Raw genomic sequence first — 118,174 nt, 5'->3', positions numbered from 1 at the left:
CACACACACACACACACACACACACACACACACACACACACACACACACACACACACACACACACACCCCCCCTATAATTCCTATTAAATATGACAGCTGGAATCCGGGCTTCTGTTCACAAAAATGCCGTGTATTTAGCCTATGCTAGGCACCAGACCGCGGACGCTCAGTACTGGCAAAAAAGGAAATGCCCTGCCCTCATAGCACTGCCATTTTAATTGGAATAGTAGTGACAATGGTCAAGGGAGAAAATAAAGTGTCATCATCGCCACGGGGATGGTTAATCTCATGTGCGCACTGCGTGGGGCCCCGGCAACCACAAACATTATTCCAGATGTGGCCAGGAAGGTATTCTTCAGAAGAGATTAACACTGAAATTGGTCCACTTTGCGTAAAGGAGATTGTCAATGCCGCGGCGTGGGTGGGCCTCGTCCATCAGTTGAAGGACTGGAGAGAAAAATGAGGTGCCCTAGAAAGAGGGAAGTGTTCCTCCAATGGACTTGGCACATCAGCTCTTCCCTGTGTCTCCAGCCCAGAGTCCTGCCCTGACTTGCCTGCCTCACGGTCACAAGAGTCAACTCCTTAAAACGAAACTATATATGTAAAAATATTGAATATATACAAGCCTATTAATTTGTATATGTGTGTATAGATATTATATATATATGTGTACACATGTTTATATGTGCATGCGTTTGTAGTATATATGTAAGTACTACATACAGTATACATACAAGCCTATATATTTGTGTATATATTGTATACATGTATGTGTATATATACAGTATACATATAATAAAGGTGAACATGCTGTATATATACACACACCCATATATTGATATATGGGTGTGTATATGTACAGTATATGTACACTGTATGTATGTATGTATACAGTGTATATTGATATATAGGTGTGTATATATTTTGTATACCTGTATGTGTATAGGTATTATATGTATATATGTATGTACTATATATATATACACACTTGCGTGTGTATTTATGTGTATGTAATGCACATATTTACATATAGGTGTGTGTGTATACATTGTATATATGTATGTGTATGTATCCTATATATGATATGTGTATGTATATATACGACGAATTTATAGATGCAGTACATATATTTTATTCTACATGCTTTTATATGTAGGTGTATATGTGTCTATATGTATGTACGTATTGCATATATTATATGTGTATGTATGTATACTGTATACACACCTAAATATCTTTGTATGTGTGTATATATGTATGATATAGACGTACCTAGGTGTGTATATTGCATATCTTATACGAATGTGTACATACTGTATATATATACAAACTATGCATTTCATATGTGTGTATGTATAGTGTATATGTATGTGTCTATTGTATATATTATGTGTATATGTGTGTAGACATACTGTATATATACAAACTGCATTTTATATATGTGTGTATATATGTATTTGCGTATTGCATATACGATATGTGTATATGTCTGTATGCATACTGCATATATACAGAGCTGTATATTTTTGTATGCGTGTACATATGTACGTGTGCGTGTATATACACACACCCCCTATGGATTCTGTTTGTCTGGAGAACCCTCACTGATACGGACACTTATGACAATTGAGCACCTGCTCTTTGCCAGCCAGGGAGCCAAACGCTTGTCCTTTCTGTGTCTCCCTTAAGTGTCACAAGTCCCGGGAGGGAAGGTGATGCCGCTCCTACCAGTTGAGGTGCCTCAGGGTCAGAGAGGTGCACAGGGCGGGGGGCTGGAGCCTGGTGGAGCCCAGGTGGAGTTCTAGCAGCAGTACAGCCTAGCAGTCCCACTTCCCCGGGTGCCTCTCACAAAGACGCCGAGGGAGAGACGGGGTCTGAAGGAAGGGATGAGGAAGCTTCCGTGGGTCTGCAAGCCCAGACCAAGGCTGACTCGTCAAGGGTGTTAGAGGTCAGGACTCTGGTTACCTTGGGGATGGGGTTACACAGAGCCATTCCCATTCTGAAAAAGTATCCATTCTGCTCTTGTTTGTATGTTTACCCCCCTCCCCCAAATCTTTTAAAAACACATTCTCTTGGTTGCTGGGAGCACACAAGGGGAAGTTGTGTGTGAGGGGGTGTGATCCAGGGGACAGGGAGGATAAGCCCCCCACTCGTAGGGCCTGGAGTGGCTCAGCTTTGTGAGCTAAGGATGGCCCGCGAGGTCCCAGAGAGAAGGGTCCCTGCTCCGTCCCTGCTCCGTGCACCCCCAGCCTGAGAAGTCCAGAGCCCCCCCCCCCCCCCCCCCACACACACACCAGGGAGGAGAGCCAGTCACCCTGGCTCCCAGGCTCTGGCTCCAAGGCTCCCGGCACTAGGAGCTATTTTCAGCTTTCATGCCCTAGGACACGGCCAGAGCTAGTGTCTCCGGAAACTCTCTGTCTCTCGCCCGCCCGCCATCCCTCCCTCCCTCCTCCGCCTCTTCCCCTCCCACTCCAGCTGTCCTGCCCTCCACCCTGCATTTCTACACAGGATGGCTCACAGACAGCTGCTCCCCGTGCCCACCCGCCACCATTCGATGGATGTCAAAGCAAGCCCTGGGGACTTCCCTGGAGGTCCAGCGATTAAGACTCTGAGCTTCCACTGCAAGGGGTGCGGGTTCGATCCCTGGTCAGGGAAATAAGATCCCACATGCCGCCCGGCACGGCCAAAGAAATAAATGAATAAAAAATAAAGTTATAGTGATGAAACAGCCCTAGTGGTGCAAGGATGGGACGTATAGCTCTATGGTAGAGAATAAAGGTCCAGAAACAGATAGATGAGAACTTGATAGGACAGAAAGTGGGGAAATTAAGGAGTTTTCAATAAATGGCATTAGGGCAATTGCATATCCATGTGGGAAAAAGTAAATTGTCTAAATAAAACAAAACTTGGTAGAACTGAATTGGCAGCTTTACAAGTTGGTCTTCCTCTCTAGCTACATTTTTTCCTTATTAATTCATATAAATTACTCATTTATACTTCAAAATTTAAAATATGTTTCCACACTCTATATAAGATATATCTGGTAACTAGTTTTCTATTTAGAGAACTGAAAATATTCCATAAAGTTTAAGAAAAAACTCAACCTAATGTTTTATTCTAATATTTACACATAGCCAGTAAATGTAACTTTTATAAAGGCATGCAATTATAATTCAATTATTATTCTCTTCAGTTCAGTAAGATTTTCCTGAGCAAAGTATTTAAAACATTTTATGAAAATACATTACAGTTTTAGTTACTTTCTTCACATGAACACTTTGAAAATATACTTAGTTCCAGGCTTCTTAAAGCATTTTGATACAATACCTCTCCTTTCTTCAGTACATTACATAGCATCAGATTCACAAAGTATACACAAACAGTACTTTTAGAAAATATAACCAGTAGTTATTATAGAATATGAAATCAAATATTTTAATTTGCAATATTTGCTTATAAGTTTGGTATTTTTTCCCAACATGGACTTAATGAGAAATCTAGAACTGTATTCTAATTCTACTCATTCAAAATATTTTAGCATTTTCATTTCATGTATTTCCTCCTCCAAAGCAGTGAGTCCAAGCTAAAATGAACTATAATAGATTTTATGTATTTGATTCTTGTACTAAATACTAATAAGTGGAATTCATTAGTTGCAATGCTTGTACAGTCTTCAGGAAATAGACAAAATATACATATGTATTAAGATTAGGTTTTTTAGAGAGAATGATGTTTGTGGATGACATCTGTATTCATCAGAGTTCTCCAGAGAAACAGGATATATTGATATATAAGAGGAGATTTATTATGGGAATTGGCTCATGTAATTTGGGAGGTTGAGATATCTGACTGACTACATGGGGTTTGCGAGTTGGAGATCTAGGAAAGTCGGTGGTATAATTCAGTCAAAGTCAAAAGGGATGAAAACCAGGAGTTCTGATGTCCAAGGGCAGAAAAATGGATGTTGCATCTTAAGAGAGTGAGAATTGCCCCTTCTCTGCCTTTTAGTTCTATTTGGGCCCTCAATGGATTGGATGATGTCCCCATCCATCACCACATTGGTAAGGCAGATTTTCCTTATTCAATCTACTGATTTAAATTTTTTCCTTCATGAGACTTCTTCATAGACACACCCAGAAATAATGTTTTACCAGCTATCTGGGCATCCCTTAGACCATTCAAGTTGATACATTAAATTAACCATCACAGTACCTCATAACATGTGTGTACCACAGTATATTACACAAAGTTGGTGTAACTGGCAATCACTGGAACAATAATTTGCTTCTTATATCCACTGTTTTTAAACTGATAATTGATCATTACTTATATGCAAGCATTATGATAAAGTCAAGAGACACAGGTACAGATATTTTGAAAGACATGGCTCCATAAAACAAAGGCACCACAGGGTAAAGATCTTGGCACAGAAAACAGACATTTGACATGTTTTGTTAAGAGGAAAATCATTCTTATGCGTGTGACATCAGTGTAGCATGAGGATTTTAAATTCTAACACATTTTAAAATTATTTTTGAGGAAAATATTTCTAAAATGAGTACATCTTTCCTTTTTTCTTTTTTCATTATTATCAGAGTCATACACATCCATGTAAAATATCCAGAAAATACAGATCAATGAATTTTATAAATTTTATTAAAATGTTATTATAATAATTTGATAAACACAAATAAATAATGTATAACATTATACTTCTGAACCTGTCATTTATGGTCTATGATGTGAATCCAATCTGGCTTTAACTTTAATCACACGTTGACCTCCAATTATGGATATTCTGTACTCAATATTGTTGATATATGTGATTTTTCATCCAACCTTGAGAGTGTCAGATAGGAAAATTCCAATGCAGCTATGTAAAGATGACAAATTGATATGTGTGCACAACTATTTCTCTCATGCTTCATTAGTCCTAGGATGAGGTGAGCACAGTAATTGTGTCCCATACTGCCCTTCTTGCACTACATCTATAGATTTACTTTGGAGATTCAAGAATCTCCACGTATGTGCTTATGTATTTAGGATTGTTTATTAAAGAAAAAGAAGAGACTTCTTCTCTACCAATGTATATTATTTTGTTTGGGATGATGAATTCCTGAAAGGGGTCCTTAACTTTTACTTAAAATAAATGTCTTCATAAGGCTTGTGATATAGCTCAGTATTTCACAAAGTGCATTCCTCAGACCACTAATTATCTTTGATATTAATAAATATTAAAGGGACTCCATATAGTCAGGATGTGCAAAACAGAGTATTGTCTGCAGAACTCTTCATGGTTTTGGATATGATTCATTAATTTTGTCTTGTGAATCCGAGGGAGAGCTACATTTAAGATTTAATTTATTAATTTATACAGGTAAATTATGCAAATTGCATGTGAGAGTTAAAATGTTGAAAAAAAAGCACAAAAACTCTTGTGAAATCCTGACACCAGTAGATTGTACAGAGGTTCTTCAATTTTCTCTCATAATAGTAACCTGTTTTGTCTGCATGATATCAGTTATATATTGTTTAATGTTGAATATAAAAACACATATGTGAGACAATGTATTCAAAGTAAATTTCCAAAAACAGAATTAATAGGGAAAGCGTATGTGTTCCAAAAGTACTGTACCGATTTAAATTCCCAACGCAAATATTTGGAAGAGCCTGAACCAAAACTAGGCTTTGTCTTGTTTTAAGTTTTGTTAATCTCATCAGAGAAAAATATATTTTCTTATTTTATGTCTTTAATAATATCTGAGAATTAAGTTCTTTGAATAGAATAGAATGTTTCTTTCAATTCAGGGTGTTTTTTTTTAATTCACTATTCTTGTCTCTGCCAGTGTTTCTTTGAATGTGTCCACAGTCAGATGCAAAGCAAACAGACTTCCCTATATTTTTGTACTTTTTTAGTTTTTTTCTTTTTTTTAATCCATTATCATTTCCATGCATTCCTTAAAGAATAAATATTGTTGACAGGAAGCCACTCTGGGCTTTAAGTTGCTTTTATTATAAATCTGTTACATTTATCTTTAGAGTTAGTAATCAGAATGATATCTCTTTAAACATATTCAAATGTTTTGTTCTATCTTTCTATTTAAAAAAATATTATTGACAGAGAATAATATTCTTAACACTGAAAGTTGTCAAAATGCTGTCACTGTTAATAATTTTTGTTTAGAGACTTATAAGTGCTCACATTGTGTATCATGCATTTTGTGTCTGCATTACGGACATGGACATTTTCCCTCTTTTATGTGAATCTACTTACTCCTAGATAATTAATTCTATATTTTTATTCTCATGGTAAACTGTAATCATGTTCTAAATTCATGTTAGATGTCTCCACTACAAAGGGCTTTCTGACTTTTATCCAATACCAATAATTAGCCTCTTTTTTCTTAATATTACTGTTGCACCTTCCATAATTATTCTGCATGGCAAATAACACACTGTTTGCTTATCCATTTATCTGTCTGACTCTCCAATTATATAGAGAGCTCCCAGAGGAGAGGAGCTATATTTTAATCATTATTGAATTGAAAATTGCATTTAAAATACAAAATACATTAAAAATGTTATAATAAAAATGTAAAACTAATAAAAATTAGAAAATTCTTCAGAATTTTAAAATGTGCTAAAATATAATTGGGTGAATTAATTCTATTTTGATAAAATTTGATACTTTTATGTTTTGATAATATATTATGTTTTACAAAGGTGAAATTTGTACAAAGAAAATTTGCAGATGTTAAAGTCAGTATAAGAATATTAAAGTTGGACTTCCGTCGTGGCACAGTGGTTAAGAATCTGCCTGCCAATGCAGGGGACATGGGTTCGATCCCTGGTCTGGGAAGATCTCATATACCTTGGAGCAACTAAACCCATGTGCCACAACTACTGAGCCTGTGCTCTACAGCCCATGAGCCACAACTACTGAGCCCATGTGCCACAACTACTGAAGCCCGTGCACCTAGAGCCTGTGCTCTGCAACAAGAGAAGCCACCACAGTGAGAAGCCCACACACTGCAATGAAGAGTAGCCCTGCTCACTGCAACTACAGAAAGCTGCATGCAGCAACGGAGACCCAATGCAGCCAAAAATAAATAAATAAATAAATAGTTAAAAATAAAAATTTTAAAAAAAGAAAATTAAAGTTGATCCATTGTCTTAAAAGCACAGGTAAATATGATATTTGATGAGTCTTGACTTCTTTCTAAATCATCATTTAAATGTTTAAAAAGTGACATTTCCAGGTAATGGAACTACCTAGAAAAAAATAATATTTTAGCTTTAAATATTATACTATATTCTATAAAATGAAACATTTTAATGAAAAATAAAGAATTCTATTTTAGGTTTTTCAAGTGTCACATGATTTTTGATAGTTACTGATAGATTCCAATCCAAATTCCTACTGATTTTAGAAATAGAAGATTTTTTAAATGGGGCAAATTTCTATTGATACTGGAAAGTAGTAGATAAAGCATGTTAACCATGAATTCAGAGAGCCTAGATTCAATTTTCAGATTAAACAAGTATGAGAATGGAAATTTAGAAATGTACATGATACACTAGTTGTTTAATCTCTTCTTCCATAAATGGAAATAAATGAAAGTACTCAACACAAATTAGTTATTTGATTATTAAATGTCTGAATCTCTTAAGTGATCATACAAATAAAGATACCAAAACAATGGTTAATTTTGATAATGATAGAGATATTAGTGTTGCCTAGTGAAAAGTAATTAGAATTATTCAGATGACAGCAATATTAATACATGAATATTTGAAGTAGGAAATTTTGGAGATAATCAGTCCATGGAGTAGACTCATCAGAATTTTACTAGCACCCCTGTGAGGACTGATGATGGATGTAATATCATATTTCCTTCTTCTCAGCACTTACACTTGGTTGGACTGCTAAAATAGGAAAACAGAAGAAGATCTGTCCATCCCCTAGTGACTCTTATTAATACCAAAAAAAAAAAGCAGGTCATGATGGCAGAGTAGAAGGATGTAGAGCTCACCTCCCCCTATTAACACGTCAAAAATACAATACATGTAGGGCAACTCTCACTGAAAATAAACTGGAGAATGGCAGAAAGAATCTCTACAACCAAGGCTGTAGAGAAAGATCTACATGGAGTCAGGTAGGAAAAGAGAAGCAATCACGTCAGGACTTGTGCCCCTAGGATAGGACACAGAAGGGGTGCAGTGTATCACAAGCTTGGAGAACTTTTCTGAGGAGTGAGGGATTCCAACCACATGTGTACCCCAGCCCTAGGGTCTGACTCCAGAAAGATGAGTCCCCTTAGCTGGTTTAAAGCCAGTGGGACTTATAGGAAGGCTGTAAGAAACCAAGACTTCATTTGTGAAGAACATGCAAATGCTTACTTACTGCTTATTCCCAGCAACAAGGTAGATGAAACAGACTGAAACTGTCTGGAGGTCTCACTGATGTGCCAGGATCATCCCAGCATGTGCTCTACCCATGCTGAGTGCCAGCTCTGCCTCCTTTAGCTCCAGCACTAGGGCAAATGCTGCCATTATGGAGGAGTGCCCACTTGGGGGCACAGAGCCTCCTTGGACATGGCACTGCATCTGAAAGGGCAAGGGCAGCCATTGGTGACACTCGCAGAGATGGTGGATTGGGAGCTATCTGGAGCTCTGAATGGTGAGCTGGAACTAGCCCAGTATGTGCCTGGGCTTGCACCAGGCACCCACTCCAGCCCCTCTTGCTTCAGTGCTGCTTCTGGGGCAAAGGTGCTGTTGCCAGGGAGAGCACACACTTTGAGGGAATGGAGCCAGCTTGGACCTGACCCTCAGGGCTTCTGCTCCAGCAACTTGGGACCTGCACCCATCCCTGAAAGGTGGCTGATGGCCACTAAGTATAGAAGAAACCCAGGCTCACATCTGGCTCTGGGTCTAGCCCATTCATCTCCAGCTCTACCTCCCACCCACCCATGATAAAAACTCTCATCAAAGTTGCTATAGAGGAAACATATCTCAACAGAATAAAGGCCATTTATGACAAACCCACAGCTAATATCATACTCAATGGGGAAAAGCTGAAAGTGTTTTTCTAAAATCAAGTGTAAGACAAGGATGCCCACTCTTGGCACTTCTACTTAATATAGTATTGGAAGTCCTATCCACAGCAATCAAAAAAGAAAAAGAAATAAAAAGCATCCATATTAGAAGGAAAGAAGTAAAACTCACTAATTGCAGATGACATGATACTGTATATAGAAAACCATAAAGTCTCTACTCAAAAACTATTAGAAGTAATAAATGAATTCAGTAAAGTTACAGAATACAAGATTAATACATAAGAATCTTTTGCTTTTCCATACATTAATAATGAACAATCAGGAGGATACAGAAAGAAAACAATCTCATTTAAAGTCACATCAAAAAAATAAAATACATGGGAATAAACTTAACCAGGAGAGAAAAGACCTATACTCTGTAAACTAATAAACACTGATAAAGGAAATGACAGATGATGTAAAGAAATGGAAAGAGATGCCTTGTTCATGGACTGCATGAATTAATATTGTTAAAATGTCCATATTACCCAACACAATATACAGATTTAACGCTATCCCTATCAAAATACCCATGACATTTTTCACCAAACTAGACCAAATAATCCTAAAACTTATATGGAACCACAAAAGACCCCAAATCACCAAACGAATTTTGAGAAAAATGTACAAAGCTCAAGTGGCCATGCTCCCTGACTTCAGACTATATTACAAAGCTACAGTAATCAAAACAGCATGGTACTAGCACAAAAATAGGCAAGTAAATCAATGGAACAGAATAGAGAGCCAAGAAATAAACCCACGCACTTCTGGTCAGTTAATTTATGACAAAGGAGGCAAAAATATACAATGGGGAAAGACAGTCTCTTCAATACGTGGTGCTGGGAAAACCAGACAACTACATAGAAAAGAAAGAAATTAGAATATTGTTTCACACCATGTACAAAAATAAACTCAAAATGGATTAAAATCGTAAATCTAAGACCAGACACCATAAAACTCCTAGAAGAAAACATAGGCAGAACACTTTTGACATAAATTGTAGCAATATGTTTCTGAATCTGTCTTCCGGAACAAAGGAAACTAAAGTAAAAATAATCAATTGGGAACTAATTAAACTTAAAAGCATAGGAAAACATCAACAAAACAAAAAGACAAACTACTGAATAGGAGAAAGTATTTGCAAATAATATGACTGATAACGAGTTAATATCAAAAATATATAAATACTACACACAAGTCAATAACAACAACAACAAAAAAGCCAACTAAGAAATGGGTCGAATAGATATTTTTCCAAAGACTACATACAGATGGCAGCAGGTACATGAAAAGATGCTCAACATTGCTAATCAGCAGAGAAATGCAATTGTAAACCACAAAATATGACCTCACACCTGTCAGAATGGCTATCATCAAAAAGTCTAGAAATAGCATATATTGGTGAGGATGTGGAGAAAAGGGTACCCTTGTACCCTTTTGGTGGGCATGTAAATTGGAACAGTCACTATGAAAACAGTTTGGAGTTTCCTCGAAACAATAACAATAGAACTACCATGTGACCCAGCAATTCCACTCCTAGGCATATATCCAAAGATAACAAAAACACTAATTTGAAAAGTTACATTCACCCTAATGTTCACAGCAGCATTATTTACAATAGCCAAGATATGGAAGCAACTTAAGTGTCCATTAACAGATGACTGGATAAATAAGAAGTGATAGACACACACACACACACACACACACACACACACACACACACACACACAAAATGGAATAATAGCCATAAACAAATTTCGCTGTTTGCAACAACATGGATGGACTTGGAGGGTATTATGCTTAGTGAATTAAGACAGCAGAGAAAGACAAATGCTGTTATCACTTGTATGTAGAATCTACAAAATGAAACCAATGAATGAGTATAAACAAACAAATAAATTTACAGGTATAGAGAATAAATTAGTGGTTACCAGTGGGCAGAGGAAAGGTTGGAGGGGACAAGATAGGGTAGGAGATTAAGAAGTACAAACTATTAAGTATAAAATAAATAAGATACAAGAATATATACATATATATATTTTTTTTTTTTTTGCGGTACGCAGGCCTCTCATTGTTGTGGCCTCTCCCGTTGCGGAGCACAGGCTCCGGACGCGCAGGCTCAGCGGCCGTGGCTCACGGGCCCAGCTGCTCTGCGGCATGTGGGATCTTCCCGGACCGGAGCACGAACCCGTGTCCCCTGCATCGGCAGGCGGACTCTCAACCACTGTGCCACCAGGGAAGCCCCACGAGAATATATTTTATAGCACAGGGAAAATAGCCAATATTTTATGATAACATTAAAAGGAGTATAATCTATAAAAATATTGGATCATTGCGCTGTACATCTAAAGCTAATATAATAAAGTATATCAACTATATTTCAATAAAAAAGGTGTGTTTATGTTATATAGTAGTTAGATTTTTTAGCAGTTAGTTGAAATACATCAGAAATACATCTACATGTGGAACAACTCCTACAGAACACCTACTGAATGCTGGCAGAAGACCTCAGACCTCCCAAAAGGCAAGAAACTCCCCACGTACCTGAGTAGGGCAAAAGAAAAAAAAAAGAGAGAGAGAGACAAAAGAATAGGGATGGGACCTGCACCAGTGGGAGGGAGCTGTGAAGGAGAAAACGTTTCCACACACTAGGAAGCCCCTTCACTGGTGGAGACGGGGGGGTCGTGGGGGGGGAACTTTGGAGCCATGGAGGAGAGCAGAGCAACAGGGGTGAGGAGGGCAAAGCAGAGAGATTCCCACACAGAGGATCGGTGCCAACTAGCACTCACCAGCCCGAGTAGCTTGTCTGCTCACCCGCCGGGACAGGCGAGGGCTGGGAGCTGAGGCTTGGGCTTCAGAGGTCAGATCCCAAGGAAAGGACTGGGGTTGGCTGCGTGAACACAGCCTGAAGGGGGCTAGTGCCACACAGCTAGCTGGGACGGAGTCCGGGAAAAAGTCTGGACCTGCCAAAGAGGCAAGAGACCACTGTTTCAGGATGCATAAGGAGACGGGATTCAGAGCACCGCCTAAACGAGCTCCAGAGACAGGCATGAGATGCGCTTATCAGCGCAGACACTAGAGAGGTGCATGAAATGCTAAGGCTGCTGCTGCAGCCACTAAGAAGTCTGTCTGCAAGTACAGGTCACTATCCACACCTTCCCTCCCGGGAGACTGTGCAGCCCGCCACTGCCAGGGGCCCATGATCTAGGGACAACTACCCTGGGAGAACAAACGGTGCACCTCAGGCTGTTGCAACATTATGCCGGCCTCTGCCGCTGCAGGCTCACCCTGCATTCCGTACCCCTGCCTCCCCCTGGCCTGAGTGAGCCAGAGCCCCTAATCAGCTGCTGCTTTAACCCCATCCCGTCTAAGTGAAGAACAGACGCCCTCAGGCAACCTAAACGCAGAGGCAGGGCCAAATGCAAAGCTGAACCCCAGGAGCTGTGAGAACAAAGAAGAGAAAGGGAAATCTCTCCCAGCAACCTCAGGAGCAGTAGATTAAATCTCCAGTGTCAACTTGATGTACCCAGCATCTCTGGAATACCTGAATAGACAAGGAATCATCCCAAGATAGGATGTGGACTTTGGAAGAACTGTAGACCTGGGGTTTGCTTTCTGCATCTAATATGTTTCTAGTTTTATGTTTATCTCAGTTTAGTATTTAGAGTTTATTATCATTGGGATATTTGTTTATTGATTCGGTTGCTCTCTTCTTTCTATATAGATATATATTTTTTATCTTTTTCTCTTTTTGTGATGGTGCATGTGTATGCTTCTTTCTGTGATTTTGTCTGTACAGCTTTGCTTTTACCATTTATCCTGGAGTTCTGCCTGTCTGTTTTTTTCCTTTTCCTTTTTCTTTTTTTTATAGTATAGTTTTTAGCGATTATTATCATTGGTGATAATGTGTTTTCATTGGTGATAATGTGTTTTCATTTGGTTGTTCTCTGCTTTCTTCTTTTTCTTAATTTTCCTTTTTTAATTACTTTTTAATTATTTTAATTTTTATTTTAATAACTTTATTTCCTTCTTTCCTTCCTTCCTTCCATCATTCCATCCTTCCTTTTCTCTCTTTCTTTCTTTCCTTCTTTCCTTCTTTCCTCCTTTCCTCCTTTCTTTCTTTCTTTCTTTCCTTTTTTCTTTCCTTCTTTCTTTCCTTCTTTCCTTCTCTCTTTCTCTCTCTTTCTCCCTTATTTTCTGAGCTGTGTGGCTTACAGGGTCTTTGCGCTATGGCCAGGTATCAGGCCTGTGCCTCTGAGTTGAGACAGCCAAGTTCAGGACACTGGTCCACCAGAGACCTCCCGGCTCCACGTAATATCAAAGAGTGAAAGCTCTCCCAGAGATCACCATCTCAATGCTAAGACCCAGCTCCACTCAACGATCAGCAAGCTACAGTGCTGGACACCCTATGACAAACAACCAGCAAGACAGGAACACAACCCCACCCATTAGCAGAGAGGCTGCCTAAAGTCATAATAAGGTCACAGACACACCAAAACACACCACTGGACGCAGTCCCACCCACCAGAAACACAAGATCTAGCCTCATCCACCAGAATACAGACACCAGTCCCTTCTACCAGGAAGCCTACACAACCCACTGAACCATCCTTAGGTACTGAGAGCAGACACCAAAAACAATGGGAACTAGAAACCTGCAGCCTGTGAAAAGGAGACCCCAACCACAGTAAGTTAAGCAAAATAAGAAGACAGAGAAACACAAAGCAAATGAAGGAGCAAGGTAAAAACCCACGAGACCAAACAAATGAAGAGGAAATAGACAGTCTACCTGTAAAAGAATTCAGAGTAATGATAGTAAAGATGATCCAAAATCTTGGAAATAGAATGGAGAAAATACAAGAAATGTTTAACAAGGACCTAGAAGAACTAAAGAGCAAACAAACAATGATGAACAACACAAAAAATGAAATTAAAAATACTCTAGAAGGAAGCAACAGTAGAATAACTGAGGCAGAAGAACGGATAAGTGACCTGGAAGATAAAATAATGGAAATAACTACTGCAGAGCAGAATAAAGAAAAAAGAATGAAAAGAACTGAGGACAGTCTCAGAGACCTCTGGGACAACATTAAACACACCAACATTTGAATTGTAGGGGTCCCATAAGAGGAAGAGAAAAAGAAAGGGACTGAGAAAATAGTTGAAGAGATTATAGTTGAAACTTTCCCTAATATGGGAAAGGAATTAGTCAATCAAGTCCAGGAAGCACAGAGAGTCCCATACAGGATAAATCCAAGGAGAAACATGCCAAGACACATATTAATCAAACTATCAAAAAGTAAATACAAAGAAAAAATATTAAAAGCAGCATGGGAAAAATAACAAATGACATACAAGGGAATACCCATAAGGTTAACATCTGATCCTTCAGCAGAAACTCTGAAAGCCAGAAGGGAATGGCAGGACATATTTTAAGTGATGAAAGGGAAAAACTTACAACCAAGATTACTCTACCCAGCAAAGATCTCATTCAGATTCAACAGAGAAATTAAAACCTTTACAGACAAGCAAAACTAAGAGAATTCAGTACCACCAAACCAGCTTTACAACAAATGCTAAAGGAACTTCTCTAGGCAGGAAACACAAGAGAAGGAAAAGACTTACAATAACAAACCCAAAACAAGTAAGAAACTGGTAATAGGAACATACATATCAATAACTACCTTAAATGTAAATGGATTAAATGCTTCAACCAAAAGACAAAGACTGGCTGAATGGATTCAAAAACAAGACCCATATATATGCTGTCTACAAGAGACCCACTTCAGACCTAGGGACACATACAGACTGAAAGTGAGGGGATGGAAAAAGATATTCCATGCAAATGGAAATCAAAAGAAAGCTGGAGTAGCAATTCTCATATCAGACAAAATAGACTTTAAAATAAAACTATCAAGGGATCAATCCAAGAAGATGATATAACAATTGTAAATATTTATGCACCCAACATAGAAGCACCTCAATACATAAGGCAAATGTTAACAGCCATAAAGGGGAAATGGACAGTAACACAATAATAGTAGGGGGCATTAACACCCCACTTTCACCAATGGACAGATCATCCAAAATGAAAGTATATAAGGAAACACATGCTTTAAATGATATATTAAACAAGATGGACTTAATTAATATTTAAATACATTAAACAAAATGGACTTAGTTGATATTTATAGGACATTCCATCCAAAAACAACAGAATACACTTTCTTCTCAAGTGCTCATGGAACATGCTCCAGGATAGATCATATCTTGGGTTACAAATCAAGCCTTGGTATATTTTAAGAAAACTGAAATTGTATCAAGTATTGTTTCCAACTACAATGCTATGAGACTACATAAGAATTACAGGGAAAACAACTGTAAAATATACAAACACAGGGAGGCTAAACGATACACTACTAAATAACCAAGAGATCACTGAAGAAATCAAAGAGGAAATCAAAAAATACCTAGAAACAAATGACAATGAAAACACCATGACCCAAAACTTATGGGAGGCAGCAGAAGCAGTTCTAAGAGGGAAGTTTATAGCAATACAATCCTACCTCAAGAAACAAGAAACAACTCAAATAAACAACCTAACCTTACACATAAAGCAATTAGAGAAAGAAGAACAAAAATCCCAAAGTTAGCAGAAGGAAAGAAATCATAAAGATCAGTTCAGAAATAAATGAAAAAGAAATGAAGGAAATGATAGCCAAGATCAATAAAACTAAAAGCTGGTTTTTTGAGAAGATAAACAAAATTGATAAACCATTAGCCAGAGTCATCAAGGAAAAAAGGGAGAATACTCAAATCAAAAGAATTAGAAGTGAAAAAGGTAAAGTAACAACTGACACTGCAGAAATACAAAGGATCATGAGAGATTACTATAAGCAACTATATGCCAGTAAAATGGAAAACCTGGAAGAAATGGACAAATTCTTAGAAAAGCACAACCTCCCAAAACTGCACCAGGAAGATATAGAAAATATAAACAGACCAATCTCAAGCAGTGAAATTGAAACTGTGATTAAAAATCTTCCAACAAACAACAGCCCAGTACCAGATGGCTTCACAGGTGAATTCTATCAAACATTTAGAGAAAACCTAACACCTATTCTTCTCAAACTGCTCCAAAATATAGCAAAGGGAGCAACACTCCCAAACTCATTCTACAAGGCCACTGTCACCCTAATACAAAAACCAGACAAAGATTTCACAAAAAAAGAAAACTACAGGCCAATAACACTGATGAACATAGATGCAAAAATCCTCAACAAAATACTAGCAACCAGAATCCAACAGCATATTAAAAGGATCATACACCATAAGCAAGTGGGGTTTAGCCCAGGAACGCAAGGATTCTTCAATATACTCAAATCAGTGTGATAAACCATATTAACAAATTGAAGAATAAAAACCATATGATCATCTCAATAGATGCAGAAAAAGCTTTCGACAAAATTCAACATCCATTTATGATAAAAACCCTCCAGAAAGTAGGCATAGAGGGAACTTACCTCAACATAATAATAAAGGCCATATATGACAAACCCACAGCCAACATCATGCTCAAAGGTGAAAAACAAACTATTTCCATGAAGATCAGGAACAAGAGAAGTTTGCCCATTCTCACCACTATTATTCAACATAGTTTTGGAAGTTTTAGCTAGAGCAATCAGAGAAGAAAAAGAAATAAAACAATCCAAATCAGAAAAGAAGCAGTAAAACTATCACTGTTTGCAGATGACATGATACTATACATAGAGAATCCTAAAGATGCTACCAGAAAACTACTAGAGTTAATCAATGAATTTGGTAAAGTAGCAGCATACAAAATTAATGCACAGAAATCCCTTGCGTTCCTATACACTAATGATGAAATATCTGAAAGAGAAATTAAGGAAACACTCCCATTTACCACTGCAACAAAAAGAATAAAATACCTAGGAATAACCCTATGTAAGGAGACAAAAGACCTGTACACAAAAAACTATAAGAGGGCTGCCCTGGTGGCACAGTGGTTGAGAGTCCGCCTGCCGATGCAGGGGACACAGGTTCGTGCCCTAGTCCGGAAAGATCCCACGTGCCGTGGAGTGGCTAGGCCCATGAGCCATGGCCACTGAGTCTGCGCATCCGGAGCCTGTGCTCTGCAACGGGACAGGCCACAACAGAGAGGCCCGCATACCGCAAAAATAAAAAAAGTATGAGGCACTGATGAAAGAAATTAAAGATGATACAAACAGATGGAGAGATATACCATGTTATTGGATTGGAAGAATCAACATTGTGAAAATAACTATACTACCCACAGTACTCTACAAATTCAATGCAATCCCTATCAAACGACCAATGTCATTTTTCACAGAAGTAGAACAAAAAATTTCACAATTTGTATGGAAACACAAAAGATCCCAAATAGCCAAAGCAATCTTGAGAAAGAAAAAGGGAGCTGCAGGAATCAGGCTCCCTGTCTTCAGACTATAGTACAAAGCTACAGTAATCAAGACAGTATGGTACTGGCACAAAAACAGAAATCAAGATCAATGGAACAGGATAGAAAGCCCAGAGATAAACCCACGCACATATGGTCACCTTATTTTTTATAAAGGAGGCAAGAATATACAATGGAGAAAAGACAGCCTCTTTGATAAATGGTGCTGGGAACACTGGACAGGTACATGTAAAAGAATGAAATTAGAACACTCCCTAACATCATACACAAAAATAAACTCAAAATGGGTTAAAGACCTAAATGCAAGGCCAGACACTGTAAAACTCTTAGAGGAAAACATAGAACACTCTATGATATAAATCACAGCAAAATCCTTTTTGACCCACCTCGTAGAGAAATGGAAATAAAAACAAAAATAAACAAATGGGACCTAATGAAACTTAAAAGGCTTTGTACAGCAAAGGAAATCATAAACAAGATGAAAAGACAACCCTCAGAATATGAGAAAATATTTGCAAATGAAGCAACTGACAAAGGAGTAACCTCCAAAATGTACAAGTAGCTCATGGAGCTCAATATCAAGAAATCAAACAACCCAGTCCAAATTGGGTAGAAGACCTAGATAGACATTTCTCCAAAGAAGATATACAGATTGCCAACAAACACATGAAAGGATGCTCAACATCACTAATCATTAGAGAAATGCTACAATGAAGTATGAAAACTACAATGAAGTATCACCTCACACCAGTCAGAATGGCCATCATCAAAAAATCTACAAACAATAAATGCTGGAGCGGGTGTGGAAAAAAGGGAACCCTCTTGCACTGTTGGTGGGAATGTAAATTGATACAGCCACTATGGAGAACAGTATGGAGGTTCCTTAAAAAAGTAAAAATAGAACTACCATACGACCCAGCAATCCCACTGCTGGGTATATACCCTGAGAAAACCATAATTCAAAAAGATTCATGTACCGCAATATTCATTGCAGCTCTATTTACAATAGCCATGACATGGAAGCAACCTAAGTGTCCATCAACAGATGAATGGATAAAGAAGATGTGGCACATACATACAATGGAATATTATTCAGCCATAAAAAGAAATGAAATTGAGTTATTTGTAGTGAGGTAGATGGACTTAGAGACTGTCATACAGAATGAAGTAAGTCAGACAGAGAAAAACAAATACCATATGCTAAAACGTATATATGGAATCTAAAAAAAAATTGTTTCTGAAGAACCTAAGGGCAGGACAGAAATAAAGATGCAGACGTAGAGAATGGACTTGAGGACACGGGGAGGGGGAAGTGGTAAGCTGGGATGAAGTGAGAGAGTGTCATGGACATATATACACTACCAAATGCAAAACAGATAGCTAGTGGGAAGCAGCCGCATAGCACAGGGACATCAGCTCTGTGCTTTGTGTCTACCCAGAGGGGTGGGATAGGCAGTGTGGGAGCGAAACTGAAGAGGGAGGAGATATGTGGATATATATGTATGTAGAGCTGATTCACTTTTTTAAAAAGCAGAAACACACATACAATTGTAAAGCAGTTATACTCCAATAAAAATGTTAAAAAAAAAAGGAGAAATGAGGCTTTGGAATGAAGGCCTGGAAGGATTAAAAAACTTAGATCCTCCCCCAGTGATTGTGCGGTTGACTGAGCAGAAGGAGACTGTGGTTTTGCCAAACAATTGGAGGCAGACAGTTCACAAGTGTAGCCACACACTTGGATGTTTGATTTTCTCCCTAAAATCTTACAGCTGGCCTAGGCCTGGAGAAGTCAGTTTAAAGAATATGTCCAGAAGTAAGTGTAACTGGGCTGAGACTGTGAAAGAAAAACAGGCAAAACACTTTCTCAAGCACTAGGAAAAGAGAGGTTGGAATCAGAAGCCAAGGGATTTAAAATATAGAAACAGAAATGAGAAGATGATGGAAGGAGGTCGAAATGTGAATGGACTGGAAATCCCAGTAAAGAAGAGCAGGCATTGTGGGGACTTGGACCACAAAAGGGGGAAGTATGGTAAATGATCCTAAACTTCCTCTCCAGACTAATTTTATATTATTTAATTAAGTTTCATAATACCCATTGAGATTTTTCATTAAATTTTATTATACGTATACATCCACAAGGAAAAAGTAATATATTTACATTGTTAGACATTCTCAGTCAAAAGCATGTTAAATATCTCAGTCCATGCAAACCTTATTTTCTGTCACTTTGCCATGTTTGGTTGTTGTCTACAATACAAATTGTAATTGCGTGCACAATTCTCATTCCACTGGGTGTTCACTCTTGTGTCTTTAGAAAATTAAACGTTTAAGTCACCAAATTGATGACTGTTTCTTTAGTATTGAGCAGAATTCAATAACAGGGACTCCATGGTCTGTCAGTGAAAATCCTTTACCCTGCTTGTAGGGATGGATCTATTTGAGCCTATAATTAAATCTTACACGGGCTTATTCTGACATATTTACTTTTGACAATTTAAGAAGCCAATATTACCCATTATTATGTATACATTATTGATCTTTGAATTTTAGTTTTCAACTCCATATCATGGATTAAAAATATAGAATTTTATTCTAATAGAAAAGTTATCTTCTTTATTTCCTTTCAGCCAGCCTATTGTGAGGCTAAAAAATGGTCAAAATCAAACAAATATTATACAACATAAATTATCATGAAATGTAATAGATTACCACCAATATTTATCAATATTTACAATATCTATCAATATTTAATATATACACCAAATTTGGATTTAAATATGTGTGGGTTTAAATATTTATATGTTTAAATTTCAGCACCATTTCTTATTTATGAACTGTGTCATCTAGAGCAACTACTCATATCTCTAAACTCTCTATTTCCTCATATGTAAATTGCATGTAATAATATAGGCCTCAGGGACTTCTCTGGTGGTGCAGTGGATAAGACTCTATGCTCCCAATGCAGGGGGTCCGGGTTCAATCCCTGGTCAGGGAACTAGATCCCATGTGCATGCCGCAACTAAGAGTTCACGTGCCACAACTAAGGAGCCCTCCTGCTGCAACGAAGGAGCCCACATGCTGCAACAAAGGAGCCAGCCTGCCACAACTAAGGAGGCCATCTGCTGCAACTAAGAACTGGTGCAGCCAAATAAATAAATAAATATTAAAAAAAATAATATAGGCCTCAAAGAATAGTTGTATTTATTTGTCAGTTATTAGTAATAAATTGATTATTATTGATGTGGAACTTCTTAGACAATATATTTTATAAGAAAGATTGATATATAATATCTTTATAAACATTACATGATTGAGCTGAGAATTCTGAAGATAGAATATACTATATTCATCTTTAGTTTGCATTTTTATGTAACAATGTGCATAACTTATATGAATCATTTTTTTTTCATGTTAAACTGAGAACTTCAAACAATGCCTAAGGAAAACCACTCTAAGAGCACAGTGATGGATTTCTTGAAGTGTTTTGTTCCCCATCAGAGGAAGAAACAAAGTGAGGCCCAAGAAGATATAAGAAATAAGTAATCTGTTTAAGAACAAAAAAATGGCACCATGTTGGAACACAATGTGCCAGAAAAAATGGATTTGAAATGATACAGAATCTAGGCATACACAGTAAAGAGGAAAAAAAATAGATGTGCCATAATGGAAGAGAAAGATTACAGAAAAGGCAGTTCAGGAAGCACATTTCTATGTTGTTATCCTATTTTCCTTTCCCTCTTTTAGAAGTAATAACTCTCCCAATTAATTTCCATCTACGCACATATTCACTGTGTATTATTTAGAAGAGAATCAGTTCCATATTTTAAAAAGGGATGAGATTATAAAAGGAGGAAAGTGTAATGAGGTAGAAAACTGAAGGGAAAAAAACACGAAATAAGATTAGATAAAGAGAATGAAAAAGAAACCATATAGTTGTATTTTAATACGTTAACCAAATAATTTTGCTGCAAAAACCAAAAACTGGCTAGGCCAAAATTTAACAAAGGGCCGTTTTATGTAAAATGTTTCTTCACAAGTAAAAGTTTATGAAATTCTGATATCGTTCAGTAGATTAGATATATCTGCAAATCACTATCAATCAAGGTGAAACCTCTGCAGTATGTACTTTTATGAATATTATTTTTTAAAAAACAAATTCACCCCTATGAAACAAGAATAGCTCTTTTCTTCTCTTTGCTTAATAAAATTAACAAACAAATACACATATATAGGAAAAAAAACATGTAAAGTGTGTTCACTGCATGACCCAGTTGTGCACACAGTTGAATGTCTTTCCTGTGTCTTTCTTGTGTTTTCCTGGAGAAAATACTTCAGTGCTTCCTTTGTCTTGTTTTCTGTAACTATTTTTAAATTTTCCCCAAATGATCCAGAGATCTATTCTCCTTCTAGAATTAGACTTTTTCCCAACCATAATATTTTCTTGCAGATGGTTCTTCTGTTACACTTTGAACTGGTTGTTCTCCACTCATGCAGCAGTCTTCTTCCTTGAACTTCCATTCATCTTCAACTTAGGACTTCCTCCACTACGTCCCATCCCTTGTTTCCTGATCTTCATGCTTTCCTGTTTTTAACTCAGTAATATTGTTGGAGTCCATCCCTCAGTAATTATCTTGGGTCTTGGTGTTGAATCTTTCTTGGATTCTTTATCAAATTGACTGGGTAATGGCCAGGATGCCTTAAGCAGTCACTCTGGGTGGTAACTTCTCTGACCAGCTGTAACAGTTATTACTCTTTCATTGTATTTCTGCTTCCTGAACATGTACTCAAACATATCATCTAGGATTTTCTTCTCTTTCAAAGAGCTGGAGGGCTGGAGTTGGGTATTTCTCTTCTGCCAGTGAGGTTAGGCTTAGATAAATTCCAAACCGTTTGGCTCTGGTAAAAGTTTCCCTTGAGGGTGCATTTTGTTAAGAACAGGGACATGTGGGCATATTTCAGAATAGTGGCTTTTCCCCTCCCCCTGCCAGAAGTATGAGAGAATTTTTCCTCTATTCTTCACAGTAAGAATCTAATGGGACTCCTAGAGGTAAAACGTATAAAAGATTGGGGCCACATGGAGATTTTAACTCTCAAGCTAGTGCACACTGAGCCTCTAGCACTCTGTCAATACAGTTTGTGTTCCTACTGGGATTGGCACCAGTGATGGGATTCTGTTCCACTTCTGGGTTTATACTCCCAATAAGCTGTGATTCTCTGTATTCTCCTATTTCTCCAGGTTTAAGGGCAGCAGTTTGCCTTGTGGCTTTAGCTCCCTGATGACTCTAAAAAGAGTTGCTGCTTTTCAGTTTATTCATCACTTTTCCTGTTGTGAGGAAGCAAGTAACAACTTTCAGGCTCCTTACAATTTGGACTAAAACCCAAAAGTACAATCAACACAATATACAAAAATGCTTTTACGAATTTTTCTCTTAGATCGTCAGTTCATCTCTTAGATAGGTCAATAACAGTTATTTCCTATGTGACTTTTAAATCTTTTCAGTGTTAAAATGCATGTTTCATTTTATCCTTTCCCCAAAAGGTACATCTAGATAATTGTTCAATTTTGCTGACTTTTCACCAAATCAGTATTCTTAATCATTGTATTTAGGAACTGGGTCCAGAATAATTCTCTCACTGATGATGGCATTTATTAATCCATTTGGGAATTTTGTTCTAGACCTTGCTAAATGTAAAGACTTGGGCGAGGTACTGAATTCTACACAAAGAGGAGTAAGATGTGATTTCCACTTTCAAGGTCGTAACAGTCTATCGATAAGTTGCCAAGATACACTTGGAATGCACAAAGTGATAAAATGGCAATGCATTAGTTACCTGTGGTTCCTATAGAAACATCAGAAACAGGTGCCTTAAATCTATAGAAATTTATTGTCTCACAGTTTTAGAGGCCAAAAGTCCTAAATCAACGTGTTGGCAGGGCTACATTCCCTCCCAAAGCTAGAGCAGAGCATCTATTTTTGCCACTTCCAACTTCTGGTGACTCCACGTGTTCCTTGGCTTGTGGCTATACTGCTCCAGTCTCTCTGGGTCACACCGCTTCTGCCTCCTGTGTTTGTGTTTCTCCTTTTCTGTCTGTCTCAAAACTGTTTCTCTCTCATAAAGATAAATGTGATTGCATTTAGGGCCCTCCTGGTTAATCCAAGATAAGTTTTTCCTCTCAAGATTCTTAACTTAATCACATCTTTTACCATACTAGGAATAATTCAGACATTCTGAATATAAGGGCATGGACCTATATTTTGGGGGCCATGATTCAATTCATTATGGCCAATAAAACACCAAAATCTATAGAAATAGAGAAAGAAGTCAGGGAACCCCTGCTTTTAAGGTAGGTATATTTAACCTGGCAGAGAGAAAGAGTTTTAATGTTTTTTTGTTTTTAAAGACAAAAAAAATCCATGCTGAGTGATTACTTCTGTGTCTCTCATAATCCTAATCATGAATACATGTTATTTAAACATCACAAAATCTTAATCAGCATATGATTATACCAAGTGATTTGCAGCTGAGTTCAAGAATTTCAAGGACATTATAGGATTATTCTAATTTCTCTAGTCATAATGCTCATAGGTTATAAAGTCAGGACTTCCACCCACATTTTTCTGACCCAAAGCTCATGAGCTTTTAAGAAAAAAGAATACGATAATAATAATATTCGTATAATTAGTGTTAACTAGAAGAATATGTTTTCTTTTATCTTCAGAGTATGACGTGTTTACTCTAAGTTTGTTTTCTCTTCATTAACTCAGAATTTGAGGGCAGCACTTTTTGGATTATTCTACTAGCTCCCCAGTTATCATTAGAACTGCTACTACACTCAACTGGTGAGCCAGTAAAAGCCGGCTTTAAAAGCAAGAAGCTTTATGCCATGTGCCTATGGGGCTTGCTGTCAGAGCAGTCCTGACACATCCCATAGAAGCAGAGAAAATGGAACCTCTGAGCCAGAGGTAACGGCAGAACTGATGAAATGAGCAGCTGTGCTCACAAGCTTCAGTAGCATCATCATTTCTTCCTATTTATTGTTATATTCTTACTGAGGATACGAAAAGACTTTTTGAGGTAGGCTTGCCATCAATCAGTTCCAGAATGCTTGGAGGTGAGGGGAGCTTGGCTTATACATGAAGAGCAAAGAATCTACATTCCATAAAGCTGAGCATCACATAGGCTGTTTTGCCTTAAATCATAAATGAAGATCAAAGTAGAGAAGAGATTTAGTGGCACAGTTTGATAGATCCTTGTTTTTTGGAAAATAAATCATATGACAAACTAATAATAGAAGACAAGAGACTTGAAAACTTAAAGAAAACTGGGCTGTTTATCTCCAGTTATAACACTGTTTGATGAAATTATTTTGAGGTTTTAGTAAGCTCTAGGCTTTGAGAGATCTAGCTATAATCCTGATAGATTGACCCTTTCTAATTTGTAGTTTTGTTTTCTTGTTCTTCATTTTGTGATGGCATGAGTACTTCTAAGCCACTAGTTGATAAAATGAAAAGACAAAGAAAAACAAATAATTTTAATAAACTGAACCTTGATCTAAATTTTGTACACTTATTAAAAATAGAGAAAGTTTAATTTATGGCCCAAGAGCTATCAAAGATGGTCATTCTTTTCATGGCTTTGTTTATCCTCATTTTGTAGCTTTAGTGTTTGGAATATAATAATTCCTTAATAAAGAAAAATGTGGTGAGTCTAAATACATTGCATTTATAGGATCTTCAATGTTAACCGGCAGGCTCAAGATCTTTTTTTTTTTTTTTTTTTTTTTTTTTTTTTTTTTTTGCGGTACGCGGGCCTCTCTCTGTTGTGGCCTCTCCCGTTGCGGAGCACAGGCTCCGGACACACAGGCTCAGCGGCCATAGCTCACAGGCCCAGCCGCTTCGCGGCATGTGGGATCCTCCCGGACCGGGGCACAAACCCGCGTCCCCTGCATCGGCAGGCGGACTCTCAACCACTGCGCCACCAGGGAAGCCCTCAAGATCTTTTATGTATTCTTGGCCTCTCCTCTTCTCCAAATTTCAGCCTAAGCAGAGGCACAGCTTGTTAAAGGGAATTTATTTTGGCCGCCCCTGCTCACAGCTGATCCTCATTAGGGAAAACAAACCTCACTTTAAAAAGAACTATTGAGGGCTAAGGAAGAGGTCAATGCAAATTAGTTCACAAAGTGAGACTTCAATTGTTACCTAGCAGAGGGGCAGGAAGTCATATAAAGAGACATCAATTTGAAAGAAAAGGCCTAAGGCCTGTTTTGTTCAAAGTTAAGCCTTTAAGTGAGTTTCTCTCTGTCTCTCCTGCTTTCTTTTTTCTCTCTCACAGATGTTTACCTGCCTGTAAAAGAGCACAGAGATCCTTTTTGAAGTCTGTTTTCATGCAACATCTGTGAGAATTTTGGCTTTAGGTCTTACTTCAAAGCTTTTGTACCTAATGATACCACAGAAAGATGATTCAACAGTAACAGCACACCCTCCCAGGAAGACATTTCCATGTGATATAATTTTTGATGTTTAATAGCAGCATAAATTGTCAAAAGGCAAACAAGGTATGTTAGGTGCATGTGAGGAAAGAATCAACTTCCCTGTGCCAAAGAATGATACCAAAATGGTAAAATGAGCTTCTGACACTACCTTTTCAGCAAATCTCTACTAGAATTTTTCTTAGCTCTAAAAAATAACACATTTGAAGTGAGCAAAAACTCTCCCTGATCCTCTTTTCTTACTGAAATAGAAAAGAATGCACATGCGAAAACAATGTCCATATACCAGAACCTGAGGCTCTATCTGTTCTAACAAAGTTACCACATCCATCATGGCAACTTCAATCAGGGCAACTACTGGGCTGAGCTTGCAGCGGTCTACAGTCACCTTCCAGGATCCATCTGGTTTTTGCAAGATCATTGCTAGGTAACTTAACTGGGGATGTGATAAGGACCACCATCCTTGCATCTGTTAGAAACTCATGGCTGATATAAATCTCCTAAACTCTATATAATACATATATGATACAATTTTTATTTATATATTTTTACTTACTTTCTCATGACAGGAACAGTTTCAGAGGCTTCCATGTGGCTTTCCCTATTTTGGTAGTTATCTACAACCAAGGACCCAATCTGGAAGTTGTACTAACTTCCAAGTATGTTAATACCAATTAAACATTCAGGGTCCAAGGAAATGACCATCAGGTGGTCTATGTAAGTGATTTATTACCTGTCTCCCATATGCCCCCATACATATAGGAAGGCCACAATAATGTTTCAAAGTATTCGTAGTTCAATATCACAGAAACCCTATAACCTATACCAACAGTGCTAAAAATATGAGTAATCCCCATCTCCCAATTTATAGTCAAGTGAGTAAATGGCCATAATTTTCTTGAGGAAAAATGCAGCACATTCACCAAGATACATCACATTCAGGGACATGAAACACACCTCAAACACATTTTAAAAGAATTGAAATCATCCAAAGTATGCTCTCAGAACACAATGGAAATAAACTAGAAATCAATAACAGAAAGTGGCTAGAGAATCTCAAAGTATTTGGAGATTAAACAAACAACACACTTGTAAATAATACATGGGTCAAAAAAGAAATGCCAAGAGATATTAAAAATAATTTGAACTTAGTGAAAATTGATATAAAACCTATCAAAATTTATGAGATGCAATGAAAGCAATGCTTAGAGGGAAATTTATAGCATTGAATGCATATTTTTTAGAAAAATAAAGATCTAAAACCAAAAATGTAAGATTTCACCTTAGGATACTTGAGAAAGAAGAGCAGTATAAACCAAAAGAAAGAAGAAGTAACAAACTTAAAGCAGATATTAATGAATCTTAAAATAAGAAATAGAGAAATATCAATAGAGACAATGAGAAAATTAATGAAACAAAAAGGTGATTCTTTGAAAACATTAATATAATCAATAAACTTCTAGCCAGGCTAAGAATAAATATAAAGACGTAAGTTACCAACACCAGAAATGAAAGAGGGACCATCATTTAAAAATATAGTAGACTATTATGAAAAACTGTATGATCCCAGATTTGACAATTTGAATGAAATGGACTAATGCTTGAAAGACACATCATACCAAAACTGACACAAGGAGAAATAGATCATCTTAATAGGCCCATATCTATTACAGAAATTCAAACAATAATTATCCTTCCAGAAGAGAAAGCACCAGGCCCAGATTTTTTCACTGGTGAACTCTACCAATCATTTAAGAAAGAAATGATCCCAAATCTCTTTAGTATCCTCCAGAAAAGAGAAACAGAGGGCACACTTCCTCACTCATTCTTTGAGACCAGAATTACCCCCATAACAAAACCAGAAAAAGACAAGAAAACTACAGTCCGATATATCTCATGGGTAGCTGCAAAAATCCTAACCAAAATTATAGCTCACTGCATCCAAAGATGTATAGAAAGAATGTACGCCATAAGCAGCTAGGATTATCCCAGGTATTCAAAGCTGTCTAAACATTCAATAATCTGTGTAATCCATTGCATCAAAAGGCTAAAGAAGAAAATTTTGCAGCAGTATTACCTCAGACATGTTACCTTGCATTCTCGTGTCTCATTTTTCACATTTGTATAGTATGGTTTATAATAGGGCACACCTCAAACAAGGCAGGCCGTGAAGAGTAACTGCTGATTCCTTTTTCTCATTCATTTTAGGAGGAGACCACCAAGCACTAGTCTGAGTCTAGCAGGGGAATCAGACATGGCTGTCATAGAGTTCAGGAAATGATGGTACAGAGATACAAATACAGGCCTGGAATACAGTAGGTAATTGCTAAGTGTTTGTTGAAGGAGTGACAAAATGAACACAATACTATGGGGACTCAGATGAGGGGCAGCTAACTCTTTCTGGTAGTTTCATGAAAGACTTCTTGGCAAAAGTGATTTTTGAGCAGGTCTTGAAGGATGCATAGGAAGCTATCCAAAGGAGGAGATGTATATACCAAATTTCATAGTCAAAGAGCAAGGGGAGTCCCAAGTGACAGCAAGCGAGGCAGTGAGGCCAGTAATGCCCCTCCCTCCCTCCCTCCTTCCTTCCTTCCTTTAGGTTTATGGCTGGTATAGATTTAGGGCTTTATAGTTGTTGAGATTATCTGGTCTGGGAAACTTGCATTGTATCTGTTTTTGTAATATAATTTTCTTCCCATTGTGTAACATAGCAAGACTTCAGGTACTCAATCTAAACGTTTTGTCTTTGGGCTGAGCTGACATTCTGTTTTAGAAATACCACTCTAATATTTAGGTGTTATATAGTTATGAGTACTGTTTACTACTGTCTGCTCTCATTTGCCAGGTCTAAGTTCTACCAGTTGTTACATATTTAGAAAAATCACAAGATAAAAATACTAATTTTGATGCAAAATTTTGGCCAAGTGTAGACAACAGTATCCATTTGATATGACTTAAAAATCTTCTGCTTTTACTTTTATTTTCTTTTGCCTTTATTTTGACTGTGTAAATATTTCCAAAATTTTGATATTTTTACAAAGAAAAAATACGTGCATAGTTCCATCCATTTTGTAAGTAGACTTTTAATTTTGTGTTTATTTCCAAGACTTCTTCTTTGAACACTACCATTTTGTCATTGAACTATCCAAACTATGTGAATTAAAAAAATTTTTGATTATATATTTATTAGTAAACTTTATTTTTTAGAACAGTTTTAGATTTACAGAAAAATTGTGAAGCTGGTACAGAAAGTTCCCAAATAGTTCATATTCAGTAGCCTCTATCAAAGCATCGTACATTAATATGGTACACTTGTCACAATTAATGAACCCAAATTGTTAATTATTAAATAATTATTAACAAATTCCAAACTTTGTTCAGATTTGCTTAATTTTTACTTAATGTCTTTTCTCTCTTCCAGGAACTCACTGAGGATACCACATTACATTTAGTTGTAATGTCACCTTAGGCTCCTCTTAGCTGTGACAGATTATCATACTTGTATTGACTTTTGATGACCTTGAAAGTTTATTTTTTAATTTTTAAAAATTTTATTGAAGTGTAGTTGATTTACAATGTCATGTTAGTTTCAGGTATACAGAACAGTGATTCAGTTTATATATATATACATATTTCAGATTCTTTGGCCATATAGGTTATTACAAAATATTGAGTATAGTTCCCTGTGCTATACACTAGGTCTTTGTTGGTTATCTATTTTATATATAAAATATATAACTATGTATTTGTTAATCCCAACCTCCTAATTTATTCCTCTTCTTCACCTTTCCCCTTTGGTAACCATAAATTTGTTTTCTATGTCTATGGGTCTATTTCTCATTTGTAAATAAGCTCAATTGTATCTTTGTTTTTCAGATTCCACATATAAGCAATATCATATGATAACTGTCTTTCTCTGTCTGGCTTACTTCACTAAGTATGATGATATTTAATCCATCCATGTTGCTGCAAATGGTGTTATTTCATTCTTTTTATGGCTGAGTAATATTCCATTGTATATATACCATATCTTCTTTATCCATTCATCTGTCAGTGGACATTAGATTGCTCCCATGTCTTGATTACTGTAAATAACTCTACAATGAACATCAGGGTGCTTGTTTCTTTTTGAATTATAGTTTTCTCTGGATATATGCCCAGGAGTGGGATTGCAGGCTCATATGGTAACTCTATTTTTAGTTTTTTAAGAAACCTCCATACTGTTCTCCATAGTGGCTGTATTAATTTACATTCCAAACAAGAGTGTAGAATGGTTCCTTTTTCTCCATACCCTCTCCAGCATTTATCGTTTGTAGAAGTTTTGATGATGGCCATCCTGACTGGTGTGAGGTGATACCTCATTGTAGTTTTGATTTGCATTTCTCTGATAATTAGCAATGTTGAACATTTTTTCATGCACTTTTTGGCCATCTGTATGTCTTCTTTGGAGAAATTTTTATTTAGGTCTTCTGCCCATTTTTTGATTGTTTTTTTTCTTTTTTGATATTGAGCTATGTGAGCTGTTTGTATATTTTGGAGACCTTGACAGATTTGATAACTGTTCAGGTATTTTGTAGAATGTTCCTAAATTGAGAGTTGACTGATGTTTTCTCATTAGACTGGAGTTTGGGATTTGGGGGAAGGAAAACTATAGAAGTAAAGTGACACTTTCATGTCATATCAAGGGTACATATTATGAACATGACTTAGCACTGTTGATGTTGACCTTGACCACCTGGCTGAGGTAGTGTTTGTCCAGTTTTTCCACTATAAAGTTTTTACTATTGAAAAACTTTTATTTTAACTGCCTCCTTTCCTTGCTTATCTGTAAACTGCCACTCCAATTACGTTCTTACTTTTCAAAAATAACACATATAAAACATGGAGAATACAAATGTATCAAGAAAACTGAAATTACTAAAAACCTCCCCACAAACAATACATCAAAGTAGTCTCAATTTTTTTCTGAACATAAACAGCTAAGATTAAGTTATCAGTTTTCTAGGGTGATTACTATCATAATAGTAGTCATGGGAAATTTCCCATATCTAATGGAATGTTTGATTTAAAAATAATTAATCCATGTTGTGAAATCTAAGAAATTTGCTCCAAATGGAAAAAAAAAGCTCATCTTTTTGCCCCCTTCAACACATCTGCATTTTAGCAATAGTAATAGCTACCATGAATTTCAATGAATCTTACATACCAGGTATCATGTTAAGTACAATGCACATATTATCGTCTATAATACTCAGAGCCATCCTTTAATTATTTCTCTCATTTCACAAAGGAAACACCTGAGTTTTGTAGAGATAGACTACATTGTCTCATATCATAGTAAGTATGCAGCAGAAAACTGAGTCAAACAGAGCAAAAAACTCATTTCTTTACCACTCTTTTATATGACATCTTGCATTTTGGTCCTCTGTTCACCACTAGTACATTTAGAAACTACAACTGAACTGTATTGCTGATTATTTTAGTCATATAGAGTAGGTCGACATGATAGTGCCCTGAAATGTAGCAACTGTAGGTACAATTATTGTATGTGAACTTTACAGTTCAGAGATTATAGATATACTTTTATACATTGAATACTTAAAAACTTCTGTCAGGGTCACTGGCTAGCTCTAAAGGGGAAACCCAAATTAAAGGAAGTGTTTGATTATTTTCTGTCTCTATGCTAGAATGAAGTTCTATGAGGGCAGGGAGTTTATTTTATTAAGAGATCTATTCCTAAATCCTAGAAAAGTTCCTGGCATGAAGATACAACGTTAAACATTGCCAAATATTTGTGGGGAAGTATAAACTTAATATAGAGTTATTTTTCAATGTAATGCTACCAGATTCTGCTCCTATTTGTATAGATGAACAAAACCACAGCAACAAAATACTGCCTTCATAGAGCTCAAATTTCAGTAACTCATAATCATTCCTTCTCATTTCGCTGAGGATCCTTTCAATTTATTCATTTCTAGTGATATTTTAATGGAATTGGTTGATCTCAATAAAGTATAGTCTTAATTATGTTGAGCTCTTAAGAATACAATGGCCACTTCATTTCGTAGTCGTGAAGATCTTCACAACAAAAAAGAGTATTTAACATATTTTAATCCTGGTTGGAATAAATTAAATGAAATGTGCAATACAAAATCATTTACAAAGCTCTTTTAGGAACTAAAATTTTGTTTCCATTTTGGTTTTATTCAGCTAAGAAAGTTAATTTTCTGTTCTGAAGTGCTGTGTGAAACAGGTTATAAATGAACTGAATTTCATAAGCCAAATGAACCTGCAATTCTTGTCCAAGTTTAGATAAAAATGTGGTATATAATACACATGCAATTAAGATAGTGAAATCGTGCAGGGCATATATTATTGGCTCTATATCTAAATACATATATCATACAAAATTGCAATCCAGAGGTACAGTGTACTTATAGACGGAATTATGTCTCCCCTAAATCCACACATTGATGTCCTAACATCCAATGTGCCTGCATTTGGAACTAGGGACTTTACGGAGGTAATTAAGGTTAAATGAGATCATAAGGATGGGGCCCTAATCCAATAAGACTGGTGTTCTTATTAGAAGAAGAGAAACCAAATAAAAGGTCATATGAAGACACAGAAGGCAGGAAGCCAAGGAGAGAGGTCTCAGGGAGAAGCCAAACTTGCCATCACCTTGACCTCTAGCCTCCAGAACTGTGAGAAAATACATTTCTGTTGTTTAAGTCATCCACTCTGTGGCATTTTGTTATGACATCCCTAGTTGCCTAATACCACTGCCTAAACCCTAAAGACACAAGGAAAAAATCCCCTAAGGAAAACTTGATAGTGCGTGTAGAAAGCTTTTTTCATATATTTAATAGTTTTAGAGTTTATGCGTGCATGTGTGTGTGTGCGTGTGCTTGAAAATACAGCTCATGCAATATATACATTTCTATGTATATACACACACATATACCCCAAGCAACTTAAAATCGGCAATATGTATGCTTTTTTTGTATGCTTTTTTATTTTGTATATTTAAGAATGAATAGTTATTACTTTATAGGTGTTATACAAATGAGCCAAAGATGTCCCCTGTTTACTGTGGCCCCCATGTTTTTACTTCATCACAGCAGTCTAGACTGTTAGCTCAAAAGCCTACTGGTGCTAAACTCAAATTCTTACACATCCAATTGCTTTAAATATAGCCCCAATAGGCCTATTTTTAGTCATTTAAAAGCCAGTCTTCTCTGCAAACACCAAGAAACTGCACCCAACATCTACTAGCCATAAATAAGGTAAACCATGGCCCTTTAAAGATCCCAAGTCCCTGCTGGCTTTGAAAGCTCTCTGACCCAGGCATCACCTAGGCACTTAAGCCTCCTCTCCAGCTCTCTTCCCCAGTCATTTATTTGTCCTCTTCCCGTTATGGATGGTGGACCTAGGCTGCTGTGTCTAAGAGGTCTCCTGCTGTGAGGGATCTCCCCTCACATGCATCCTGTCCAAGTGCTGCCCACAATGCAGCTCCTTGTGTGCTACTGCCACCCCCTAGCATATGTCTTGTCCTTGATTAGCCACCCAAATCCTTTAATTCAGTGCAGTGGGTATGAGTATCTTAAATATGGATAAGCTTGTAGTCAAACTTAGAAATACATATATATCAAATGGAAAGCAAACATTTATTAGAAGTGGCAAAGCTCTTATAAAGTACAACTATCTCATAAGGGTGTTGGGAGGAGTAATTAATGTAAAATAGTTAGAATAAAGTTCAAAACACAGCAAGTACCTAATGATATTAAGCAAATATTAATAATCTTGTCAGTCTAGACTCAAAAATGTGGATCTAATTTATTCATCTTTTTTTGCTTTGCTAACTTTTTATTATCATTTTATAACTTATTCAGCAAACATATTTGAGTACTTTCATTGTGCCAGGTCACTACATGGTAGGAATTTTCCATAACTGTTCCTCTTAATTTAAACAGAGTATTTCACATGGAACTTTTTTATTATATAAAGAGAATTTCCTGTCCAGATTAGTCAATTTTAATCATAAATCATTTAAGAGATCATTCTATAATCACTGAAAAAAGCTGACTAAATACATGTAGATTAAATGAGTTTAAAGTCATTAAAGTTATAATGTAAGAGAAGATGATTCTAGGACAACTTATAAAAGCCTATGCTTTCCTTCCATATTATTTCCTTTTGTGATCATGTTTACTATTTCCTTTGGGTTTGAGGTTTCTAGGGTACTGAATACACTGGTTTCTTTGATTCTTCAATTTTTATCAAAACTTATCTATTATGTCTATTTATCTATAATGTATTAAAAAACATCAAACCCAAAATGTATAAGAATTTTCGTATGTTAAATTCCTTTGGAAACGAGAGTCAATGTAAAAGACACATGGATTCCAAGTTGTGTCAGCACCTTGTGTCCAGGAATGTGTTAAACTTTATCTCAATTAACAGGGATGTTTATTAAAAAATTAATAGCAGTTAACACTGCTGTATGATATATCAGAGAGTTGTTAAAAGAGTAAATTCTAAGAGTTCTTATCACAATGAGAATATGTTTTTCTTATTTCTTTTCTTTTTATTGTAGCTATATGAGATGATGGATATCAGCTGAAACCACTGTGATAATCATTTCAGAATACATGTAACTCAGACCATCATGCTGTGTGCCTTAAACTTATACAGTTATATATGTCAATTATTTCTTAATAAAACTCGAAAAGAAAATAAGTGGTGGTTTTAAAAATTTACCAAAGTGAAATTTACTAATCGGAAACTAGAACAGCAAAATAATGGAATAAAAGTTCCCACATGGCAGTGTGAATTTTCTCTTTGCTACCTCTCTTCAAATATCAATATTTAAGCCTTTGAAGAGAAGCTTTATAAACAACTTAAGTGTGTTTAAAAACATAGAACTATTGTGGTAGAAAGTCATTTATATTTTGATTACATCATGCTCAGACTGAAAAACCAATAATTAAAGATTAGATAATTAGGAGGTTAAAAATCTTCAGGTTTGGGGGCTTTTACTGAATTGCAATGCTTAAAAAGGAAATTTGCACATAAGAAGATGCTGAAGTGTACCAGTATGAAAGTAAAGTAAGGAACAATCTATGTGACCTTGAACTTGGTGACACATTTTTAGACACAATACCAAAAGCACATTCCATGAAAGAAAAACTTGGTAGTTTGGATTTTTAAAATTAAAAATTTCTAAGCTCTGAAGTAAACTTTTAAGGGAATAGAAAGACAAGCCATAGATTGGGATAAGCTATTTGGAAAACCCATGTCTGATAAAGGTATTGTATGCAAAATACAGAAAGAAATTTTAAAACTCAACAATAAAAAAAAATTAAGGCAAAATATCTGGATACCTCACCAAAAAGGACATACAGATGGCAAATAAACAGGAATATGCTGAAAATTATTTGTCATTAGGGAACTGCAAATTAAAACAACAAAGAGGTATCACTACACAACCATTAGAAAGATTTTAAATCCAAAATTTTAACAATACCAATTGCTGACATGGATGCAGAGCAACAGGAACTCTCATTCACTGACGGCGAGAATGCAAAAGGTTCAGCCACTTTGGAAGACAGTTGGCAATTGCTTACAAAGCTAAACATACTCTTACCACACAATCCAGCAGTCATGCTCCTAGATGTTTACTCAACTTATTTTAAAACATATTCACAAAACCCCTGCAGACTTCAGGTTTTTGATCTGCATGAAAGAAGCTTGGAAGTCACCACTCTGTCCTAACAACCAGTAAAACGCTGAACAGACTGGGAAATCAACAACTCTTCTTGAATTCATAACAGAGGGGGAGGACACAGTGCAAACTGCTGTCTCCAGGACTGGAAAGTCCGACAAGTGAATACAGAGAGTCATGACTCACCTGAGCAGAGTCTGGCGGGCAGAAACTGGCAAGGGAACCAGCGCCGGAGCAGGAAAACCTGAACTGGAATTGTCTAATTGCTGGAGGCTCAGTGTGGACAATCCTGATGGTTAAAAACTCCAGGGGAGCCCAGTCATAGTGGGGCTCCCACACTTTAGTGAGTTTTACCTCCAGGAGCTCAACTGGATTCTCACAGTAAGTGTCAGAGAAAAATTCCCTCGTGCTGTCAGCAGCAGGGAGGGAAGAGGAACCATTTTGAAATATGCCAGAGAGCAGGCTGTTCTACTTAACAAGGCCAGCACTCAGGAGAAATTAATTAACCGGAGTCTAATTGGCTGCGATATTAGCAGAGCCTAGCTCACCTGGGAGAAGGGAAATACCCAACTCTAGTCAGCTGTAGCCTTCCACATAGGAGAGGGGGAATACACAGCTCTAGCCCACTTGAGCCATCCTCATTCACCTAAGGAGAGAGACAAAAACTGAAAAACACTCGTGAAGTTCCAGAGGCACTGGCCCACTAAACAACTGAGAGCTAGTTATTAGAGATTACAGAATTATAGGTATAGAATTATAGAACACTTCCCCTCTCCCCACACCTTACCACCACATTACTAACGGCCTGTTTACAGCAGTTCTTTGTTCAAATCTGGCTGTCAAGAAAAATTACAAGGCATAGTAAAAGGCAAAGAAAACACAAGAGATAGAAGGAACCACACATCGCAGGGATTGGGAATGATCATACCAGGATTTTGAAAGAACTATAATTAATATGTTAAGAGCTCTAATGGATAAACAGCATGCAAAAACAGATGGATAATGTCAGCAGAGAGATGGAAATCCTAAGAAAGAACCCAAAAGAAACACTAGAAATGCAAAACACTGCAACAGAGATGGGAAGAAAGCCTTTGATGGCATTATTGGTAGACTAGACATGACAGAAGAAAGAATCTCTAGAATATCCAAGGTCTGTGGGACAACTACAAAAGGTGTAACATACACGTATAAGAATACCACAAGGTGACAATAGAAAATAACAGAAGAAATATTTTAAACAATAATGACTGAGAATGTCCCCCAAATTAGTGTCAGTCACCAAATCACAGATCCAGGAAGCTCAGAGAACATCCAACAGAATAAATATCAAAAGATTACATGTAGGCGTATCATTTTCAAACTATAGAAAATCAAAGATAAAGATCCTAAAAGACACCTTCATGCAAATATTTATAGCAGCTTTACTCATAATTGTCAAAAATCAGAAGCAACCAAGATCTCCTTTTAACAGGTGTGAATAAACAGTTGTGGTACATCCCAACAATGAGATGTCATTCCATGAGAAAAAGAAATGTGGTACCAAACATGAAAAGATATGGATAAATTATAAATGCATATTGCTAAGTGAAAGGAGCCAGTCTGAAAAGAATCATGAAAAATTGTATGACACTCTGGAAAAGGCAAATCTATAGAGATAATTTAAAAAAGTCAGTGGTTGCCAGGTGTTTGGGGACTGAGAAGTGTTAAATAGGTGAAGTACAGAGGATTGTTTAGGGTAGTGAAACTACCCTGTATGATACTGTAGTGGTGGATACATGATACTGTGCATCTGTTAAAACCCACAGAAATTTACAGCACGAAGAGTGAACCTTAATATACATAATTTAAAAAAAAACTCATTTAGATATTCTGGAGAATCCACAATGGAACACAGAATGTGACAAAACATCTAACTGTATTACAAGTATGAAATAACTTCACTTAAGAAGTTTTGGGGAAAATGGTGTTGACCTAAGTAACTGTGGAACTGAGTGGAGGCTGTAAAATGAAAGCCAAAGTAAACTATATAAAAGCGCTGTAAAAAATTAATGAACAGATACTTTGCTAAGAAAAAATAACTCAGATAATATATTTACTTGAATTAAAGCATAACATCATTGATATTCCCAGTCTCTGACTAAATTGGCACTGAATGACTCACCCTGGATTGTCACATCTGTTGCCTTTGAAGTCTGTGAAACACCAGTGTCTCAAGCACATGTTTAAGGCTTTACTTGAGATTTCACATACACTGATCTCAGGGACAAATTTACCTAAAATGGGATTTTAAAAATGTATAAATGTATTAAAGCCATGTAGGATCATTACTTTGGTGCTGCCTGCACTCAAGTTGCAGATTCCCTTAAGACTCTAAATGTACACTTACCACAGCTGATGGGTTCAAGCAGACGTGTTGGTTGCAGAAGCTCAGAGACGAGAGAAGTTGAAGAAACCTGCAGAGATTTCTTGGAACCCAGCTCCTATTCACTAAAACCAATGACAAATGTAAAGCAAATAGGAGGTGACAAAGGTTGCAAAGACATTCATTGTTTATGTTTTCTCTAGTGTGTGCTGATTGCCAGGAGTCTGTTCCCTCTGTCATCCATTCCCCAATACGGCATGAGTTAGAAATTTTATCAGTAAATATTTTCACTCTCAATATTCAACCTGTTCTAGTAGACCGTTAAAGACAGTTTTTAGATTCACAGCTTGTCATCATTTGTCTATACCTGTGGCAAGGAATACGGAATAAGATGCTCTCAGCGCTTCTTGCACATTAAACTAACGTGACAAATGCTGTGTATCAGAATGATCAGGTACATAAAATTCAGAGACCCAACTGGCATGCTGTAAATATTTGGATTTTATTTTTAAAATGTTCATGATAAAGGGTTATAAGTTCAATATTATAAAGTCAGGTATACATTATAATGAAATGAACTACATGAATTAGCAATATGCACAATACAACTTATTCTTTGATCCTGATTTTTAGAATTCATGTTATGTTTATCAATTTATACATTAGAGTTTTTCTATTTAAATACAGTTAAACAGAGCTATAATAAAAAGCATGATGTTTTATAATTGGGATGAGCTTTCTCAATAGGCAGAGGGAAGGAATGTGACTGACATCTTTATTTTCTTCTATGTGTAAAGGAAAATCACTTTATTTTGACATGCCTCAGTATTAAAATCAGCATTATAAAATATTCATTGTAATCCCTAATTTTCATACTGATAGTCAAGATTTAACAGAAGTTATAAAAGTTGCACTGATATAGATTTATGGTACTCCAAATAAACATCAAATATGGGCTGTGAGCTAAAAAAGCCTATGTCATACTGCTTAGGTCAGCTTCAGAAAGACATAGTAGATTTCCAGAATTCTTCAGCACTATAAAATATGCATTGTAATCCCTAATTACAATGCAGATACAAGTCTGTCGATGCCCTTTCACATAAAACTCCTTTTTTTTTTTTTTTTTTTTGCGGTACGTGGGCCTCTCACTGTTGTGGCCTCTCCCGTTGTGGAGCACAGGCTCCGGACGCGCAGGCTCAGCGGCCATGGCTCATGGGCCCAGCCGCTCCGCGGCATGTGGGATCTTCCCGGACCGGGGCATGAACCCGTGTCCCCTGCATCAGCAGGCGGACTCTCAACCACTGCGCCACCAGGGAAGCCCACATAAAACTCCTTTAATCGCTGCTTCAGATATTGGCAAATCATGATTTACAATTAATGAAAATTTAAAATTACACAATTATTAATCAAATAGTGTACTATCAAGCAGGATGGATTAAATTATGATGTGATAATTTAAAATCACAAAATCTCACTGGATTAACACAGTCACAATTTATTTCTTGCCAATTAAGCATATCTATTGTGGTACTGCAGGGCCTTTCCGCTTATAACTGTCACTCAGGAATCTAGGGTGATACAGACTCATTCTGGACATGTAATTCTACAACCATTGCAGTACACAAAAGGTTAGATGGCAAGTTGCACCTGTATTTCAATTTTTCCAATTGGAAATCCACATAATACTCTGTTCACATTTCACTGGCCAAAGCAAATCACATGGCAATTCTTAATTTAAAGATAATGGAAGAGGAATAAACCTGGGATGATTCCAACACCAATCATAAGTGCTACAATTATTGAGGAGGCCTCCCAGTGCACTTCACAGGCATACCTATGTTAAATTTATTCTAGCCATTAGCTTCAGCTGAGTGCCCAAAGAAAAGCTGGAGCTCTTGGCAATCAAACTACTACATGGTAAAGATTACAGTCAGCAAATTACCCAGGGCTGGCCCATGACTGTTCCTGTAGGTAAAGTTTTCTTGGAATCAGCCATGCTCACTCCTTTATGTATTGTTTATGGCTGCCTTTATACAACAACAGAAGAATTATGTAGTTACAAAAAACTCTGTATGGTCTGAAAAGTCTAAAATATTTACTCTTTGGAATTTTAAAGAAAAATTTGCTGGCTACCAGTGTAAGTGCATACATGACAGATGATAAAGATTTTATTTTTGTTTCTTCCTCATTTTTTCTTTCAGTAGTGCTTGTTTCTGATGTAATACTGTACATGTGAAAATTCAAGGAGGTCCCCACAGGAGTCTACATTATTGATTAATGAGTGTGAAAAGCATCAATCCATATTTACCACCAGAAATTACTGAGGAAGGTTGAGTTTGTAACTGTGAAAGGATAAATATGAAGTTATGCATGCCTTTTGGTAAACAGTATTTTTATATATCTTTTGTATATTTTTAGTTAAAAATTATTTCATTAATAGTTACTTTTTCATTTTTTTCTATCGTGGCAAAATCCCAAATTCTTATCACTTCAGCTCTGTGGCATTAAGCGTACCCACATTGCTGCGCAACCATCACCACCATCCATCTCTAGAACCTCTCCATGCTCCCCAACTGAAATTCTATACCCATTAGATACCAACTCCCAATTTCCTCCTCCCCACAGCCCCAAGTAACAGTATCTGTCTCCATGAACCTAAGCACCCTAGCTATTCCCACACAAGTGGGATGTTGCAACATTTATCCTTCTGTGACTGGCCTACTTCTAGCATAACATCTTCAAGGCTCATCCTTGCTGTAGCACATGCCAGGATTTCCTTCTCTTTCAAGTCTGAACAATAGTCAACAGTATGCATAAACTACATTCTGTTTATCCTTTCTTCCTTGGATAGACACCTAGGTTACCCCCACCTCCTGGCTACTGTTAAAAATGCTGCCAGGGCTTCCCTGGTGGCGCAGTGGTTGAGAGTCCGCCTGCCGATGCAGGGGACACGGGTTCATGCCCCGGTCCGGGAAGATCCCATGTGCCACGGAGCGGCTAGGCCCGTGAGCCATGGCCACTGAGCCTGCGTGTCCGGAGCCTGTGCTCCACAACGGGAGAGGCCACAACAGTGTACCACAAAAAAAAAAAAAAAAAAAAAATGCTGCCAGAACATAGGTGTACAAGTGGCTGTTCAAGTCCCTACTCCAACCTCTTTTGGGTATATACCCAGAAGTGGAACTGCTGGATGACATGGCAATCGGTGTACAATTTTTGAGGACTAGACAGTCCTCCAGAGCCACTGCACCATTTCATAGTCCCATCAGCAAAGCACAAGGACTCCAATTTCTGCGTATCTTTGCCAACACCTGCCATTGTGTTTTGTTTCAACAACAGCCATCCCAAGTGTGTGAGGTGACATGCCATCCTGCTCTCAGTCTGAATTTCCCTAAAGATTAGTGATATTTAATATCCTCTCATATGCTCATGCACTACCCGTACATCCTCTTTGGAGAAATGTCCACTCAATTCCCTTATATTTAATTGGACTGCCCTGTATTTTTATTGCTGAAGTGTAGGACATCTTTTGGTATTCTGGGTATCAATCCCTTATGCAGTATATGATTTGCAAATATTTTCTCCCATTCTGTAGATTACATCTTCACTCTGTTGATAGTGTCCTTGGATGCACAAAAGTTTTAAATTTTGATGAAGTCCAACTTATCTATTTTTTCTCTTGCTGCCTGAGCTTTCGGTGTCATATCCAATAAACCATGATCAAATCCAATGTCATGAAATTTTGCCATGTTTTCTTCTAAGAGTTTGATAGTTTTAGCTTTTACATTTAGGTCTTTGATCCATTTTCAGTTAACTTTTATATATGTTAAGAGCATAACTTCCTTTCTTAATGCATGTAGATCATCTACTTCTCCCAAAACCACTTGTTGAAAAGATGTTTCTTTCCCCATTGAATAGTCTTGGCATCCTTGTTAAAAACCAGTTGACTACTTCAGGTCCCTTTAAATTCCATGTTAACATTAGGATGGGTTTTTCTATTTCTGCAAAAAAAAAAAAATCATTGTGATTTTAATTGGTATTGCATTGAATCTGTAGTTTACTCTGGGTAGTGTTGACATTTTAGCAATATTGAATATCCCAATCAATGAATATGGGACATCTCGCCATTTATTTGTGTCTTTTTAAAATTTGTTTCTTTAATTTCAGTGTAAATATTTTTTCTACTTGGTTAAGTTTATTCCTAAGTATTTTATTCTTTTTGACGCTATTGTAAATTGAATGGTTTTCTTAATTTCCTTTTTGATTGTTCATCATTAGCATACAGAAATGCAACTAATTTTCGTTGTTGATTTTGTATCCTATAACTTTGCTGAGTTCATTTATTAGTTCCGTTTCTTCTCTTTTTGGGGGTGTAATTGTTTTGGTTTTCTACATATAATGTCATGTCATCTGTGAACAGAGATAAGATTAATTCTTCCTTTCTGATTTGGAACGTTTAACTTTCTTTTTCTTGTCTAACTGCCCAGGTTGACTTCCAGGACTATGTTGAATATAAGTGTTGAAAAAGAACATTCTTGTTTTGTTCTTGATATTAAGAGAAAAAGTTTTCAATCTTTTATCATTGAGTATGAAGTTAGCTATGAGTTTTTCATATACGGCCTTTATTATGTTGAGGTGATTTCCTTCTATTCCTAGTTTTTAGAGTGTCTTTATCATGAAATGTGTTAAATTTTGTCAAATGCTCTTTCTTAATGCATTGAGATGATCATGTGTTTTGTTCTGGTTTGGTTTGTTTTTTCTGCTAATGTGATGTATGAATATTACATTGATTGATTTTCATATGCTGAACCACCCTTGCATTCCAGGAATAAATCCCACTTGGTCATGGTGTAAGTAAACAGAATGTTTATGGGGAAATTTAACAAATATTTTTAAATTATAAAAATTTTCAAATATTTACAAAAGAAGAAAGGTCAATAAATCTTATGAATTCATCATCTAGCTTAAAAAAAACATGTTTTAAATCTATCCCCTAATATTTGTTCTTTAAACCAAACAACTTTAAAGTTAATATGAATCTCAAAAATAGTAATAAAAATATTTCTTACATAAACACAATCACATTAGCACTTGTTACAAATTTAATTATTTATTAATGTCATGTAATAATATTCAATTCATAATCAATTTCCTTTACCTTCTAAGAAATGTATTTTCACAGTTTTTGATCACATCAGAATTTTTAAAAATCACGCAAAATCCTCCATTTTAATTTTTTTCAATTCTATTAAAATTTTAAAGAAATGTAGGCAATTATTCTATAGTACACTCCAAAGTTTGGATTTTATTGATTGCTTCCTTATGAGGTAGTTTAACTTTTTCCCTGTTCTCCATATTTTCTCAATATTTTAGTTAGATATAATGGTTTGAATATATTAAACTTCAAAAATTTTGTCAAGAATACTGTGTAGGGCTTCCCTGGCGGCGCAGTGTTGAGAATCTGCCTGCCAATGCAGGGGACACGAGTTCGAGCCCTGGTCTGGGAAGATCCCACATGCTGCGGAGCAACTAGGCCCGTGAGCCACAGCTACTGAGCCTGCGCGTCTGGAGCCTGTGCTCCACAACAAGAGAGGCAGCGATAGCGAGAGGTGCACACACCGCGATGAAGAGTGGCCCCTGCTTGCCACAACTGGAGAAAGCCCTCGCACAGAAACGAAGACTCAACACAGCCAAAAATAAATAAATAAACATTAAAAAAAAAGAATACTGTGTACATAATTTTGGGTGATTCAGTTGCATAACATGGAGAAGCATAGTATGTTTGTTTGTCTCAGGACTAGTGATTCTAATCAGGAATAAGTCTAGATTAGTTAAGGCCTGAAGCTTTTACACTTTGAAGTCTCTTCTTTAACAAAAAGGCTACAGAATTACAAAAAAAGTGACAAATGTAAATGTTTAGTTAGAATAGTAAAGAAATTACAGACACAAAAATTAAAATTCGTAAAACCTAACTAATTTCTTCAAACGTCATACAGTTCTGGCCCCTCCCAGAGCTTGGAAGTGACATATGCAAATAAGGGAACCTGAAGCTGAAGCTTAATTACCTTCATGGTAACCTGCTTCTGATACTAAGATTGATTACTGCATTCCAGTCATGACATAACTCCTTCTTTATAATTCTTCCCATTAGCATTCCACCTTAGTACAATGGTAACAGCCATTATGACTGTTGCCTAAATCCATTATTTCAATATAGATTGCAAAAAGTTATTTAAATTTGATAATTTCTTCTCCATTTTTGAGATAGAATTCATTTTTAAGAACAGTGACCCTCAGAGCTATTTGACTATCTAAAATACAGTTCCTACCATAAAGATAGTAAAATGTGTATTTCCTTACCATTATCTCTTTTGAGAGTAATGAGTTGATGTTTAAGCAAACTCTAATGATTTTATCATTTTGATATGTTACTTTTTTCTTCTTTTTATCACTATCTCTATGAAACAGCATGTTCACCTTTATAATATGTATACTATATATATACACATACATACATGTATACAATATATACACACAAATATATAGGCTTGTATGTATACTGTATATAGTACTTACACATATACTACAAACGCATGCACATATAAACATATGTGTATACATATATATATAATATCTATACACATATATACAAATTAATAGGCTTGTATATATTCAATATTTTTACATATATAGTTTCGTTTTAAGGAGTTGACTCTTGTGACCGTGAGGCAGGCAAGTCAGGGCAGGACTCTGGTCTGGAGACACAGGGAAGAGCTGATGTGCCAAGTCCATTGGAGGAACACTTCCCTCTTTCTAGGGCACCTCATTTTTCTCTCCAGTCCTTCAGCTGATGGACGAGGCCCACCCACGCCGCGGCATTGACAATCTCCTTTACGCAAAGTGGACCAATTTCCGTGTTAATCTCTTCTGAAAAATACCTTCCTGGCCACATCTGGAATAATGTTTGTGGTTGCCGGGGCCCCACGCAGTGCGCACATGAGATTAACCATCCCCGTGGCGATGATGACACTTTATTTTCTCCCTTGACCATTGTCACTACTATTCCAATTAAAATGGCAGTGCTATGAAGGCAGGGCATTTCCTTTTTTGCCAGTACTGAGCGTCCGCGGTCTGGTGCCTAGCATAGGCTAAATACACGGCATTTTTGTGAACAGAAGCCCGGATTCCAGCTGTCATATTTAATAGGAATTATAGTCTTATTATTGGGGGGAAGGGGGTGTGTCACGGTACGTCGAGGGCGGGAGTCGAACCCGCCATCACAGGCTCTGAGGGGGTTTTCCCCACTTCGGGCCGGTGGGTGTGGCCAGGGACAGCCGATGACGTGCGTACGTGCGTGCGTGCGCGCGCGAGAGCGTGCGAGTCCACGGGGCGGGCCGCCCGCGCGGGGAGTGTTTTAGTCCGGCCCCCGGCTCATTGTGTTCGCCTCACGCCGGCCCGAGTTCGCAGCAGCGCTGGAGGCCCCGGGCCTGTGACTACAAAGAGGGAGCCGGGGGCCGGGCGGGAGTGAGGCGGCGGCAGCTGAGGCCCAGGCCAGGCCCCCTCCCCTCAGCCTCCCGCCTGCCCGTCTGCTCCGCCCCCGCCGGCGGCGCCGCGCCCCTCCTCCAACCGCCCGAGTAGCGCGGTGCGGGGGCCGCGCGCGAAGACATGGGGGAGAAGCTGGAGCTGAGGCTGGAGTCGCTCTTGGGGACCGAGCCCGCCGTCTACCCGTGGCAGCTGCCGGTCTATGTAAGTGCCGCCCGTCCCCTCCTCCCGGAACCCCGCCCCTCTTCCCCCACGGCGCGCTGAGCCCACCGAGAAACGGAGCGACTCGAGTCGCCAGACCCTCTTTGGAGCCCCCCCTTCCCTCCCCGCCGTGGTTCTCCGCGGCAGTTTCCAGCCCCCGCGCGCAGGGTGGGCAGAGGGGAGCCGGCGCCGGCCGGGGGCGCCGACTCGGCCGCGGGGACCCCGCGCTTCCGAGGGGCGCCTGAGCCGCTCTGCAGTTGGCTCTGCAGGGCTGGGGACCCCGGTTCCCCCGGGCCTGGACTGCCGGCGGGCTTGCCCTTCTGTACTTTAGGATCTGACATGTAGGGTTTCTTTTTCCTGGTAGTTTATTCTTAGCGCTGTCAACGTGCTTAGTTTTTTTTTTATTTTTCAGGGCACCCTTTCCTCCCTCTCTCCAGTTTTTTTGTGTTTCTGTTTTGTTTTGTTTTAGTTAGGCATTTTGTTCCTCTGATCTTGAGTGGGTGGGCTGGCAGGACACTTGGAGAGGAGGCGTTCTGTCCCCTGACCTTGAGTGGCCTTTGGAAAATGACAGGCCAGACGGAAATGTACACAGGCGTCCGGTGATTCCAGAAATGCAGGGTGTCCGGCTAGGTGGGCGCCCGGCCTCTCGTCCCCCGTGGCGGCGTGGTGCGCGTGTTCCTTGTTTCAGGGTTTACGCCTGGGCCCCGCAGCCCACCTTCCGAAGGGAAAGCGCAGCGGGCGCCTTGGGCCGGCGCCTTTGGGGCGCCCTTTCGTGCCCTCGGCTTGCGGGGGACCGTCCTCCAGGCGACCCGGCCCTCGCACGGGCTCCGTGTGTGTCAGTTTGTGGAAAGTGTGTCGCGGCCGGGGTCGGGGTCGGGACGCTGGGACCGCCTGGGAGCCGATGTTGACTCCCGGGCCCCGGTTCTCCGCAGTCATCTGAGGTCCGAGGGTTTCCAGCCCGCCACCGCGCACTGGCGCTTTCTATTTTTGCCCTTTCTGTGCCCGGAGGCGCGACTGAGCCTGGGCTCTGGCTTTTCCGGTTGGGTAACTCCGGGTGGCCCTGGTGGGCGGCCTGAGCAGTGGGCAGGGCGGGGAGACATCACAGGGGAGGGAAACTGAAAGTGGGGAGAACCTTCAGAAGTCCAGCTGATCCACTTGCCTCCCCTCCCCTCTTACTGCACTTGTCATGCACGGGTTGGCTGGCCGGCGCATTTTTCAAAATGTAATCATTTGTTTATCCTTAGTAGCCGTGAAGCATAGTTCACTTGTAGTGCACAGTTGTAGGAGTTTTGACAGATGATCGCCGTCAGGCGGCAGAGCAATCCTCTCATCCCTTTTGCTGCCCTTTGGCGCCAGCGCGCCTCTAGCTTCTTGGCTGCTAATCTCCTGTCTGTCCCTAAGGTTTTGGCTTTTCCAGAAAGCCAGATAAACGGAACAACAGCATGTAGCTTTTTGATTCTGGCTGCTTTAGCTCAGTAAAACCTATGCGAGATCCATCCCGCGTTTTTTTTTTGTTGTTGTTGTTTTAAACATTGATTTAGTTAGTTATTTACTTGGCTGTGCCGGGTCTTAGTTGCGGCACATGGGATCTTCATTGGCGCGTACGGTATGTTTTCGTTGCAGCGTGCGGGATCTAGTTCCCTGAGCAGGGATGGACCCCGGGCCCCCTGCCTTGGGAGCGCAGAGTCTTAGCCACTGAACCACCAGGGAAGTCCGTCATCCCTGTTGTTGCGGGTATGAGAAGCCACTCCTTTTTCTGGCTGTGTTGTATTCCATGTTCCGTTTGTCCATTCGCCTGTGGGTGGCAGGACTTGTGGGATGTTTCCAGTTTTGAGGGGATCAGGAATAAAGCTGCTGTAAACATCCCAGGGCAGGTTTCCATGTGAACTTGGGTTTTTACCTCACTTGAGAAAATACTCAGGAGTGGGACTGGGATCTGTGCTAAGTGTATGTTTAACAACTCTTCTGCATCTTAGAAATTGGTATTTTTGAGTATTGGAAGAGTTTAGAAATGCACTGTGACCCAGCACCCAGGCACTTGAAACGAAGTTGAAAGTTCATCTGGAGATGGTCACGTTGTCCCCGTCTCTGTCTTTTATTCGAGGCAGAGCAAGGCCACAGATTTGTAACCCTTGTAAGGAAGGCCTCGTGTGTCCAGGCCCTGGCAGGACCTGGCTTTCTAGTGGTGGGCGGTTCTGAAGTGGAGAGGGCGTCTTTCCCTTGCTGGCCAGACCTTGCTTGGCAGGGTGCGGGGTGTGCTGCCTGCCTGGCTGGGCGCTCTTTCTGCCGGTCAGCAGCCGTTCCTGGTGTGTCTGTCCTACTACCAGGCAGGCGGTCAGGGGCCCTAGTGAAGTGCTCAGCGAGCCGCAGCCTTTCCAAAGCTTTGCGGGTAATGTCTGCTACCCTCCCATTTCCCTGCTGAGGAATTTTGCTTTCTCATGGGAAGTGAGGGGGCAGTACTTTATAAGAGTTCATATTTTGTGATGACTCGATGCTGAATACGTTAAGAAAATGGGCTCCTTCCAGAAGCTTAACTTCTTAGAAGGTCGGATTACTCATGTGACCGCACGTTTGAAATGAGTGAGCTTGTTTGTTCATTGATTCATTCATTCTGCAAGCACCTCCTGGATATTTAGAGTGAGTGTTCCAGGGGGCGCGGAGGACAGTAGACAGTATTCTTTTTTTTTTTGATTTTTGAATTTAATTTAATTTATTTTTTTATACAGCACGTTCTTATTAGTCATCAGTTTTATACACATTAGTGTATACATGTCAATCCGACTTGCCCAGTTCAGCACACCACCATCCCCACCCCACCCCACCCCACCCCCCGTGGCTTTCCCCACTTGGTGTCCATACGTTTGTTCTCTACATCTGTGTCTGTATTTCTGCCCTGCAAACCGGTTCATCTGTACCATTTTTCTAAGTTCCACATACCTGCGTTAACGTACGATATTTGTTTTTCTCTTTCTGACTTACTTCACTCTGTATGACAGTCTCTAGATCCATCCACGTCTCAACAAATGACTCAATTTCGTTCCTTTTTATGGCTGAGTAATATTCCATTGTGTATATGTACCACCACTTCTTTATCTATTCGTCTGTCAATGGGCATTTAGGTTGCTTCCATGACCTGGCTATTGTAAATAGTGCTGCAGTGAACATTGGGGTGCGTGTGTCTTTTTGAATTATGGTTTTCTCTGGGTATATGCCCAGTAGTGGGATTGCTGGATCATATGGTAATTCTATTTTTGGTTTTTTAAGGAACCTCCATACTGTTCTCCATAGTGGCTGTATCAATTTACATTCCCACCAGCAGAGCAAGAGGGTGCAAGAAGCTAACCTTTTAGCTTCTTTTTGTTCCTTGATTGTAGTTAAGCTTCATCTTGCCTCAGGGCTTTTGTATTTGTTTTTCCCATGTTTTGGAAATAGTATTTCCAGAAAAATTGTCCATAAATGATTCCTTTCTATTCTTTGGCACTCATCTCTTAAAGATATTTTTTCCTTGATTGTCCTACCGGCCTTAGTCCCAATTTATCAGATTACCTTACTTCTTTCACAGAATAATCATAAAAACAAATATTATCTTTGGTGTCTCTTTGTATTTAGATGAACTTCTTCCCAAAGAACTCAAGCCCCACAGTGACAGAGGTTGTTACCTTTCTTATCCCTTATTCTGTGTCTTAGAACTGTGTCTGGCATGTAGTAATCACTCGAGGTCTGTTGCCTGTGTAAAGAATATGTGAGTAGATGAACAGATTTGGAGTTATTTAAGGTCGCTCTTAATGATGGCTGGTGTTGGTGATTAAATTAAAATTGTAGGTTTTACAGTTGGAAGTGATCTTGCTGAGTCTCAGAGCTACGGCAAAACTCTCCCTACTGTAGCATCCCTGACAGATGATCAAGTCTGAGCTTGAATGACTGTATATGAAAGACCCTAACCAGGGCAACCTCGTAGCTTTCTTCAGGCAGCTCACAGCCTTCCATGGGAGTTTGCTCCCTATTAGTCAGCTGTAATTAGGAGAAAACGGTTTGATTTACCCAGAATCATCTTCTCTCAGTCTCCTTGTTCTAGTTCCTAGAGAATAGACAGGACAGAGTTTCCTCTAAATTGCATCCTTTGGGTTTGCACTCCTGCTTGTAACAAAATAAGCACCATGCTATGGCAGAATTCCCCTTGATTGTCTGCCACTTGTTGCTACATTCCTTGTTAGTGTTTAGAAATAATTTGTCTTAATGTTCCACATTATAATTGATGGAGTACAGAAGTAAAAGAGATCTCGGGGTTATGTCAGAAGCAATCAGACAGATATTTTAACTTACCCTTTTAATGTATTTAATGCTGACACTGTGAGGAATTGAGCAGTATAGTCACCGCGTTATTGCCATTGCTGAAAAAATGTCTTTATGGTGAAATTTATGGTCACTTTGAAAGCATGAGCTGATGGGGGAATTGTCAGCTACATCTTAGAGCGCTGAGCATTTCTCAAAACGTTGTGATACGAAACACCCCTGCCTTTTCTTGTATTTCTGTGACATTCACCTACTTCACAAAAAGCATTGGTCATATTCCTGAAATAATGATGGGCTTAGTTGAGATTCTTTTGGGTCCTAAGGGACCAACATGTGTGCATAATAGTGTCGAGTTACACAGAGCCTGGATGTTTGGCTCCAGACTGAAAGCCCCATGGAGTCGTTTTCTCACATCTGTTCACCAATGTGTATGAATGGGAGAAAACCAAAGTTCTGGTTTGTTTGATCAAGGGGAGCCACACTCCTTTTACTTTTGCTGTGACAAACAAGTAAAGAGGTGTAAAATATCTGATAAGAGCCTCTTAAGGTTTGGTAGAATGCTTAAGTGGGATGTAGAGAATATAAAACAAAAAGAAAAGCAAGTGAGTACTGCTGGCAAACTTTTTCAAGGACAGCTAACAAATTAATAATAGTAGTAACAACAATACTAAGATTGATTTTCAAAGACTTAAGAGTGGCATGGATTCCTAACCACTCTACATGTATTAACTCCACGCCACAGCCCTGTAAAATGGGTGAGGTTATTAAGCCCTTGATTTTCAAAGAGGAAGTGGAACACAAAGAAGTACCACTCCTGAACTCCCAGCACTAATAAGTGGTGGAGCTGGGGAAAAAAGATCCAGGCAAATTAATTTTAGAGTTAGTGCTCTTCACCTGTAGGTTATATCCCACAGGTAATATTTTCACATTTTGAAATCACTTTACAAATACTATTTTTACCCCTAAAGTACACAGGGAATACCCAGGGAAATTGGCATTCTAATTATTTTTATATCTTTGCCAATAATCTGTTAACTTTTGGCAGTTCAGTATCCTTCCCCAACTTTTTTTTTTTTTTCTTCCCCAACTTCTTAAAAATTCAGCCTACAATCCAAAAAAGTAAGGGCTAGTGAAAAGAAATGTCTTGTAAATCCAGTTCAAGAGAGCAACTAAAAACTAAGGCCCCCCCAAGGATGGAAAAGAGAAAGCAAAAGAAAAGAAGAGACAAGAAGCCCAAACCCTATGATTAAGCTCCACGTTGTTAGGTAAAGGGGCATTTAATCAATGCTTCTTAATACCGTGTGTACAGAGTCATGGCTCTACAGAAGCCAAGGAGTCTCCCTTTCATCACTGATTCATGGTATGCACCTGGCAGGGTCACTTCCTTCTTTGAGCCTCAAAGCTTTTCATGAAGACACTGAGGGAAATGGAAAAAGGTTAGCTCTCACAAGCCAGCTCTCATGTTCTCTCGTGTTACCTGTGAGCCTAGGTAAGTGCCGAATGTCTTTAACATGACAGATTATATTTTTTCTTAACCATTTCTCTTCTCCTGATATTTACGTAATTTCTAATACATAGTAGAATAGTAGAAAAGAAAACATACTACACTAAAAAGTAACCGACACACTAACTTTCCATTCTCATTTCACTGCCAATTCAGCCAGATGCCTTCTGTAGAATTCTGATGCAGACCATGAAAACACACTGTAAGTGTTCCAGTCTTTTCCATATTTGGTAGTCCTGTGATTTCCATTGGCAGAACTATCTTGGACTGGCATCTGAAAATCTATCAAAAAGAAATTAAGTAATAGGAATTCATATCAATGGTATTGGAGAAAGAAATCCTTGAACTTATCTTACTGTGTGAACCTTCATCCATGTACAAAATCAACAAGAAAGTTTAAACTTTAAAGGCAACATATTCCCATGAATATAAGGGAGAACATAACACAAATAATATACAATGCTAACATTATGTACATACACATATATACAAGTGGTCTTGAAATATATTCCCAGATATTAATTGGATTAAAGTTTGGGGCATTAAAGCATATTTTCTCCTAGAGAGCATTATTCTTTAAGGCACATATAGACACACATAGCTGCCCTGCTGGCCTCTCACAGTTTCAGTAGATTCCACTCATGTCCCCAGTTCATTTCCCCATATATTTATTCTCGGATTAGTGATTTTTGAATAGGTGTTCCTCTCTTTAGAAATACCTGTGCCATGACCGCAGAGTACTCAGATTTCTTTTTGGCATTTGGTGGCAGATGATGGGGAAAGTGACGAGTTGTATGACAGGAGAGGTACAAGGTGAACCTTAGAGTAACTAAGACTTTATGCGTAGTTCTTAATCCCAAAAGAAAAAGAGAAGGATAGCAGCGGAAGTCTTTGGAATAAAGGATCTCTGAGATGAATCAGCATTAGAATAATTCATTGGTTACTGACTGTCCAGTCAGTTTAGGTTATAAGGTATTCCTGAGTGACTGCATCACTTTATGAAAGGTTCTACCTAACTATAGCTTTCTTTTGCTGGAATTAGTTTATATGGCAATAATATGCATAGAGAATGGCAATAGTGAATTCATGTCTTCCCCAAATTGAAGACACTCGTTAAGGTACAAGTTTACCCAAGCCTGCAAATGATTTATCCATACTATACTAACTGAGACTGTGTCTTACCATTCTTGTTTGTTAAGGGAGATAACAAGCCTAACTTTGAGTAATAGTAGGATACTTAGAAAATACTTTCAGGTTAAGTTTTGTAAACAAAGTTCAGTGTTTACCCACCAAAAGCAAATCAGCTCATTTAGTGTTGCAGGAAATGCCTTCATACTTTTTCACTGCCACTAAAGCAATTTAAAACACCTGTTGGATATATTCCCTCCTAGAATGCCATTTGTACACTTATTCCTAATAGGGCCTGTTATTTTAAATGCAAACTCGTATTATAAGGCTCAGAATTGATACTCAGTATTTTTAGTGATCACATGGTTTAGGGTTCTCAGATTTGGACTCAGACTTGCATTTCAAGCATTGCAATGTGGGCCTGTTAAATGATTTCCTTGCAACCAGGAAAAATTGTTTATCTGAATCTAAAGTCCAATTAAAGAAATGTGATAGTGGTGATAGTGGTTGATGAAGCCGACTAGCATAGCAGCTAGGGCAATTATAGACAAGTTACATTTAACCTCTCGGTGCCTCAGTGTCTTCCTCTGAAACTGAGTTTCTTCATCAATGGGGATAGATACTGGTACCAATCTGACAGAGTTATTGTAAGAAATGAAGGAGTTCACAAATTTCCTAAAGACTTAATGTTTGGCTTGTCGTTACTAAATGCTGGTAATTATTAGTAAAACAATATCCCTCTATTATTTATTATATCAAAATAATAATGATAAGAGCCTGTTATTTTAGTAGTTCGATTTTTTGGTCATATAGTTTAGACTAACTCATATTGTTTAAATGTGAAACCAAGAAGAAGAACAGTTTTGTTTTGTTTTTCTTAACCTGGTCAAGGAACCCAAATCACCTAATTCAGAAATGTTTCTAACTTGGCATCTGCTTTTAATCTGTCACAGCCAGAGAAAGTTTAATGTCTCAGAAAGTGACAGCCTTGTATTTGTGTAGCATAAAAAAGAAGATACATGCTAGATAACATATATACCCCTTATCATAGTCATGCCACATGTAGTGCAACACTATTCCTGCTGGGTTCAAGCATTGTGATCCAGAGCCTGCCATTGCCTATTATCAGGAACAGGAAAGCGTAAGAACCGTATGTGTTTGCCCTTAAGTTGGTCTACAACACAGATACTGTCAATCAGCCTCTGATAGTACCCTCCCCGTGGACAACCTTCTGTGCCCTTTTGAGCAGGCTCAGATGGAGTCTACCATCAGTGTGGTGGGACTTCACTTCGCTTCAAGTGTGTCCAAGTTGAAGGGCGGAATTAACAAATACTAACCAAATTTGTGGCTGTCCAAACTAGGAAAATAGTTAAAGAATCAGGACATGAAGAATCAGGCAAATACTCATTTGGTGTCAACCCAATAAAAAAGCTTCATGGTGAGAAAAAAGTTGCCAAAGATGAAAGCCCAGAATAGTGCTACCTTAGCCTAACCACAGTGTCAAAGCAGATGACACACATACACAAACACAAAAGGAAGCCCTCTTCACACTAATGCCCCCAAATCCTTTATGGGGCTTCAGATTGAGCAGATTAGGTAGATTGATGGTTGTCATTTACGGACTGGGTCCACCTAACAAGACTGGTTACTAACAGAATATCTCTGTTTTGTCATTTAATAGACATCCCAAACTTAATATACCTTGCAATCAAATACACACATAGTCGCTCATGCTTTTCCTGTAGACTTTACAAAACAGAAAAGCGCAGCTCCATTCTTCCTGGTGCTCAGTTACAAAATGAGATTCATCTTTGACGTTTTTCTTTCTCTCTCCTTTCACATCCAATACACAAGCAAAATGTGTCAGCCCTGTCTTTGAGATAGAACCAGAATTTGACAGTTTCTCGATTTTTCCACTGTTACCACTCAGGATTAAGATTTCGTTGTCTGTCATCTTAATTATTATCCCTCTGAACTGTGTCCTTAACATAGTGGCCGGAGAACACTTTGAGAATCTAAGTCAGAAGAATTATGTGACTTCAGTATCTTCCCCTTCATCATAGTTGAAGCTGAAGTTCTTAAAATGCTGGAAAGTTGCCACATGATTACCCTCCACATTATATATTTGATCTCATGTCCTCCACCTCTACTCCTTGCTCACTCTTTTGCAAACACCTTATACTCTTTAGTCCTTGATGTTCAACAAGTATAGTAGGAAGACATTTTCACTTGCTGTTCCCTTTACCTGAATTGCTGTTGTCTTTACTATCTACAGTACTCATCCACTCACTTTTTTAGGTCTTTTCTCAAATATCACCGTCTCCTTTATGAGGCCTTGCTTGCATTCCCTGTAATAACCTACAGCCCCACTAATACACCCTACCTCCTTAGAAGCCTCCCTTCTGCTGTAGAATCTGTTGAATGAATGAATGGAGTGAGCTATATCTAATTTCCATAAAATTAAACATCAACCGTGAACACTTGTTGAGAGACAGATTCAGGGTATAAAGAATAAAAGAAGTGTAAATTCAGGCCTTAGCATTCACCATCCATCCCCTCAGGGTTCTGCTATGGTGTATCTTTGAATAAAGAGCACAATTTGATAAGACTAATTAATAGCTTAAATTCGTTAGAATCCCAAACCTTTTATAGTAGAAATGTGATAAAAATGGTGTCAGAGATTCTCAACAAAATGTTAGTGAATTGAAGCCACAAAAGTATAAAAACAATTATATACCATGACCAAATGGGATTTGTGTCAGGTACGTAAGGCTGGTTCAACATTTGAAAATTAATTAATATAATCCAACCAAGACAAATAAAGGAAAAAAACATATAAATACATGCAGAAGAAGCATTTGACAAAATCCAGCATGCACTCATGAGAAAAACTCTCAGTAAACTAGGAATAGAGAGGACTTCCTTAACTTGATAATACGATCTACAAAAAAACCAATAGCTAACATCATACTTCCTGGAGAGAAACTCAATGCTTTCCCACTAAGATTAAGCACAAGGCAAGGATATCCTCCTTTATTATAACTTTTCAATATTGTGCTGCAAGTCCTTGCTAATGCAATAAGGCAAGAAAAGGAAATAAAAGGTGTACATATTGAGAACGAAGACATAAACCTGTCTTTGTTCACAGGTGACATGGTCATCTATGTAGAAAATCTTAAAGAGTTGACCCAAAACTCCTGTAACTAATAAGTGATTATAGCAAGGTTGCAGGATCCAAGGTTAATATACAAAAGGCAATTGCTTTCCTATATACCAATAATGAACAAGTGGAATAGGTTTAAAACAAACCGACACTATTTACATTAGCATTGCCAAAAATGTAATACTTCTGTATAAATCTAATAAAATATGTACAACCTCTATAGGAGGAAAACTACAAAACCATGATGAATGAAGTCAAAGAATAAATAAATGGAGAGTTATTGCATGTTCATGAATAGGAAGACTCAGTATTATCAAAATGTCAGTTCTTTCTGACTTAATCTATAGAAATTCAGTGCAATCCCAATAAAAATCCCAGCAAGTTATTTTATGGATATTGGCAAACTGATTCTAAAGTCCATATGAAGAGGCAAGAGACCCAGAATAGCTATCACCTCATTGAAGGACACAGTTGAAGGAATGACACTACTCAACTTGAAGACTTACTATGAAGGTGCAGTAATCAAGACAGGGTGGTATTGGTGAAACAACAAATAGATCAGTGGAACAGAATAAAGAGCCCCAAAATAGACCCACATAAATACAATCAACTGATCTTTGGCAAAAGAACAAAGACAATACAATGGAGCAAAGATAGTCTTTTCATCAAATAGTGCTGAAACAACTGGATGTCCATAGTTAAAAAAAAAAAATCGAGACACAGACTTTATATCCTTCATAAAAATTAACTCAAAATGAACCACAGACCTAAATGTAAAACACAAAACTGTAAAACTCCCAGAAGATAGCATAGGAGAAAACCTAGATGACCTTGGGTATGGCAATGACTTTTAAAATATAACACCAAAGGCACATTCCATGAAAGAATTGATAAGCTAGACTTCATTAAAATAGAAAATTTCTGCTCTCTGAAAATCACTATCAAGATAATGAAAAGACAAGCCACAGAGTGGGAGAAAGCATTTGTGAAAGACGCATCTTGTTAGGGTAAAGTGGCAACTTGCAAGCTTCTTACATGTGCAACTGGTGTAATTTATTTTGGTATGTAGTGTGAGGTACAGACTTTAGTTTTAAATGGGTGTGTAGTTTTCTAGGCATCAATTTTAAAGATTATAACTTGACTTTATCACAATCAAACTTCCCAGACATACTAAGAACTATTTGTGGATATTCTTTTCTGTTTAATTTGTATATGTGTTCATTCATGTAGTAGTGCTACAATGTTTGAATTGTAGTGGCTTTATAGTTAAGTTATATAGCTACCTGCTAATTAACAGATACTCAACTTCTAATAAAATTTAGGACTTGTACCTGAATGCCTCCAGACTATGTTCTTCATTCAGACTCTTTACTATTCACTCAATATAAATTCAGAGCTGATATACATTAAAACTGAACTAAAGAGGCTAACATTTTTTAGTTTTCATCTATATTCCTAGATTCAAAATATGAGAAAGTAATACAATGCAACATTTTTTAAAACCTCTAATGACTCACATTTTCTATCTCTAATTAAAACAGAATACCCTGTGGAATATCTTTGCATCATTTACCCGGTTTCATTAATTCTGGCTGCTGAAGTTAATTTAAATTCACTCTGGTAAAATGAGAGCTCAGTATAAGGTTTTAGCATCTCAGTGAGACTTACAAATAATCATCTGCTAGGTGGTAAACAGTAAACAGTCTTGTTTATTGCAAATAATCTTAGCCAATAAATGTTATTTATGCTCCATTTAAGAATAAAGATGTTAATCAGAGATCACAGAACGATCTTTTTGTTAAAGCTAAAAGCAATTCTGCTTTGATTAGTTGCAAATGCAAATATTACCCAACTTCTTTCTCCTTCTTTGATAGTTGTATAGAAATAAAACTAAATATAAGAATGTAAGCCAAACCCACTACAAATGAAACTGCACTACAGGCCCAGTATCTTCAGTGATTTCCAGAATGATTTCTATGCTCAAACCTTCATTCTATCCTCTCTTCCTAAACAGAATTGTTTTGTTTTGTTTTGTTTTTGAGTAACTTTTATTACACAAGAGATTCATATTCTTTATAGAGAAATCATGTAATCGAATAATCCAAAAATAGATTAAAAAAATAAAAATTAGCCATAATTCCACCTCTCAGATATATTATCACTGTATCTATTTTATAGTATAGCTTTCTTATATACATTTTTTAACATCTTTATTGCAGTATAATTGCTTTACAATGTTGTGTTAGTCTCTGCTGTATAACAGTGCATCGGCTATACGTATGTATATATCCCCATATCCCCTCCTTTTTGCGTCTCCCTCCCACCCTCCCTATCCCACGCCTCTAGGTGATCACAAAGCCCACAGCTGATCTCCCTGTGCTATTTGGCTGCTTCCCACTAGCTATCTATTTTACATTTGGTAGTGTCTATATGTCCATGCCACTCTCTCACTTCGTCCCAGATTACCCTTCCCCCTCCCCATGTCCCTAAACAGAATTTTAAGAAGATAGCCAAGATAAAATGAGAAACTGATTTAGACTTTGGTACCAGGTTTACAGCTTCAATGATTTAGGAAAATCCCTTGACAGCTATACTGAGCCTCAGTTTTCACATTTGTAAAAGGGTGAGGATTAAAAAAAACTGATACTTCTGGAAATGCCTGTCATTCTGATTGGATATGTTTAAAATGTTGACTGAAATTTAAATGTATAAATTATAAAAAGAAGATGACAAAAAGAACTATTATCATTTTATTACCCAGATAAACCCTGGTGGCCCACTGATAGGAGACAGGGCTTCTCTAAGTAGTTTTCTTCATCCTGATTTCTGGACACTCCCTTCTTTAATCTGCTTTTGGAGGCACTGGGTGACATTTTGGCAAGTTTTATTCAATTTCTTTATGCCTTGATTTTAGGAAGGAAGAATAGTAGCTGTGCTGAGCTCTGCCAGGTCAGATAGAATTTTGGAGTATTCTCGTTCTCTCTCTTGTAGACAGCCACTGTCATTTGGTAAGCCATAAGCCTTCCTTTGCTTTGACTGTGGTTAGTGTGTTTGCTGGATTTCTAAAATATATTTTTAGTGTTTACTTGTTTAGATTGAAAAGATTGGGCTATATTTTTAAAAGTTTATCCCTCCATTTTGGAAGGCCTTTTAAGTTGTGATATTACATGCAAGAGAGCTAACGGAATTCTGGACTCCATATTTTCGTTTTTACCTTTTTTTTTTTTTCTCAGACTTTGAACCAACAATGGCTAAGAATGAGAGGAACTCAGACCCGAATATTTTTTCCCTTGTCAAGCACAGAGAATATGGGAAAAAATGAAATTGGGAAATTGTTTTGCTCGTCTTCCTTTCCTCCTTTTTGGTCAGTTACCTTAGTCGTCCACCTCACTTTGTATTTCTAGCCTGGCTTCAGAAAGACCTGAATTTGATGAACTACACATTGTTGGAGTAGTAGATTGCTAGAAGGAACCAAGATCCAGACGACCTTAGATGGTGGCTTCATGGATTATATTCAAGGATGGTCCAGCCTATTTCCTCACTTCCATTGTGAAAGGAGTTCCCTATTCCTAAGATAATGGACCTATGTGCCACTGACACAGAAGATGGAGATTTATCCCAGTGCCTTTATATATGTATAGATATTAAAATTATGTATATATATGTGTTTATATATAGATAATGCCTAATGGAAATATCTCAGATGTTCTATTTTGTTTTTTCTTTAATTTTACTTATAAAAATTGTGACGATTTTTTAACTCAAAAGAGGAGAACCTTAAAAATTAATTAAAAACACATTCTCAGTAGTCTAAGGTTCAGAGTGACTTGGCAGAGAAAATTGCTGAATGGTTAGATAACAGTGCTGGTAGGCTTGGCTATTGTAACACTTTACATTTGAGTTTCTCTTCCTTGAAATTACAAGAACTATATGGCTCAAGAGAAAGATTGATAATTAGGAATATTCTGCTTACTTTTAATATAGCCTATTGAAGAACATTTTGATTATTTGGAGATCATAGGAAGGAACCTTTATGATCTAACTTTTGAACAAGTAGTGTTGCAACACAAAGCTATGACTTAAAATTAAAAAGGAAATTTGAAATGACCTATTACTTTTGGCATCTCAAGCCAGATATCTGTCAGAAAAATGAGTCACTTTTCAGTCAAATGGGTGGTCAGCAATATAATTTTTCATTGGGAAGCTGAAAGACACCATTGCCAAACAGAGCATCTGCAGTGTTCACATCTATATTTGAGCATCTTTTGTTTTCCCAAGGGGTGCAGATGAGAAGAAGGAAGGCAGAGAAATGCACTTGCATAAAGCTTTCCAAGATGGATAGAACAGAGAGCATTCCCAGAGGCAGGTCAAGTTCAACACGAGAACAATTCTCTCAGTGCTTTCACAACTAGTTAAAATACAAGACCAGTAGTAACTCAGCTCTCAAATCAGTGCTGAAATCAAGCAGAAGGTTGTTAATATTGATACGGTTAACATACATCAAGTAGGATTACAGAATTTTCTGAATCCAAAAGTTCTTCATAGTGTTGACATTTCCTTACTGAATTCCTAGGATTGTTTGGTTTCAAAGGCTGTTGTGCTCAAGACGCATTTGTTTTTAAATAATCCTTCATAAAAAGTTCAGCTTTCAGTCTGATATGATTGAAACCCAGCTTGAGTGTGTTTTATAATGCACTGAAATGGAAAGACTATGGGCATTGAATTATTCAAAACATGGTAGGCGAAGGAGTGATATGTGGGGAAGAGGTGATCAAAGAAATCAGTGAGACTTGATATGTCTTGTTATCGCATTTTATTTACCTTTTAGAACTCTTCCCAATATTAGAGGAAAGAAATCAGTATCAATTTTCACCTGTTACGTTCCACACTTCAATTATTAATGAATGTCAGATTCGACCACAGTTTTCTGTACCACCTGCTCTGCAATAATATTTCTGAGCCTTTATGAAAAATGTAAAATTGTCATTGAATTTCCAAACATGATTTCTCCAGTGGCTAATTCAGTTTGTTTTATTAATAAGCAAGTTCTGAGGAGTAATACTAATTTAATATGCCTGCATGTAAGGTTAAACTATAAATTATTCCTGCCGAAGGTGATGAGATCTGACTGCGATGTGGTGGTAGGGCACTCACCTTCCTGAACAAACCCTGCGAGCGCACAGTTCTTGGGAGAAACCAGTACTTCATATAGTAGCAAATCTGATATTATTTTGCATGTCTCCTGTAGCAGTGGAATGCACACACACACAAACATGATCATGGGTGAAAAAACACACATGCGCACCTTAGGTGCTTACATTAATTTCTGAATATAGTTCTCCGGAAAGAAAAAGCTTTACTGATGATTTGTATTTTTATAGTTTTTTATTTTATGCATACTAAAACACTTCATGAAATCACTTACTGTTTTGTTGTCCATGGAATCCTTTCAATTTTGAGATGCTAAATACAATAATGATTATAGTCCTTGGCCATGAAAGACTAAGTTACAGAGAACCTGGTGACTGGAGGTCAGAGCTGCCACGGAATTATTCTCTGCTCTAGAGACCATTAGAATATCACTGTGTACCCACTTAAGGATAGAATGCTGCTATTGAGAAACTAGCTCTCTTTTATTTCTACTAAAAGGAGAGAACAGTAGGGGAACTTGCCTGAGTGTATAAGACTTTCTCTGTTTTGTACAATAAGCCAAAAACAATACATGACATAGCCTCAGGTCTTTTGTCTTTTGTACCCAGCTCCTTCCTGTATTACTCCTGATCAATTACACTTAAATCCACAAGAGTTGCTTGAACATTTTGACAGTTATGTTCCCCATACCCTGAAGCATTTTTAAAGGGTTACTGAGATAAAGCTATTTCAAAAAATACTCCCTCCAAATTTTTTCCGGGTGGCATCAGTGAAAAAGTAACTTAGAGGAAAAAAACTCCACCTTGAGTTCCTGGCCAACCACTCTAAGGCCAGGCAAGCATAAACCTTCATAGCAAAACCTAAGTTTGTTCCCAGTTGAGAATTTGGTTTCTATGGTCTTATTTAGAAAGTATATGGAGACTTTAATTCCCTATAAGCCCTTTCCAAAGAGTGAATACAGTTCATCATTAGTAAGAGATGATGAAAATTACAATTTTGTTGAATAGGTGGAATATATATTATATATAATATATATATTTATTTTTAATATATATATAAAGTTACTATTCAGAGTCCTAAAACATGGATTTTTCTTACTTACCAAGAATGAACAGTAACTTGATCTCTAAACACAATAAAGCACCTGGCCATAGCAGAATCATAACAAATATTTGCTATCAGAATGAATTCACTGTTCAGGTGTAAAGAGGGAATAGCTTCAGTTTGCCTCTTTCTTGCACCCCATTATTGAATCCTGGACAGAGGAGATTTTCTTGATTTTAATCTAAAGGAGAAATGTTCACTTTTGTTAAGATGGAAATTGACAACCTCAGTAGGTAGAGGCACTGTTTTTATTTGGCTGAATTCATGTTTCCAGTGATAATTCAAGGTATAATAGGGTTTTCTCTGCCACTCCAAAATCTGAAAATGATAAGCATCTCACCAGAGTTTCAGGATGGCCCATTACCTATGCTGTGGAAAGGATATTCAAAATACCATGTTTCATCAATGTCTTCTCAGATTTATTAATCAATGGACAACTACTGAGTTAAGACAGTGTTTTATCTTTGCTTCAAAAAAATAAAAACAAAAAACCCCCACAAACACAAAAAAACTGTTAACGATGAAAACTTACTATGCCAGGACTTAGTATGGCCTGACTTGGAAATTTAGTTTCAGAGGCTTTTGTGAATATACCAAGGAAAGAGGACCTAGGTGTATCTTATTCCCACAGGCTGCCAATAAATATTTGCTTCACAGAGAAAAAATTAATATATAGTATAGGAGAGAGCCTGACAGATGCTTAACATTATTGAGTGACAGCAATGCCCAAACTCATCTGTGATCAAACACTATGAAAGTATCCCCTAAGGATAAATTTATTACAAATAAGTGAAAATTCAATTATGGAGATACTTTGTTTCAGCTCTGATATGCAAAACGCTTGGAAGTTGTCACTGTATCTTGTCCTTACAAGATAATGCGGTACAAAATGAAAATCAATGACTTTTCTCAGACGTGATTAATAAAACATGTAACTATGAAAGAATTTTAAAACTGTAATTATGTATGTGTATATATGTGTCTCTGAAAAATCTGGGTCAAAGAAAACTGAGGCTATCAGTATAAACTCATTTAACTTCTATCTCTTCTTATGTTTATTTCCTCCCAAACTTACCAGTATCCATCCAACTCGAAGGATACAAGTGATTTTTATATACTGTGCAAGGTTTTTTTCTTATTCATATGTCCATGTTTCCCCAATTCTCTAAATTATTATCTACATCTTCAGGATCTCCTTTATCGGTTCCTTCATTTCAACATATAAAATATAAGTCCTTCTCATTCTAAAAAATTCTTTTTTGCTAATTATGTTCTCTTTTCATCCAAACTCCTTGAGAGTAGCCTATTCCCACTGTCTTCACTAGCCCCGCCTGGCCCCCACAGGCAGCCCTACACCCTCAATTTATTGCCATCTGGCTTTTTGTCCACCACTTCACTGAACTGCTCTAAGGTCACTGGGGACCTAACTGCCCAAATCCAATGGACACTCACATTCTCTGAAGGATGGCACTGTCATCTACTTCCTCCTTCTTGAAACTTTATCACCTCACTCCTTCCCAGAATTCTTTCTCTGCTTATTACTTAAACGTTGTCAGTACTCACAATTCTCTGAAATCTCATCCATGTTCATGATTTTAATGACTGCTGATATGTGCTGATGACATTCAAATTTTTATCTTTCCATGTCTTCACGTGCATGTCCAGTTATCTACCAGTCTGTCTCCTGAATTCTACAGGTGCTTTACAATTCAACATGTCCAGAACTAAAGTCTTTTTCCCAATTCAGTTCTTTATCCCCTATTTCCAAACTCAATGATACCACCACCCAACCTTAGTCACACAGATGGGGGTTCAGCCTCCGCCTCCTACTTCTTCCTTACTTCCCAAGATCAAGTCTTGCTTGTAATTTCCTAAATACAATTAGAACTTATTTCCTCCCTTCGTCTATACCTTATTTCAGACCCCTTTCTTCTTGCTATTACCTGGTCTAGAAGTTACCAAATTGCTGTTTGGTGGAACCAGTTGTTAGACACTTCTGTTAAAAAAGGACACTAGAGTCAAATAGCTTTGAGGATGGCTGTGTACCATGCGCCTGCTGTGACGATCCAGAATGAACACTAGCTTGCAGCAGCCCCGAGGAGATGTACAGTAAAGAAACCTGATTAACTTTACTTAAGCCAGGTTCTCCCTTCTGCCGGCCTATAAACTTTTCAGTAGGGACAGGAGAGGAGGTGGCAGCGTGAAAGTCCCACTTGAAAATAAAAAACACTGCTCCTCAGAAGAGTGGGGCATAATTGTCTCCAGGCTTCTTCAAATTCCTCATCCATACTGACGTCAGTGGTCTAAAATACCACCTGAACTTGTCCTTTCCATTCTTAGCTGTTTTCTGAGGAAACCAGCTCCACACACATGGGTGGTTAAGACCCGCTCTCCTCCTCCTCGCGGTCTCCTTTAGGGGCACTTGCCACTGCCTGGTGACACTGCACTGATCCTGCAGAGCCTGTGCCTGTGGCTCCGTAACACAGCCCTCGCACACTCATGGCTCTGGACTTCCGCTATCCTCTCTGCCTTTAGTGTCCTTTCCCTTCACCGGCTGACTCACCAGTTTTTCACGAGTCCTTTAAGACTTAGCTTAGCGACTGCCTCTTTCGATAACTTTTCTTTGCCTCACAGCTCCCCCTCTTCTTCCACAAACACTGACCAAACGCCCTGAATATGCCCATCACAGCATGTCATGTGCAGGATGAGACATCTGCTGTGTGTCTTCCCCTCTCACTCCACTGCTAAAGGGCCAACGCTACATCTTGCTCATTGTTTCACTCCTCTAACACCTAATCCATGACGAATGCACTAACTAGTACTGTAGTAGCCCTCTTAGTAACAATCAGGCAGGAACTTCTAGAAGAAATCTGACACTCCAGCTGTTCTCTGCTCTCACCTTTCAGTCTGAATGAACTAAAGACTCATCCGTACATGTTTTACCAGGGAGACATAATTTAATCCAGAGATGTGTCATCACATACTCTTACATACTCTGCCGTTTAAAAATTCTCCTCACGATGGGGGAAGGAGACAGGTGTGCTTTCTGACAGCCCCACTGTTTTGCACTTCTAGTGCTCACTGCCTTCTCTCTCAGTCCCTTCCTTAAACCCTTCTTCTCTTCTTAACAAGGAAACAGGATAACAAAGTAATTAAGAGCTTGGGTTCTGCCTATCTGTGAAACAGAAACATAACCAAGGACAGAGAGAATAGACTGGTGGTTACCAAGAGGGAGGGAGTGGGAGAGGATTGGATTGGGAGTTTGGGATTAGCAGATGCAAACTGGTGTATATACAGGATGGATAAACAAAAAGGTCCTACATGGGACTTCTCTGGTGGCGCAGTGGTTAAGAATACGCCTGCCAATGCAGGGACACGGGTTCGAGCCCTGGTCCGGGAAGATCCCACATGCCAGAGAGCAACTAAGCCCGATGCCACAACTACTTAAGTCCATGCACCTAGAGCCCGTGCTCTGCAACAAGAAAAGCCACCACAATGAGAAGCCTGCGCACCGCAACTAGAGAAAGCCTGCATGCAGCAACGAAGGCCCAACGCAGCCAAAAATTAATAATTTATTTTAAAAAAGGTGGATGTATTTTAAAAAAACCAAAAAGGTCCTACTGTAGAGCACAGGGAACTATGTATCCTGTGATAAACCGTAATGGAAAAGAATATGAAAAAGAGTGTATATAAATGTGTAACTGAGTCACTTTCCTATACAGCAGTAATGAACACAACACTGTAATTCAACTATACGTCAATAAAAAAATAAAATTTTAAAAATTGCCATAAAAATAGTCACATAAGGGGGACTTCCCTGGTGGTCCACTGGTTAAGACTTCACCTTCCAATGGAGGGGGTGAGGGTTCGATCCCTGGTGGGGGAGCTAAGATCCCACATGCCTTGCGGCCAAAAAACCAAAATATAAAACAGAAGCAATACTGTAACAAATGCAATAAACACTTTAAAAATGGTCGACATCAAAAAACATCTTTAAAGAAAAAATTCACATAAATCAGAAACAAATGAAACATAATAAAGTCCATACATTAAAAAAAAAAAAAAGAGCATGTGTTCGGGTCACATCGCAGCTTCCCACTTACTTACAGCTGTGTAATTCTGGGCAACTCACATAATATCTCTTCAGACTCCTCATCTATAAACGGGGATGGTAACAGTTCCTTACCTCAGAGCGTTGCTGTAATCCATAAACACGGTTAAGTGCCTTGGTAAATGTTTGAGGCTCTCTGGTTATTGTGAATTAAAATACCTCAATGGCTTCTGGCCATGTGATTTATAATAGTTTGACATTTAACCAAATGGTAAAACTATTCCATTTATTATTCCCATCTCTTTTTAACCCTTACCCTGCTTTGTTGTTTATGTTTTCTCCCAACACAGAGTGCTAGTTCCAGGAGAGTAAAGGCTTTATTTTGTTCACTGCTGAAAGCAATAGCACCCAGAAAAGTACTGTACATATGAAGCCCTCAGTAAACACTAGCTGAATGAATGGTGCAAAGTGTCACAAGGAAAAGTACACCAAAACTTCCATTATAATTAAAAAGTATAGATAAATCTTTCTCTAATGGCTTCCAGTCAAGTAACTGAAACCACCATATGCTATAATAAAAACATAAGTAATTTATTAAAATTTGAAGGCAAAAACATAATTTTAAAAGATTTAGACCTATGTTAGGCGTGATAGAGTATGGATGCTTTCTTGAAATTCACAGTCACATCCAGGAGTATCACTTTCAGAATGTTCTAGTAGATTGAGTTTACTTTTAGTTGTCTTTGATGAAAGTCACTATTCTACTCTCTTTCTTAACAGAAATGTTTTTTCGAAGACTCACTTTTAATTGGTTTATTAACCAAAGAATTATTTTGCCCAATTCCTTTGCTTTTCCGCTTTATAGGTGAGTCAGAGCAGGAATGCAGGTCCTTCCCAGGTTGTTTCCTAGCAGAGTATTTTTTGGTATATTCACCTGCTTTGCTCATTTTCTCTGAAGAAGACCTGCTATTTCTAGATAATTCCTCTTCTTTTCTTTGACTTCCAGTTCCAGAAATGATGTCTGCTGAAGGGAGAACATGTTCTAGCAATGAAATCTTCAAAAGACTCCTGCCGCTGCTCTGTGACTGGGACCCCCAGGTTGTCTTTGGAAGTTTCTAAGGCCTCCTGAGTAGACACTGGGACATGGAAGGAGTCGAGAGGCAAAGGAATCCTAGCATCACCTGTAATTTTCTGAAACTGGATGGAAAAACAAAAGACAAGACAAAAATTCAGTGATGAACAAAGCCAACCATTAAAAAGTAGAGTTCAAAACTTCAGTGTTACTCTGTGATCTTATTATTAACACAGTCAATATTCAGATTTCAGAGCCAGTTTTTTTCTAATTATATCTTGCCAAGTGATCTCAGCTTAACCTAGCTATATGCAAGGGTATGTCCGCTACATTTTCAGACTTTGGTGACTGGGGTAGTTATTACCCATTTCCTTTCCCTCACTAAAAATAAAACCCTATTCTGTAAGATAATTAATTTCTCTTCTATCCTCCAGGCACATGCAAACAGTATATAGTTTGTGACCAGACTGTGTTCTCAAGCTGTCAGTTCCCAAGACCAGTCTGAGATTGGTTGATGGGGGCTCCAAGTAAGGCTAGAGGAAAAGCTGACAGGTTTTCCCCTCCCATTCCCATAACCAGGTGAGTCACTGTAATATGTTACCTATTAGCTATGTCTGGATTACTTATTTTAAAAATTATATCAGTATGTGTACCTTCATTAGTGTTCCTTCATTGTAAGCTGACTGCATACAAATAGAAACCTAAATAAAATATGAATAGAATAGACATTTATATAATTTAAAATCTGGAATATTTTCTCTAATGTTTTCTTTCTTCATTAGGGATAGTTTGCTTTAACTCATAAATTTTCGAAAGAACTTCCAGTCTCCTTATTTACAACAATACAGTATCATGAAATGGGCAAACATTTACTAATCTCAGATTTGGAAAGGATTCCAGAGTCTTCTAGCTCCTGAGCATGTGAACTATTAGAGATTGATCATTATTGTTTTCTCCCTGACTTGGTCATTTCCTTTTTGCTAATCACTCTTAGAATCATTAAGTGCTGTTCTGTCCACTTACTTGGATATTTTTCATTTGTCCTGGGGCACCCTGTTTTGATTCTGATTTTTCTTCTTCAAGTCCCTTTTCTTCTTTACATGGACTACTAACAGTAGAATTCATCTGGGGACGACCTAGTAAATGAAAATCTGACTGATCTGTACCAGCCATTGTGGCCAGCTGCCCAAGCCTGGACCAGAGGAGAAAAGGAGAAAAGACAAAGGTTATTATAATCACATAAGAGCAGTTTAGATTTCCCCAGACCTACAATCATGAAATACTTCTAAAACTCTTAAAAGCCAACATCCTACTCCAGACAAGCCTCTCTCTCCCCCAAAATCTCAGCCCTTTCCAGATTCATCCTCTAAGACACATCCCACTGTCTCACTAGGAGCTTCAACATGTACCATGCATTTCGTCCACTGCCTGTCACACCTCTATTCCCACACTTCTTTACCACCTTTCCTCCAGTTTCCAAGAATGTGTTTGTTCCTTCCTTCCCAACACCAACACCAATTCATTCACTGACAAAACACCACTCCATCAACTATCCATCTCCACTTCCCTCTTCCAGCAAAATTGCTCCCAGTTGAGAACCACTGACCTATATCTCCCCTGCAGATTAATAATAATTTTTACGTCTAAGGCAAAAATAACTTTAATTCAGACTTATCAAACAAGCAAAATAAGTGAAAGATAGGAAAATTCTTATGCATTCCCGAATATTTTCAATGAAAACTGCCTTCAATTTAGTCTTTACAAAAACCTACACCTACTAATTATCTACAGGTTACTCTTTTATAATGAGCTCCCCACTCTACCAAAGCAGGCTTCCCTATTTGCATTTCTTAACAAATTTAATTCCTCATTTTAAAAAGTCAACTATATTACCTATTATTACACTAAATATGGCCACGGAAGTGATGAAAATTGCTCCAGTTCCTCAGCAAACTACCATTATAGTCGCAAAGAGAAGAACGGCCATGAAGAGAAATGAACTAACCCAGCATCTTTAAGGACATCCAAGAAAGCCTGGAACTTCTGAAAAGAATTCTCAATGCTGCCCAAAACACCTGCATCACCCAGGATCAAGCTTGTCAATGAGTGGGCATGAAGGGTTTCAGACAAAGAGAAATTCATATTTCTTAATTGGGCATTTTCATGTTCCAGCTATAAAAGAAGGCTAAAAATGTCTGACATGATTTTTTCTTATTGTCGTCAGAAGTAGTCTTGCCTATTTCCAAGGAACAAAACTAAAACACTCAAAATGTAATTAATTTGTAATTAACCTAACTTTCCACCAGTAAAGACAGAGACCATATCACACAGTAACCAAAACCCACAGGCACCCAACAAAGTTTCCTATATAAACACTTAGGTGGTATATAAATAAACCAAAGTTATTGTTTTATTAATGATTTTTCACAAAAGATCACATTTCTAACTAGTTCAATTCATAATGGAGCCTCATTCCACGTTAGAAAATTACCTGCTTTAAGTTTCTCTTAAATTAGAAAATGAAATATAGAATCTGATTTGAATAAAATATATTACAACTCTGCTGAATGTTAAGAATTAACTTTAGTGAGCAAAATATCTAATGCTTACGTTTAAAAGTCCTAAATCATACCCAACCCAATTTATTAAATGTACAATCACCAATATTTTCTTTGGCTTCTTGAAAATATTCCCCCTGTGCACTCTTCCCCTTCCGCTCATCATCTATGCACTTAAAACCCCCTGTAAGCTCAACTCTAGTATTTCTCAGAAAGGCCATTAATGTTCATGATGCCCCTTGTGCCTTACATGAGCAGGTGCTAAACATTTATTGAATGAGTGTCCGCCAATCCAATGGATGCACTTTCAAAAATTCCTCCCTACACTCACCCTGTGATAAATTATATTTAGATAGAACTTTTTAGATTATGCCCTGCTTTCATGCACATTCCCTAATGTAATTATCATAGTATATATTTTTATCTTTCATTGCATTCTCAGAAGTTTTCCAATATCTTAAATTTATTTAAATGATTCACTTTCCTAATTCATTGCCAGGAGAGTCTCGTCGTGTATTTTATGTTACTGTATATACAGTATATGCACAAAAAGTGCCTTTTTGAATCAAAGAATCATGAACAGGAAATAAGCTAATGTCATATAAAAGCATGCACGCACACACACACACACACACACACACACACATAACAAAACCAGATTTTCACATTTTTAAAAACATGCTTTCCAGAATATAGATCATATGATCACTAAATACCAGTAAATGCAAAAGTCCATATTACACAACCAATTTGCAACATATTACAGTTTTAAAGCTTACCAATTATGTGTATATGGCTTAAAATCAAATCAAAATAAAACCAAAACACTCTCTAAAGCAGAAGAAGAAACTTGTTTACCTCACTGACTCGTTTATCAGCCTTCAGTCTTATTACTCTTTCCTCCTTTAACTGCTTTAGTCACTCCTCCAGGTTTTCCTAAACAGAGTCAATATTATAACTAATTCATAGTATAATAACCCAAAGCCTTTCCAGCTATTGGTCTCATCAGGATTTAGGGGCAGAGCCAGAAGTGAACTCAGATTTTAGTCTGCTACTGGTAATATCATACCATGCTAGTGAAATGAATTATCAAAATCTATCAAATTAGCATAGGTAAGATTTATTTAAATTCCACTCTTCCCAACATAAATTTGTGGCAGCCCACCATAAAAGGCATATGCATATAACATAGTAAGTCAGAAATAAGAAGTTAAGACCAAGAAAGAAAAATTCTGTTTTTATTTGTGGCTCTCTTTACAGCAGGAAGTCCTATTAATGAACATGCTTAACACACCTGAATTGCCTAATTGCAGATTCAAAAGCATGTTTTTAAAAAGTAATCACTTTTAAAGCAATTCACAGTCAAGCACTGTTCCTGGAGTTCCCTGGGTATGAAATAATCTAATCATCAAAACCCTAAAAGGGGGCTTTCCTGCTGGCACAGTGGTTAAGAATCCACCTGCCAGTGCAGGGGACACGGGTTCGAGCCCTAGTCCGGGAAGAACCCACATGCCATGGAGCAGCTAAGCCCGTGCACCACGACTACTGAGCCTACGCTCTAGAACCCACGTGCCACAACTACTGAAGCCTGCACGCCTAGAGCCTGTGCTCTGCAATAAGAGACGCCACCACACTGCAACGAAGAGTAGCCCCCCGCTCGACGCAACTGGAGAAAGCCCGCGAGCAGCAACGAAGAACTAACGCAGCCAAAAATAAATAAATAAAATAAATGTGTAAAACAAAAAACCCTACGAGGAAAGAACGATCACTAACTCCATGTTTTTGTTTTTGTTTTTTTGCGTTACGCGGGCCTCTCACTGTTGTGGCCTCTCCCATTGCGGAGCACAGGCTCCGGACAAGCAGGCTCAGCGGCCAAGGCTCTTGGGCCTAGCCGCTCCGCGGCATGTGGGATCCTCCCGGACCGGGGCGCGAACCCGTGTCCCCTGCATCGACAGGCGGACTCTCAACCACTGCACCACCAGGGAAGCCCTATTTTCCAGATGAGGGAAACAAGAGGCAGAGAAGTAGAATAAGTAGAGCAGCACAGCCAAGGTCACACCACTAAGTAGCAGAGCCACACTGTGGACTCAGGAAGCTGGGTGCCATTCCTGTTCACAGAGGTGGTAGTCTTCCCATTCACCAAAGGGCACTGAAATAAAATGAACACTGATAAACTCCCTTAGGAGTTTCAGGAACTAAGACACTTCGCTCCTTGAAGTGGGGACACTGCTTGCAATAGGCAGAATTCTAACAGAGCCCCCAAGATTCCTACTTACTGAAGTACACAAACCTTCCACTTATCCAATCAAACTCTAAATCTAGGTGCTGTAATGAAGGGATTTTGCAGATGGAATTAAGGTTCAAAATCATTTTGCAGATGGAATTAAGGTTCAAAATCAGTTGATTTTTTAAGATAGGGAGATTATTCTAGGTGGATGTGACCTACTCAGGCACCCTATGAAAAGGACCTGAACTCTTCCTGAATTGAAGTTCAAAAGGGACAAGAGGGAGACTCTCCATTGCTGGCTCTGAATAAGTCCAATGCTGCGGCAGGGAAGGCAAGCGAGAGGCCTCTAGGACCTGAGACTGTCCCCCGACTGACAGCCAGCAAGGAAATGGGGACCTCTGTCCTGCAACTGCAGAATCTGAATTATGCCAACAAGCCGAAGAAGACTGGAGGCATTCTTTCCCAGAGCCTCTGGATGCTAACACAGCCTGACTGACATCTTGATTTCAGCTCTGTGACCCACACAAACTATGGTGAACATCCAACATTTGGGGCTCAGTGTCTTACACTTAAATTTCACATGCTTTAACACTCTTGGGAGGGAACCCACATGTTCCAGTGTGTATCTGAGCAGGAAACGCAGTCACGCTGTGCCTGGACTTCTGACCTACAGAACTGTGAGCTAGTCAAATAGGTATTGTTTTCAGTCAGTAAGAGTGCAGTAAAAGAATTAATATTCTACTCAACTTCCAGGTTCGTGAACAAAATAAACGATTTTCATTGTTTTACGCCACTGTTTCAGGGTGGTCTCCTATGCAGCGATAAACAATCAGAATACCTACACTTATGAAAACAGTAAGGTATATTTATACATTTTAGCTGCTTTGAACAATCACTTAAAGAATGAGGAACTCTATTATATGCCATCATTGGGAGAGGAGCTGGTATGACTTTCTGGAGAGTAGCTTTTGGTACCTAACAACAATCCTACATCAGGGGTTTACCCTAAGGAAATCAAAGATGTGGGCAAAGATTTATCTACCAACATGATGTCATAAGATTGTTTATACCCAAACCCTAGAAGAAAGCTAAGAGCCTCCAAATTAGGATTGGTTTAAACAAAAACAGCTCACCATATGAAGGAATGTACTATGAAGCCACTAAGAAAATAATGACAACAGGTCTCAACCAGAGTTAATGAATGGGCTTCAGGAGTTCTACATTCAAAATATATCTCTGCGTTTTTCCTGGGAGATGGTGCATAAGCTTAATCAAATTCTCTGATGCAGAAGAGTATTTAGTGATAAGACAAAATATTTTTCATACATTTTTCAGACAAAAGAGCAGATTAGGTGTGTGTACATGCAGAGGTGGCTTTTATTTCCTTCAATGAGTTGTCCATTGTTTTCAAAAATTTACTCAATGAACATATATTTTTATATTCAGATCATGTTTAAAAAACTGACAGTCTAAGAACTTCAAATTCTTTAATGTTTCATGACTAAAGCCAGCCAAGTTTTCAATGGGGAAAAAGGGGGGAAAATTGCAAAATTCCTCTACTTTCAATATAATGGTTTAATAAATCTTCTAAAACCGATTCCAAAGAATTTCTAAACAAATAAGCAAACAAACAAAAAAACCCTCACCACAGGAAAGTAGAGTAAAACTTTCTGACTGGTTCTAATAGCACATCAAAGTGCAATTACATGAAATAGTTTCTCCCTCTAGTGGAGGGAATTAGAACACAGTGTTAAATTTTTGTGAAAAAGTGTACCCTCCTCCCACAAAGTATTAGTAATTCATGCCCCTTACATGGAAATATGGAAGCAAAAAAGTTAGAAAGTAAAATTGCTTGATATTCTATTACTTAGGTAAGACTAATGATAAGGCTTTGGAATAATTTTCCTTCCTGTCATCTGCTCTCCCTTCCTCCCTTCTGTACACTGGCTAGGGTGATTTTTCTGGGACAAAGCTCCCATCATATTGGATATTAAATTTTAGGTTCACCTTTTCTCCATTTAACATTGAAATCAATCATTTCTCATATAATCAGGGGATTCATAACCTAGATTTTTTTGTGTGGGCTACAGAATATTCCACTGAGTGGGTTTACTGGTTAACCACTTTACACATTTAAATTCTTTCCAACTTTTCAATATTATAAGACAAAATAACCGTTTTTACGCATGAAAGCTTTTTTCTGTATTGAGAATAACGTTCTTGCAAGAAATCCATAAAAATGAGTTTGAGGTCAAAGCAAATGAACATTTTTAAGGCTCTGAGGTACCTATCTCCAAACTTCTTTCTAAAAGATTTCTGAGATTTTGGGGCTGCCCTGGTGGCGCAGTGGTTGAAAATCTGCCTGCCAATGCAGGGGATGCGGGTTCAAGCCCTGGTCTGGGAAGATCCCACATGCTGCGGAGCAGCTAAGCGCGTGAGCCACAACTACTGAGCCTGTGCGTCTGGAGCCTGTGCTCCGCAACAAGAGAGGCCGCGGTAGTGAAGAGCCCTACGCACTGCGATGAAGAGTGGCCCCTGCTCGCCGCAACTAGAGAAAGCCCTCGCACAGAAACGAAGACCCAACACAGCCAAAAATAAATATAAAAATAAATAAATAAAAGATTACTATTAAGAAAAAAAGATTTCTGAGTTTTTATACTGCCATCAGCGATGTATCACTTGGTATATAACTTCTACTACAACTGTTGGCTTATTTCCTCACGTAGAGTGCAAGTTATTTGAAGATAGGGGGTGTATTTTATTAAGTGTTTATCCCCAGCACCTGTGCCTAGCACAACGTAGGCGGTCAATAAATAATTGCTTAATAAGGAAAATCCCTGCCAATACAAGATGTATGTGTGTGAAAGACAGACTGTGTGTTTTTCTCTAACTGGATAGATGAAAACTTGTCATCTTCTTTAATGGCAATGTTTTTTCTTATAATTAGCAATTAAATTTCTCTTTTAGATTATATTGTAAAAATTCAGATTCTCTGAGGCAAATGGGCCTGGCACTACCCATTAGCTATATAACCTTGGACAAGTTCTATAACTCTAGGCCTCAACTTCCTCATCTATAAAATGGAGATAAGCTCCCGTATCACAGAGCTCTTGTGAGGATTACATGAGTTAAAACACATATAAAATTAGAAGAGTGCATGGTACGCAGCATATGTTCAATTAATGCTGAATGAATAACATGTGAATGCAAACAGTAGTGAAGGGCTTAAAATGAAATAGTCTCATCCCACTCCCACATCCAGCACTCAAGAAGCGACCGATTCTTTACTCAGGTTTTTAATTGTAAAATACGATACGCGTACTGAGAAGTGCACAGAACAAAACGGTCAGTGTGACAAAGAGAATACTTACATAACCAGTACTCGAATCTGAAAGTATTGATACTTGTCAGCATCTCAAAACCCCCCCATATCCTTTTCCCATCACAATCTCCTTCCTTCTTCCCAGTTAAACACCATCCTCATTTCTTGACAATCCTTTCCTTTAACCTGCATGCATCCCTAACAAGAGTTTAGTTTTGTCATCTAACTTTATGTAGACGATCATAGTATATGAAGTCTTTTCTATCTTATTTCTTTCACTCAACATAGGTTTAAAAAATTCATCCACATTGCAGCCTGTAGCTCTAGTTCATTCAATTTTATTGCTTGATAGTTTTCCCACTGTATGAATACACATAATTTATTTAATTTTTGACTCTTAATGGACATTTAGTTTGTTTTCAGTTTGTGCTAATGCAAATCATGGACAGGAATCCTGCTGTACCGGCTATTCTGGTGCATTTACACAGGGCAGGGGTGAGGGCTGCTGGGTCCCAGGCTATTTATATACATTCAGTTGATGGAGAGTGCTAAATGCTTTCCAAAGTAGTTGTGTCGATTTATACTCCAGTATAAGCAGGGTAGAGGATTCCCATAGTACTCCAGGTCTACAATACCTGATACTACCACACTTTATGTATTTGTCAAACTGATTGGCATGTAGTTTCATTGGTTTTGACTCACTTTTCTCTTATTACTTAATGAAGTCGTACACTTTTCTGTGTTTACTGGCTGTTTGGATTTCCTTTTTTATGAGGTTTACGTCAACTACTGTTATTTTTTAATTATTATTATTTATTTATTTTTGGCTGAGTAGGGTCTTCATTGCTGCGTGCAGCCTTTCTCTAGTTGCGGTGAGCGGGGGCTACTCTTCATTGCAGTGGCTTCTCTTGTCATGGAGCACAGGATCTAGGCAGGCGGGCTTCAGTAGTTGTGGCACGTGGGCTCAGTAGTTGTGGCTCGCAGGCTCTAGAGCACAGGCTCCGTAGTTGTGGCGCACAGGCTTCGTTGCTCCGCGGCATTTGGGATCTTCCCGGACTAGGGCTCGAACCCATGTCCCCTGCCTTGGCAGGCAGATTATTAACCACTGAGACACCAGGGAGGTCCAACTATTGTTATTTTGAATTCTTCTCCATTTCCACGTAATACTCTTACATGATCATTTTCTGACTAAGCTGGAGGCATTATCTGTTCACTTTCTATTTTACTAAGTAAGGGTTTAGTTCCTTTACACTCTTCCTATGTCCACACTGCTCAGTAAAGTTATGTCATCATTAGTTATTCCACTGCTCATGATCTCTTTGACTTGTAGTGATATACTTAAAAACCTACATTGTTGATCAACTATAAACTCTCTCAACGTCACGCTTTGTAAAATGAGGACATTCATACCATCTTCCCTTTTTTCTACCTCCTGTCTACCTTCCAGACCTAGCTTTTACATTGTCAGAGTTGAAATTTATATTCTGTTCTATGTGCAGTTAAGTCTTCTGTTATTTGAGAGTCAGTAGGGAGTAAGGTTTAAGACAACAGGTAGAGAGCCTAAACTCAAAACCTCGATCCAACCCTAAATTAGGTACAGCCTGGGCAAGTTCCTACCCTGTCTTAGCTTCCTTTTCACAAAAGTGGGAATGATATTAGCACCAACCTCATAAGGCTATTCAGAGGATTAAATGAGTTAATATATGCAAAAACACTTAGAGCCTAATATATACTAAGTACATACTAGTACATTTCAGTACATACCAAGTTAATGCAAATACATACTAAGTATAGTTTAGGTTAGTTATTTGTTATTACATGCAAGTTGACAATAAAAGCTGCAAACCAAGACAGTATTGCCATTATTACAATGAAATTAATATTGCCCACTGCAGATGTACTGTCTCTGTGTATAGACTACACCTCGTTCCATACTGTGTCAGTGTCACTGCCCTTGTGCAGGGTGACCACATACCCCAAGCCGCCTTGGGCTGTTCCAGTTTATACCTGTTGTCCTGATGTTACAGCATTAGAGCGCCTCCTTACACTATTGAAGTGTAAGGAGTTTGGACAAGTTCTGGTTTGGACAACAAATTAGATAGGTGGTCATTACCCCCGTGTGTTGCTGAAAAGGGGGACATCTATAGTGTCAAGTCTAAGTGGATTCTTCTCTTCCTCACCAATAGTAGGTTAAAAATCAACCATAGCTTAGTTTGCTTCAGGTTTATGTCAGTATAGCCTTTTGTCCTCTGGAGTTCAAGTTCCTTCTCCTCTTCCTCTCCCTCCTCCCTTCCAACAGTGCCTAATACCTAGTAAGTATGATATGCCTCAAGGTGTTTCTAAGCTCTCAATCACACAATCAATAGAAGCCTCTCCAATCTAGACTAGCTGCTCTCTGCACTGAATCCCCTATTACCTTCCTTCTTGGTTTATTGCCTCATTTTGCTGGGTTATTTCTATAAATAGCTTAAGGTGTAGCACAGGAGGTCAAATTTTCAAATTTCTTTGTGTACAAAATATCTTCTTCAGCCTCCACTTATGACTGATAGTTTGGCTGGATACAAACACCTAGGGTGAAAATTATGTGCCTGAAAAACTTTGGAGGTATCTTTCTAATGCCTTCCGGGATCCATGGTGCTGATGACAAGTATGATAAAATCAGATTTTAACTTTTTCTTTTTAGGTGACCAGTATTTTTCTCTCTGGAATGGATGTATACTGTCAGTATTTTATTCTATGTTAAATTATTTTTTCAGTATTTTAAAGTTTCATAATGAAGGGTGCCTAGGTGTGAGTCTATTCTTGTTCATCATGCTCAAAACTTGAGTAACTATTTTCAATCAGAGGCCTGATGTCTACTTTAAGCTGTGGGGAATTTTGTTGCCCTTTGACAGCTTCCCTCCATTTTTTTTCTGGGTCTGGAGTTTCTAATAGTTACATGTTGCATCTCCCAGATGCAACCTCTTTAACATATTGCTATCACATTTTCCACTGTGTCTTTCTTTTTTATATAATGAGAAATTTTTTAGATTCCTACTGAAGTTATTTCAGCAACCATATTTTCATTTCCAAGAGAACTCTCTTGCTTTCTGACCATTCTCTTTTTAATTAACACCCTAGCCTTATTTTATAGTTGCTAGCTCTTTTTAAATTTCCCTCAGAATACTAATTAGGGTTTTTTCTTAAATTATTTTGTTCCCTAAATTGTCCCCGGTCCTACCAGGATACGTTTTCACACTTTTTCCCCTCTCTCATGTTGTAAGCTTTACTCAACTATCAGGCAAATGACAGTTATTTTCTATTTAAGAATGAGCGCAGAAAGCTCCCTGAAGTCAACGATTGATTGGTTTTCTTATGCAGGAAGAAGCGGGGAGTAACTGTAATAGGATCTCCCCCAAACACAATTTTCTAGGGTGTAAAAACTCATACTAGCTGCCCTAGTTCTCGCCAGTTTCACTGTTTTCAAAATGAAATCATCTCATTTCAGGAGAGTGAGGGCGGGGCTGGGAGTCCACTCCTCCAAACACAACCCTTCAATGAGCTCCCCTATTTCAGTCACACTTTTAACTAACTCCACCCTCTCTCCTACATGCGCATCTGAGCATGGGGCTACTTCTGCAGGTGGGGTCAGAATCCTCCTCAGTTGCAGGTGGTCCCTGTGCATATTGTAGGTGATGCTTTTCCTCTGTCCTACTGCCTCAGTTTCACACTCTTCCACTTGTCTTCCGTCTTTCAAAACTATGTTGAAATCCCTTGATTGTTGTGGGCTTATATACTTAAACACTTTGATACCATCCTTGTAGTGTCTTGTCAAAATGGAGAAGAGCTGAAAGGGTTCTCAGTGCATTCTGAATCTGCTATTCTGTGGTCCCAGTGTGTAAACTTCTTGGTCCTCCCCAGTGTCTATCATTACTATTAGAAATACAATCTCCTGGTCTACTCATGAAGGAAATGAATACAACACATCTAAAATGACAAGGAATGCGGGTTAGATGCTCTAGGGTCTTGTCGTACTCTGCCATTTACTAATAAACCACTTACGTGCTACAAATTGTAGGTGCTCATTTATAAAATGAAAGAGGGTAACACTACATGAACTATAGATTTCTCCTACTCTAACATTTCATAATTTTCTAAGTTTTTTTCTTAAAATTTCTCTATATTATCATTAATTTTAATTAAAAAATAAAAATCTAACTTTCTCTTTTGAAAATCAAAGAGTTAATTCCCATAGTCCTACAATAATGGGATAATTAGTTCTGAAACTGGTCAAGTTTCATACGAAAAGAAAATCATATTAAATAATTTTTAAAAATTAAACATGGGACTTTGTAGCACAAAGACAAGGTCCCCCCCAAATGGTGTTCCTTTATTTACTAGAAATGTTCAGCTCTTCATTAAAGTTGAAATAAAATAAATATATTATATTTTAGGTGCAAAAATTTCTTATGAAAATCAATTTTTCTTTTCTGTCCATACAAACAAAAGTATGGAATGACAATAGAGGTCAGGTTTATTTGGTAATAGAATGTAGCTTCTTGATATTTTTTATTTTAGGAAAGGAGAATATCGACATCAAAACTTTTTTCAACTTTACTTTTATTTAAAATGAGGCCATATTTTCCTCTTGTAAAAAGAGAGTTCAACTAGAACTGTCAATTTTCTCATCTGTAAAACAAGAGCATTGAATCAGCTGATTATATTCATTCAGAACTCAATTTCTTTATCTTATGATCACTAAGGTTCTCCCTAAATCTAATATACTAAGGTTCTAAGGAAAGGAAAATATATTACTAACGACATGTTTTGATTTTTATTTCTTAGAGTTCAAATGTCCACCATTCACCTTGGTCTAAGGTTAACCATTCAAGGGGATACAATGCAGATGGGAGTAGAAAACAGAACCCTCACACAAGCTGTGCAGTGCTGCAATCAGGCTTCCGTTTGAAAAATAATCTTCTCTATAGCTTTAAAGTGATACCTTTGTACCGGCAATGCTTCTTGTTTCAAATGGATTTTCTCTGGCTCTTCCTGAACACTTTCTGAGGAATCATCGACCTCTTCAATTTCAGTAGAGTCTCAGTCACAGGAAATTCTCATGGACCTGAGTGTCACAAGAAGAAGATAGGAAACCACAGAGTTGTTAAACTATAGTGCAAAGAAAGAAGACAAGATTGTATAAAAGACAACACAAGCCAGATACCAAATATGCAAATATTAGAGGACATTTAACAAAAGTGATCTGAGGTATCATTATTTATAAACGTCTCTCACTGCTCCTTAGTCTAAAACAGGCAATGACTAATTAAAAGTACAGTAACTTATTTTTGCTATGTTACTGTACAGACCTCTGTTGTACATGGTTAGGATTAGTAATGGGAATTGCCCATATTATTTTATTAAGTTTCTTTCACAGAAGCCAAGGGAAGATCCAAGGTAACCATTTTTTCTCAGATCAACTTTAGACTGCAAATGAAAAATTTATTTTTCGCTATCAGACAAAAACAGTCTGGAAGAAAATGTAGTTTTTCAGAGGAAAATACATCAGTAAAGGGACTGATAAAGAATCAGAAGAATAATCAGAAAGTCAACATATCTAAGCTGTGTATAAAACAGATGTTAGAATTTAAAAAAGTAAATAACATACACATACATAACTAAAACTGACCATCAAAAATTTCCTCTTCTCATCACCCTTAAGCCAAAACTAGGGTAACAGTAATACAATTCTCCTGTCAAGCTTCACTGTCACTGCAATGTTATTCAATTGGACATTTCCAAACATTTAAAACCTGACCTGGCCACAACCCCATAAAAGTCTACAGATCATAAAGAAGTGTGCTGGGATTATGTAACTATGCAGAAGACAAGTCACTAGGACATCATTTTGACAACAAGCTGCAAACCTGCAGCATAGGAAAATCCCAACAGGAGAACAAGGCGCACATCCTTCTCTCTGGGCATGCAAGGGCAGGACTGACACCCAAGATGCTCTTCTCTCAACCTCAGCAGAGGTGCCTCTCACAGAGCAACTATGCAGTCTCCCAGAACCACTGGGAAGGAGAATCTGATACTGACAGTATTAGCTTGCCATGAGGCCAGAAGCGAGGGAATGTGTGTGGCCTTGGTGAGACAGCAGAGGTTTGGGAGATGTTGCTTTATATTGGCTTTCAGATCAGGAATTTGTACATATAGCCCATAAACAACGTTTCTTGAAAACATATGAACATTCTTGAGTATGACAGCTCCATGTGAGGGGTCAGAAATGGCAGTAAAGTTCATTTTACTGGCTAACAGCTGATTTGCAGACTGGAGAACAGGCTTTCTTGTTTACAGACAACCACAAGGCTGCCAGTCGTGTGCCAAATCCACACAACTACACAGTTGCATTGGGAGAGCGAACAAACATGTTTTACATGGATTTATTTCAGAGAGGGAAGTGCTTCTTGTAAGGCTCTGTCAGTTTAAAAAGCAAGAAGAATGACCATCCACCTTTCCCAATTCAAGCCCTATATATCATAAATATAGCTACACACCAGCAACTGATTACATACATCACGAGCTTTGATGAATGGAAAGCCCCTAAAAAAGATATCAACAAAACGAAGCTAGATATTGATGTAAATACATCACCAGTTAAACCCAGTTAATACTATTTGGTATTATGTACAGTATCCACACAGAATTGTGTATAAAAATAAATAAGCTCAAAAGAAGGACCTGGAAGGCTCTGCTATGGAGAAAACTGAACAGAATTCAGCTGACTGGCTTGGTAATAACTCTCTGAACTGCTGAGAGGCCCCTTCAGTTCCTATGTTCAGTATGGTTGAGATTTCAGTCTCACTTCTGTAAATGGTGATATTAATCGTTCTCTAATTTACCACTCTGTGTGACGAGGATGGACCTGAGATTAAGTGTCTCAGGAAGAAGACAGAAAACCACAGAGTTGTTAAACTCAAATGCAAAGACTGGGGATTCAACACTATACTTTATGCCAACAGCAATTCACATTACCATTTGGTCAGATTCTTTCAACAAAACAAAAGATGCACTCACATGTATTAAAAGACAAATTTAACTGCCATCTGTATCAATATGTTAATGTGCTCCAATCACATGTTTTCATGAAAGTTTAAACATAAAATCACCTTTAAGATCTAGGCCATGTGATCTGTTCCCTGCCATGTCAGATTATACCCCGTGAAGTTTACTGTCTTAAGAGTGATAGAGTTCTTTATACCTTGACAAATAACTAAAAGGAAAATAAAAACCCACACACACAATAAGATGAAGAGCCTATACATTTGTCAATCTTGATTTATTTGCTTTTCTTGAGTCAATTGGAGGTTTATAGCCACATTCTTAAAATCATTAACTGCAATCTTCCCAAACAGGTAATTGATGAACTGATGCATTCTAAAACTTGTCAGTAACGAAGTGTTATTCCAGTTTACAGCAACACTTTAATTCTATTTCGGTACTAAAACTGAATACACTGAATACTGCAAACTTTATTCCCAACCACTCAGTAAAGTACTACATACATTTGAGACAAAGGGGAAAAAAAGAAAAACCTAAAAAGCCTAAGACTCTTCTGATTTTTCATTTCCAATGATACATGCCAATCTTGATGATCAATCAGCGACTTAAATGTCAACTATAAACCCAGTATTTTATTAGCTGCTATGCAGTATACTAGAGCAATAGAAGAGAGAGGACCTCAAACCCTCTGTTCCCTCAAATTGAAAGGCAGGCTTCCTGACCCCTCCAGACCACTACTGGACACAGGGAACACACACTAATGTTTCAGGACCCCAATCAAGAGTCACCTGCTTTGTGATTACTTCCATGACACACCCTCACCAACACCATTGAATTTGCTGCTCCTACGGGACGTTACATATATTTCCTATTTTAACACATACCACAGTGCAGTATAATTATGATTGCAGATACATGTTCTAACAATTTAAAGATCATGATGACTTTTTTGCTCTTTATATCTTGCTATTTCCCTTCCCATATTTCTTGAAGAGAAACCATAAAAATATAAACAAACACAAAAAACAGAAAATATACAAAACATGTGGTTTATGGCTTAACACAGACTTAAGTAAGATTAATTCTGACAGTATCCAGCATGACAAACTTCCATGGTACAAATGAGAATGGACCAAGGTTTGAGCAGGTATAGGAGACAATCCAGGCATGAACAACACCAAGAAAAGGTAGACAGGAAGTAACGTGGTGTGTAGGAAATCATGAGACCAGTCTGATGGGAAGAGACTTAAACAAGACTGAAACTCACTTTCTAAACCTCCATCTCCAATTGGACAATTCGCAAGACACAGGTGCCCCAAAGTGGCCGATTTATTCAATCCCTTTAATGGGGAGGAACAGTTTAAAATTTTACCCCTTTAGTTTGCCCCAAAAGCAACTATCAAATGTTGGCAGGACACAATGAAGGCTTACCTTTGTTAACATAGTTACGTCTCTTTCTCTCACAACTAGCCCACTTAGTTCCAGGTTCCTTAGCGCACCTGACGCACTTACACAGCGTCTAAGAGCTTTACACAACTGGAAGGTCACATCTTTATTTCTTATTGCAGGAACACAACTTCCGGAAACTTTATTTCTGTCAGAACCTAAAGCAAAATTATTGTAAAATGAGTGATATAAACCATACATTTTATCACCGTTAAACAACTAAAAAGAAAAAAAGCGTCTGCTCTGTGCTAAGGATTAGAAACCACTCCTGCCCTTAAATTAAGCCTCATTAAGGAGGGACATGTGTAAACTCAAAATTTCAATCACATGAGATAAAGAACCATAACCTTTATGCACAGAGGTTCCTATGGAAGCTAAAAGTTATGTCTGACGGCTTCATGATAACCCTGAAGTACAATCGAGAAAGATGAGGCTATGCAGAGTTGGAGGAGGAGGTGCATTAACTGCAGAGGGAGCACCTTTGCAAAGACACTCAAGCCTGACTCCTGCTGGGCACTGCAGGTGGGGATGACTAAAGGCCAGGGGTCCAAGTGTGAGAAGGGACAGAAAATAGAGATGTTGGTCGAATCAAGCCTGGGCGAGAGCATGGCTTGTATCCCACAGGTGACCAGGTCCGGGGCTACCACTGGCTGAGTAAGGGTGCCTCCACTGATTAGCAAAAGGCACCCCGCTGCTGAAGGACCAGTTAGATAAAGGGAGTGATCACAAAAAGCTCCCCTTCCTCAGGGCCAAAGAGCCCCAGGAGGCTTGGTAGAGCATAGTTCAGACTACACGCCTCTGGGCAGAGCACACGCTGGGCGGCTAGTATGCACTAACTCTGTGTGGGCAAGCCATTAGCAGCATTATTTTAGGCATTATCTTTTCATGTTAGAAGATCACTCAACCCCAGTAGGCAGATGAACTTAGAGGAACTGAGTCCAGGGGCCGCGAAACCACCCAGGAGCTTCTGCCATAGTCCGGGCAAAATGCAATGTGGATGAAGAAGCAAATTTAGGAGGAGGCCAAAATCTACAAGCTAGCCCCACTGGATGCAAGACATGAAGAAAGTTCAGTGAAGGAACTCTGAAGAGAATGGGCTCTGCAATAAATTTTTCTTACAATCAATGTAAAATATTAGGCAAAATTAAGTACAGTGGCCTTCCAGCTCTAATTTCTTTTGATTTCTAACTTATTACTCTGGTTAAGTAAAGTCCCTTCAGAGGTATGGAACAGTTCCTACACCTGAATGGGATGCAAAGAAAAATCTAATTTCTCTTCACCAGGGGATGAGTTGAACTGTTCTTACAGAAGAGATGACACATGGTGTGAACCCCAGATCCTAGAAAAGGGCCAGGCTCACGATAAGTATTCAACTTTTTGAAAACAAATGAACAATCATTTCCTCTCCTAGATCTTAATACCCTTTCTCTGCTGGCTACTTTCTTTCAGCTTATAAACATCCTCAATATACTCACTTTAAAAGCCCTCAGACCTATGATTCTTTGGATCTTCTTGTGGGTAACCTAAGTATCTCCCATGCCTTCAAATACCTGTCCTCCCAAAAAGCTCAGATCTGTACCTTGGGCCCAGACCTGTCTACCAGGCCCCTCTAAAGCACTGAAGATGAAGTAAGATCCTCTCCCCACCCCCAATCCCTTTCCTACTGTATCTCACAAAAAGATGCAGCTGTAAACCGTCACCCACACTTGCTGCCCTTCCTTTTCTAACTGGTCACCAGGCCCCACCCATTCTCTCTCGGATCTGCAAAATCCATTTCAACCTTTTATAACTTAAGTGGGACCCTTAGATTACAATTCACCCTGCACCCAATCAAGTGCCTTCCACATGGAGGTCTGAGTGAGTCTCTAAACCAGAAGTCCATCTCACTGTTCTTTAGGGTTTCCCACAGCCTTTAGGATAAACATCTAAACTTCTGACAGGACAAACAAGGCCCCTTTCTGTTGGGCCCCACTAGATTTCCAGTATCAACTCTCATTTCTTTCCCAAACACTGAGTTCCAGTCCTGTATCTTAGTTTTGCCATATTTTCTTATATTTCTCCAACTTTGACACACACTGCTCCCTCCTGCCACCCCAGGAGCTTCTACATATCCTTAGAAAGGATGGCACCTCCTCCAAGAAGCCTACCCTGAACTTTCCCTTCCAAGATTCTGTGCTCTGCAAAGGGGAAACATGGGGGGGAGGGATAAGTTAGGAATTTGGGATTAACATATACACACGACTGTATATAAAATAGGTAATCAACAAGGACGTACTGCATAGCACAAGGAACTCTACTCCATATCCTGTAACAACCTGTATGGGAAAAGAATCTGAAAAAGAATGGATATATGTATAATGGAATCACTTTGCTGTACACCTGAAACTAACACAATATTGTAAATCAACTATGCTCCAATATAAAATAAAAATTAAATTAAAAAAAACAAGATTCTGTTCTCTGTAACACCAGAACTCACTTCTTCCCTAGCACTGACTACTGTGCTTGTGTTTACTTGCCGCCCAGTAGAAGGGGACATTACCTAGGGCAGAAGCATCCTCTCCAGCAGCGCTTGGTTCTGACAACTCATTCAAGTGCCAGGATACTCTACACACATAACCTGCTTAATTAATTCTAAGAACCCACAGAAAGGGTGGTTTTTAATGTCATTTTACAAGTGTGGGGATTGTAGTGCAAAAGAAACCTGCCCAGGCCACAGAGAGCATAAACTCTGGAATTCAAACCCTAAGCTGCCTTCACACCAGTGCTCTTTCCACTGTATGATAGGACTATTGAAAAAAAATTTTTTTTTCCTGAGCCCTGTTTTAATGAAAAGGAAATGAAGCTGGGATATATCAATTTCCTAATTGCTTTGGCGTGTACCAGGCAAAGTCATTCAACAGACCAGGTAACATCTGTGGAACAATGAACGATGCTCCAAACTGTGCTAAGTGTTCTACATTGTAGAGTCTATAAGCATTAACAGAGTGCGACCTTGTAACTGCCACAGAGAGTGACCTTGTAACCGCCACAGAGAGTGACCTTGTAACCGCCACAGAGAGTGAGTCCTGTGAAGCCCATGCTACAGATGAGAACACTGAGACCTAGAAGCCTTAAGGCACTCGGCCAGGATCACCGAGCCGGCAGGAGTCCTTAGGCCACATGCCCCGTCTAGTGCACGCACACCTGGGCACTGGGCACCGGTTCTAGTGCCCACCCTCCACTTTGTACCATCTAAAACTCTGCTTCGCAGCGCCGACACGAGAGCCCCTGGAAGTGGAAAGTACAAACCCGTCTCGCCAAGCCATGGCTGGAAGAAGCTCTGGATACAGATCGGGGGCAGAGGGTGCTCAGGGGCAGCGCCCAGTCCACCCTGCGCAGGTGGTGGGTGTTGAAGTCCGGCAGGCCCTCCCACAGGGAGGCGCCCACGGCGGGCAGAGGCACCGAATCCTGCAATGCACACAGGTCCTCACAGCGCCAGAAAAATGTCGGCTGTGCTGTCGCGGCACAGCTTCACTCAGTGATGATGGGCCGAGCGTGGCCTCGGGGACGCTGGCTGCACACAGGATGCCCACACACGCCTGGAAGACCCGGCTAGCCTCCTGGCCCCTCAGGCGGCCATCTCAGTCCAGGGAGTGGTAATAAGGATCAAAGTGGTAAAGGTCTTGCATTCTTCTTCTTGCATTATTTCATAACCGGCATCGCTGGCATCAGGCAGTCCGGTAACTGGGTCCCGCGGACCGGTATTTGGGTTCATTTGCCTCTGCCTTATCTGCCTGCCATCTGCTTCCTGAAATGCAAACAGCTACACAGGGTGATTTGCTACAAGACAGTGCAGGGAGCTTAAGCACCAGATGCAGGATGTAATTTACACTGACAGCTAGGGAGTGATAGGAACAGGATGTAATTTAGCTTTGTGAAACTTACATCTAGTTACAGACAGTACAAATCAGTAACAGTTTAAATAAAACTAGGATCGATTAACCCTTTCAGGCCAGTTTATGTGTCTTCTCTAGCCTGTTCACTGTCCCCTTTACTTTCCTTATTTTCTGGAGAGGAAAAACTTCATTTCTATTTTTGCTGCAACACTATTATGCTTAGTGAAATAAGTCAAACAGAGAAAGACAAATATGGTATGTTATCACTGGCATGTGGAATCTAAAAAATAAACAATAAATGTAACAGAAAGGAAATGAACGCACAGATGTAGACATCAAAGCAGTGGTTACCAGTGGGTAGAGGGAAGGGGGGAGGGGCAAGATAGGGGTAGGGGAGGGGATGAAGAGGCACAAACTACTATGCATAAAATAAATAAGCTATAAGGATAGCCAATGTTTTATAATAACTTTAAATGGAGTATAATCTATAAAAATATTGAATCACTGGGTTCTAATATATTGTTATTACAATATAATACTGTAAATCAACTATACTTCAATTTAAAAAATGATCACCACAGTACGTCTAGTTAACAGCCATTACCATACATGGTAGAAATCTTTTTTTCTTGTGATGAGGACTTTTAAGATCTACTCTCTTAGCAAATTTTAAATATGCAATACGGTATTATTAACTATAGTCACATCCCCAGGACTTATTTATCACTGGCAGTTTGTACATATTGACCACCTTTACCCATTTCACCCACCCTCCACCCCCTGCCTCTATGAGCTTTTTTAAAAATTCCATATAAAGTGAGATCATACAGGATTTTTCTTTCTCTGTCTGACAGATGGGGAAGTGCCTTAAGTCCCCCACTTCGGATGACATCTCCCTGCCTCACAAGTCTCAGTTCGGCTGGGCTAGCTTTGGCAAAGGGACGGAGCTGGATCAGGAGCCGCTGCTGCCATATCTGGATCAAGTTCCAGTTTTGGTCTATCATCCAACACCTAGCCAGACTCGCCTAGCAACACAGCTGAGAGGAACAAAATAGGATAGCTCAAAAGAATAGGCCTCATACAGCATCAGCCTAAAGGAGTTTATGACCCTGGAAGAAACGGATCAGAAAAAAGAATCCGGGGGGCTTCCCTGGTGGTGCACTGGCTAAAGTCTCCGCACTCCCAATGCAGGGGGCCCGGGTTCGTTCCCTGGTCATGGAACTAGATCCCACACGCATGCCGCAACTAAGAGTTTGCATGCCATAACTAAGGAGCCCACCGCCTGCAACTAAGACCCAGCGCAACCAAAAAAAAAAAAAATCAATCAATAAAATAAAACAAATATTATAAAAAAAGATCCAGGAGTGTGTGATCTGTATGATGGACTTTGTTTATGAGAACCCAGTTTGATTTCTGCTGTGTATGCAGGTCACCTGGGCTGTACAGATGACTGGCTGATGAGATCCTTCACATGCCCCTCCTGCATGGAGACAGTTGATGCAGCACTGCTTTTGTCCTACGAGACTAACTGAGCCAGTGTCTCTCACCTGACTTCAAGAGAACCATCATTTTTGGTGGTTTTGATCTTTTGTCGTTGAGCCCAAAGAGCGGGGGATTAGGAATTAAGATCATGCATGAAAGTTTCCTAAAAATTCCTGAACGGCTTCAGATGTTGGGGAAAAGTATGTGATATTTTAGAAATTCAGGGGGAAAAGTAGGATGCTATTTTTATGTAAAGCCTTCGCCCAGTGTTTAAAAATATAATTGTATTTAGATCTTGTTATTGCTCCAGTACATAGGATTTGTGTAAAGTGTTACATTAGCTATAAATGTTTCAATTGTGTGTAGAAGATTAGGAGAAAGATACTGGTTGTTTTTCCTAAGTGAAATATCTTTCTTCTTCCCCATACCCAAATTCTTTTCTGAAGTTGCTGGCATTTGGGTCAAGGTTTTATTTAAAGCTACATTTTATAACACTGGCACAAAAAAGGTAGTTTTAAGCTTTTTTGCATAGTTCTTTTTTTTTTTTTTTAGAATAAACATAGAGCATTTATTTTTTACTTTATAGGAACTCCACAAGTTCAGGTCCCATTGTTTTTTTGCTGTGATTGTTGTTACTATTGATGTTGCTGTTTTCTGTCTTTGCTGGTTCTTTCTAATCTACCATTTGTCATTATTGGCATACAGTCATCTCAGGGTCACAAGATAGCTGCTGTAAAACCAAGTATCATATTCTAACAAAACAAGGAGGAAGCAGAAAAAGAGTCCCAATGGTCATTTTCCTAATGCATATTTATCTTTTTTCAGAGAAAAATATCATTCTCATAAGCACAATAACAGCCTTCCCCTAATTACTCATTTGCCAAAACAGACTGATATGACCATTCATAAGACAATTCATGGCAAAGAGGGATATGATAATGATTGCCTCAGCCCAACAAGGATTTATCCACGAAAGCTGAATGCTTCACTCCTCAAAGAAATCAACACTTTTCTACATACAAAACACAAGTCTCTTGAAGGGTTCTTCATAAGTGCATTATAGAAGAATTTAGTATGTCATAAGCACTTAAGGATTTGACATTCAACTGTAGTAGTATCCATGTTGGTTAATTTTCTTACAAGCCCCATGATGAGTTTGAGAAAAACTGAAAGAATTACAGTATCAGGTTCTATTAAATCCTTACATGTATCTTGCTTAAGTTTTGGTTCATTAATTTATATCCAACTACATAAAGCAAATTTGGAGGAAAAATAAATAAATAAATAAATAAATAAATTAGATTTAGGTCTCCAAATATTTTCATAGGAAGATGTCCACCATATATTAAATTATAAACCAGAATGTCTAAATACTATACCATTAAATCACAGGTACAGTCAGTGCTGTATATCCAACGGTTCCATATACTGCAGACATGGAAGGCCGACAATACTACACCATTTTACATACGGGAGTTGAGCATCCGAGGATTTTGGTATCTATGGGGAGTCCTAAAACCAATCCCCTGCAGATACCAAGGGACCATTGTATATGCTTATATCTGCATTTTTTACGTCTCAAAAAGTATGTGCTAAATTATTACTGGTGGTCACCTCTGAGTAGGGGGCAAAATTGCCTTCCCTTCCACTTCCTACATTTCTCTGACTGCATTTGTTGCATTCAGCTTACATTACTACTGTAAACAGAACAATTTAAACATGGTCTGCCTCTTGGGGTTGGCAACTCACCTGCAGATGTGGTAGCCAGTCCTGTTTAAACCATGGGTACAGTGGACACCAATAAGTCTGTCTATAAAACAGGGAATATGGAATTAAGTAAGCGAAGTAGATACACTAAAAACAAGTTATACAATTTTCTGAAGAGTAGCGTTTATTAGTTACCAAAACACGACCACTAACCTGAAAAGGTTAGTGGTTTATTAGTTACCAAAACACGACCACTAACTCTGAAGAAAGAGTGTTTTTGCAGGAACGTACTATCAAGAATTAACTACTATAAAGTCAAAATTCATTGTCTCTGGGAAATTTTGCATAGCCTCCAATCAGATGCAATAGCGTGGACTGGAGAATGCCCATCAGGAACTGACCTGACTATAGAAAAAGGGAGTGGAAACACAAAAACAAAAACAGGCTACCAGAAGAATAGAATTTGTTTTTGAGTGAAACAAATGGAATGCCTTCAATTTTAATGCTCAATATTAAAAAGAACAAACGGTTTCTGAAGTGCTCTTGGGGTCCCAAAGCACTTCCATTCCTTCTCTCATTCACTGCTCCTCACATACTATGGGTCTATGTGCTTGTGGACTTCCCGGGTTAACTAGTATCGTTTTTATTTCACAATGAAAAAGTAAGGCTTGAGACGTAAGCCCAAGCTGCACAGCAGGCAAACAGAAAAAAGACTAGAATCGAGTCTCAGATTTTTCCAACTATGCCACAGTAATTCGTGGTCCAGCACTTAAAAAAAATTATATGAGAAAGTAAATATAAAACATCAACCTGTAGCTGATCTCTGCAAAAGGTATGTCTGTGACTAGGTGGTGTCTGGCATTCGTCATCTGCCTGGATTACTACCGCCCTATAATTCTAACAGTCTCTTCTATTTCAACTGATCCTCCACATGGAAGATGTTATCTTTCTAAAATATAAACTAGGCTGGATTGCTCTGTTGCTTGAACATCTTCACTAAGCACAGAATAGAGCCCAGGTTGTTAGCACAGCATTGAGAACTCTTTATAAACAAATATCAGTCTGTCTCTCCAACTGAATTAGAAGTTCAAACTATGACTTACAAGGACCTACATCACCCACCTCCCTCCTTTGCCCTGCCAGCCTCCCCTGATCTCATTCTCTACTGCCCTGCCCTCACTCACTTTCCCCTGTCCAGCCACACTGGCTTCCTTAATATTCCTCAAACATGCCAAGCACAGTCGTGCCTCAGGGACTTTGCACCTACTATTCCTTCTGCTTCAGAACACACCCTCCCACCCCATTTCCACTCTCCCAGAACACACCCTCCCACCCCATCTCCACTCTCCCAGATAGCCAATGGCTTGTTTCTCACTTCAAGGCTCTGCTCAATCGACATCTTAATAGAGGGGACTTCCCTGATCACCTACCACATTCCCTCACCTCTTCATCTTCTTTTGTTATTCTCCAAAGCATTTACCACCACTTGACACTCCATATATTGACTTATTTATTCATCTCTCTCCCCCACTAGAATGGAAAATACGTAAGGGCAAGAACTTTGTTCTCTTCCTACTTCCTAGAACAGTGCCTTCAACTTAGAAGGTATTATACAAATATTTGCTGAAAATGAATGTATGAATTCTTTGCCCTTTCACACTACCCTCTAGTCACACCAGAGGCTGCCCCTCCAGAGCACAAGTTCAAGCCCTGTGCCTTCTGTACCTGTCCCCAATACCTGGGCTGTCCTTTCCTCATTCTGGCAAAATCCTCTTCCCCCAAGCCCAGCTCAAACGCTGTCTCCTCAGTCAGGCCTTCCTCAATTTCTCCTCTATGTTCCTGCTGCACTTGATTCTTTTATCATAATTAACCCACTTATACTCACTACATGTTTCTCTTCCTAGATAATTGTAAGTTGCTACTGAACAAAGACTTCTACTCACCTCTGTATCCCCGTGCCCTAACAACAAACCTATAAGGCTCTCGGTGTTTACTGAAACAATTTATTTTCTGAGTCTCTACCAATCCTAGGGAGTGCATAGTATAGTCTCCTCCTCATTATCAGTGAGCCTGGCACCTGTGGGAGGGCCTTACAGCAGAGGAGAGTCACCAATGGATCATAACTAAGGTCCTGAGACAGCAATGGCAGACAGCATGGTGAAGTTAGCCCACTCCATGCAGAAGACCCACAGAGGAGTCAGCATATGCAACAGACTACACTTGGTATAACATGTGAACAATCAAGGTTTACAAACGTGTTCTCATGCACTTGTAAGGATCTTCTAGCCCACGCGGAACAGACAGAACACACACAAAGGAGCCTGGAGGAAGTGAGTAGGCCGGCAGCTGCGCCCTAACATCTTAAGAGGGAACATTTCTGTGACTACAGTTTAAACAAATCAGATAATTTGCCTCCTTTCTAGACACCCTGGTTATCACAGGACAGGCCAAGCCTCTCAAGTTTTAAAGCTAAAGTACACAGAAGGTCTGTGAATAGGGCTTAAGATATTTAAGAGCTAGTACCTGCATTAAGCAACCAGGTTATAGAATGAAAATTTATCTTGAAATTCCCGTCTCTCCCTCTCTCTCTCGCCTCCTATCCCCTATCTTCCCACCTCCATCTCTATTCCTTCTCCCCTACTCCCTGTTTTATGTATATACGTGCATCATTTTATATATACACGGAATATTTACTGTCTGTTATGTTTATTTAATAAAGTGCACACTCCTCAGGCTAAATTTAGAAAGAGGACAAAATGAACACTTTCACATGGGCGTCAGTGGTGTTCCAAAGACAAAAGATTCCTCAGTCTTAAAACATGGCAAACACCATGTTCCTTCTGATAGTTAGATGCTAGAAAAAGGCAAGTGGATCCTTAAAATTCACACGCTATTAAGACCTACTATCAACAGAGTAGATCTTAAAGCGGAAACAAGAAAACACCAGCCTTTTAAGTTCTTCCTGTCTGAAGATAAGAATAAGAGGTGGTAGTGTTCTTCCTCACTTGCACCGAAGTGTAAAAGCAGCAAAAATATCTTCAACACATATATGATGAGGAAGCCGCTCTTCTGGTCCACTCTGTTTTGTTTTGCTTCTAGGGATCTGTCTCACTCGGAACCTTTGCTTTTTGTTTTCTCTTTTATGTACGCTAAGAACCCGAGAGTCTTAACCTTTTCTTCCACCTCTCAACCAATAAATAGGACAAAAGAACATTTTTATGTTTTTATGTATTTTCCATTCAAATTTTTAAAAAAGAGATAAGTAAGCTAGCTCAGTTCATATTTCTCACAAAAATCACTTTCCAAACTAAATTGTTTGTGACCATAAACAGGAAAAACACTGTACTCTATTAGCACCATCTGACATTTCCACCTTAATGTTACCAAACACAACTTGACACTAATGCCAGAACTATTAAAAATGTTAAAAATCCCCAGCCCCACTCAAAATGCATACCAAAGTTCAGGTAAAGGAAAAACAGAAACAAAAGCAACTCACCGTTATTTTTATGTTCTTTCAGAAACCCATTAACAGCACACTGGAATTTAAAACTAGCGTCATCATCTGACACCTGATGCCCAATTGTACAAATTTTTAAATAAGGAATAGTTTCTGGTAAGTCCTATAAGGCAAAACCATGAAAATATGTATTATTTCCTTTGTAGCGAAAGAATAAAAAATTAATTAGAGAAGGCAGGATATAAACCAGGAGAGTACATTAAACTTAGTATGTCAGTCATTCTGATGAGAGCCATTTTTTCCAAAGCTGCTTTAACCAGTAATTATCACTTGATTTTCATTAAAACTGCAGAACGGACAGTTACCAGGCATGCAAAAGGAAAAGCAAATCTATATGAATGAATGCACATGTAACTCAAAATGATATAAACAGTTCTACGTACATTTATGTTCTATCTTACATTTCAAGGGCCATAAAGCGGCTGTGATTTAAGGAGAGTAGTAGAATAGAGTCAGAAGAACTTGGATTCGAATTAGGAAATAGAGGCAATTTCAGGCATTGTTGAGAACTGGTATTCTTGGGGTGGGAGAAAGTAGACTATCAATAGAAGACAGAAAAGGATAAGTGAAAATTCTCTAGTTCTGAATTTAAATGGAAAGTAGCAGTAGGAACATATGACATATTTTAAAAATATAAACAAACATACGTATTTCCTAGCTCTGACCACTGAAAAAGTCTAGAAACAACTGATGTCATGTTAAAAGGACTCAGGAGTCACTGAGAAGCTCCAACTGGCCAAAGATAGGGCCTCAGTTAGAATAATAACTGTAACGGAGTCCACGGTGATAGGAGTAAATAAAATTTTACAAAACTGGTCACCACTGGAGGATATTTGTGAATCAACTCATTATTCTGAAAACTGTTAAATAAAAGAAGAGAATCATGCCTCTACAACTGGGCAACCAAACAGTTGATGAGGGGAATCTTCTCCTCGTACAAATATACCCAGCTAATAAGTGAAAAAAAGAACAACAGAATTCACCATTCTTTGAAGCCTCAACTGAATTAATGGATGTAGGTATGAATCATCAGTGACTGCTAATACCACAGAAAGAGACAATTATACATGTCTCCATGGAAGAACACATCATCACCTATGAAACTGTCTTGCCAAAACAAAACATGCAAGCTTCATTCTGATCAACTACCAATTTACAGGAAAAAAAAGGATTGAAGAATATGTTACCAACACATGGAATGTAATCATCGACATCTAGATGGGAAAAATTACCTGGTTTCTTTAAAATCAAAATTCAAGGAGGAAAAAAAACGTGAGAGAGACATGGAGGGAGAACTTATAGATGAAACAAGACTTCAGAGACCTAACAATCCACGGCAAAGTGTGGACCTTATTTGGATCTAATTCAAAATTCTTATAAACAATTTTTTATGACGTTTAGGAGACAACTGCAAATTTGAGCACTCCCTGGGTATTTAATATTAAAAAATGATATTAAGGAATAAAAGTCCAATATTTTACATGCACGTACCAAAAACGTACAGGTGTAATTACATGTTGTCTTGGAGCTGCTTCAAGATAATATGGAATGGGGTGAAACAGGTGGGCGTATAGATAAAACATGACAGCCATCAGTTGGTAAATAAGAAAGCTGGATGAGTTCATGGGTATACAAGGAACATTCACAGTATTTTTATACTTTTGTATATGCTTAAAATTTGTGATAATTGTTTAAAAACAAGACAACACTGTAGAAAACAGTTTGGCACTTTCTCAAAGGTTAAACGTAGAGCTACCGTATGATCCAACAACTCTGCTACTACCTACGTTGCACATCTAACAGAACTGAAAGCAGGGATTTGAACAAATATCTGTACACCAATGATCATAGCAGCATGATTCACAATACCTACAAGGTGGAAAACAACCAAGTGTCAATCAACCGTTGAATAACAAACTATGGTCTATATACACACAATGGGATTTTCTAAGCCAAAAAAGAAACGGCATTTCGTTACGTGCTATAACATGGATAAACCTTGAAAACATGATGTCTAGTGCAATAAGCCAGACACAGAAGGACAAATACTGCAGATTCCACTTACACGAGGTACCTAGAATAGGCCAATTCACAGAGACAGAAAGTAGAATAGAGGTTACCAAGGGTTGGTGGGAGGGAAAATGGGGTTGTTACTGTTTGATGGTTACAGAGTTTTTGTCGAGGATGATGAAAAAGTTTTGGTTATAGACAGCGGTGATGGTTACACAACACTGTGACTGTACTTAATGCCACTGAACTGCATATTTATAAATGGTTAAAATAAATATGATTTATCTATATTTTACCACAATAAAAAAAAGGAATAACAGAGCTGAAATTTCAATTCTTCCGAGAGTCAGTTTCATCATCTGTAAAATTAGTAATTGTAGTTGTCTATCCTCTGAGCTTAGTGCAGGGTAAGCACTCAGTAGGAGATATCAGTGCTACTTCCACTTCAAGAGCAAAGGACTGCTGTGAAGATTAACTAAGTCAATGGATATGAAAGAACTTTCTAAATGACAAACTGCTCTACAAATATTAAAAGACATTAGGTGTTACTGTCTCCCAAGGCCATGGAACAGGTCAGAAGAAGGATAATTCTTTTGCACTGGAATGTCCTACATGGGCCAAGAGAATATATGGGTTTCTGTACTATATCAGAAGGCATTAGGAAAAGGAAGCATAAAACTTAGAGAACAATTGTCTTTTACAGTGATGCTTAAACATGCTCAGGCAACTGCTTAAAATAAGTGCTAAAGACATAATGGACATACCTTTCTTTCTTTTTAGGATACTACTGTAACTACTAAAAGTTTACTTCATTTTCAAAATATAGAACATGGAAGCTTACAGAATTTCTTAAGCATATCTAGAGCCAACTGCCAAATACTATAGTTCAATTCATATCTTTAATCTCATTTTGAAACAGCAATTACAGGAAACCACTAGCTTCCCTTTTTGAACCCACGAGAGAAGGATTCACCTTAGCATAAGATGATAACTACTGAACTACTATGAATTATTACAGTATCAGAAAGAAGGTCATTTTCAATTATGGCTTCCATTTACCTCTGGCTTTTAACAGCGGCGAGTATATGTTAAGTCAATAATCAGCCCAAGTTCTTCATTCTGTCCTTGGATTTTGTTAAGAAATCCAAGGGGGAGAAACGTTCTTCTGGAGCAAGATTCTTTTCAAAACTCTGTCAGAAAGAATAAAATAAGGAAGAACATATTTTTAAAATCCTTTACTACATTATCCATTTATTCAAAACCTGTGATGCTAACATATGAGATTGAAAGTAAAGTTTCCTCCTCTGGAGTTTACAAGCGATATTACAATCCTTTCTTCCAGAGAGATTAGATGGAAGAAAATAAGCTCACTTCTATATAGTTATTTCTATGTTTGTTTATTTCATGTTGGTCTCCTAACCTGACTGTAAACTCCGAGAAGGCAGGGACCACATCAATTTTGCCCACCACTGTATTGCCAGCTCCAAGCAGAGTGCCTGTAAATAGACACATAAATAAATACTTCTTGAATATCTACCTATATAAAGGATGGCTAAATATTCTTTTATGTATTGGTTTATTTATGTACTCTGTTTGATTGATCTGTTTGGTTATTCAAGTGCCAGCAACACAATTTTCTTTTTAAATTAGTAGACTAGTTTTAGAGCAGTTTGAGTTTCACAGCAAAACTGAGCAATATGTACACAGTTCCCAGTTATACTCTCTCTCCTTCATCCCACACAGCCTTCCCCATTATCAACATGCCATACCAGTGTGCTTCATTTGTTAGAATTCATGAACCAACAGTGGCACATCATTATCAATCAAAGTCCATAGTTTACTGCATTCATGGTACAAGTAACTGACTATTTATTTCTAGTATAGTCATCCCCAAACATTTACATACTGAGATACATATTACTTTCTTATAAATTACTTTATTCTTTATTTATAGTTAGCGCATTCCATTGTTGTATTTTTAAAATTTTATTAAGTACAAAAGTAGGTTGTATTTATCTATGAATTCCATTTCTGGATAGTAAAAGAGGTATTAAAAAGTATTTGCTATAAAAAGGGAAAATGGAGTACGATGGGGTTGAGAGCCAGGGCTCTATATGGAGAATTCAGATTTCTGAAAGAATACGGTATTAACTTTTGCTTACCTTTTTTTAAGGAACTTTGAAAGCAATGAAACGAGTCCCAGGCATCCGCTGTTCAACTGGGAGATAGTCTTTCCACCTGTTAATATATTTTTTGTTAGGCAAATTTTATGTTAGGCTGTCTCCCTGCGTAGGATGAATGCGCCTTGAAAATGGAAATCATATCCCTCTAGGGTAGGTCCCTCTTCTTTCTGCTTTACATTTTGCTGCTCCACTTATTCAACCCCACCTAGTAATAACCTATACTTCCCTTGTTCCTGTTTTCCCATCTTGAAAACAGATAAAAGGCAACAAAACAATGCAAAGGTCTCAACAAATAAGGGATATCTAAAACCAGAGATGGCCAGAACTTCTGTATCCCTGATAAAACCTAGCCCGCTGTTGACTACTAAGGTATCATTAATACATGCGTGTTGACTGAAATAGTTTAAACTCAATTCTTCCACTTCACAATTTACTTTTAGTCCTTATACAAAACCTGATAATAAAATTCCTTAATGCTAGGAAACACAGTGAAGAATAATATCTGAACTGACTTTTGTAAGATTAGTTCGAAAATTCGGCGGTACCGGTGCGTTTTTTCACTCAAACTTAGTTCCAGTAACAATTACTCACATTTTCTGTGCCTAAACAACACAGCTTGAGGAACTGAAGGGGATTCCATTCTGGTAATTAAGGAGGGTCCCCAACACTGACAGTCCCATCTTAAAAAGCAGTCCCCCTGCATTTTACCCGAGGAGCAATGGCCAGAGCCTCCCTTTTAAAACGATAGGGAGAAACCAGAACATCACACACTGTCCCTTTCAGCTACTGTGAACTGAGCCGCGAGACGACCAGTACCCCCAGCACAGCGCGGACGGGCCAGCGCGCGGGGGCCACTGTGACAGGCGACAGCACAAGAGACGAAGCCCAGGCCCAGGGGCCAAGCCGTATTACCTTTCCGAGATGTGCTTTCCGCCCTTCCTCCTGGCCGACGAACGTCCGTCCGGAAAAGCCGCGACGCTGACCCCAGCGCCCACGGGCATGATGCCACTGGCTCATGCGACCCCCAAGATGCCGCCCACCCAATGCCAAGAGTGCAAAAGTCGCCAACCCGGCGCCCCCGGTGCCAGCACAGGGCCCCAAACCACAAGCGCCCATGCACAAACCCACGCAGCTCGCGGGCCTCCTTCTACTGCGCATGCGCCACCGCGCGTCGAGATGACGTCATTACGCCGGCCGACTGAGACGCTTCCTTAATAAAGAGGAGTCTGACGCCTGCAATTCCCTCCCTTGCCGTAAGATGGTAGCAGAGGTCCATTAGTTCGTGTGTTTACCCTTCAGAATTCCAATCATGGGACATGGAAAGTTGTCCCACTCTCCCAGTATCTTGTGTGGTTCTTTCAGATATTTCCCAAGTGTTTACATTCACACTTGTTGTATCTTGTATGTAAGTATTTCTACGTAGTGGAGCTCCTGTATTTTATACAAGAGCAGCATAATATACATAGTCTACAATCTGTCTTGGATAGTGATCTTCCCAGTCAATTTTTGCGTACATACATTCCATTCTCTTTAATAGCTGCGTCACATTACATAATTTACATGGCCAGTCCAATATTGATGGACTTTTAGTTGTTTTCAGTTTGGGGGTATTTTGTTTCTGTCCTCTGTTACAGATAGGCTGCAATGTGAACCTATACACATTGTATACATGTGTATAGCTATATATAAATTTCTAGAACTAGAATTTCTGGAAAGAAAGAGATGCAAACTTAAAATATTGATTTTCAATCAATCTAATCTTCCTAATCAACCTTCAAAAATATTCTATCAACTTATACTCCACTCACAGTGAAACATTTATTGGGTTTCTATTATGTGCCTGGTATCATGCTGGAGGTTGACAGTATGTATTTACATTTTAGACAATACCAAAAAATGCCTGAGAGAGATAAGAGTGGAGCTCAAGTATAACACTTCCTCACAGTATCAGGCATAGGGATCTGTACCTGTTAGAAAAACTATGAATCCTGCCACAAGTGGAACAGCAAAGAACAGCATGTCCTACAGTAGGTCTGAAGGTATAATAGCATACTAAATTCCATTGTTATTTATAATAACAAATATTTTTTGTTAGTTTTACTTTTCAGTTTCTAATTTCTGAAAGTATCTTACATACACTGGTAGTAATCTTCACAACCAGGTTTAAAGGGAGGGTGCTAGGAAGAAATTCAATCATTGTTTCTAGTTTTAGATTTTATCTATAAGGAAGAGCTATTATTCACCAATTTGATCTCTGTAGTTACTCTCTAATACAGTTATTAATTAATAGGTATAAAAGCTTAATAATTCCCTTAACATTTCTTGGGAATAATTTTAGATTCATAGAAAAGTTGCATAGATAGTACAGAGTATTCCCTTTACCCAGTTACCCCTAGTGTTAACATCTTTCATAACTATGGTACATTTTTCAAAACTATGAAATTAACATTGTTGCAATATTGTTAAGTAAAGTATAGATTTTATTCAGATTTCACACTTTTCCCACTAATGTCCTTTTTCTGTTCCAGGATCCTATCCAGTACACCACGTTGTATTTAGTCATCATATTTCTTTAATCTCCTCTGATCTGTAACAGTTTTCCAGTCTTTCCTTTTTTTCTCATGATCTTTAGACTCCACTTTAAAGAGTACTAATGAAGTATTTTGTAGAATGTCCCTAAATTTGGATTTGTATGGTACTTTAGTATAATTATACTTAAGTTATGGGCTTTGGGGAAGAATTCCACAGAATTATAGTCCCCTTTTAATCACATATGAGAAATACATGATAACAACATGACATTGCTGGTGATGTTAACCTTGATCATTTTGTTAAGCTTTCTCCAACCAAGTTTCTCCACTGTAAAGTTGCTATTTTCCTCTTTCCATACTCTCTGGAAGTGAGTTACTAAGTCTAGCCTACACATAAGGGGAAGGGAATTAAATTCCGTCTCCTAGAGGAAGGAATATCCACCCATTATTTGGAATTCTTTTTTAAGGAAAATGTGTCCCTTCTCACACATTGAGCTCTAACCATCTTATTGTGACATATGTACAATTAAGCTTAGGGCTAGCCTTAGGCTTAGAGTTAGGTTTGTGGTTGAAGTTAAAGCTATGATTATGGTTAAGATTAGATCTGAGGCTAAAGCTAAGGCTAGGATTAATGCCAATGTTAGAGTTAAGGTTAATATTAGGGTTATTGCTAAGGGCTAGGACAAGGGATAGAGCTAGGGTTAGCTGAACCTCAAGTTTTGAGGTTCAAGATCTGGATCTAAGAGTAGGTCCCTTTTCAAATTCTAGTTCCAATGTCCAGGTCAGGTCTAAATCCATATCCAAGATCCTGAGTCCAAAGAAAAGTTCTAAGTTAAGTTTAGAATCCTGGTGTAGGTCCAAAATGATATGATCATAGAATTTTTCTTCTATAGCCAGCTGATGTGACGGTTTCATGAATTTATTTTTGCATGTTGAAACAACCTTACGTGTATGGTATAAATCCCATTTGGTCACGTGTATATTTTTAAAATACATTGTTGTATTTGATATGCTATTATTTTTTTGATATGCTATTATTTTGTTGAGAAATATTGCATCTATGTTCATAAAAGATATTAGTGTTTAGTTTTCCTTTCTTGTAATGTCTTAGTCTGGTTTTGGTATTGGGGTAATGCTGGCCTCATAGAATGAGTTAGGAAGTATTCCCTTTGCTTCTATCTTCTGAAAAGGATTGTAGAGAATTGGTACAATTTCTTCTTTAAATGTTTGTTAGAATACACCAGTTAAGTCTGGTGGTTTTTTTGGAATGTTATTATTTATTCAATTTCTTTAATAGATATAGGCCTAATCAGATTGTTTATTTCTTCTTGTGTGAGATTTGGAAGGCTGTGTCTTTCAAGGAATTGGTACATAGCTGTTCATAATGTTCTTTTAATGTCCTTGGGATCTGTAGTAATGTCCCCTTTTTCATTCCTGATATTAGTAATTCGTATCTTCTCTCTCTCTTTTTTCCCCTTAGCCTGGCTAGAGGTTTATTGATTTTATTGATCTTTCCAAAGAACCAGCTTTTGGTTTCATTGATTTTCTCTACTGGGACTTGTTTTTTTAATTTCATTGACTTCTGTTCTGTTCATTATTTCTTTTCTTCTCTTTACTTTAGATTTCATTTGCTCTTCTTTTTCTATTTCCTAAACTGATAAGTTATTGATTTTAGAGCTTTCTTTTTTTCTAGTTCTTTAATTTTGTACTTATATGATAGATGTTCACTAAACTTGGAATAATCACTTCATGATGTATAAAAATCAAATCATTATGCTGTATACCTTAAATTTATACATTGTTGTATGTCAATATATCTCAATAGAAGAAGAAAAAAATGAATAAAATAAAAATTGCTTTCTACATATTTTTTCTTTTCTGTTCTATGCATTCAATGCTATAAATTTCCTTTTAAGCACGACTTTCACTGCATTCCACACATTTTGATGAGCTCTGTTTTCATTTTTATTTAGTTCCAATTATTTAAATTTTTTTTCTTTAGATTTCTTCCTTGACTCGTGTATTTAGAACTGTGTTGTTTAATCTCCATGTATTTGGTGATTTTCCAGTTATATTTCTATTATTTACTTCTAGTTTAATCCATTGTGTTCTGAGAGCAGACACTGTATGATTTCTATTCTTTTAAATTTTTTAAGGTGTACTTTATGGCCCAGAATGTGGTTATATTGGTGAATGTTCCACATGAATTTGAGAAGAGTGTGAATTCTGCTGTTGAAGTAGTTTACAAGTGTCAACTAGTTGATTCATGGTACTGTTGAGTTCAGCAATGTCCTTACTGATTTTCTGCCTGCTGGATCAGTCCATTTCTGTAAGAGGAATGTTGAAGTCTCCAACTATGATAGTAGATTCATCTATTTCTCCTTGCAGTTCTATCAATTTCTGCCTCATGTACTTTAAGGCTCTGTTGTTAGGTACATACACATTAAAAGTTGCATGTCTTCTTGGAGAATGGATCCCTTTATCATTACGAAATGATTTTTTAAAATTCCTGTTAACTTTCCTTGCTCTGAGATTCATATAGCTATTCCTGCTTTCTTTTGATTACTCTTTCTTTTGTTATCATTTTCTCCATCTATTTACTTTTAATCTACATGTGTCTTTACATTTAAAGTAGGTTTCTTTAAATAGACACCATATAGTTAGGTCTTATTTTTTGATTCACTCTGAAAATCTCTGTATTTTAATTGGTGCATTTAGACCATTGACATTTAAAGTGATTATTGATATAGTCAGATTAATATATACCATATTTGTTACTGTTTTTTGTCACCCTCATTCTTTGTATTTTTGTCTTACACTATTCTTCTTCCATTCACAGTTTATTTCATATGATTCTATTTTCTCTCTTTAGTACGTGAGTTACACTTTTTAAAGAATTACTTTTTTGCTTGTTTGTTTACTGGTTGCCCTGGAATTTGCAGTATACATTTACAATTAATCAAGGTCCACTTTCAAATAACACTACACCACTTCACATGTACCTTGTAATAAAAGCAATAATCCTAATTCTTCCTTCATGTCCCTTTTGTCATTGCTGCCATTCGTTTCATTTATATATAAGCATATATACATGAGCATTATGTATGTTTATACATTACATAAGATATATAATCATACATAATCAAATACATTGTGTTGATATTATTATTTTGAACAAACTTTTGTCTATCAGATCAATTAAGAATAAGAAAAATGAAAAACTTAATTTTACCTTCACATTTCTTCTTCAACACTTTCTGTTTTGTGTAGATCTGAGCTTCTGACTTAATTTCATTATCTCTAGAGAACTTCTTTTAATATTTCTTGCAAGGTAGGTCTACTGGCAACAAATTTTCTCAATTTTTGTTTGTCTGAGAAAGTCTTTATTTCTCCTTCACTTTTGAAGGATAACTTCAGAGTACAGAATTCTGGGTTGGTTCAACACTGTAAATATTTCACTCCACTCCCTTCTTTCATGATATGTAATTCTTATCTTTGCTCTTCTATAGGGGTGTGTTTTATTTCCTCTGGCTTCTTCAGGATTTTTTCTTTATCTCTGATTTTCTAGTTTGAAGATATGTCTGGGTGTAATGATTTCAGAATTTATCCTGGTGTTCTCTGAACTTCCTGGATCTGTAATTTTGTGCCTGACATTAATTTGGGGAAATACTTAGTCATTATTTTTTCAAATATTTCTTCTTCTTCCTTCCTTCCTCCCTACCTCCCTCCTTCTTTCTTTCTTTCTTTCTTTCCTTCCTTCCTTCTTTCTTTCTTTCTTTCGTTCTTTCTTTCGTTCTTTCTTTCTTTCTTTCTTTCTCTTCCTTCCTTCCTTCCTTTCTTTCTTTCTTTCTTTCTTTCTTTCTTTCTTTCTTTCTTTCTTTCTTTCTTCTTTCTTCTCCTTCTAGTATTTCCACCACATGCATGTTGCAACTTCTTTTTTTGTCCCATTTTCCTTGGATATTTTTTCTCCCCCCTTCAGTCTTTATTCTCTTCGATTTTTGTTTTATATGTTTCTGATTGAGATATTCTCAAGCTCAGAGATTCTTTTCCAGCCATGTCCAGTCTACTAATAAGCCTATCAAAGGCATTCTTTGTTGCTGTTACAGTGTTTTTGGTCTTTTATCATTTCTTTCTAGTTCTTCCATCTCTTTGCTTACATTACCCATCTGTTCTTGCATGTTGTCTTCTTTATGCACTACAGTCCTTGCCATATTAATCATATTGATTTTAAATTCTTGGTTTGATAGTTCCAACATCTTGCCATGTCTGGTTTAATGCTTGCTCTTTCTCTTCAAATTTTAATTTTTGCCTTTTAATATGCCCTTTAATATTTTTTCTTGATAGCTGGATGTGAAATGGTGGGTAAAAGGAACTGTTGTAAATAGGCCTTTAGTAATGTAGTTGTAAGGTGTAGGGGGAAGTTCTATAGTCTTATGATGTGGTCTCAGTCTTTTTCTGAGCCTATGCTTCTGCTATGAAGTTCACAAGTGTTTCTCAGGTCTTTTTCTCCTCCTTAGCTAGGACAGGATAAATAGAGTGAGTTGGAATAGGGTTATTTCCCTTCCCCCTGGATCAGTCAGGCTGTTAATACCCCAGAAGGTTAGGCTATGGTTAACTAGTTTATTCTAAGGGCAGGTCTTGTTAAGAAGAGAATGTTCTGGTGTATTTTGAAATGGTTCCTCCTCCACCCCTCCCCCCACTCTCTGGGCTAGAAACATAAGATTTCCCCCCAGTATTTACCATGAGAACCTGGTCAAGCTCCTGGTGGTAAATCTCATGAAACTGTGGGGACCCTCCTAAGACTGGGTCTTCCTGCAGTTTTTAACTCTCAAAGTTGTTCACACTGAGCCTCCAGCAATTCATCAATTATGATTCAGTGTTTCCTACCCCAGCACTGGTTCCTAAGGTAGTTTCTGTTCATGAGTCTCTGCTCCCATAAGCTGTGACTTCATATATTCATCTGTCTGTGTCTCCAATCTTGAGGGCAGCAATTTGTTCTCCCATCTCTTATGGACACAAGAATAGCTTTTGAGTTTTCAGTCTCCAGCTTTTTACTTGTTATTAGGATGGAGCTCCTTATATGCAGAACTAGAAACTGGAATTTTTGTTTGTTCCCTTTACTTATGACTAGTGCTTCTGATATAGAGTTTAACAATTCACTAATTGAAGAACATTTAGATTGATTCCAGGTTTGGCTCTTACAAATAAAACTGCTATGAACATTCATGTACAGGGGTTTGTGTGAACATAAGTTCTCATTTCTCTGGGACAAATGTCCCAGAGTGCAGTTGCTGCGTCATATGGTAATTGCATGTTCAATTTTATAAGAAAGTGTCAACTGTTTTCCAGAGTGACTGTAATCTTTAATATGTGTGTGTGTGTGTGTGTGTGTTTACTGTGAAATGAAATGATCCATCACCACGCAGTAATTTTTTTCTTGTGATGAGAACTTTTAAGATTTACTCTCAGCAACTTTCAAATAGACAACAAAGTATTATTAACAATAGTCACCATGCTGTACATTGCATCCCCATGATTTATTTATTTTATAACTGGTGTTTGTACCTTTGACCACCCTCACCCAGTTTTGCCACCCCCACCTCTGAAAACCACCAATCTTTCTCTCTGTTCTCTTATTTATGAGTTTGATTTTTCTTTTTTAGCTTTTTAGATTCCACATATAAGTGAGATCATACAGTATTTGTTTTTCTGTCTGATTTATTCACTTAGCATAAATGTGCTTCAGTCATGTTGTTACAAATGGCAAGATTACCTTTTTTAATGGCTGAATAACATTCTTTTGTGTGTGTGTGAGTGTGTGTGTGTGTGTGTGTGTGTGTATACACACATATATCTGGCTGTTCAGTTTTCCCACTTATTGAAGAATGGTCCATTTCCAATTGTATATTCTTGGCTCCTTTGTTGTAAATTAATTGTGTGAGTTTATTTCTGGGCTCTTTATTCTGTTCCATTGTTCTGTGTGTCTGTTTTAATGCCAATATCATACTATTTTGATTATAATATCTTTGTATATAGTTTGAAATCAGGGAATGTGATGCCCTAGCTTTGTCCTTTCTCAAGATTGCTTTGGCTGCTCAGGGTCTTCTGTGGTTCCATACAAATTTTAGGATTGTTCTATTATTGTGGAAAATGCCATTGGAACATTGATCAGGATTGCATTGAATCTATAGGTTGCTTTGTGTAGTATGGACATTTTGGCAATATTAATTCTTCCAATCCATGAACATGGAATATCTTTCCATATATTTGTGTCTTTTTCAGTTTCTTTCATCAATGGCTTATAGTTTTCAGTGTACAGGTCTTTCACCTCTTTGGTTAAATTTATTCCTAGATATTTTATTCTTTTTGATGCAATTGTAAATGGGATTGTTTCTTTAATTTATCTTTCTGATAGTTTGTTATTGGTGTACAGAAATGCAACTGATTTTTGTACAATTATCCCTTGGTATCCTCAGGCATCTGGTTCCAGGACCCCTGTAAATACCCAAATCCACGGATGCTGAAGTCCCTTATATAAAATGGCACAGTATTTGCATATAACCTACACACTTTCTCCTATATACTTTAAATAATTTCTAGATTACTTATAATACTTAATACAATGTAAATGTTATGTAAATAGTTGCTGGCATGCAGCAAATTTGCATTTTGCTTTTTGAAAATTTCTGGAATTTTTTAATGAACGGTTTCAGTCTGCAGTTGGTTGAGTCCACAGATGCAGAACCCAAGGATATGGACAGAGGGTCAACTGTTCAATGATTTTGTGTTCTGGAACTTTACTGAATTTGTTTATTAGTTCCAATAGTTTTTTGTGGAATCTTTAGGGTTTTCTATATGTAATATCATGTCATCTGCAAATAGTGACAGTTTTACTTCTTTCTTTCTGATTAGGATGCCTTCCCCCCACCACCACAATTGCTCTGGCTAGGACTTTCAATGTTATTTTGAATAAAACTGGTGAGAGTGGGCATCCTTGTCTTATTCCTGATCTTAGAGAAAAAGCTCTAAGCTTTTCACCACTGAGTATGATGTAAGCTGTAGGTTTGTTATATATGGGCTTTATCATGTTGAGGTACATTCCCTCTATACCAAGTGTGTTGAGAGATTTTATCATAAATCGATGTTGAAAAATTTCAAATGCTTTTTCTGCATCTATTGAGATAATCATATCATTTTTTATTCTTCATTTTGTTAATGTGATGAATCACACTGATTGACTGGCAGATGTTGAACCATGCTGCATCCTTGGAATAAATCCCACTTGATGATCATATATGATCCTTTTAATGTATTGTTAAATTCAGTTTGCTAATATTTTGTTGAGGATTTTTGCATCTATGTTCATCAACAGGGCTATTGGCTTGTAATTTTGTTTTCTTGTGGCATTCTTTTCTGGTTTTGGTAACAGGGTAATGTTGGTCTTGTAAAATGTGTATGGAAATGTTCCCTCCTCTTCTATTTTTTTGGAAGAGTTTGAGAAGGATTGGTATTCTTTAAATGTTTTGTAGAATTCACCAGTGAAGTCATCTTGTCCTGGATTTTTGTTTGTTGTGTAATCTCTATATTTGGAGTGTTTAATACATTCACACTTCATGTAACTGATATGGTGGAAGTTATGTTTTCCACTTTGCTATTTATTTTCTATATGCCTCATGTCTCTTTTATTCTTCTTTCTTTACTATTTTTCAAAATAAAATTCTATACTGTACCATTTTAATTCAAGTGTTGATTTTTAAACAATTTTTGTTATTTTCTTAGTGGCTGGTTGCTCTGTGGATTACAATATGCATCTTAATTTATACCACAATCCACTTCATGTTAATTCTAACTTAATTTCAATAAAATGTAGAAACTTTATTCCATCCTAACTTCATTTCTGTCTTCCTCCTTTGTGCTATTGTCAGTATATTACATTCATATATGTTATAAGCCAAATGGTAGTGTTACAGTTATTGTTTTATATCCCATAGATTTTAGCTCTTAAATATTTCCTGAATCCATTCACACCTCTGTATCCATTCACATCTCCACTACTACCATTTCTTTCTCTCAACTGGTCTCACCACATCTATTCTCATTCCAGCCAGGTGGATCTAATTAAAATGCAAATCTGGTTAAAGTGTTCCCATCTTAAAACCTTCTCATTACCACCCATGGTGGTTTTCAAACCCAGTTGCAAATTTTTTGATACATCTCTCATGACCCCTCCCTTGAATCTAGGTGGGCTTGTAACTACTTCAAACAATATATATGGCAGAAGTAATGCCTTGTGTTTTAAAGGCTAGGTCTTAAAAGGCCATTGGCCTTTTTCCTGGGAACACTCTTTCTTAAGTCTTGAGCAGCCATATAAGCTGACTATGCTGGAAAAGACATTGGTAGTCACCCTGGCTGACAGTCTCACATGACATTATTAGTTTCAAATATCTGAAGCAGAAGACATTAAAGTATACTGAAGATAGAGTTTTAAAATACTTTAAAAATTCTATTCCAGGGCTTCCCTGGTGGCGCAGTGGTTAAGAATCCGCCTGCCAATGCAGGGGACAGGGGTTCGATCCCTGGTCTGGGAAGATCCCCCATGCCACGGAGCAACTAATCCCGTGTGCCACAACTACTGAGCCTGTGCTCTAGAGCCTGCGAGCCACAACTACTGAAACCCGCGTGCCTAGAGCCTGTGCTCCACAACAAGAGAAGCCACCGCAATGAGAAGCCCGTGCACTGCAATGAGATGTGGCCCCACTCTCCGCAACCAGGGAAAAGCCCGCGCGCAGCAACGAAGACCCAACGCAGCCAAAAAAAAAAAATTCTATTCCAATGGATGAGCAAAACTAAGACCTTAGGTCAGAAAGATCAATCAAAACATTAAAATAGTCCTTTCTATAAGAGAAAAACACCTCTTAGAGAAGATCAAGTGTCTTTGCCTGAGGCCTCTGGAAAAATCTATTAAAGAGCAAGTGGATATCACTCTATTCAGCCTTGCTCTACTGAACAAATATCTTTTTTGACATTTATTTTTCCCAGCTTTATTGACATATAATTGACATATAACATTGTATAAGTTTAACATATAACATTGTATAATTGACATATAACATTGTATAACATGATGACTTGATATATATAAATATTGTGGTATTATTACCATGCTAAAGTCAGTTAACACATCCATCACCTCACATAGTTAATTTATGTGCGTGGTGAGAACTTTTAAGATCTACTCTCTTAGCAACTTTCAATCACACAATAAAGTATTGTTAAGTATAATCACCATGCTATAAATTAGATCCCCAGAATTTATTCATCTTATAATGGAAAGTTTGCACCCTCTTACTATCTTCACATATTCCATCTCCCTTCCCCAAACCCCTCCAATCCTGGTAACCACAATCTGCTTTTTAGTTTTTTGGGGGTTTTTTAGATTTTTTTTTTTTTTAGATTCCACATATAAATGTTGTCATACAGTATTTGTCTTTCTGTGTGACTTACTTCACTAAGCATAATGCCCTCAAGGTCCATCCATATTGTCTTTTTAAAAATATTTATTTATTTATTTTTGGCTGTGTTAGGTCTTTGTTGCTGCGCGTGGGCTTTCTCTAGTTGCGGCTAGCAGGGGCTACTCTTTATTGTGGTGCACAGGTTATTCATTGTGGTGGCTTCTCTTGTTGTGGAGCATGGGCTCTAGGTGTAGGGGATTCAGTAGTTGTTGCTTACTGGTTCTAGAGGGCAGGCTCAGTAGTTGTGGTGCAAGGGCTTAGTTGCTCCATGGCATGTGGTATCTTCCTGGCCCAGGGCTTGAACCCATGTCCCCTGTATTGGCAGGTGGATTCTTAACCACTGTGCCACCAGGGAAGCCCCATGTTGTCTTAAATGGTAGAATTTCCTTCTTTTTTATGGCTGAATTGTACAATTCTATTGTACATATATACCACAACTTCTTTATCCATTTATCTGTTGACAGACACTTAGGTTAGTGCTGCAATGAACATGAGGATGCAGCTATCTCTTCAAGATAGTGATCTCATTTCCTTCAGATATATACCTCAAAGGGAGATTGCTGGATCATATGGTAGCTCTATTTTTTATTTATTTATTTTTTTTGCAGTATGCGGGCCTGTCACTGCCGCGGCCTCTCCCGTTGCAGAGCACAGGCTCCGGATGCGCAGGCTCAGCGGCCACGGCTCACGGGCCCAGCCGCTCCGCGGCATGCGGGATCCTCCCGGACCCAGGGCACGAACCCGCGTCCCCTGCATCGGCAGGCGGACTCCCAACAACTGCACCACCAGGGAAGCCCTATTTTTAATTCTTAAAGGAAGCTTCATGTGGTTTTCCATAGTGGCTGTACCAATTTACATTCCCAGCAACAGTGTACAAGAGTTCTCTTTTCTCCACATCCTTGTCAACATTTGTAATCTCTTGTCTTTTTGATTATAGACATTCTAACAGGTGTGGGGTGATATCTCATGGTTTTTTTGTTTTGTTTTGTTTTTAACTTGAAGGTTAAGTTTCAGATTAATTTAAAGAAGTAGTGATAGAACCATAATTTCAGTGAAAATCAACACAATTTATATCTTAAAAAAACAGTTCAGAAATACCAAGTCAGGCAAGCATGTAAAATTCAGAATATTAAAAAATGCAAGTGTGGTTGCCCAAACAGATATATCCCTCAGAAGAAGGTGGATTTGAAGATGCTGAACAGAACCAAAGAAATTAGAAGCTGAAAGGGAGGCTTCTCTGAATAAGCAGACCAATTCTCTCATTTTATAAATGAGGTAAGTGGGCAGACATTAACTGCTGAAGCTCATTCATCTAGATTAGGGATGCACATAGATCTAATTTCCAGTGCTATTTGCAACTACATATATCTAAATGAGTTAGATAGTTATTAAGGAGATAACTATCCAGAACACATTAAGCCCACTGATTTAACCAAAACATGTCAAGATTAATATACATAGTGGAGGGTGAAATTGTTACTACAGTACAGCAGCACATCTCACATGTATAAAAGATTAAACAGGGCTTCCCTGGTGGCGCAGTGGTTGAGAGTCTGCCTGCCGATGCAGGGGACGTGGGTTCGTGCCCTGGTCCGGGAGGAAAAAGATTAAACGGAAAGAATCAAAGATTTTAATGTTCACCTTTGATAAACACAATCAAGTTTCCATCCAGTTTTCTGATGTAAAGCAAAATGTACTTGCTTAAAAAAAATGTGCATTCTTCAGCTTTCTTCTACACTTTTTTGGCCATCTTTCAAAACTGAGCACTGAGTATTTGTAATGTGAACAATGTGATATGTATATTTTAATTGCATGTTTTAGGAATAAACAAAATCTAAATTTCAGTAACACACAGTGTATTTATAAAATGAAAATCTCTCTCAAAATATGCTTTTTACTGGGAAAAATAAATAAAACAGACAAATGACTCTACACAAAGTAAAAATTAACTTTGGTAGATTTCAGTGTAGGACAGTCAAAAACAAGCATATTTGCCCTTATGTCCCCCACCCCACCCCCAGAGCTGCTCATCTTCTGAGTTAAGATTTTTAAAATATTTTAAATTGAGATAATTATGTTGACATTTTTTCTCATTCCACATCACCTTCAGTCAAGCTCTGAGCATTTATAATTAATTCTCTAATTGTTGGAAGCTTAGTCAAAAGCATCTGGAACACTGGTTGTTGAATTGTTAGCCCTAACACTTGCAATAACTGCTATGACTGTCCACACACAGCAACTGCATTTGTCAGGTGGTCTATACCCTTCTCAATATTCACCCTGGGCTAGTAACTCTTCACCAAGCCATAGTTATTGGAAAAAGAAATTCTGAATAGCTTCAGCATCTTTAAGGTCAGGTAACTTGGAAAGCCAACTCTCTCTTTGTCAAGCTTTTGTTTCTTTCTTCATTCTCACAGCCTGTTCTTGAATTTGGGGTCACTCTGTCTCGAGGTCAAAGTAAATGTAGTACCTGATGAAAAGTGTTCCACCCAAGATGGTGCTGTTCTGGCCCACCATCTTCTCTCCACGGAGGAGTGGGGTGGGTGGCAGTGGGGCCCCAAAAAAGCAATTGGCCCAGAACCTTCAGCAGATAGCTCCCCTCAGATCTGCTGCCCACTGTGAGGGACATGGAGAAAAACCTTATCGTGGTTTTGATTTGCATTTCCCTGATGATTAGTGATGTCAACCACATTTTCATGTACTTTCTGGCCAAGATATCTGTGTGTCTTCTTTGGAAAAAATGTCTATTCAGATCCTCTGCCCGTTTTTAAATCAGATTTAGGTTTTTTTAGTTTGATGTAGACCCACTTGTTGATTTTTGCTTTTGTTGTCATATCCAAAACATTCATTCCCAAGACTAATAACAAGGAGCTTTCCCATTTCCTTCTAGGGGTTTTATGGTTTCATGTTTTGTATTTAAATCTTTAATGTAATATTTTATGAGTGGTGTAAGGGAAGGGTCTGGTTTCATTCTTTTGCGTGTGAATATCCAGTTTTCCCAACACCATTTATTGAAGAGACTATCATTTCCCCATTGTATATTCCTGGCTCCTTTATTTCTGGGCTCTTGAATCTGTTCCATTGGTCTATGTGTCATCTTTTATGCTAATATCATACTGCTTTTTTTAAATTACAATAGCTTTGTAGTATAGTTTGAAATCAGTAATTATAGTGCCTCCAGCTTTGTTCTTTCTCAAGATTACTTTGGCTATTTGTTCTTTCTCAAGATTACTTTGGCTACATACAAATTTTAGGATTGTTTGTCCTACCATTGTGAAAAATGGCTTAGAATTTTGATGGAGATTGCATCAAATTTGTAGATTGCTTTAGGTAGTATGGAGATATTAACAATATTAATTCTTCTGATCCATGAGTATGGGATAGCTTTCCATTTGTTTTTGTTTTCTTCAGTTTCTTTCATCTAAGTCTTATAGTTTTCATTGTGCAGATGTCAATTCATTTGTAAAATTTGTTCCTAACTACTTTATTGTTTTTGATGCTATTGTGAATGGGACTTTTTTTCAGATAGTATGTTGCTATTGTATAGAAATACAACTAAATTTATGCATTGATTTTATATCCTGCAACTTTACTGAATTTGTTGTTAGTTTTTTTTGGGGGGTGGAGTCTTTGGGGTTTTCTATATTAAGATCATGTCATTTGCAAAGACAGTTTTACTTCTTCCTTTCCAATATGGATGTCTGTTCTTTTTTTGTCTTTTCTGATTGCTCTAGCTAGGACTTTCAGTACAGTGTTCAATAGGAGTGGTGAGAGTGGGCACACTTGTGCTCTTTCTGACCTTAGAAGAAAAGCTGTCAACCTTTTATCATTGGATAACGCTTGCTGTGGGTTTGGGCTTGTCATATATGGCTTTTGTTGTCTTGAGGTTCATTCTTCCTATACCCAATTTTTTGAGCTTTTAAAAAAAATTTTATGAAAAGATGTTGAATTTTCTCAAGCTCTTTTTCTGTGCCTATTGAAATGATCATATGACTTTATCTTTTATTCTATTTATATATCACATTGATTTGTATATGTTGAAACGTCCTTTCGTCACAGGGATAAATCCCACTTGATCATGGTGAATGATCCTTTTAATGTGCTGCTGAATTTGGTTTGCTGGTATCTTGTTGAAATTTTTTGCATCTATATTTATCAGGGATATTGACCTCTAGTTTTCTTTTCTAGTAGTATCCTTATTTGGCTTTGGTATCAGGATGTTGGCCTTGTAAAATAAGGAAGTGTTGGAAGTGTTCTCTCCTCTTTGATATTTTGGTAGAGTTTGTGAAGCATTGGTGTTAATTCTTTAAGTGTTTGATAAAATTCACCAGTTATCTGGTCCTGGGCTTTTCTTCATTGGTAGAGTTTTGATTTCTGATTCAATATCCTTCTAGTACTTGGCCTATTCAGACTTTCTATTTCTTTCTGATTCAGTCTTGGTAAGTTGTATATTTCTAAGAATATTTCTGTTTTTTTCTAGGTTGCCCGGTTTGTTGACAAATAATTTTTCAGAGTAGACTCTTATGATTTTTTGTATTTCTGTGGTATCAGTTGTAATGTCTCCTTTTTCATTTATATCTGATTTGGGTCTCCTCTCTTTTTTCCTTAGTTAGTCTAGCTAGGCGTTTGTCAGTTTTGTTTATCTTTTCAAAGAAAAAACTATGGTTAATATTTTCTTTGTTTTTCTGTTCTCTATTTCATTTACTTATACTCTAATCTTTATTATTTCCTCTCTTCTGCTAACCTTGAGCTTAATTTCTTATTTTTTTTCCAGTTCTTTGAGATGTTTTGTTGTTTTCTTGAGATTTTTTTCTCCCCTCGATGTGTATGTTTATAGCTATAAACTTTCCTCTAGAAGCGCTTTTGCTGTAACCCATAAGTTTTGGTAGTGTTTCCATTTTATTTATCTCAAGATGTTTTTTGATTTCTCTTTTGATTTCTTCTTTAATCCACTGGCTGTTCAGGAGCGTGTTGGAACAAATATATTTCAGCTTTGTTTGCTCCAACACTTTCACAGAACTTCTGTGAAGATTAAGTGAAATAATGACTAAATGTACAAAATGCCAAATGGGAACTTTTGTAATCATCATCATCACTCACTATACCCATCAAAATTAAACTAAGCTTGGGTCAGTTCAATGACAGGTATTTCAGAAGATATTGGAACAGTCAGGAGTGATGCACAGAGACAGAACATCTGGAGGTTTTGTTGTTGTTGTTTCCTATTAGGGTCCCTGTCCTAGTCATCCTGTGTCCCTATTCCTTACAGCAATGCGTAATACATACTGAACCCTCAATAACAGTGTCAAATGAGTAAACAACTGAATGAGTTCCCTGGGAAGGATTGAATCACTCTAGCATTCTGGGTAGTTTCTTGGGAGCCCACTTACTTTGATGAGAGTTAAGTAGTCTGGGGCTTCCCTGGTGGCGCAGTGGTTGAGAGTCCGCCTGCCGATGCAGGAGACATGGGTTCATGCCCCGGTCCGGAAAGATCCCACATGCCGTGGAGCAGCTAGTCCCGTGAGCCATGGCAGCTGAGCCTGCGTGTACGGAGCCTGTGCTCCGCAACGGGAGGGGCCACAACAGTGACAGTCCCGCGTAACGCAAAAAAAAAAAAAAAAAAAAAGAGTTAAGGAGTCTGGTGGAGATTTATGTTTGCAGGGCTATTCAGTTGGTTTTGCAACCTGTTGGCCTCCGTGGAATGATTATGAAAGTGTTTGTCTTTCTGGGATTGGGGAATTGACTTTTTTCTCCTCCAAAGATTATATGTGTATATATATATATATATATATATATATATATATATATATATATATATATTTCCCCCCTGGGGTCCCCATACTTCCTAGGCAATGCAATGGGTTGAAGTCAGTTTCTCCCTAGTCCCCTGCTTTAGTATGGGAATAATCTAATTTTTCCTTGAATAGCTGTTGTTGTTCACTTTCCGCCACAAAATTATGAGAGCTTCTCAGTGCTACACCAAGAATAAGGGTCATAACACTCATTGAGAACACTGGACCCACATCCAACTGAAAGATGAAGTATATTCATTCATTCAGTATTCAAGGAAATGGCATCTGAGAACCTAATTGAAACTAATTTTTAAAAAAATTATAATAAATTAGCTGAATTTTGGTCACTTGAAAACTCTGAGGGAAAGAATATTTCTTTTCTTAACTGCAGGAAAGTAGATTCTAAATCTATTTAGACAAAAGGTTTTTTTATTCTTATATAATTACAAAGCGATAGGCATACAACAGAAAATCCACAAGAAATTTTGGTATGTAATTATCTTTGCTGATATCCTAAACTCACAGTTTTGAAACCAGCAATTGGCCAGACTTAGAACTCCCCTAAGTAGACTTTTCACAGCTTGCCACACTGGTAGAAAAGCCAGATGAGAAAATGGAAGATTCAAGTACTCTTACATGACAGAAGAGGACAATGCTTTCTTCTAGAATCACTATGGTCAGAAAAAAAAATAGATGAGCATACTTTATATGTTATTACCACTCTTCCTTTTAATACTCTTTTTATGTACTATATACATTTAATATGAAATCATGACTGATGCCAAACACAGGTAAGAACAATGAAAATTTAGAAGTACAACTTTGTAGTGTCTTGATATTACTGCTCAAGAATTTTGTTATGCAGATATTTAAAAATGTCCATTTTCACAAAATTCCATTTATTTATTTATTTATTTTAGTAAAGGTTCTAACAGAACCTAGCAATGCTCTGCATTGGGCCTAACCTTGAAAATCACTGTCTAGCTTCTGTCATCTAGTGGTCAGTGTACTTTAGAACACAATGACTCTAATGATCATTATGCTCTTTCTAAGACAAGTAATAGCTTCAAAAAAGAAAATGGTCATGACTGTTAAAGCAACTTTAAATGTATAACCCATAAACAAAACCAAAATAGCTAATATACCAAAGTACTTTAATACATCTAATGCATGTTAATATTTTGTAATACGTTTATCTTTACACATTCACATTCTTGAGCATTCTAAATGACTCAATTTAGTGAAGTTAATCTCACGCAGAGTTGAAAAGAAACAATTCATACTTAAGTACGAAGGGTCTAATAACCTTCACATCACTCATCCCGGTCCCCCAAATATCATGGGGTTTTTCATAACATTTTTTTCAAGTTATGTTCCTTTAATGTAAGCCTTTTTATTCTTCTTACCCCAAATGACCAAAATATAAAATCAAGTTATTGGAACTAAAATCGTAACAATCAGTATTAGATATCCATGTATTTCAGTATTCCAAAGACCTAAATGTGCAATGATTCCCAGCTGGCACATGAGGCCATGTGAGAGTCATTGCAGAGAAGGTCATAGCTCAGGCCACAGCAGTGGAGCTGCACTGCTAATCGGAGGAATTGTGAGATAGATTTCTGAGCCCA

The 118,174-nt window shown here is 38.0% G+C and overlaps 1 long non-coding RNA gene and 3 pseudogenes across 4 annotated transcripts; 2 read left to right on the top strand and 2 right to left on the bottom strand.

Moving 5' to 3' along the window:
* The first annotated feature begins 45,520 nt into the window (after positions 1–45,520).
* Positions 45,521–91,095, top strand: LOC307188491 (RING finger protein 11-like; annotated as a pseudogene). The gene is made up of 3 exons (XR_013831754.1): positions 45,521–45,874; positions 88,664–88,950; positions 89,172–91,095. The product of XR_013831754.1 is annotated as an RING finger protein 11-like (transcript).
* On the bottom strand, positions 65,491–80,521 carry LOC307188484 (centrosomal protein of 78 kDa-like; annotated as a pseudogene). The gene is made up of 4 exons (XR_013831755.1): positions 80,426–80,521; positions 70,761–70,831; positions 68,361–68,532; positions 65,491–67,462 (listed from the first exon to the last, which is right to left on the bottom strand). The product of XR_013831755.1 is annotated as a centrosomal protein of 78 kDa-like (transcript).
* Positions 67,174–80,457, top strand: LOC307188492. The gene is made up of 3 exons (XR_013828955.1): positions 67,174–67,524; positions 67,772–67,916; positions 80,269–80,457. It is a non-coding gene; the product is annotated as an uncharacterized lncRNA (long non-coding RNA).
* Positions 90,975–99,910, bottom strand: LOC307188487 (RNA/RNP complex-1-interacting phosphatase-like; annotated as a pseudogene). The gene is made up of 5 exons (XR_013831752.1): positions 99,624–99,910; positions 98,691–98,766; positions 97,588–97,718; positions 94,498–94,621; positions 90,975–91,101 (listed from the first exon to the last, which is right to left on the bottom strand). The product of XR_013831752.1 is annotated as an RNA/RNP complex-1-interacting phosphatase-like (transcript).
* Positions 99,911–118,174: the final 18,264 nt, after the last annotated feature.

Source organism: Stenella coeruleoalba (assembly GCF_951394435.1).
Source record: "Stenella coeruleoalba genome assembly, chromosome: 7".
In the NCBI taxonomy this organism is placed as follows: Eukaryota; Metazoa; Chordata; class Mammalia; order Artiodactyla; family Delphinidae; genus Stenella; species Stenella coeruleoalba.
This window is presented reverse-complemented; position numbering and strand designations above follow the sequence as displayed.